The sequence below is a fragment of the Apium graveolens genome, chromosome 8 (assembly GCF_009905375.1).
Source record: "Apium graveolens cultivar Ventura chromosome 8, ASM990537v1, whole genome shotgun sequence".
In the NCBI taxonomy this organism is placed as follows: Eukaryota; Viridiplantae; Streptophyta; class Magnoliopsida; order Apiales; family Apiaceae; genus Apium; species Apium graveolens.
Genome location: NC_133654.1, coordinates 62,027,467 through 62,165,722, shown reverse-complemented (window position 1 = coordinate 62,165,722; position 138,256 = coordinate 62,027,467). Strand labels below are relative to the sequence as shown.

The window sequence follows — 138,256 nt, the reverse complement described above, 5'->3', positions numbered from 1 at the left end:
GATTGGACTTAGGACATATCTCTTTCAATCTCCCACTTGTACTAAAGCCAATCACTTTGGTATCTAATACCCATCCTGTCTTTATGACGATCAAAGTGACTTTGAGAAAGTGGCTTTGTTAAAGGGTCTGCTATGTTGTTATGTGTGTCAACTCTCTCGACGTTGACATCTCCTCTTTCAACAATCTCCCTAATTAGATGAAAGCGTTGCAGGACATGTTTGGAACTTTATGAGACCTAGGTTCCTTGGCTTGTGCTATTGCTGCGTTGTTATCACAATAAACACAATAGGCTCTTCAACGCTAGGAACAACTCCCAACTCAGAACAAATTTCCTCATCCAAACGGCTTCTTTTGCAGCCTCACTTGCAGCTATATATTCTGCTTCCGCTATGGAGTCAGCCGTTGTAGACTGTTTGGAACTCTTCCAACTAATCGCACCACCATTCAGAGTAAACACGTACCCTGACATGGATTTGCTATCACTTTCTGATTGAAAAGTAGAGTTAGTATAACCCTCTATTTTCAACTCAGATTCACCACCAAAAACAAGAAAAATGTCCTGAGTCCTTCGCAAGTACTTAAGGATGTTTTTCACTGCTTTCCAGTGGTCTTCACCTGGATTGGACTGATATCTGCTCGTCACACTAATTGAATAAGCAACATCAGGCCTTGTTATAACATCGCATACATGATAGATCCTATTGCTGAAGTATAAGGAATCTTACTCATACGCTCTCTTTCCTCAGGTCTTAGGAGACATTTTTTCGGAAAGGGACACTCCATGGCTCATCGGTATGAGACCTCTTTTGGAGTTTTCCATGCTAAACCTTTTAAGCACTTTCTGGATGTATGTACCCTGGGTAAGACCTATCATACTAGTGTTCATTTCCCTTGGAAAGAAAACCCTCTAGCTGTGTCATATACACTTCCTCCTCAAGTTCCCCATTGAGGAAGGCCGTTTTCACGTCCATTTGCCAGATCTCATAGTCGTAGTAAGCAGCAATCGCAAGCAAAATCCGAATTGATTTAACAGGGCTACAGGCGAAAAAGTTTCACCAAAGTCAATCCCTTGCCTTTGTTTGAATCCTTTTGCCATGAGCCTGACCTTATAGGTCTCCACCTGACCATCTGTTCCAATATTTCTTTTGTATACCCACTTGCACCCAATAGGCTTAACACCTTCAGCGCCTCAACCAGAGTCCATTCTTGGTTGGTATACATAGATTCTATTTCGGATTTCATGGCACTATACCATTTCTCTGAGTCAACACTACTCATAGCCTCATTATAGGTCACAGGGTCGTCATCATCAATGATTGACAACTTATTGCCATTCTCAATGACAAGGCCATAATACCTCTCAGGTTGGCGAGACACTCTCCCTGTCCTACGAAGGGCTGTTCCACAGAAGGTTGTTCAGTCTGAACAGGTGTTTCCACTTAATTCGTAGTAGTTTGTGCTTCTTGAACTTCATCAAGTTCAATTTTGCTCCCACTGTTTCCTTCAAGGATAAACTCCTTTTCCAAGAAGGTAGCATGTCTGGAGACAAACACCCGATGATCGGTGTAAAAGTAATACCCCAAAGTCTCGTTAGGATATCCCACAAAACTACATTTTACGGATTGAGATTCCAGCTTATCTGGGTCAACTTTCTTGACGTAAGCTGGACATCCCCAAATCTTAACGTGTTTAAGACTCGGTTTCCTTATCTCATATGGAGTTTGAGGAACAGATTTGGAAGGCACCTTATTCAGTAAATATGCTGAGGTTTCCAATGCATAACCCCATAGAAATACTAGAAGATTCGCATAGCTCATCATGGACCGAACCATGTCTAACAAAGTTCGATTTCTCCTTTCAGATACCCCATTTAACTGGGGAGTATATAGAAGAGTCCATGGGAGACTATACCATTTTCTTTGAGATAATCTAGAAACTCTCCATTCAAGTATTCACCACCTCGATCTGATCGAAGAGTTATAATACTGTGTTTGGTTTGTTTCTCCACTTCATGTTTATATTCTTTGAACTTTTCAAAGGCTTCAGACTTGTGTTTCATCAAAACACATATCTGAATCTAGATCTATCATCTATGAAAGTAATGAAGTACGAAAATCCACCCATGGCATGCGTAGACATTGGTCCACATACATCTGTGTGTACCAATCCTAGCAAATCTGCAGCCCTCTCTTCATGTCCACTAAATGGAGATTTGATCATTTTACCCAATAGACAAGACTCGCATATAGGATATGATTCAAAATCAAAGGTGTCAAGTAACCCTTCCTTATGCAATGTCTGTAGTGTATTTTCACTAATATGACCTAGCCTACAGTGCCATAAATAGGTCAGATTTTCATCATCTCATTTTCTTTTATTAGTTTGTTCAATCTGAAGTAAATCATGCTCTACGTCGTAAATACAGACCATTATTTAAAATTCCACGTCCATAAAGAACATTATCTCTAAGGATAGAACATTCATTATTCTTAATAATAAATGAAAAAAAACAAATCCAACATAGGGATAGAAACAATATTCCTCACAATAGAGGGAATGTAATAACAATTATTCAAAATAATAGTCTTGCCCGTAGGCATATGTAAACTAAATGATCCTACAGATATGGCCGCAACCCTTGCTCCATTGTCCATACGTAGAATCACCTCATCTTTTTCAAGAGTCATACTTCCCTTTAATCCTTGCAACGAATTGCAAATATGAGAACCACAGGCGGTATCTAATACCCAAGTAGAAATTTGACCTAGTGACATATTAACTTCGATCATGAACATGCCTGAATCATAAGCGATAGTCTTACTACCCTTCCTCTTCTTCAATTCTGCAAGGTAAACCTTGCAGTTTCTCTTCCAGTGCCCTAACTTGTTACAGTAAAAGCAAACAGCTAAATTATGATCAGTCAACTTGTGAGCATCTAGTATGCTCCAGAGTGATATTGCAGAAGACATGACGAATATAGTAAATCTGTAAATGATAAACACATAACAACACTTAGCAAATATTCAATTTCATTTCAAAACACTATATGAATCGGGTCTTTATTCATAAGTGTCTCCCACTAGTTAGTCTAATTTATTCAACCCCTAAGTGAAAATTAAGCATTCATAATGCTAGTGGGAATATGGATCCTACATTCCATCACACAACCTCGACTGTAGCACGAAACGTCATGTGATGTTCAATAGGCAGACAACTCTTGTCAATTACATCTTATGTTATTCCCTAATATAACTTTAGCCTCTTGAATAATTGAGTCCTGGCTGTGGCATGACAAACTCAATATTCTAAGTCAAGTCTAACCCAACATTTTGTACAATTGAATCAGTCTCCAACGGCCCACGGCTGTGGCACGTACCGACCTTTAGATTTTAATTCAATGTACACATCTCTATGTAATAGACAAGTATATCTTATTTCGAAATCAAAGCCCTCGGCTGGAGCACGAAACGACAATGATTTAAAAATAAGAACTACTTTCTATCATGTTGGAAGGCTATGACCGATACAAGCCCGTTGTGTCATTGGCCAATTACTACTTGATATTATTTAATTTTAGAGGGTTTATATTACGTTACAATCATAATCATATTATAAAGAGATTCTTCCTTTTAAATTAAATATTTCAAATCAATAATTGATATTGAAAATTAAAGATGATTCCCAGATCGGGTAAAACATTGCCAAGAGGCGTCACTTAATAACCCTTTCTTACAGATAGAAATCTGTTGTTGACAGAATCATCCTTTCTCTCAATATTGAAAATTCATATTCAATTACGTGTTTCATAAACACAAGAATCTCATGATCGTATTCATAATATTTATATTAAGGTCATGAAACAATTTCACTACTAGATTGTCTAACAAACGCCTTATGTTAATTAAGTTCACCTAAATCTATCATCGCATGATAAACTAAGAATATATCATATATATAAGCATGAATAAACGTAAAGGTAGGCATGTTAATCATGTAGCATATTGGTCTAAGCATACATCTCTATGTATCACATGAGGCATTTAAAAGCAATTAAAACAGTCAAAAATAGCTTTAATACACTTCTGTTATCTATAAACAGTTCGAAACAGTTTCAGAAAATATCATATAATATACCATTAGATGCGTCTCGAAAAGACGAATCCAACGGCACCAAGCACGCCCCATTCTGAGCAGCCACGCGGCCTCACGCCCCCGAAGAAGCAAATCCACGCGCTGACACGCGCACACGCGCTGTCAGGCGCGTGTCTGACATCCGCCACGCGCGCCACGCGCCCGAAACCCTAAGATGACGTCAGCATGACATCATCTGATGACATCAGCACTGGTTGACCGTTGACCCGCGCGTGTCTGACACGCGCCGCGCGTGGCACACCAGCGCGTGAGCCCCACGCGCGCATGCCAGACGCGCGGTCCTCTTCCCAGATCTGACAGTCGCCGCACTTTCTTGCACGGAATACCGTGCCACCGTCCCTGTTCTGTCTTTCTTTCCGTGCCACCATTAAAACACAGCAGCAAAAGAACTCATATATATATAATTAACATATATATATATATATATATTTAATTATGAATTTAATTAATACAACTTCAAAAATTCATAACAATTAATCCATATATCATAAAATTATGAAAAAAATATCCAGACGATCTACAACACTTGTAGAACCCAGATCTACAGTCAAAATTATTCTGAGAAACGATTTCTAATCAGTCATAATTAATTATGATATAACTTGTAAAATCATAATTAATTCATACAGCACATAAAATTCTGAAATTTTTACCACAGATCTATATGCATACAACCTATGCTCTGATACCATTGGAGGATTTTAACTATCACGGAAGCATGGTAAAACAATTTTACACATATAAAATCCATATAATATACATACAGATCGTAAATAAAATCGAGGGATCGATTTCTAACCTTTAAAAGCGATCCAAGAACAATGAGCGGAGATCCTTAGCAGTTGTTCCTCAAGTGTGAAGCACTCCACCGGTATCCACCAAGAAAACGATGTAATGAAGGAGGAGGAGGTTGAAAGGCATATGGCATAGCCTATTTGTATATTCGAGGATTTAACTCAACTCAAATAGAATGTAATAAGAAATAGTGGATCTATCGTCAGAGAGATCTCCACCAGAGTAACATCTGTCAAAGGGTTAAGAAACATTATTCATCTACAGACTTGAAGACTTAATTCACTGGAAGAAGCTCAAGAAATTGATCAAGCCTCCGTGATATAAATCAAGATTGTGGATTTAATCAAGTGACAGAGATCTCGTCAGGGTATCAATTAATTACAAGGAATTTAGTCTGAAGAAATCAAGAGTATCAAGGTCAAGGCTTGAAGAAACGTCACGAAGTTAGTCATCATGAACCAGACAGTACATCGAGTGTCAACATTGAAGTGGTGGAATTGATTCATAATTGACAGTAATTTTCAGAAGATTTTTAGAAGAATGGTTGCTGCTCAAGATTAGTATTATTTCTCTATTAATTAATTAAGTCAAATAATTTAATTAAGAAAATAAATTATATCTGCAAAGATTAATTTATTGATTAATTGAATTAATTGATTAATTAATTCAGTATTAATATTAAGGATTTTCAGAATTGTTATTAGATTAAAATCTATTAATAATTCAGTAAGACAATTTGATTTGAACTACTATGACAATCGGTATGACAATTGATAGTCATACCGAAAGTCTTGCTAGTTCATTCTGATTGTCTTGCTAGCTATTGGGATTGTCTTGCTAGTTCAAAAGGATAGTCTCACCAAAAGTCCTACCAGTTCAAATGGATTGTCATGCCAGTTCATTTGATTGTCTTGCCGAAAGTCTTGCTGATTCAACTGGATTGTTTTGTTTACTTAAACAACAAAACACAGCAGAAGACATTCATGCAATAATTCAACAGAATACACAAGTCAAGAACACAGCAGAAACAAAAGCAAATTATTTCATTTTTCATCTGCTTTATTCAAGATCAAAATTCTAGATTGTAAGTTAAATCCAAACCACTAGAATTATTTATCTTGTTCTTGTGTAACAATCTTGCGGATTAAAATCCCTAGAACTTAATCTCAAATCGCATTTAGCATTTGATCTTTACATTGCAAAAATAGAAAAAGTTCATGTCGAATTTATTCTAGATTTGTAATAATTGATTTGAGATTAATCCCTTGTAACAGATACCGTTGTTGTAACACCTTTCAAGTTTAATAAAAGTTTTATTTAACTTGAATTTGTTTCACCTTTTTATTCCGCATTTTATTCGATTAAACGGTATTGTTTGCATTCAACCCCCCTTCTACAAATAAATTGGGACCTAACAATTGGTATCAGAGCCTTCTGATTAACGTACAAATCTAGATCCTAGACTTTTGTGTTTCTTTCACTCCTTGAATTTTTTTATTCACTCAAAAATTCATAATGACTACACAAAAAGTTGGAACCGTTAAAATTCCACTTTTCGATAAAGAAAAATTATGTTATGTGGAAGAAGAAGATGCTACTGTTTTTACAAGTTGCTAATCCCAAATATCTGCAAGTGTTAAAGAAGGGTCCAAAAATTCCTATGGTTATTGAACCAGAGGTAATAGAAAATGATGTGGTGATCACCAAAGCGAGAACTTTTGTGAAAGATCCTGAGGATTTCTCTCCTGCTGAAATAGAAGAAGCCTCCCTGGATGCTAGCCTTCAATTAATTTCAGTAGATTCCCTTAATCCCTTGATGAATAGACATGTGATGAATTGTAAAGATTCCAAACATATCTGGGAAACTATTGAGGTTATTAATGAAGGCACATCGGAAGTTAGGGAGAACAAGTTAGAAATCTTAACCTCTGAGTATGAATACTTTAAATCCAATCCAGGAGAAGGAATCATTGAAGTGTTTGAGAGGTACAATGCATTGATCAACAACCTGAACATTAATGGTAAATACTATTCCATCAGGGAGGTCAACAAAAAGTTCCTTTTAACACTGCCAACTCATCTCGAACATAGAATCACTGCCATAAGAGAAGCAAGAGATCTGAGTGAGATTTCTTTGGAAAGGCTCTATGGTGTGTTAAAGACTTATGAGTTGGAGAAGATTCAGCAGAAGGAAGTTTACGGGAAAGGAAGAGTGTTCAGCACTTCTACTGCTCTAGTAGCTGATGAACAACAACAACAACCACAATATCAACAACAATCTCAACAGTCAGAAAGAATGGTACAGTCTTCCAAGGTTGAAGAAAATGTGATAGTAGCAGAATTTGATCCTCCTACTACAAATCAATCAGGAGATGATTATTATTCCTTGGAAGAACTGGAGCAATTGGAGGATGAGTCAATGGCCCTTATTGTCAAGAGATTCTCAAATGTCAGATTCAAAAGGAATCCCAAGTTCAAGTACAAGTCCAACTACAACAGATTCCAGAAAGGTGGATCTTCATCCTCTAACACCAGCAGTGGTGGGTATAAAACAGGGATGGTTGATCGAAGCACCATTCGATGCTTCAACTGCAATGAGTTGGGACACTTTGCCACAGAATGCAGGAAGCCAAAACAATTTAGGAAGAACTCTTACGATTCTAATCAGAAGAGTAAATCTGAAAGGGCTTACCTGGCAAAGGGAAGAAGCTGGGATGATACTGACAGTGAAGATGAAGAAGTTGGGAATCTTGCTCTCATGGCTAGTGATGCAAACACCTCATCGTCAAGAAAAGAGGTAAAATTTACTGATGCTGAATTAGTTTATCATCTAGGAGGTTCCTTAGATTGTGCTCGTCGTGATAATGAATTGTTAAAACAACAAATCAAAGACCTTGAGAAAGAGGTCAATGAATTAAGACTTGTGCACATTAATCAAGATAAATTAAAAGAACAAGTATCTTTTCTAGAGAATAGAGTTGACTGTTATAGACAACTTGAAACTATTCTCAAAGACAAGATCACCGGTCTTGAGGCTAAGGTTAAAGCTTACTTTAATTCTTGTTCGAAGTCCAAAGAGTTTTACAATAAGCAAGCTGTTAATCAAACATCTGGAATAGGTTATGATTACAATGCTGCTATTGGAAAATTAGGCATAAACTCCCATCCTCATGTCTGTGCTAAAGGTAAGGAAGTACCACATGTGCTTAAGGGTGTTGATGAACCCCTCTATAAAGAATCAATTGCTGAACCATTTGATGAGACCTCATTTATTATTCAAGAAGAAATCCGTGCTGAAGATAATGCTAATGAGAAAGCTGTCTCCAAGTCAAGTGTGTCAAAAGTTCCAGTCAAGGTTGTGAAAGCAACTGAGACTAACTCAGACACACATGAGTTGGATAACACAAATGCCATGTCTACCATGCATAAGTTGCCTATTGTTAATCCCTCTCATAAAGCATGTGGTGTTCCTGATTGTATGTCTTGTGCTTTTAATCTGATGTATGCTTATTTTAATGGTAAGCATGTTTCTAATGATAAGACTACTCCTCGTCAGCATGTGAATAATAGAAAGCATGATAGGTCTAAGACTGCTAGTCCTCCTAAAGCTAGAAAGGAGACATTTGTGCCTAAGCCTAAACAGAAATCTGTCAAGGCTGTTCACAAGGTCAAATGTCCAGTCATTGAGAAAGTTGAGAATATTAAAATTAAGAATGTTGTTTTGCCTGATAAAGGCCAATTTTATAAATATGCCGGACCCAGCCAAGCTTGGGTTCCGAAGAAGGTCTAATCCATTTGTATTGCAGGGCATTAAACAGGTACAACCGGTTGTGTGGATTCTTGACAGCGGATCGTCAAGACATATGACCGGAGATAGAGCCCAGCTATCAAATGTGGTTGAGAAAGCTGGCCCAGTGGTTACCTTTGGAGATAACAGCAAAGGTTTAACGGAGGGATATGGCTGTTTGCTAGCTGGAAATGTTATCATTGAAAATGTGTATGTTGTACAAGGACTTGAACACAATCAGCTTAGCATTAGTTAGTTTTGTGACAACGGCTACAATGTTTCATTCGACAAGCTGAAGTGTCAGATTCTGCACAAGAAAAGTGAAAAACCCTCCTTAATGGGAATCCGGAAAGGAAATCTGTTCGTAGCTGACATGAACTCTGGAAGCAATCCTGAAGTCAATTGTTTCTATGCAAAGGCATCGTCAGATGAGAGTTGGCTATGGCACAAGAGACTTTCTCATCTCAATTTCAAAACAATGAATTCTCTTGTAAAAAGAGAATTGGTAAGAGGTCTGCCTTAGCTGGAATTCTCTCCAGAAGGACTATGTGAGGCTTGCCAGAAAGGAAAGTCAAAGAAAGCAAGTCACAGAGGCACTGACACATCTTCCATAACTGGTGTTCTGCAATTATTGCACATGGATTTATTTGGACCAGTTAATGTCCTTTCGATGTCAAAGAAGTGTTACTGTCTTGTGATAGTTGATGACTATTCCAAGTATACGTGGGTTTTATTTCTTCACTCTAAGGATGAAACACCACAAGTTGTGATTGATCATATCAAGATGATTGAGTTAGATTCCAATTTCCATGTTAGAGCAATAAGGTCAGATAATGGAACAGAATTCAAGAATTTACTTCTCAATGGATTCTGTACAGACAAAGGGATTACCAGACAATTTTCAGCTCCTAGAACCCCTCAGTAAAATGGAGTGGTAGAAAGGAAGAATCGTACATTGATTGAAGCTGCAAGAACGATGTTAAGTGAATCAGGTCTTCAAATGTACTTTTGGGCTGAAGCTGTCAATACTGCATGTTATACTCAGAATCGAACTCTAATCAACAAAGACTTCATGAAAACTCCTTATGAGATTTTGAATGAACAGAAACCTTCTATCAAATACTTTCATGTATTTGGTGCCAGATGCTTCGTGCTCAAGGATGGAGATGATCGTCGTGGTAAATTCGAGGCAAAGGCATATGAGGGTATTTTTGTTGGATATGGAAGAAGATCATACAGAGTGTATATCATTGATCAACACAAAGTAACTGAAAGTGTTAATGTTACATTTGATGACACTAAACTCCCTAATATCCAAACTGAAGATCCTTCTGAGAAACTGAAGTTTGATGATATGTCAGATTCAGAATCAGAACATGGTCAAGAACCTGAGGTTGTTGCTGGTGAAGAACCTGTTAATCATGATGATACTCAAGGTAATAGTGATGGAAACTTTGGCAACAATGGAGATACCACTGCTACTGACGGAGAATCTTCAAGTCAACATGGCAACAACTCAGGGGGAGATGCTGAAGGATCATCTAGTAGGACACAACATCCCAATGAATTTCAAGGCGAATCATCAAGATCAAATCTTCCAAGACAGACTGTCTGGAATAAAGCTCATCCTTTTGAGTTGATTATTGGTGATCCAGATGTTGGAGTCAGAACTAGACGTGCTACTCAAAATGAGTGTCTGTTCTCAGGATTTCTTTCTGAGATGGAACCTAAGAAGATTGAAGAAGCACTAACTGATCCAGATTGGGTGATTGCTATGCAAGATGAACTCAATCAGTTTGAAAGTCAACAAGTCTGGAAACTGGTACCTAGACCTACACACAAGAAAGCTGTTGGTACTAGGTGGGTATTCAGGAATAAACTAGATGAAGATGGTGTGGTTACAAGAAATAAGGCAAGACTGGTAGCAAAAGGGTATTCTCAAGCTGAAGGCATTGATTATGATGAAACCTATGCTCCAGTGGCTAGACTTGAGGCCATCAGGATATTTCTGGCATTCACAGCATTCTCAAACTTTAAAGTTTATCAAATGGATGTCAAGAGCGCCTTTCTGAATGGAAAGCTGGATGAAGAGGTATATGTAGAGCAACCTCCTGGTTTTGAAGATCCAGATCATTTGGATTTTGTCTTCTTTCTTTTCAAGGCTATCTATGGGCTCAAACAGTCTCCAAGAAAATGGTATGACACTCTCTCTGAATTTCTTATTGAAAATAGCTTTATTAGAGGTGTCATAGACAAAACTCTCTTTTCTAAAAAACATAAGAATGATACTATATTAGTCCAAGTCTATGTGGATGATATAATATTTGGGTCTACTAATGATAATCTCTGTAAGAGATTTGCTAAGTTAATGCACAACAAGTTTGAAATGAGCATGATGGGAGAGCTGAAGTTCTTTCTTGGATTATAAGTAAATCAAAGGTTAGATGGAACATTTATTTGTCAATCCAAGTATCTAAAGGAACTCCTCAAAAAGTACAATCTAGAGGATTCTGCATCAGCAAGGACTCCATCAACTACAGCTGTCAAGCTTGGACCATGTAAAAACTCCATTAAGGTAGATGTCACAAGCTACAGAGGTATGATTGTCTCGTTACTCTATCTTACTGCAAGTAGACCAGATATTATGTATGCTACATGCTTATGTGCAAGGTTCCAAGCGGATCCTAGAGATATTCATCTTGTTGCTATTAAACGAATCTTAAGATATCTTAAGGGAACACCAAATCTAGGTATTTGGTACCCTAAAGAATCTGGTTTTAACCTTGTTGGATATACAGATTCAGATTATGCAGGAAGTGTTGTTGATAGGAAAAACACCTCAGGGAGTTGTCAATTCCTAGGTAGCAGACTAGTCTCATGGTACAGCAAGAAACAGCAAACAGTTTCCAACTCAACGACCGAGGCTGAATATATTGCTGCTGGAAGCTGTTGTGCTCAGATCTTGTGGATTAGGAACCAGCTACGAGACTATGGCTCTGTATTGAACAAAATTCCTATTTTATGTGACAATACAAGTGCAATAGCCATCACCAACAACCCTGTACAGCACTCGAGGACAAAGCACATTGACATCAGGTATCATTTTATTAGAGAGCACGTCATGAATGGTACTGTTGAACTATTTTTTATTCCAACAGAAGAACAAATAGCAGATATTTTCACTAAACCACTTGATGAATCCACATTTACCAGATTAGTTGGTAAATTGGGCATGTTGAATAGTTTTAGTGATTAATTTAGTTAATATCTGAGATCTGTTCTTGAATGAATTTACAAATGAATTTTTCATAAATGAAAAATTCATTTGCAAATTTATTTTATCATTTTATCATATTTCTTGCTTATTTCTATGTAATTTCTATTATCTTATCTTATTTATTTACTCAACTTGTTAATTTTAATGTCTCATAATATTTTATTTTCTCTAAAAATATTTTTCTATGAATTTAATTTGTTAAAATTCAAAAGAAATCTATTTTTTGACTGAAAATATTATTATCTCTGAAATATTTTAATTATTTTAATTATGTAAATATTTTCTGCAATATTCATTTCAGTTTTCTGAAATTGAAATATTTTATATATTCTGTTTTTTTATGTGTTTTTAACAGTTTTTATGTTAATTATTCAGTATATTTAAATACTTAATTTATCTTATACTAGAATGACAATCGGCAAGACAATTGAAATTGTCTTGCTGAAAGTCATTTCAGTAATAATGCTTGGTTATTTTTAAAAATCAGATTAATTTTATAACTGGCAAGACAATCGGTATGACTATTGATTGTCATGCCAGTAATAAAATTAATATCAGACTTTTTATGTATTATTTTGTACTGGTATGACAATCGGTATGACTATCAGATTGTCATACCAGTTATATATTATTATTTGTTTTTTTTGTTTGTTTTTTTCTGTCTTTAAGCTGGTGTGACAATCGGTATGACAATCCGATTGTCATACCAGTTATACTACTTAACCTTTTTTTTGTTTTGTTTTATTTTATCAGTTCACTTTCTTTCTTTTCAAATTCCAACAGTTATCTGTCTCTCTCTCTCTCTCTTCGATCAAACACAAATCAATCGCCATTGTTGTTTTCCTTGCTCGAGTTTTTACTCAGCATACATCACTCCTGCTATATATACATACAAGCATATACATACAGGAGTGTTGCCAAAATTTTTTTTTAAAAAAAAAAACTTTTTCAAATCATTTTTTCTCCTTCAAAATCAGCTTGTGCTTGTTTATTTTTGGGAATTTTTTTTTGTGCTTTTCATCTATTATTATTTTGTGTCTTTTGGCTTTTCAAATCTGCGTTTGTGAGTTAAGAATTTTAACGAGATACATTTCTGTCTAAATTTTTCGATTATAATTAATTTAATTCGAATTATTAAATTAATTTAATTAATTCGAATTTTCTTAATATTATTCTTAAAATTCTGAAAGTGTGTGTCTTATTATTATTTTAAATGGCTCTCAATTTCCAAATTGTCGCGCATAATCAAGTTGGTTATTTTAATCCAGAAAAATGTGATGGGGAAAAATTTAAGCCATGGATTAGATTTTTAAATGACCATTCGATTGTTAGCTCTGCTATTAAATCAAATGTGATTTTAAATGTCGATCTGCTTAGACTGATTTGCACAACATCTACTGTGGCCGATGATTCAAAATCTTTTTCATTCACCGTGGCAAACACACAGTATGTAGTTGATGAAACAGTTGTCAATCAAGCGTTAAATTTTCCATTGGACAATTTCTGTAATTTACCCTCTAAAAATGATATCACAAACTTTTTCCATGCTATTCACTGTCAGGGGGTGATCAATTTAACCAAACTTTCAAAATCCAATTTGGTGTCTGAATGGGACATTTTCTTCGATACACTTTCTAAAGTGTTTGCCAACTGCACTAAATCCAACTTTCACAACATCACTTCCACTCTACAGTATATTGGTCTTGCAGTTGTTTTCAATCAAAGGATCAATTTTGGCAAACTACTTTTTCCCATTCTCTTGAGACGTCTCACTACTGCTTTACGTGATCATTCTACAAATCGTAGGGTATCATGTTACTATGCTCATTTTCTCATGCTTATAGCAGATCATCTTCTCACACCTGAGCACAAAGCCCTTTTTGCTAACTCTGCAGTAACCGAACCCCCTCCTGTAAGCAAAAAGATTTACACCCGCCAAGACACAACCTTCAAATTCATGCTAGTTCCAGTACTTGTATCTGCTTTCATGGCCACTTATATTCCCCTACCTATTTTCAATCTTCCCGGTCATGAACAGCAACCTCAACCTCCAGTGGTTCAAGCCACCCAGGCTCCTCCAACATCAGATGCTCTTCCATTACAGGTAGTAATTCCTCACTCTCACTCCATTCCTACTTCTATTGAAAGACCCCCAGTGGTCGATAGGACTGACCATGAAGTTGTAGAACCACAGCTTCAATCCCAGGTCATAGAGCCAAACACAAAGTCACAACCTATCTCAACCTCTCCCCCACTGTCTAAAATGTTACCCAGAAGGTTAATAGGAAGTAGTGTATTGTTGAATGTGAGTGAACCCTCAGCTCTGCCTCCTCCCAAGAAAAGAAGAACATATACTGAGGCATCTGAAAGCCCATCCTTGTCCTCCCAACAGGACATGGACTTTGAAATGGCCAATGAACAGTTACTAGAGACATTCTCTCAACAGGATGAATCTATTGAAATTCGCCATAGGGCCATGGCATCTTGTACTGAGTCAAGCACAATTCCATTACTCACAATGGAACCATACATACCCACAGATGATACTCAGGACATAGAGCAAGGAGTGCACATAGAGTCTGTTACAGTGCCTGCCATAGTTACGACAGAAGAGCAGTCACATGCTTCTGAGGGAAAATCTGACTCTCAGCCACCCTTAATAGAGTCATTTTCTCCCCTCCCAGATCAAACACCTCTGGCTCCCTCACAGGATTCTCCACTCGCAGATTTATCTGGAGAAAGTGGAGGGCAACTCGGTCAATCTATCCCTGAAGCAATTCAGACATCTATTTCACATGAAATGATAGGTTTGACTGAGGATCGGGACTCGCAAATTCCCATTGCACCACCACTGACCTCTCTTGAAGAGGCTAGGGTGATTTTAACTGCAGGTACAGAAGAACAGCAACAGGAAGACTCCTCACGAGCAATTATATTGAGAGAAACACAAGCACGTGAGGTGAGTGAACCAAACACGAGTGAAATTCAGGTGAGAGCACACACAGACACAGATACTGAAAACCTGTTAGCTCAAATTGCTGCTCTAAAAGAAGAACTTGCTAAAAGCCAAGTTGAGGCTCAAGCATTCAAAGCACAAGTGGTTGAACGGTCTTCTTCTTCCACCTCTGTCAACAATCAGCTGGCACTCATCAGGAATGATATCTCAGATCTCAAGAACACTGTCACACCAAAGCTCAATTCCATTCAGGAAACTCCAACTTTATCAGCTGATGACATTTCTAACTTCTGCTCTCTACATACAAGAATGACTTCTCTTGAAGACCTGGTTGAAATGAATCATGCACTGGACTCCTCCAGATTTCTAAAGATAGAAACGGGCATGGAACATCTTAATGAAGGAATGAAACACTTGTATTTCATGATCAAGAATTCTCACTGCCCTAATGAAGAACAAAGAACTTACTTTGAAGGGCCGTCTGGTGGAGGCTCAGGCTCTGGAGATGATGGAGGTCATGGAGGTTCTAAAGGAAAGTCAGTAGAGGATCACTCAACTAAGGGGGAGAAGAAAGGGAGTAGTGGAAAGGGGAAAGAAAAAGATACCTCTGCTGGAGACAAAGGAAAGGCTGATGATGTCTACTACAGTGGAGAACAGGATGACTTTGATATTTTTGACATTCCCACTGAACCAGTCTTGGAAGATAAAGATGGTTTATTTGAAGCTGAAGAGGAAAGTGATTTTGGAGAATGGGAAGAGGAAGCTACAGTGGATCCTATCTTTGAGAAAGAGTTTCAGCAGCAGCAGTCAGAGATGAAAAGAAAAGAAGCTGAACTCAAAAAGGTCTCCCAGATCATTGACATGAGGAAAGACATACAAAGATCAGAAACTCTTCAAAAGCAACGTCTTCATGACATTAAGGCTCAAGAAAGGAGAAGAGATGTCAGACTGAAGATTGGTGAAAAATGGGATGAAGCTAGGAGAGTACTTGATATGCCTCAGCTGAGCACTAACAATGATAGGCAGTTCCTACATCTTCTTGACAAGCTGGAAATCTCAAATCCTAACAATGACATGTACATGAATGCTATCAAGACTGAAGTCTCAAGGATCACAACTGCTTTTGACAGATCCCTAAATGAGATGAGCATTTTTGTATATTGTCAGAGTGAAGGATCTTTCAAGGTGTCACTTCATCTGTTTGAGAATCGTTCTTTGTCAGAGACTTGGGTTCTTCTCAATAAAGTAAAAAGAAGCTCAGAATTGAATGAAGTTCTTCGAGAAAGGCTTAAAGAGTTTGCCAGCAGGGCTAGTCCTCAAGTGGTCAACAATCCTCATCAGGTGAGATTCTTTAAGTCTGATTGTCTTCAAATCTGTCAGCTAGATGTACAATCTCTTAAAGACTACTCAGCTAAGCATCTGGTATGGATGGAACATCATTTAAGAACTGCTGGATACTCATCCATGTTGAAGACTCAAGCTGCTGATTTGATTCAAGCTTATTGTGAAAAGAATATTAAAAGGTACAATCAGATCAAGAATAAGTTGAAGTCAGTTGGAGTTCAACCAGTCAGACCAGCAAGCTTCACTTCAGAAAAGGATCGTGTCTTTGACAAAGAGTTGCTTCAAGATCTAGAAGAAGGTGAAGTCAGAAGAGAAGACAACTGAAGTCAATTAGCTCAAAACTCAATGTAATATGATTAGAGCTTTATGAATCAAGATAGACTAATGTAGTTATATGTTCAGGCTAGAGGAACATCTATCTTGTATTCACTTGTAAATTTCTTATGGAATCTGGAAAATGTTAAATATAATCCAGAACTTTTCTGCTATTTACTTTGCATTACTGTTTATATCTTTTTCTTATTTATTAGTTGAGTTATCCTCTAGGTATTTGTTGTTATTGTCTAACAAGCAAATAGGGGGAGATTGAAAGGCATATGTCATAGCCTATTTGTTTATTCGAGGATTTAACTCAACTCAAATAAGAATGTAATAAGTAAATAGTGGATCTATCGTCAGAGAGATCTCACAGAGTAACATCTGTCAAAGGGTTAAGAAATATTATTCATCTACAGACTTGAAGACTTAATTCACTGGAAGAAGCTCAAGAAATTGATCAAGCCTCAGTGATATAAATCAAGATTGTGGATTTAATCAAGTGACCGAGATCTCGTCAGGGTATCAATTAATTACAAGGATTTAGTCTGAAGAAAATCAAGAGTATCAAGGTCAAGGCTTGAAGAAACATCACGGAAGTTAGTCACTCATGAACCAGACAGTACATCAAGTGTCAACATTGAAGTGGTGGAATTGATTCATAATTGACAGTAATTTTCAGAAGATTTTCAGAAGAATGGTTGCTGCTCACGATTAGTATTAATTCTCTATTAATTAATTAAGTCAAATAATTTAATTAAGAAAATAAATTATATCTGCAAAGATTAATTTATTGATTAATTGAATTAATTGATTAATTAATTCAGAATTAATATTAAGGATTTTCAGAATTGTTATTAGATTAAAATCTATTAATAATTCAGTAAGACAATTTGATTTGAACTACTATGACAATCGGTATGACAATTGATAGTCATACCGAAAGTCTTGCTAGTTCATTCTGATTGTCTTGCTAGCTATTGGGATTGTCTTGCTAGTTCAAAAGGATAGTCTCACCGAAAGTCCTACCAGTTCAAATGGATTGTCATGCCAGTTTATTTGATTGTCTTGCCGAAAGTCTTGCTGATTCAACTGGATTGTTTTGTTTACTTAAACAACAAAATACAGCAGAAGACATTCATGCAATAATTCAACAGAATACACAAGTCAAGAACACAGCAGAAACAAAAGCAAATTATTTCATTTTTCATCTGCTTTATTCAAGATCAAAATTCTAGATTGTAAAGTTAAATCCAAACCACTAGAATTATTTATCTTGTTCTTGTGTAATAATCTAGCGGATTAAAATCCCTAGAACTTAATCTCAAATCGTATTTAGCATTTGATCTTTTCATTGCAAAAATAGAAAAAGTTCATGTTGAATTTATTCTAGATTTGTAATAATTGATTTGAGATTAATCCCTTATAACAGATATCGTTGTTGTAACACCTTTCAAGTTTAATAAAAGTTTTATTTAACTTGAATTTTGTTTCACCTTTTTATTCCGCATTTTATTCGATTAAACGGTATTGTTTGCATTCAACCCCCCTTCTACAAACAAATTGGGACCTAACAAATACTCAAATTGAATACTCGATCGGGCTACTAATTTTACCCATCAATCACATTTTTGACACAAAAAATAATCTAACCACAATTATAATATAAACACATAAAAAATCTAAAAAAATCAACGAATTATACATATTTTCATGTTCATTCATAATTTAATGATATTTATTTCACATTTATTCTTTCAATTAATGCACCATTAATATTTATATTTTTAAATATCACTGAATTATATATCAAAAACTACTTATTTTGATTTAAATTTATGTTTGAGTAATAAGTTCATATATACATATATTTTGTCAATAATATTATTCATAATAATATATCATCCAATACTTATACATGAGAAACATATCAAACATAAATCTAATTCAAATTAAGTACTTTTTGATATTTCAGTGAAATTTAAAATTATAAATATTAACATTTATAATTCACGTATTCATATTATAAATTTGATAATTAATAACATATGAGTTAGATGTCAACTGAAAAAACTACGTATCGAGCATACATATGTGCATTGAACTATTTATGTATCTAATTAGATAAATTATATATATTATTGTCACTTTAACTATTATATTTTTATGGTACAAATAAATTCGAATTTAGACAAAGATTAAGGAACTTTCATATATAAATATATATATATATATAGTTGTGTGTGTGTGTGTTTGTATATAAGTACAATTTAAACTTGTATTGACACTAAGTGTTGCATCACTAAACAATCACATTTTTAACACATCAAATACATAAAATATTTTTAATCACATTTTTAACATACAAACAAATTGAATTAATTATGAACAAATCAATATTTTATACATATTTAGAGAATGCCCGTGCATAACACTGGCTAAAGATTGTGTTATGTATAAGTAATCGACCTCCAAGATATCTTGTTATTATTCTCTTTAATCGTCCAAAGTGAGTTATATACAATTCTATTTCTCATGTGTTATTTTCTTTAAAATATATGGTAGAAAATGAATACAGACACACATGTAATTTTTGACTTATAGCCTTCATTAAACAAATATGATCGTGTTGGTTTATATTGATGTTTACTTGCGACCTTACACGTCACAACTTGAAAGAATGACAGCGACTGAAGCAGATAATCTTAGTAATGTTTTTGTATCAAATGAAACCAGAAGAAGCCTAACATGTTCGGAACTATGTATTTGTTAATATTGAATGAGAGATGTGAAAAGTTATTGAGGTCAAGAATAAATATTCAAATAAAAATAAAAAATAAAATTATAAATGTACAAACTACTATATTTTGCAGTATTCTCAAATAAGCACAAACACTTTTACGGCAACCCCCATGGATCACCTTTAGCAGTGGACAACAAGAAATACCACAAATATTTTAAAAACAACCCACATGGTTCGCCATTAGCAGTGGAAAACAAGAAATACCACTTCTGAACTATATTGTTTCAGTCAAATTTTCAAGAATACGTTCAAACCAAATATCACCACATCCAAAAAATAACTCATATATATTCAAACAAATACATACTCAATCCACCGGGTAATGACATGTATATACTGTCAATAATTATAATTAAAACAAATAATCGCAACAACATTGTAATCATACCACAAATACTCATGCTCACATACACAATTAAATATATCATTTATCCATCGGAAAATAACATAAATATATCATTAGAAATTACAATTCTAAAATAAAATTGAATTAACACAATATAGAGCATGTTCGTGCATTGCACGGGCTATAGAGTTAGTAATTATATATTTATTACTACTCCATTATTGTATAATAAGAACTTATACTTATAATTACATATATATTTTATAAGTATAGACTAAAATTCTAATATTATTATGATTTTATATATCTATTATTATCGCATTTAATATCGTATATCACATTTTAATTATTCCATTTACAGTAGAATAAACTTAAATTCGAAAGAAAATCAAATATCGTATTTAGTAAATATATTTTTAATTTACTAAAATTAAAATTAAAAATATTTAATATAAATATTAAATATTTTATCAAGCCTCTATTATTTTTATTTTTTTTTATAAATATATTTTTATATAAATATGTAATATTTAATATATATTATTTATTTCTATCGAATCGCACTCGAGCCGAAATCGAGTCGAACCGATTATATTTCAAGTTTTTTGTTAGTATTTGGTGAATTAATTTGAGTTTTCGAGCCGAACTCGAGCCTATCGAACCTTGTACGAGCCGAGCTTCGAACTTGAAATTAAAGGCTCGATCGAGCTCGAACTCGAGCCCGGACTATTTTAATCGAGCTCGAGCCGAGCCTGACAGTATTCGGCTCGGCTCGGCTCGATTACACCCCTACATACAAGATATAAGAAGTTAAGCTAACTAACTAACACAAATGAGCTCAATTTTTTCGTAATCGATTAATATGATCTTGTCAAATAATAAATTTCAATGTTATGCAATAACAATTATGGAATTTAACAAAATTTTAAACACTTTGAAGTACATCTTTTATACAAAAATGAAAAAAAAGTGTATCTCACATCATACCATATTTTTCAATTATATAACATGTACATATTTCATTAATATATGAGTTTTGAAATTTGTGTGCGTCTCATTTTGGCTATAAAATACACATGCCAAAAAAGCTCATCCTTACAACAAAAATTATACACGGATAAAATAACTTCTCGTAACATGAAATATATTCTATTTCATAAGCATATATACAAATACAATTTTTTTTTGCTAAATTAATTATTTTTTTTGCTAAATACAAATACAAATTTTATAATAATTAATATTAGATCATGCCCGTGCCTGGCACGGGTTATAAAGCTAGTTCTCATTAAAGGATCAATAATTAGAATTTAGACAAGGTAGATAAGGAGAAGAGGAATGCAGCTTTTCTCTTCAAACAAAAAAAATGCATATGAAGCCTTCTCTTATTCATTGGTTGCTTAGCTCCCAGTACCAGCAACTTTTCTTTAAAAAAAATTCACAATCAAATAAGTCGGAGATAAACCACATGCTGTACTAGGTCGGCTGATCACAAATTTAAAAATAAATTGTGAAAAAATCATGCATCCTTCGTTTAACAATGTGTAGGTTCGACGGACTATGTTCTGCGAAGCTTATTTTGACTCCAAATGATCTAGCACTGCAGTTATTCCAGATTAATGGTAGTCGAGGAGATGTCAGCCAGTATATTTCCATCGTATTGGAGCTGGCTGGCAATAGATAGTCCCCATTGTAAATTAAATGTTAACCTCATCCAAAAGCGTTTAATAATTTTAGTCAAAAAAATTATCTGCTCATTGCAGCCATCTCTTGCATTCAATTTCCCAAGAGACCGCGTCAATTTATAAAGAAATATAACTAGAAACTTCTGATCCCAACAGGGATAAGAAGCATATGCTGGTCTCTGGTGGAGCAGGATTCACTGTGCTGCTCAAACCGCATTATTCAAGGCTTAGGAAATATACGTAAATAGCACTGTTTTTACCTCTTCTTCTTTGATTGGCATAAGCAGCATGCTATTTTGTTCGTCTGAAATGAAATTGATTCACTCCTGCTATTTTTTTTGGAAGGCCAATGCATTAAAAGAACCCCCATTTGCAGTAGAGGGAAGCAGAAACACAAACTACAACCCGAAAACAACAGCCCTAAACAGCCCTAAGTAATCTACAAACTAGAACAATATACGCCTTATATAGTAGTAGCTTCAAAACCCTACATGCTACCATGCCTCTCTTCTCAGAACCCATGTAAATTTCCCCTGCAAATATTACGAGTATCAAGCAAAAGCTTATTACAAATGAAAAAGGAGGGCGGCTGTTTAATCATGGCACTGTCTACTTCCTGTTCCAGCCAATACAGAGGCAGCAGCAAATTGTCCAATCTCGTATTTGAGAGAAACTGCCACCTTAATTATGTCTGGATAATCCACCAAATCCAACAAAACCAACAGGTCATTATTACCAAAACACTTACCAAGACTAGTTAAACCCATCCTTCTATAAGTTCCAAATGGGTATGCTGTCTCCGATTGTAGCTGAAGCCATGGCATTTAAAGAGGCCCTAAGTTGGATGGATGATAGGGGGTGGCATGATGCTGTGGTGGAATCAGATTGCCTGAATGTGGTGCAGGCAGTTAGAAATAGAATCCCTATGAGATCATATTTTGGCTTGATAATCGAAGAATGTCGTATTTTACAACGTTTGAACAACATTGATGTGTTTTTTGTCAAAGCTAATATGGTTGCCCATCAGATGGCAAGAGAAACATATTATCTGTCAGGTCGTAGCTTTGATAGGAGGTCTGTTCCTATCTCAATTCAAAATTGTATTTCTATGGATTTGAATGCGTAATAAAACCCCAGCTTTTCGTCAAAAAAAACCCATCCTTCTATAAGTCTCTCTCTCTCTCTCTCTCTCTCTCTCTCTCTCTCTCTCCCTAGTTTGGCTAGCTCATCATCCTCTTTATTTCATAATCTAAGAATATATATATGACATTACACCTAGGGAATTCTCCACACCTCAACCACTGCTGCTGGTTATAACTGACAGAAGATTAGAAAAAGAAGAAGCATCTACCATACTCTTCTTTAAACTGATACTCCACAATGTAAAAGTAGCAATCCACACTGGTTTTATAACATCGCAGTCCCAGAATAAATGAAAAATGCTCTTCTCTGTACTCATGCACATAGGACAGATAGAATCTAGAGAAATGATTCTTTTAGAGATAACTGATCGAACTGGAAGAATCTTGGAGCTGATTTCCACAAAAATAATCAGATCCTCATTGGAACCTTAATCTTCCATATCTGCTGCCAAGGGCCTGATCGACCACCTCTTTGATCTATCCCAGCATAAAGATCCTTAGTGCTCAAAGCACCATTGTTGTTTAACCAAGCAACTTTCCTAGATAGGCTTAGAATAATTTGCTCTAAAAGATGTAAAGAATCAAGCTCCCAATCTCGCAGAGTTCTTCTCCATAAAGAATTTGGTTGAGTTATTTGCCGCAGTGATATCCTTCTTGAATGCAAGAATGTAAAGTCTCTCAAAGGATGTTTTGAGATTGCAGTTGCCATACCAATGGTCTTTCCAGACGTTAATTAACTGACCATTACCCACAGTTCAATCCTGCTATTACTTATTTTTCTTCACGTTCTGAGGTTCTAAAAATGTTTTAAAATTAACTTTCCAACAATTTAGGCAGACCTGGCTCTCTTTCTAAATCACAACCTATTCTCATCTTGAAGTTTCTGTATCAGATTATTCTTCTTTCGCATCAAGGCCGAAGCATGAAAATATCTACAATTTTGGTCTCCACACTGTAGCCATAGCTGTTTGTAAAAAGGGCATTGAGCTTTTCTCTACAGATCTATTGACCGAGCATCCCGCTTATTCTTTAGCTTGTTCAGCAAGTCTTTCCACTTCTTAATTCTAAGTAATTCAGTGAAACAGATGAATGTGGCATTCTGAAGCATCTTCGCGTGATTCTCTCGGCTCTTGCATTTCGTTACCTAAGATTGGATGAAGCAGTTTCCCAATAAGCTTGATGTTTGGATTACTGAGCTACGGTTTATGAGGTTATATGTCCTATTTGATTCAAAATATCAACTAAAAACCCAGAATACCGCAGTGGTTGTGCTATGGAGAGTCTTGGGTACCTTGTGGTTATGAGACTTCTCTCCTATATGAAGATGGCTATTGAATACTGGAAATATTTGAAAAGGTGAAAGGAGTCGCACAGAGAGATCTCAGCGTTCTAATCAAGTTCCGAGTTCTATAATGCATGCTGGTTGGGTTAATACGTGTACATGTAGGGTAATGATTACACGTCAAACTAAAGCCTTGCAGTTGTATCTGCTTTACTCTAACCACGCCAAACAGAACCACAAACACTCTCTAGATTGCAAATGTAATGTTTATATGCTCAGTGCCGCTGCATAATATACATGCCTCGTTATAAAAAGAAAACTAGCACAAAACTGGAGATGAAATGGAGATGATCATTATGAGTTAACGTGTACAACTAATAAAAACGCACACAGTACTGTACACAAGATCAAACAATCATAAGTGCATCAATTACAAGTTCTCTAACATTTCAAACATTACACCATTAACATGACTAGTTTCAACATTTCAAAGCAGCAACCTCCATTAGGTTCACTAATCATTACATCATCTTCACGAGGGGGAATTCTTTAGCTCAGCCAAACGAAGTACCTTGATTGAATTAAAAGATATTGAGTCATTATACACATCAATAGATTCAATAAATTAGATATACAGATATGACATAAAGGTTGGAAATTATTTGACAAATATTTAAACACTATCTTACCTTGACCATCCAGCAAGCTAATAACGCAATGCCGCAAGCTATTGCTGATGAATTCACATTCTTAGTCTTATGAAATACTATGTAATCACATTGAAACATTGCCAGCACTCGTGACACCTCCGCTGATATTTCCTCAGTAGCATACAATGCAATGAAAGATAATTCATGAAACACAAACATGAGATAGCACAACCCTTCGGCTCCTTCTGGGAATTTCATTAAGAACTTATGTACTAAGGCTGTCAAAATGCACAGTATGTAGGTGAGCTGTGATGTTTTAACTCACTAACATAGACCAAAATGAATAATAAGAACAATTTGTTTACTAATTCACTGAATTAAACGGTACAACGATATCTGGCTTTCGAGAGGCCAGTGCTCTCCTAGGGTTTTGAAATGTAAGGAGAATACAATATATTTCGATACCCTATCTGTCCCCAATTCCTTACTCTAATACCCCTTCTCCACTCTATTGGGTTGTTTTCCTTTTTTACCCCTTTGACCACTTGTCTTGACTTTTACTGCTGAATGACTTCTTTGCCCTTCCCCTGTCTCTTTTGTTTCCTCGAGTACGTAATTAAATTCGAATTAGGACGAGGCATCACATGAGCCCGTGCCACCTATGAATTTTAGTTATAAATCTGGTTATGGCCCCCTCTCGAGCCAACACTTCCGTGCAAAACATTACGGAAGCAGTAACAACCACGGAAATGATAACCTGAAACTCATGGTCTGCATATTTGTTTCCAGCCCAGTCGAAAATTGCTCCAATAGTAGACATCAGAAAGAAAAATGTAAAAGATATTTAGAACTATGCATGAGTCTTTAATAACTTGTTAATCAAAGAGCATGACCAAATTGTAATTTGTTAATAGATATTTTGGTTTTAAAGTGCTCTCTTCTCTGTTTACCTGGATTCAAGCTTCAAACAATCCAAAATGTAATATTTAATTGACTGTACTATCTCACAAATTGCACTTCCTTTCTGGTAATAATTTTGCCCCCACCACTCCGAATTTCTGTATCCGGACCTATCAAATCATCTACTAGAATGTGCTCAAGTTGCCTAGAGTTTTCTCATCTAGATCATAACCATAGGCATAACAGTTCAGACATGCATCTCATGCTACTACAGAGTAAATTTCTGACTGCCTTTCAGACACTCATAAAAATTCCTATGTCTTAAAAATAATCTGAGGTTGAAATGTCACACCAAAGCAACAATAAGTTTTAATAAGCTCAAAAAGACACATCAGTAAACCACTAAACCTACACAAATTAGGCCAAACTTTAGGCATCAAGAAATCGGAACATAAAATATTTACGAAGAAAAAACTAGTTCAAACACCAGCAACAAACACAGATAAAATCAACAAAATCGAACTGAATCGCCATTCGCTACAGTCTCCCAGAGTTTTGCATAAAGCCGAAATTTAGTTAAACTGACGCATAAACAAATTCCAGTAATAAACAATTATTCCGCTATAAAACATCACAAACATCAATTACTGGAAAATACAAATTCTAACTATCAATCATACAAATTGTAGCAAAATCGAACTGAATCGTCATCTGAAATACACAAATTCCAGTAATAAACAATGATTCCTCTGTAAAACATCACAAACATCAATTACTGGAATATACAAATTACAACTATCAATCATACAAATTAGAGCAAAATCGAACTGAATCGTCATCCGAAATACACAAATTCCAGTAATAAACAATGATTCCGCTATAAAACATCACAAACATCAATTATAACTATCATCACTTCAATAAAAAACATGACGCGTATAAAAATATACATACACATATATATATATATACAGTGAGAAGGAGAGCTAAGCAAGGAAAATTGAGGCGATTGAGAGAGATATTAGCATTTTGTAATTACCTCGGAGAAGCGGTGGTGATGAATTGATGATCGGAGGAAAACAACGGCAATTGGACGAAGCAACGGCGAACACACACTCCTCTCTCTCTCTCTCTCTCTCTCTCTATTTCTCTCTCAAGCTCTGTCTCTCTCTTTCTCTCACCGTGCACGAGAAATGAGTGTGTGCATATTTATGTTTTGGAGGGAAATGAGGGGGAGGGAAATTTTATATTGGAGTGAAGCGGAGGTGACACGTGGCTGGATTATTATATTTTGATCTGATAAACGGTTGGCAATTTTTCAAAAAAGGAATTACCAAGAGATCATTTGTTTTCTTTTGTCAAGAAAAGATTATTTGTTAAATCTGAAACATAATTTCTGAATGATAAAATTTTTTGAATGAATAATTATATAAATGATAGATGCTTAATATGATTTGATAGAAAAAAGATATTTGACTTCTCTAAACAATGTATTCCTATTCTTTTTGTCCAAATCACAAAAAAAAGATTACTTATCGTTATTTTTTCTTTTATCACATGCTATACAAAATTCAATTTGTCTAATTTAAACTCAATATGAGTCCTTCCGAATAACTAAAGTTTTTTATACATAAATTATATTTTAAAATTGTTAAAATAATATATTAGTTTTTTATATTAACCGGTAACAATCATTTAATTTTATCATTTTGAACGTTGTCACCAACTACAATTTTTTTAATTACAGGTTTGATCCCACAAAATCACTAACTATAATTTCTTTAATCCCAATAAATTACTTTTCATATAAAAACTTATATATAAACATATAAGAGGAATGGTATATAAAATATAAATTTAAACTTTTTTAAACCATTAAAAATATTTTTGAAAAGTTAGGCAATATAATTATTGATTTTATCCAGTATTGTAAAAATCAGTAATCGGAAAAGATCGATAGAGCTACGGATTTATAATTAATAAAAAATCGGAGATTAATAAGAAGGATTAATCGGAGTAAAAATCAGATGTATTATAATATTAAATTATATAAATTTGTATTATTATAAATATTATAGTTATTTATTAACTAATATATATTTATTATATCATAATTTTTATAAGTATTCATATTTAAATTAATAACGTATTTTAATTTTAATAAATAATTATAAATATTTCAATAAAGAAAAACTTGTAAGAACTAATCAGATTTCAAAAATTGAATCGATTAAAATTAATCGGGAATTGATCGATTGAATCATGAATTTTTAAAATCCTGCTTCTATTTCAAGTGAAGTGGTAAACACAGCCGGCAACATACAGGATCAAGACTAATGAATTGTCCAGAGCAAAGTTTCAGCATTTATCGTCCAGCAGATTTTTTCAAAATTAGGTAAACAAACAGTTTTAACCAATCAATCACGGCTCGTCAAGTTTATTTGGTTTCATCTGGTTATTAACAAATGACCCCTGAAGCCTTGTTTTTTACACGAATTAAAAGCTTTATAAGTTATAACTAGCCTGTTTATTTGGACGATTGCCTACTAATAATGCAAATTTTTAAATCCTTCTAATTTTAAAGTTGTCATTCATAACTAGTTTTAGATTATTTTGTTCCAGAAATAATGTTGTGTTACGTTTTGCAATTATCTCTTTTTGAACTATACGAGAGATGTTAGTAAACATTTAGGAAAGGAAACGAGTAATAATAGACTAATAGTATAACATGTTTGTTAGGTCACACAACACTGTAGAAGGGGGTTGAATACAGTGTTTATACAATCAAATCGATTTCAACACAAATATGTAACAAAAATCAAGTATATTCAATAAACTATGTTACAAGATGAACGGTTGTTCTCTCTCAGTAATGAACAAATATCACTAAGAGCTGCTAGGTTACAATAAATAATGTTTCTCGATAATGATAACACATATAGTGTAAACTCTAAGCTGTGTTTATATAGTACACAGTTACAAGATATATTCTAATTGATATGGAATATAATTATGTATCCTAAAATATATCAATCAGATATCTTCTACAAGTCTTCTAATCCTCTAACTCTTTCATGCATATCTTCTTTTGTTTTAGTCCAGATCTTCTCCTGTAAATCAACCGCATTCCTTATCTGAAAGTCTTCCCCACTTAAGTACTGATATGTATCTTCTGACGACTTAAGTTCTGATATTAAGTTCTGACTTCAGTAAGTTCTGATTTCCAGTAAGTCCTGATATGTCTTGTTGTTAAGTTCTGAAAACTAAACACAAATCATATTAGACGTGACATCTGAAATATATCTAACAATCTCCCCCAACTTTTAAATTATGCAAAATATACAAGTTAATAGATTTGATGATGTCAAAAACATTTTAAGTACAAATGCAATAAGAGTTTAACTAGATAACTAACTACAACTTACAGTCATTGTAACTTTTACCAATCTCACTGAGTCAATCTGAATCCAAAATGATTCTTGACAAAGTTTGATATCAGCTTTTCTTCTTTATTCCTCAGGACTTGAGCTATTGTAGTCTTGACTTGCTTCATCTCTTCATCTTGACTTCCAATCTGGTAGATTGCAGTCCTTAGTGCAGAGATATGGTTTCTTTCTAAACCATCACCCAGTCTTATTACCCTTGGATGAGAAGAATCTTCATTGTAGCATAGACATTTCTCTTTAAAAATCACTTCAAGTTTAGCAAAATCTTTCTTCATTTGAATTTCACTTCAATCATCTTCAACTATGTTAGGAATGAATTCTGTAACCCTTGAACCAGAAATTCTTACTTTATCTCTTATGGTCTTCAATATGAAATTTGGCCATTACCTGGTAATATCAGACTTTATCTCTAAAAGATAATGAAAGAATTGAAGTTCTTTCAGGGATTTGTTCAGCACATCTGATTTTGACATTTGATATGTCCTTCCATCTTCAAGAAATAGAATAAGATTTTCTTTGACATTATGCTTGTCATGAGCATCCAGTACCACTTGAACAGAGATTTGGTCCACTTCCTTGCAGATGGAAGTTGTTCTCTAGAACTGGATCCTCCCCCATGATTCATGTTGTCTCCATCAGCATTTTCTAATGCTCCCCCTGTAGTTATGCTCTCTGAGACTTCAGAATTTGATTTGGATCCTTCAGGATTTGAAGAATCAGAGTTTCCAGAATTATCAGAATTTGGCTCATCAGAACTTGATGAATCAGAACTTGAAGAGCCAGTGACAGGTTCTGATGCTTCTTGAGAGTCTTGAGTTGTGGTAGGATCTTCAGCTTGCTCCCCCTGAACAGGTGCAGTTTCCCTTGGAGTTGTTACCACAGTTTCAATGACATCAGAAGTTAACCCGTCAGAACTTACAGGATCAGAATTTAAGCCATCAGAATTTGCAGAATTAGAACTTAAATCTTCAATTTCAAATCTCAGTTGATCATGATCATTGAAATCTTTAAGTCCAGTAATCTTTTTATCATCAAAAGATACATTGATAGATTCCATGACAACCGTTGTTCTTAAATTGTAGACTCTGAAGGCTTTTGTGGAAAGTGGATATCCAACAAAAATTCCTACATCAACTTTTAGATCAAATTTTGACAGCTGTTCAGGATGAGTCTTAAGAACAAAACACTTGCATCCAAATACATGAAAGTATTTCAGATTTGACTTCTTTTTCGTCACCATCTCATATGGTATTTTTCCATGCTTGTATATGAGTGTAGCATTCTGTGTAAAACAAGCAGTCTGCACAGCTTCAGCCCAAAAGTAGGTTGGCAGCTTTACTCCATCAAGCATAGTTCGTGCAGCTTCAATGAGAGTCATATTCTTTCTTTCTACAACTCCATTTTGCTGTGGAGTTCCAGGTGCAGAAAATTCCTGTTTAATTCCATGCTCTTAGCAGAACTCTTCCATAATTAAATTCTTGAACTCAATGCCATTATCACTTCTTATTATTTTAACAGAATCTTTGACCAATTTATCCAACTGTCTGACATGATCGGTTAGTGTAGATGAAGTTTCATTCTTCTTGTGCAAGAAATACACCCAAGTGTATCTTGTGAACTCATCCACTATAACCATAACATATTTCTTCTTTGCAATAGACATGACATTGACTGGACCAAATAGATCAACATGAAGTAGGTGATAAGGCTCAAAAATTGAGGATTCAGTTTTGCTCTTGAATGAAGATTTTCTTTGTTTTACTTTTTGACATAAATCACAAAGGCCATCAGGAGCAAATACTGATTTTGGCAGTCCTCTTACAAGATCTTTCTTTACTCGCTCATTTATGTTGTTAAAATTTAAATGAGAGAGTCTCTTGTGCCAATTCCAGCTTTCTTCAATTGATGCTCTACTCAATAGACATATTGCAGAACCATCAGAGTTTGTTGAAAGTCTGGCTTCATATATGTTACCATGCCTGTAACCTTTCAGAACCACTTTGCCTGTAGAATTACTTACAACTTCACAGTGTTCTTCAAAAAAATCCACATGATTACCTCTGTCACATATTTGACTCACACTTAGCAGATTGTGTTTAAGTCCTGAACAAGAGCTACTGTTTCAATGATGACATTCTCAAGATTGATATTGCCATATCCCAGAGTTTTTCCCATGTTGCCATCTCCATAAGAAACTCCTGGGCCAGCTTTCTCCACAAAGTCTGATAGCAGGGCTTTATTTCCAGTCATATATCCTGAACATCCACTGTCCAGAACTAGGATGTTTTTCCTGTTGCCCTGCAATCCAAAGACCACTATTGGTTAGTTTTAAGGACCCAGACTTGCTTGGATCCTTTGGCCTTATTAATTTTGTTAGCATTTGCAGCGGATTTAGTTTCAGAGTTTATGCTAACATGCTGTTTATCAGAATTTATATCAGACTTTGCATCAGAATTTACATTAGAAGAAATTACACTAACTTTCTTCAAAAAAGGTTTTATTTGATAATAATCATAGTACAAACTATGTTATTTCTTACAAGTATAAATGGAATGCCATAAACTACGACAATGAAAACAAGGATTTTTTGGTTTAAACCTAACAGACTGACTCTTAACTCCTGATTTAGGAGGTAAAGAGTTTATATCTTTATTTTTCTTGCAAAAAGAAGCAAGATGGTTAGAGTTTCCACAGTTATAACATTTCTTTCTAGGAGCATTAGGAACAGGCATATAATTATTGCTTTTATTCACACCTTCCTTTCCATTCATATTTTTTCTAGCTTCTTTTACCTTGTTCACATTTCTAATCTCTTTCAGCTTATACTTAAGCTGCTTCTTTGTCATTAAGCCTATGTTAACTTCAGCTGGTTTATCCTGTTTTAATTTGTCAGAAGTTGACTTTTATTTGACTTCTGTCCTAGACTCTTTCATCATTTCAGAATCAGACTTTACAGTTTTTGCTACAAACTTAACAGGATTTATCTTTAGCTTAGCAGTCTGTTTAACAACAGTTGGCTCAATTTTCACAGTTCCTTTCTCACTTTTATCATCTCCATAACCTAAGCCCTCTTTCCAGTTTCCACTACTTAGTAAATTCTGAGTTGTTCTGCAAGAGTTAGTCCAAGTTCTGATAATTTCTCTTTCCTTTTCTAAGTCATCTTTTAGAGATTCTTTCAATTTTAACACTTCATCTCTAACATACAAAGCATCATCTCTTTATTTCTTAGTTTGATGAAGAAAAACTAACTCCTATTCTAAATAGTCATTTCTGTTTTTAAAAGCAAGATTTTCAGATGTTAATCTTTCACATGTTAAAGTCTGATCTCTATAACTAATGAACATGGGTTTAAGATATAATCTCAACTCAGTAATATCATCAATATAAAAAGCATAAGTTATTTGAGGTACCTTCAATTCAGTAGTTTCAGTACTGCTATCAGCATTTGCCATCAAGGCATAGTTCACCTCATTTTCAGAATCTGGAGTGTCTGTCCAGCTTTTCTTCTTTGTTACAAGTGCCTTGCCTTTGTCACTTTTTCCTTTCTTGCAGTCAGGAGATATGTGGCCTCTTTCACCATAATTGTAGCATTTGACATTTGAGTTATCTCCTCTGTCAGACTTTCCTCCTTTGCCTTCAGACTTTCTGAACCCTTTCTTATTAGAACTTCCACCTTTCCTGGAAAACTTCTTGTCCTTTCTGAATTTCCCTAGTAGGCTATCTTTGTGATACCCTTCACCATAAGAGCACACAGTTGCATCATCTCTGCATCAACATCCATTTCAGGTAAACTTTTAGTTTCTGAATCATCATCATCAAAATAAGATGACTCTGAATCAGAATTTATGATGAGAGCCTTTCCTTTTCCCCTCTTTGAGGCAACCACTTTAGGAGATTCCTCCTCAACTTTAAGAGCAACTGTCCTTGACTTTCTTCCATGCCTCTTGCTCCTTTGATCCATCTCAAGTTCATAAGTCTTGAGCATACCATAAATTTTATCAAGAGTAGTTTCAGTAAGGTCATAGTTGTCTCTTATGGTAGTAGACTTCAAATCCCAATTTTCAGGAAGAGCTAAAAGAAATTTTAGATTTGAATCTTCAAGATCATATTCCTTGTCCACCAGTGACAGATCATTCAAGAGTTTGACGAACCTGTCATATAAGTCAGTTAATGACTCATCAGCTTTTGAGTCAAAGTGCTCATACTCTTGAGTGAGTATAGTCCTCCTTTTCTTTTTGATTGCATTAGTTCCCTGACATCTTGTCTCAAAAGCATCCCATATCTCCTTTGTAGTCTTGCATCCAAGTACCCTATTTGACATGACATTATCAATGGCACTATGCAGCAAATGCCTTACCCTTGCATCCTTGGCAATAAATGAGATGTCTTCAGCTGTGTAATCACCTTTCTCCTTTGGTATGGACTTTGTTGGTTGATCAACAACTGCAACAGAGAGCTTGGTAGGCTTATATGGTCCTTCATTAATCCTATCAAGGTATTCTGGATCTGTAGCTTCCAGAAATATAGCCATCTTCACTTTTCACATGGGATACTCAGAAGGTTTCAGTATGGGAACTATAATAGTCTCATATCAACTGTGGGTTTGAGTGTTTTGAGTTTCTTGAGTTTTGGTGGGCTTAGTTGGGGTTTGTATTTCTTCAGACATGATTGTTTGGATCTTTACTGTATGTGTGTTAACAGAAAAGCTCTGATACCACTTGTTAGGCTTGTTAGGTCACACAACACTGTAGAAGGGGGTTGAATACAGTGTTTATACAATCAAATCGATTTCAACACAAGTATGTAACAAAGATTAAGTATATTCAATAAACTCTGTTACAATATGAACTGTTGTTCTCTCTCAGTGATGAACAAATATCACTAAGAGCTGCTAGGTTATAATAAATAATGTTTCTCGATAATGGTAACACATACAGTGTAAACCCTAAGTTGTGTTTATATAGTACACAGTTACAAGATATATTCTAATTGATATGGAATATAATTATGTCTCCTAAAATATATCAGTCAGATATCTTCTACAAGTCTTTCAGTCCTCTAACTCTTTCATGCATATCTTCTTTTCTTTTAGTCCAGATCTTCTCCTGTAAATCAGCCACATTCCTTATCTGAAAGTCTTCCCGCACTTAAGTACTGATATGTATCTTCTGATAACTTAAGTTCTGATATTAAGTTTTGACTTCAATAAGTTTTGATTTCCAGTAAGTCCTGATATGTCCTGTTGTCAAGTTCTGAAAACTAAACACAAATCATATTAGACATGACATCTCAAATATATCTAACATATTTTGTACTTGCATGTAATTTTAACTTTTTTTATTAACATGTGTCCGGTTCAGTGTACACGTAATTTAATAAAAAAATTAAACTTGTAATTATTATTTTTACTTGAACAATAACTCGGACAAAACTTATCTGTTATAGTAAAAAAATTCACCAACATCCAACCTAGTGTTAATAGTTTTGTGGTCGGGAAAGTCAGAGTTCATCGTAATCAAATCGTTCGAACACGGTGTTTAGTGACATTTAGAGCATATTTTATCAATCAATTATGCAATAAAATTGATTGACTAAATTATTTTTTCGTCGAACTCAGTTGTTTTTCTATTTTCATACGATAATTGGACTCCAACCTTTTAATTATCATTCATCATTATAAAAGTTATTATCATGTCATGTCATTTATTTTATTAGAAGCCAATTATTGAATGCATTTTTATCGCTTAATATTACATTATATTAGCATAATAACCCGTATGAGATACGGGTCATTTTCTAGATTTTTTTACACCATACAAATATATTAGTAAAACTCTTGATTGTTTTTTATTGGTAAATATTGTATAACGTTTAAATTATATGAAATATAAGTTAAGTGTTTATCAATGTGTATGATTTTCATGTAAGAGTGTAAGACATTAATAATTGTTAGAGGCCCGTTATTTTTAGGCCCATGTTATGCATTCGGACCAAAGACGAAAAGACATTACTTGGGCCGATGAGAGTTCAGCCCAATAACAAGAACGAGGATTGGTCCAGTAAGGGCGAGGGTTGTCATTCTTTTCTTTGCAAGACGAAGTCAATCCATCAGGGGCGAAGTAAGGTCGGCAGAAAACTGGTTCCAATATTTGGCACCTTCTGTGGGAATACAAGATTAAGTCCTGAGATCTGAGACGATGACTAACAACAATAATGAACAGGGCCCTCCGGGGTTCACCGATCCGAAAAACTAATCCTACAAAGTAACCTTTAATTACCCCTCGGAATCTGGAAATTGATTTCAATGAGGAAGTAGATATAGTCCCAACTCCTGAAGAACAGGCGATGTTGAGAAAACTGAGAGCTAAAAAGATTGCCAAAGAGAAGGGAAAATTGGAAGAAGTCAATGAGGTTGAATAGGCAAAGGTCAAAAAATGATAGGCCAATGCACTGAAGCTCAAGGCCATAAGGCTACGAAGGGAGAAGTTGGAACTAGAGGAGAAGGCGCTGAGAGCGTCACTTAAAGAGACTATAAGGGCTAATAGTTCTCGAAAAGAGAAACGAGCCCACATTGAGGAAGATGAGTCCACGGACTCTGACTCACACCACAAGAGGAGGATGACGAAAGATGCATTGACTTTGGACTCTGACCAGAAGGAAGAAGAGGATATATCCCGTACTAGGTTGTCCAGGATAGAAAAGGCCAGGTTCGGGGACAGGAAATTTAATCATAAATTGGTGGTGACTGAAGAGATCGAGGCATATCGGCCTCTTCCAGAGGAAGAAAAACAATTATCGAAGATTATTGAGTTCAATAGGAGGGGGATCCCGAAGACTACTGTGATAAGTATGAATTGCTAATGATAGGCATGGGCCACAGCCAGACGATGATGTGCAAGATGTTCAAGACATACTTGAAAGGAGGAGCTTCTATGTGGTATAACTCGCTTCGACCGCGTTCGATCCATTTCTATGAGCAGCTGAAAGGAAAGTTCGTAAGGCACTATTCACATCTGTGCCGAAGAGAGAAAGACACCGAGACTCTCATCCATTGTAGACAGAGGACGAATGAGTCTCTAGGAGATTACCTATCCATGTTCAAGGAGGAAGCAGGCATGGTCACCAACCTGTACAAGATGAAATCTATGGAGTATCTGACCACATGATTCGACCCAATAAAAGGTAAAAAACTCATATATTCTCTTTATGATTACCCCCCTAAATCCTTTAATGACATATATGTGAGGGGTGAGAACATTCAGAGGAAAATGAAAATTCTGAAGGGATATAGAGAACCCCGAAAAGATGTCTGAAGTAAGCAATCCGATCGATACGAGTACTCCCGAGGATTCAACCGTGACCGAAGGGACGATCGCAAGAATGATAGGAAGAAACAGACTGATCGGGGACTGTAAAGGCGAAGAGATAGAGATTCAACCGTGTTCACACCTCTTAATGCGCCAATCTCCGAGATTCTCCACAAGATTAAGGCAAGTCAGGCTTCGTTCGCCCTACCAAAATGAAAATGGCCGATCACATGAGGAATGTTGACAAATATTGCGACTACCATCAGGATAAGGGGCATAATACTAATGAATGTTTCCACCTGAAGAAGCTAATAGAAAATATGATCAAGGCCGGAGAGTTGAATGCGTTTGTAAGGGATTTGAGAAACAAGTTGGAACAAAATGATGCAAGAAATAGAGGGGCCAAAGAAAGGTATCGGGGAGAGGTGAAGACCATCTCAGGAGGCAATGCCTTTGGTCTCGATAGTAAGAATCCTAGGGAAAGGTACACTCTCCAAGTCTACAACTTTTATCAGTTTAGCCCTGCAAGTCAGGCCATGCCCCTCTCCTTTACCTAAGAGAACTATGACGATGTCATATTCCCTCACGAGGACCCGCTGGTAATCAATCCCATAATTGAAGAAAATAAGATATGGAAAGTGATGGTGGATGAAAGAAGCTCGGCAAATATTTTTTTTCCATCAAACCTACACTAAGATGAACCTAGAGGGGCAACAAATGAAACCGTTCTGTGAAGCACCTCTCGAGGCCTTCGACGAACATCATACTCCTTGTGATGAAACCGTTCTGTGAAGCACCCCTCGAGGCCTTCGACGAACATCATACTCCTTGTGAAGGTACAATCACTTTTCCTGTTCTTATCGATAAAATGTCCTATACTGCTGAAAAACATGTCAAATTTAATATTATGAGGGTCGAGAGCCCTCATAACGCACTTCTTGGCCGACCATTCATATCCTCTTTTCAATTCGTAGAGTCCATATCCATCCCACGCTGAAATTCCCCACAGAAAAGGGGTTGGAGAGATGAGAGGGAACCAGAAGAAAACCAAGATTATTATGCTTGAAGATCTCGACAGATACAAGGAATATGGGAAGAATGGACTAAACGGGAAGAGAAAGCGTTCAAAAGCCGAACCGAGCGGAAACAAAGAGCTTTTAAATATTGAGTTGGAGAAATTTGGGGCCGACTTGTCTTGCTCAATCGCCGAACTAGCGGCTGAAGTGGAGGAGGTCGAGCTCTATGCTGGATGTTCGAGAAAGATGGTCCGTATTGGGAAAAATATGGAACCTGGCCTGAAAGAAAAAGTTATCATTATGGTAAGGCAATACCATGACGTCTTCGCATGGGGTCTCGAAGACATGCCCGGGTTAGATCCGAAGACGGCTAAGCATTCCCTTAATGTGAAGCCCGAGGCTAAGCCCGTAAGGTAGAAGAAAAGAACCTTCACCTTAGAATGATAAAAGGTCATCGACGCCGAAGTTGAGAAGTTGTTGGAAGCCAAGTTTATTGAGGAAATTGAATACCTTGACTGGCTCGCTAATGTGGTAGTGGTCAAGAAAATAAATAATAACTGGAGGATGTGTGTAGACTATACAGACTTTAATAAGGCATGTCTGAAAGATCAATTACCCCTTGCCGAGCATTTATTAATTGATAGACGCCATGGCCGACTATGAAGTCCTCAGTTTTCTTGATGCCTTTTCGGGTTACCATCAAATAACCATGAACTTGGATGATATTCTGAAGACAGCTTTTATCATGCCAAATGGAACATATGCTTACATCAAAATGCCCTTCGGCCTGAAGAATGCAAGGGCAACCTTCCAGCGAATGGTAAATAAAGTCTTTAAAGAACAAATATGGGGAAACATAGAGTGTTATATGGATGATATGATCGTTAAGTCGCTATTTCGGGATCACGCCGAAGATTTTTGAGAATGTTTTTAAACCCTGAGGTGAAATAACATGAAAATTAATACGAGCAAGTGTATGTTTGGGGTAGCAAGTGGAACGTTTATGGGATACATGGTAATTGAACGAGGCATAGAAGCCAACCCGGAAAAAATATAGGCCGTATTGGATATGGAGTCCCCAAAGTGTATCAGGGACATTCAGAAGCTTACAAGCCGATTGGTGGCACTTCGGCTCTTCATATCAAGATCAGTCGAGAGGGCACTTCCCTTCTTCATTGTACTGAAAGGCTCAAAAAACTTCGAATGGGGACCTGATGCTGAATAACCTTTGAGTAGGTAAAAGAATATTTGACTAAAGCGCCTCTGCTGATAAGAACAGATCTGAAAGAGACACTTCAGTTGTATCTCGCTGTTTCAGACCGAACTTTGGAGGATGAAGGTAACCAACACCATTTTTTCTATGTATTATACATGCTTAATGATGCTGAAACTAGGTACCCCAATGCTGAGAAGTTCGCATATGGGTTGGTGATGGCCCCCCAAAAATTACAACATTATGTTGAAGGAAGAAAAGTGCAAGTTGTGACCAACCAGCCATTCAAAAAGATTCTGACAAGACCAGAGGCTTCAGGAAGAGTGGTCGCTTGGTCAATTGAGTTGGGCGAATATGATTTGGACTATGTGACGAGAAAATCTATGAAAGCACAAGCCCTGGCCAATTTCATGGTAGAATGCACATTCTCAGGACAAAAGGGCCTGAGGCCCGAATAGCAGTTAATTCGACAACCGGGAAAATAGAAGCTCTTTATCGATGGTTCAATAGCGGGGTCGAAGTGTGGTGCAGGCCCCATCATGTGCTCTCCCGATGGCTTTGAAATATACCAACAATAAGGCCGAATATGAAGCCTTGTTACCTGGGATGAACTTGGCGAAAAATCTGGAAGAAAAACATCAAAGGGTGTTCAGTGATTCCATGCTAGTAATAAAGCACTTTATGGGGGAATAAGAATAGAGGGATCCTCGAACACACGCATATGCTACCAAGGTACAAGAATTATCTTTGTCTTTTTAGTCTTTTGAGTTGAGTCAAATTGCAAGGGAAAATAATAGCCGAGCCGATACACTATCCCGTTTGGCATTAGCTTAGACTCAAAGCCTTACTAGTTCCATATACCTTTTCGAAGTGAAGACTCCTTCAATTGATAAAAAGAAGTGTATGGAAACCCATCAAGTGATAACTTAGATGACACCGATTCTTGCCTTTCTGGAAAAGTGTTAGGGAGGAAAACACGCGCTAATAATACACGCAAGTATACGCGTTCGCAAGTAATATAGAATACTTTCTAGTTCGTTCCCACAGAGACTCAGACTAATTATGTTCAATTAACACTTACTCACCAATGTATGATTACTTCTCAACGTCAAGACAATAACACGTAGATTTGATTAACTAAGTATTAACTATAATTAACTACGAGAATTAAACACTTAATTGACACTTGAATTAACAATATTAAACACACTTGAGATCATAACTTCATTACCACTTCCTTCAATAGTTATTGTTATTACCCTTAGCATGTAACAGTGATGATATTAATCGAACAACACGAAACTGATAAAAGCCAACTTTCATTGTATTAATACCATTCTACCAAACATCCACAATGAAGATAGAAGTTGAATAGTCATCAATTATGTTGAGACCCTATATGTCTACAGCATTTGATAACATAACGATTTAAGCACAAGTTATTCCTTATGATTACACAGGGCAAGTAAAACGGTTAGAGTTACCCACTAATCATGCATACACATACATGAACCTATGCTAGCATGGCAAGTTCTAAATCTCAAGATCCACCGTCGCTTCACAAGAGATTAACACCCTATCTTATATGTTCGCGATGCACATAAGATGAATAAGCACAACCAATACTAGATATCATACAATCATCACACACTAAGGTATTAAACAACTAAATAAAGAATTCCATAGTAAATCCGTTACGACCCCATGATCACGATTAGCCCATGATTGAACTCGTCTTCAACATGGGTTCATATGAAAACATGATAATAACACACAAGAATAATTAATAAAACTACTTATATAAAACCAGAGTACGTCACAAGAGTAATAAGGTTCAAAGTAAAGAAAACTAGCATCCACTGATACAACGAATAAAAGAATCACAAGAAAACTATGCTATCTCTTCTTCGTTGCGATGTGCTAAAACGGTCTTCTTCCTTATCTCCTTGCTCCTTGATTGATACCACGATTCAACACACATGAAACATCTCTGAAAACTACTTATATAGGAGCCCCACAAGTCCCAGCTATCTCAGAAGTCAGAAGTTCAACAGGAATAGAACTCTAAAAATCTATTTTTTAATTCACGACCCTGAGCGGCCGCCCAGCAATCCTGAGCGGGCGCTCAGCTTCCTGAGCGGCCGCCCTGCCAGGCTGAGCGGGCGCCCAACACCTCACTGGAAAATTTATTATTTTGCTCCCATTTTCTGCTGCGTTCTGCTCCTAACTTCCCACTTGCAATGCCAAGCACATACTAAGGCTTATTCTTGATGAAATCTCTCCACAAATGCAAGTAATACCCTGAAATGCACAAACACTAGAAAAATGCATCAAATACGCAAAATACTTGATTTCAAGACATCAATTCAATCCATTATAAGACATTCTAAGTGGTATAAAATGCCACTTATCACACCCCCAAACTTAAATCGATGCTTGTCCTTAAGCGTCACAGACTCAAAAACAAAACAAAAACATGCATGAATGCAATCTATATGAAATGTAGCGATCCCCCTCACTACGACTAAACCAACCAATTCACGACATCTCAACAAATGTAATTAGGCGACTAAAGATCAATCAAATCATGCAAACTAACATACACCCAGAAACGTGGTGTGTGCGGATGCTTAACAGATATGCTTCGAAACTAGATCAATTATCATAACTCGATTATCTTCAAGGCAATCACATGATTATACGAAGAATAAATTCTAGGCACAAAATGACTTAAACACTTCAAGATTACTGGAGCTTATTACGGAATCATGCCTTTATTCAACACAACAACAAATGCTTATTTGACCGTGCAATGAGTGAGGTCCACAAAAGACTTATGCAATGGCATCCATTTAGCGAGCGTTAGGTTAGCGAATCCCAGACTATAAAAGCCTTAGGTCACTAGGCACAAAGTCCCCTAAGAACTTAATAACTCGAATACCAAAGAGCCCACTCGTGATCAATTATGCATTAACTCTTTTTTTTTCTTTTTTTTCTTTTTTTTCTCTTTTTTCTATTCTTTTTTTTTTCAAATTTCTGAGCAAGTGCGTTTCGCTCCATCTTGCTCAACCCTAGACTACTCGCATAAAAATACGAGCCAGCTTCTAGCCATTTGACGCCTAGCCACAATTAGCAATAAATTCCAATTTTTACTCCAAGTTTGTTCTTTTCATGCCTTTTATCATTAAGAACCTATTATAAATTCTAAGCATAATCAATAGATTAACCTCAAAAACCATCAAACCATGACAACAATCTAGTCCTTAAGCATACTCTAAGACTTAGTGAAATTACAAGTGTTTCTAGCATGCATGTCAACCTACAAGACTCAACATCACTCTAACGCTATCACTACACTCGCATCAATATCACAAATCAATTGGTAAAGCAACACAAAAGGGATCATGGTAAATGCATGAGCTAAATGACATGATAAATAAAGCTATAAAAATAAAATAAAATAAAAACTATATGGAAAAAATATGCAATTATATGAACTAAACTATCATGAATATGCAACTACATGACACACACAAAAATATTCCTTAACTACCACCCCCAAACTTAAAATCTTCATTTTCCCCAGTGAAGGTAGTAGAAAGGAACACAGGGTATACCTACTCGGAGAAATCATCATCATCACCCTCAGAGGGTGGAGTATCAGGAGGCGGATAAGCAGAGTCCTCACCAAAAACGGGTCACTGGATGTCAGCTCCAAGGCCTCTGAAAGCAGTCCCAAGTGCAAGGGTGAGCTCCTGAGCAAACCTACTCTGCGTCTCATACATAGCATCCATCCTCCTCGACAGCCTTCTATACTGGGCATCAGCCATCCCAGCACCCTCCTGGGCTCTAGAAGAGCCTGCCTCTTCACGACCCGGCCTAGACATGGTAGCACCAGCTGCTGGACGTCCTCCTAGAAGACGATAACCCAACCCATGCTCCTCGGGCTCTCCACCCGTCCACTCCTGCATCGTATTCAGAGTCGCTGAATCAATAGGAGTGGCCGGCATCTGCAACTGCTCATGAGAAAGCCAATGAACTCCCACTGCTCGACATAGCTTCGTGACAATAGATGCATAAGGGATGTTCATGTGCTTCGCTCCCCTCAACAACTTCAAAATTCCTTGGTAGATGAACTCACCAAGGTCCACATAATATTCCTCATTCAAAATACCCCATAACAACCTTGCTTGCTCAACTATAACCTCATGTACATGTGAATTAGGCAGAATATTAGCACAAATAAAGGCATTCCACGCACGGGGATACCTATTCATCGCAATCGCCGGAAAAGAACGATACTCGTTAGTTCCCGTCTTGAACTTCCAAACCGTGCCCGGCTGACAGAGAGTAGCACAAATCAAATCCAAATCAAACTCCTCGGAGGGCTTCTCATTCCAATTCTCCTCCGTGGGCTTCCTCTATCGCTGCCCAATGACACGGTGAATCGCCTCAGGATGATAATCCACAGTAAGCCCATAAACAACAGTAAACCCATTCTTTTCAGCTTTTACGTTCGTAAAACTCGCGAACCACGCTCATCGGAACCGCCCCCGGCGACTCACAAAAAGAAATCCACCCTTTTCAGCAATCATCGGCAACAACTCACCATCCCTCCCCGATGGTAAGAATCCCCTCTCCTTCAAAATCGGCTTAGCGAGAAGCCTAGTATACTCCTCCTCAGCAGCCCTATCAAATAAACGAGGTCTCGCAACAGTTCCCCTCGAGGAATCAACAGTAGGAACGGTATTGTTGCTATCAATAGTTCGGGCTCTCTTGGGTGCCATTGAAACTGAAAAAAAGTGTTTAAGAGTTGTGTTTTTGAATATGGGAGAGAGTTTTAAGGTTGAAAGTATATGGGAAAGTATATGGAGGAGTTGTATGTATATATAGGGTAGGAATTAGGGTTAAAAATTGATTAGGAGTGGGGTTTGAGGGAAAAAACGTGGGTTAATGGGAAAAGAATTTGTGGGTTGTGGGTTTGTGTTTTTATTTTTGGGTTTTCTGATTTTTTTTGTATTTTTATAAGGTTAAAAAAAATTCAAACAGTCGGGGGCTGAGCGGCCGCTCAGCAAAGCTGCGCGGGCGCCCAGCAACCTGAGCGGCCCAGAAAAGCTGAGCGGGCGCCCAGAGGGTGTCTGGGAAAAAAAATTTCTTGCCCAATTTTTCTGATTTTTTTTGTGTTTTTGGATAGGTGACTGACTTCTAAGGGTTCCTATAATAACAAATCTTGGGTTGCCTCCCAAGAAGCGCTTCTTTTACGTCATTAACTTGACGTAGCGTATCTTGCTCAAGTTGACAATAAAACGGCACTAACCACTTCCCGGTTTGCCGTGTCCCCATAGTAATGCTTCAAACGCTGACCATTAACCTTGAATGCTTGGCCCGGATCAGTCTCAAAAATCTCCACCGCTCCATGTGGAAACACAGTTTTGACAATAAAAGGTCCAGACCACCTTGATTTCAACTTTCCAGGAAAAAGTCGGAGACGAGAGTTGAATAAAAGAACTTGTTGCCCCCAGTACAAATGACTTAGGATATAGCTTCCTGTCGTGCCACCTTTTCACTTTTTCCTTGTACATTTTGTTTTTCTCGTAAGCTTAGAGTCGAAATTCATCAAGTTCATTTAACTAAAGCATTCGCTTCTTCCCAGCTACATCTAGATCAAGGTTCAACTTCTTCAATGCCCAATAAGCCTTATGCTCAAGCTCCGCAGGTAAATGACATCCCTTACCATAAACAAGTTGAAACGGGGATATCCCAAGTGGAGTCTTGTATGCTGTTCTATAAGCCCAAAAAATTCATCGAGCTTTAAAGACCAATCCTTCCTTGACGGACAAACAACTTACTCTAGAATGCGCTTGATCACTCTATTAGACACTTCCGCTTGACCATTCGTTCGCGGATGATAGGCAGTAGCAACACGATGATTCACATTGTAGCGCTGCATCATAGAAGTGAACTTACGGTTGCAGAAATCTCGACCCCTCATCACTTATGATTACTCGTGGCGTTCCAAACCTTGTGAAAATCTGCTTATGAAGAAAATTCAACACTACCTTTGCATCATTCGTCGGTAGAGCCTTGACTTCTACCCATTTTGAGACACAATCGACTGCCAGCAAGATGTACTGATTATTACAGGATGAGACAAATGGTCCCATGAAATTGATTCCCCAAACATCAAAGACCTCGATTTCAAGCATCACATTTAACGGCATCTCATCCTTTCTCGTAAGATTACCCACTCTTTGGCAACGATCACACCTTAAAATGAACTGATGAGCATCCTTAAACAAAGTAGGCCAGAAAAAACCTGCTTGCAGAATACGAGCTGCTGTCTTTTCACCACCATAATGTCCACCATAAACTGTGGAATGGCAGTCTCGTAATATACCCTCCGGCTCACAGAATGGGATACATCTCCTGATGATCTGGTCAGCTCCTTGTCTAAACAAATATGGTTCATCCCACATGTACCACTTCACCTCATGCAGAAACTTCTTCTTTTGAGCTGTATTCATATTATGAGGCATTATATTGCTGACAAGATAGTTCACAATATCTGCGAACCATGGCTCTTCCTCCTGAACTGCGAACAACTGCTCATCCGGAAAAGATTCGTTGATCAATGTCTTATCATGTGAAGTAGAATCAGGATTCTCCAATCTAGAGAGATGGTCAGCTACTTGATTCTCAATACCTTTTCGATCCTTAATCTCTAACTCAAATTCCTGTAGTAAGAGCACCCAACGAATAAGTCTAGGCTTCGAATCCTTCTTGGAAACTAAATAGCGAATGGCAGCATGATCAGTGAATACTGTGTCCTTTGTCCCAAGCAGATAAGATCGAAATTTTTCGAAACCAAAGACTATAGCCAAGAGCTCCTTCTCAGTAGTGGTGTAGTTCATTTAAGCTCCATTTAGAGTCTTACTAGCATAGTAGACCACATGAAAAAGATTATTCTTGCGCTGCCCAAAAATTGCTCCCACTGCATAATCACTCGCATCACACATCATCTCAAAAGGCTCTGTCCAATTAGGTGCCGTAATAACTGGTGCAGTTATCAAACTCTTCTTGAGAGTCTCGAATGCCGCCAAGCATTCATCATCAAATTTGAAAGGCACATCCTTCTCGAGCAAGTTACACAACGACTTAGATATCTTCGAGAAGTCCTTGATGAAACGCCGATAAAAACCCGCATGACCAAGAAAACTACGGATTCCTTTCACAGAAATAGGTGGTGGAAGATTTTCAATGACTCCCACCTTGGCTTTGTCCACCTCAAGACCCTTGCTAGAGACTTTATGCCTAAGAATAATGCCTTCACGCACCATAAAGTGACATTTTTCCCAATTTAGCACCAAATTAGTTTCCACACACCTTTTGAGCACCGCACGAAGATTATTCAAACATTCATCATACGAATGTCCAAAGACGGAGAAGTCGTCCATGAACACTTCAACATTATTTCCAGTCATATCAGAGAATATAGCCATCATACAGCTCTGAAAAGTGGCAGGTGCGCCACATAAGCCAAACGAAACTCTGCGAAAAATAAAAGTACCAAATGGACAAGTGAAGGTAGTCTTTTCTTGATCCTATGGTGCAATGCAAATCTGATTATACCCCGAATAGCCATACAGAAGACAATAATACTCATGACTGGCCAACCTGTCAAGCATCTGATCAATAAATGGAAGAGGGAAGTGATCCTTTCTCATGGCCTTGTTCAACTTTCTGTAATCCATACATACCCTCCATCCTGTGACTGTTTGAGTGGGGATGAGCTTGTTCTTCTCATTTGCTACCACAGTTATACCTCCTTTCTTCGTTACACATTACACGGGGCTCACCCAAGAACTTTCAGAAATAGGATATATGATTCCTGCATCCAGCCACTTCAGAATTTCTTTCTTCGCCACTTCTTTCATGATAGGATTAAGTCGTCGCTGTTGCTCAACAGTCGGCTTACTACCTTCCTCTAGCAGAATTTTATGCATGCAGTACGAAGGGCTGATTCCTATGATATCTGCTATAGTCCATCTGATAGCCGATTTGAATTCTCTCAAGATCCTCAAGAGCTTGTCCTCCTCACTACCTGAAAGGTCAGATGCAATAATAACAGGTAAAGTAGATGCTTCACCTAAAAAAGCATACCTCAAGTGTTCAGGCAATGGTTTAAGCTCCAAAGTAGGTGTTTGCTCAATAGATGGTTTGAGCTTTCCTTCAGCATTCTTGAGATCAGAAGTACCAAGAGATTCAAATGGCATGTCTAGCTTACACCTCCAAGGAGAAGCATTTAGATATTGTAGTTGCTCATTGCCATCCTCATCATCACTGTCAAACTCCCCCACTAAGGCTTTCTCTAATGCATCAGACATTAGCATATGATCAAGTTCTGAAGTTCCCGCAGAATCAATCAAATCCACCTTTAAGCACTCCTCGTCTTCTGTAGGGAATTTCATCGCTTTGAATACATTGAATGTCACATCCTGATCCTGCACCCTCATAGTAAGTTCACCTTTCTGCACATCTATCAAGGTATGGCCTGTAGCCAAGAAAGGTCTTCCCAAGATTATGGGGATCTTCTTATCTTCCTCGAAATCTAAAATGACAAAGTCTGTAGGGAAGAAGAGCTTATCCACCTTTAGTAATACGTCCTCTACTGTGCCTCGTGGATATGTAATAGAACGATCAGCCAATTGTAGAGACATGTAGGTGGGTTATGGATCAGGCAAATTCAACTTTTTGAAGATAGAAAACGGCATCAGATTGATGCTTGCTCCCAAATCGTACATGAATTTGTCAAAAGACAACTTTCCAATGGTGCAAGGAATGGTGAAGCTACCTGGATCTTTAAGCTTTGGAGGTAATTTTTGTTGCAGCACAACACTGCACTCTTCCGTTAGAGCAACGGTCTCAAGGTCATCCAGTTTCACCCTCCTTGAAAGAATACTCTTCATGAATTTTGCATAACTAGGCATTTTCTCCAGAGCCTCAGCGAAAGAAATGTTGATGTGAAGTTTCTTGAACACCTTCAGAAACTTACCGAACTGCTTATCCAGCTTTTATTGTTGCAATATCTTAGGGAAAGGTGGTGGAGGATAGATCTATTTCTCCCCTATATTACCCTCAGGCAGAGTGTGTTCAACAGTAGTCTTCCTTGGTTCCGTTGCTTTCTCCTTTTGCTTCTCTTCTTCATCACCAACTTCAGCTTCTCCGTCTTTTGCTTTTTCAGCATCAACAACTTTTCCAGACCTCAAGGTAATAGCCTTAACTTGCTCTTTAGCTTCCTTCCTGCCTGGCACTTCAGTATCACTAGAAAGTGTGCCAGGGTATTGGCTATTTGATCGATTTGATTTTCCAAGGTCTTGATAGAAACAGCCTGACTTTTGCACGACAGCTTAAGTTCCTCAAAATCAGCACTAGAAGGTGGAGCATCACCTCCTTGTTGAGGATATGATTGCCTTTGAGCATAATGTTGTGGTTGCTGGAATCCAGGTGGATTAAACTATTTACTTACGCCTTGCTGATATGGTTGCTGAATAGCATTCTGATTATTGCTCCAGCTGAAATTGGGATGATTTCTATTGTTAGGATGATAGGTAGCTGGCATAGGCTGCTGCGGTCTCTAATAATTGTTCACATACTGAACAGATTCATTAACAAGAGAACACTGATCCGTAGAATGAGAACCTGCACAAAGCTCACAGACCATATCTATCTGATTGACTCCATAGGTGGCTAAAGAATCGACCTTCAAAGACAGCGCTTGGAGCTGCGCTGCAATAGCTGTAGCTGCATCAACTTCCAGAATACCTGCTACCTTCCCAGGCATCATCCTTTGAGTTGGGTTTTGATGCTCATTTGCAGCCATAGTTTTAATAAGATTATAAGCCTCAGTATAGCTTTTGGCCCACAAGGCGCCTCCAGCTGCTACATCGAGCATGGTCCGAGATTGGGCCCCCAAACCATTATAGAAACCAGTGATCACCATCCAGTCAGGCATGCCATGATGTGGACACTTTCTCAACATCTCATTGTAGCGCTCCCAAGCTTCGCACATAGATTATGTTGGTTGCTGCGCAAACTGAGTAAGAGCACTCCTCATAGCTGCAGTCTTCGCCATTGGATAGAACTTCACTAGAAACATTTGCGCAAGATCTTGCCAAGTAGTGATGGACCCAGCTGGTTCAGAATGTAACTAGTCCTTAGCTTTATCCCTCAGAGAGAATGGGAAAAGCATCAACTTGATAGCCTCATCAGTCACACCATTATATTTGAAAGTACAACAGTCTTCAGTTGCAGCACCTCCGAAAGAAACGGAATTCTGCACCATCTGAATAGTGCCCGGCTTGATTTCAAAAGTGTTAGCCTGAATAGCCGGATGAAGAATGCTTGACTGAATGTCATCAATTTTAGGCCGAGAAAAGTCCATAAAAGCTGGATCTGCTGGAACTATACGATCACCCATGATTACCGGTTCTTTCTGCTCATTCTCCTTATCCGAATCTTCAAAATCTATCTTCTCCGGAATATCAAGAACTCAGTTTGTCTCCTCAGCCATATCTAAAGTCCTCTTGTGAGTAAAAGAACGTGCTTGCATAAATGCTCGCTAAAGTACCTGAAACACAACCGGAAACACTAAGTAACACGTCTTAATCAATGAGTCCTAATGACCACTGATGATAAGTACATAAACTAAACAAATATGCCGAGTCCCCGGTAGTGGCGCCAAAAACTTGTTAGGGCGGAAACACGTGCTAATAATACACGCAAGTATACGCGTTCGCAAGTAATATATAATACTTTCTAGTTCGTTCCCACAGAGACTCAGACTAATTATGTTCAATTAATACTTACTCACCAATGTATGATTACTTCTCAATGTCAAGACAATAACACGTAGATTTGATTAACTAAGTATTAACTATAATTAACTACGAGAATTAAACACTTAATTGACACTTGAATTAAGAATATTAAACACACATGAGATCATAACTTCATTACCACTTCCTTCAATAGTTATTGTTATTACCCTTAGCATGTAACAATGATGATATTAATCGAACAACACGAAACTGATAAAAACCAACTTTCATTGTACTAATACCATTCTACAAAACATCCACAATGAAGATATAAGTTGAATAGTCATCAATTATGTTGAGACCCTTTATGTATACAGCATTTGATAACATAACGATTTAAGCACAAGTTATTCCTTATGATTACACAGGGCAAGTAAAATGGTTAGAGTTACCCACTAATCATACATACACATACATGAACCTATGCTAGCATGGCAAGTTCTAAATCTCAAGATCCATCATCGCTTTACAAGAGATTAACACCATATCTTATATGTTCACGACGCACATAAGACGAATAAGCACAACCAATACTAGATATCATACAATCATCACACACTAAGGTATTAAACAACTAACTAAAGAATTCCATAGTAAATCCGTTACGAAGCCATGATCACGATTAGCCCATGATTGAACTCATCGTCACCATGGGTTCATATGAAAACATGATAATAACACACAAGAATAACTAATAAAACTACTTATATAAAACCAGAGTACGTCACAAGAGTAATAAGGTTCAAAGTAAAGAAAACTAGCATCCACTGATACAATGAATAAAAGAATCACAAGAAAACTATGCTTCCTCTTCTTCGTTGCGATGTGCTAAAATGGTCTTCTTCCTTATCGCCTTGCTCCTTAATTGATACCACGATTCAACACACATAAAATGTCTCTGAAAACTACTTATATAGGAGCCCCACAAGTCCCAGCTATCTCAGAAGTCGGAAGTTCAACAGGAATAGAACTCTAAAAATCGGGATTTTAATTCACGACCCTGAGCGGCCGCCCAGCAATCCTGAGCGGGTGCTCAGCTTCCTGAGCGGCCGCCCTGCCAGGCTGAGCGGGCGCCCAGCACCTCACTGGAAAATTTATTATTTTGCTCCCGTTTTCTGCTGCGTTCTGCTCCTAACTTCCCACTTGCAATGCCATGCACATACTAAGGCTTATTCTAGATGAAATCTCTCCACAAATGCAAGTAATACCCTGAAATGGACAAACACTAGAAAAACGTATCAAATACACAAAATACTTGATTTCAAGACATCAATTCAAGCCATTATAAGACGTTCTAAGTGGTATAAAATGCCACTTATCAAAAAGGGGACATGACCCCTGAGTAAAAAAAAGGCACAAACGGTCAGATACAGGGCGACCATCTACACAATCATTAATGGGAAACTTTACAGAAGGTCGGCCTCCTCTCCTCTTCTCCGATGCTTGGACACTAAACAGCGGAAACTAGCTCTAGAGACGTTCCATGAAGGAATATGCGGTGAGCACCTTGCCGAAAGAGCCTTAGCCTTCAAGATTCTCCGATAACGTTTCTATTGGCCGACGCTAACGGCCGATGCACACCAGTATGTAAAAACAATACAGGAAATGTCAGCTGTTCACCACTGTTCCGAACCAACCACCAGAAAAAATGGCTTCGGTCCTAAGTCCTATCTCTTTTGTAATGTGGGGAGCAGATATTGTGGGAATCCAGCTGACCAGCAGTAAACAGGAGAAGTACTGCATTGTGGTTATCGACTATATGACCAAATGGGTTGAAGCTCATCTGTTGGCCATCATAACCGAAGAAGTCGTGAAGAAGTTTATGCTAGAACAAGTAATACTGAGGTTTGGGATCCCCAAAGTGTGTGTTTTGGAAAATGGAACCCAGTTTATTGGAAATAGATTTAGAACTTTCTTGCACCACTTCGGAATCTAGCAGAAATTTAGCTCTGTGGGTCAGCCTCAAGGAAATGGGGTGATTGAAGGTGCGAACAAAATCATCTTTGAAGGCATTAAAAAGAGACCGGGAGAAGCCAAAGGCCTTTGGGCCGCAGAGTTACCATGGGTCTTATGGGCCTACCGGACGACACCCAGATCGTCCACAGGAGAAACACCTTTCAGACTAGCCTCTAAAATAGACGCTCTTCTCCCAGTTGAAGTGATCCTGGACTCCTACCGAACTGAGGTTTTTAGCAACAAAAGAAACAAGGTCGGCCTGAGAGCCAACACAGACCTCTTAGAAGAAGAAAGGGAAGTAGCCGACCAGAGAAATCTCAAGTACCAACTTCAGGCTGCCCAATACTATGATTCAGGCGTGAAAAAGTGTAATATCTTCGTTGGAGACCTAGTATTGAGGGAGTTAGCTACATCAAAGCCTACTAAACAAGGAAAGCTTCAGCCTACTTGGGAGGGCCCCTACTTGGTGGCCGAAGTAATTAAGCCAGGAACATACAAGTTAAAGACCTTGACAGGAGAGCCTATCAAAAACACCCGACATGCCTCAAGATTCCATAAATTTTTCTAGTAAGCAAGTCTGAAGCCCTGCTAGTCTATTTCAGATTATTCAATTCTATCATTTAATTCAATATTGCAATTTGAATTCCCTAAACGTGAAGTATGTATGACAATATATGAATTCCCATATTTCAATAAAAGTTACATGTTTCCCATTTTATTTTTACTTATAATTAAATGATAAATGTCTAGTTTAGAAAATTACCGAACGTCTGATATGTTTTAAAGACAGAATTATAGACCTTCGGATAGGGGTAAGAAATCAGCCAACTTAATAAATATTTGAAGTCGTCAACATGTCTTTCTTTAAAATTGTGCGGCAATAAGGTAATCAACAAATTTACTAAGGCCCAAATTGAGACCGAAGAAGTAAACTTTATCAAAAATTTACTAAGGCCCAAGTTGAGGCCGAAGAAATAAACTTTTTCAAAAATTTACTAAGGCCCAAGTTGAGGCCGAAGAAGTAAACTTTTTTAAAAATTTACCAAGGCCCAAATTGAGATCGAAGAAGTAAACTTTTTCAAAAGTTTACTAAGGCCCAAGTTGAGCACAAAGAAGTAAACTTTATCAAAAAATTACTAAAACTCCAATCGAGGCCGAAGAAGTAAACTTTTAGAAAAAATTACTAAGGCCCAAAATGGGGCCAAGAAAGTAAACTTTATCGAAAATTTACTAAGGCCCAAGTTGACGCCGAAGAAGTAAACTTTTTCAAAAATTTAGTAAGGCCCAAAGTGGGGCTAAAAAAGTAAACTTTATCAAAAATTTACTAAGGCCCAAGTTGAGGCCGAATGTTGTGCAAGACATGCCTATACTTTAACAAGAATAAGTCAAATTTACAGCCCTAAGTAAGTTGTATGATAATCTAAGTTTACATTTTATATTGTATTACTTAAGTCTGTAAAAGTGTAAATAGATTAGACTAGAGTATTTTTATGTAAACAGTCTCAAGCCTAAGAATAAGCTCTGGAAGAAGATCATGCCTCAGAGACAATGTGAAGAAGCTTGGAGTGGAATAAATCTATTTTGGGAAAAACATTCTAAGTCAGGAAATCTACAAGTCACAGATTAAGTCTTATAGAGAAGTAATTCGAGAACTCTAAAATGACTTATCGAGAAGTCAAGAAAAGCTTATAGAGAAGTCTCAGAAATATCGACAAGCCAAAATGAAGACATGAAGATTGGAGATATCGATAAGTCAAATTATCATTAGAGAGCTCAGAGATATCGACAAGTCATTTCTACACTAGAGAACTCGGAGATATCGATAAGCAAAAATGAAGACATAAAGATTGGAGAACTCGACAAGTCTAATTCTCTTATAGAGAACTCAGAGACTTCGATAAGTCAAAACAACTATAAGAGTAATAAGAGATCTCGATAATTCATTTTACTTATTGAGATGTCGAGTTCTCTATATAAAAAAATGGAGATATTGATGTAAAACTCAAGTACATAATGCAGATCAGTTAAATATCCAAGATCATCAATCAACAAACAAATTAATCACTGATTTGAAAAGTCTACAAAAAGCAGCTTGAAGAGTACAATATCAAAGGACAAGATTAACTGACAAAGTAAAGTCACAGACATGCACGATTTGCAAAGATATATTAAGCCATAAATAGAAAGTTTTAGTTAATTTAAAGTAGGGTTTAGTACATGTTATTGCATGCTTTGTAAAACCTGTGTTTACTGTTATATAAAGTAAACACTGGATGCTTTGTTTTAGTTGTAACAAAATAGATCTAGAAAATCTTGTAATTCTCAAGAAAGAAGCTGAGTTCTTTATCAACAAAGAACCCATAAATTTGTAGCAAGACATACTTGATTTTAATATAAAATTAAATGAGTTTTGAAAGATAGTGTGTTCATGTGCATGTTTTATTATTCCTGTTAAAACATATTATCTCTACAGTTAGATTACTTTGTTCACCATCCATAACAGTTCAAAAAGTTTAAAAATAATCCAAAACACATCCCCCCCCCCGTGTTGTATTCATTACCTAACACCGAAGAAGTAAAATTTTTGAAAAATTTACTAAGGCCCAAATTGAGGCCAAAGATGTAAACTTTTTCAAAAATTTATGACGGCTCAAGACGATCCCGAAATGGTATAAATAAAATATAAAAGTATGCTAAGGATAATCAAAGATACATCAAAGGAAAGGAAATTATATGGTACAGGCCTGAAGGCAACCCAGAGTAAAGACCGAAGGCAACAAAAGTCTAGCCCGAAGGCTATATGTTTGCAACAAATAAATAAATTACATTAATAAAAAAGGTCTTCATCTGGGTCTGAAGAAATGACTAGAGGCGCGTCATCAACAGCTTTTCTGACAGGGCCTTCCATGGTAACATTCAGCAGGAGCTTGTAATCTCATCCCCTATTGTTCGCCTGAATGACGGCTTCGCCAAAGCCCATACAAAAGCATCGCTCCTCTGTCAGCTCCAACCTCTTCTTTTCCTTACGGAATATCATCCGGGAGACCTTTATTTGAGCGTTTCTCTGTTCCACGTGCTTTTTCAGATGAGACACCTCTTCTTCTAGGTTCCTGTTAGAAATATGTTGTAGTCTTGATAATAATTCACCAACACACCTCAAGTAGATTTATTATGTGTCAATTAGTATCATTAAACAGATAACCATAGTTATCTATCCGTTGAAGGAGTAGCTTATGTCAATAAGTATGTAGCACATTCTATACACAATGATAGCTGGGGGATTTGGTAGTTTTAGTAATTTTTTAAGTCATGTTGACTACTAGCAAGATATACAAAATAGGTGGCTAAGTGTAAATATAAAATGCCTTATAATTTTTTTAAGTGAAAGAGTATCAACTGCTAAGGAAACATCTTCAACTGCTAAACTACAAGCTTCAATGGATAACTCTACAAGTTTCAACGGATAACTCAATATGCCTTTAACGGATAACCCACTCAAGTCTTCAACAGATATTAGATAAAGCTGTCAACGGATGTTATCAAGAAAGCTTTAACGGATGACACTAATATAGTGTCAATGGATAACATCTATGAAGCTTCAATGGATAATCAACAAGATAGCAGTTGATAGTGACTTGACAGAAGCTGAAAGAGTCACATGAGTTGATAGTGCACAAAAGGAATGTGGCAGCCTGATTGCAGGTTTTAGAAGAAAATGAAGCAATTCCATTTCCATGCAAAACAAGCTCGTTCAAAGATGTTGTATCTTCTTGGATTACATTGGATAAAGAAATGAAGAAGCGTGTGCTTGGACCTAACTGATAGGAATATTATTCTTGTCTTATTATACATGTAAACTTGGTGAATATATAAACTAAGTGTAGCAAGCATTTAAAAAAAACAAGAACAACAAGAAGAAAAAGCAAGCTGTATCTTTAGAAACACTCTCAAGTTCTAAGTTATAAGATATACTTGTAAGCAGTTGTGTGCATTTTGCATCACAAAGATTTTTTCAATATATATCTCCGGTGGAAAGACAAATCCACCAGAAAGTTTTTAAACATTGTGTTTATTTACTTTGTGTTAGTAGAATACTTCAAAAGCTTTATCCGTATTCTTGCTTATTCAAAAACACAGTTATATATTTTACATAGAGTTTTCAGAAAATCAAAAAGAACCCAGAATTCCATTCAACCCCTTCTGTAATTTTGTTGTTGCATTGTTGGGAAACAACAATTGTTATCAGAGCAAGCTCTTAACATACAAAGAGTTTAAAGATCAAAGCAATCAAACAATATGAGCAAGATGGATGTTGGAGTGAAGATTCTAATTCTGGACAAAGACAACTATCATTACTGGAAAGTAAAGATGCACCTTCATCTACTCTCTCAAGATGAAAGCTATATCAACTGCATAGAGAGTGGACCTCATGTTCCTTGCAGGGCTGCAACAGAAGGTGGTGAAGCTACTGAAAATGAGCAGAATGTTCCAAAGCCTAAATCAAAATGGACTGATGTAGATATTGAAGCAGTCCATCAAGATAATAAGGCCATGAACATTATGCTCAATGGTCTTGATCAAGACATGTTTGACAATGTCATAAATTGCAAAACTGCTAAGAATATTTGGGACCAAGTTCAAGTGCTATGTAAGGGAACTGAGTAAGTCAGAGAAAACAAGATGCAACTTCTCATACAATAATATGAACACTTTCATTTTGAAGATGGAGAATCCTTGAATGATACTTTCAGTAGATTTCAAAAGTTGTTAAATGGACTAAAGTTGTATGGAAGAGTCTACCAAACCAAGGATTCCAACCTAAAATTCTTAAGGTCTTTACCAAAAGAACGGAAGCCAATGACAGCCTCTCTAAAAAATTCACAAGAGTACAAGGATTTTACTCTTGAGAGACTGTATGGAATTTTGAAGACCTGTGAGCTTGAAATGGAACAAGATGAGCTGATATAGAAAGGAAGGAAGAAATGTGGGTATGTGGCATTGGTAGCTGAGCAATAGAGAGTGGTGGAAATGAAGGTTGAAGCTGTTAAAACTGTACCAAACATTAATGTTTGTGAAGGCAGATCTTAGATGAGCAAGGGAAAAGGGTTGATGGTTGAAGATGAAGATTGTCCAAGCCAAGATGACATGGATGGAGTTGATGAGCATCTAGCCTTTCTGTCTAGAAAGCAAAGTTCAAATTCAAGAAAAATTCTGGAGCTGTGAGGTCCAACAGAAACATGGTTGATAAAACCAAATTCAAATGTTTCAAGTGTGGGTTGTGTGGTCATTTTGCAAATAAGTGCAGAAAGCCAAATTTTGAAAAGAAAAGTTTTGAGCCTGTAGACTACAAAAAGAAATATTTTGAGTTGCTCAAATAGAAAGAGAAGGCTTTCATAACTCAAGAAAATGACTGGGCATCTGATAGAGATGATGCAGATGAAGACATGAACTATGTCAACCTTGCTCTCATGGCCAAGTTAGATGAAATAAAGGTTAGCCCATCTAGCAATCAGGTAATCACTACTAATATTTCATAGCTTTCTAAAGATGAATACAATAATTCTATTAATGATATGTCAACTGAATTTTATCATTTGCGTGTCACACTTAAATCACTCACAAAAGAGAATACTAGAATTAAAGAGAATAATTTGTTTTTGAGTGATAGAAATGCTGCATTAAAAACTCAATTTATTGAGTTTGAGAAATTGAAAATTCAGTTTAAAATTACGATAGATGAGTTAACTGAGTCTTTGAAGAAAGAAAAAACTATGAGAAAGCAGCTTGAACGATAACAAAAAGTCATTAAATTCTGGAAATCTTCTAGGGATGTTAGTGCACAGATTGCTAAAGTTCAAGGAATTGAATCATTTGTGAAGAAGCCTGGAAGAAAGACAAGAAGAAACTGAATCTGGAGTTAGTTGATGGTCTGTCAACGGATGTTGAATCAATGGATGATGAAGCTTATCCATTGAAAGATGAGGCTCATTCATTGAAGGAGAAAAAGACTATCAGCCAAGGGAAGCTTGCAAAGCTAAATGAAATGTATGGATCAATAACAAATAATTTTGTCTTAGGAGAATCAAGTAAAACCAAGGATGCTGAGAAAATGAATGTAGGGTATATGTCGATGAAGTAATTGAATGATAGGTTGGAAAAGATTGAGGTCAAAATAGAATCCAAAAGGAAGAAAATAGGAATGGTAAAGTAGGGATTAACAAACACAATAACTACACATCTGATAAGTATGCACCTAGAAAAACATGTGTGAAGTATGGTAGTGTTAATCATTTATCTACTAACTGCAAGTCTGTTATAAATGCACCCATGTATGCACCTCATTATTTACCTAATATGCCTATGCCACCTATACATGCCATGCCTGTTATGCCTCCACAGAATTCACTTGCACATTTTGCTAATATGTCATTTATACACAATCCTTACTATACTGCATTTAATACGCCACAAATGCCATATAACATGCCTTTCTGGAATAACATGTATGCACAATCTATGTCATACCATGTTAATCACAATGTGACCGATGAATCTTAAACTAATCATGTGTTTCAAAGTCCTACCCCCAAGATAAAGGTTGCTCTTGAATCACCTGAGTCTAGTGGTGGAAAGTCTAAGGAACGTAAGAAGAAAGCTAATAAAGTAGGACCCAAGAAAACTTGGGTACCAAAATCAACTTGATTTGGTTTTAATGTGTGCAGGAAAAAAGAAAGAATCTATGGTATTTGGACAATGGATGCTCAAGGTAGATGACTGGAGATTCTACCCTTCTCACATAGTTTAAGGAAAGAGTTGGACCTGGCATTACCTTTGGAGATGACAACAAAGGATATACTATAGGATATGGCTTGATTTAAAAAGGGAATGTGTGATATCCCGTATTTTCAGAATTATTATTATTAATATTTGAATATGTTTATGTAATTTTCTAATTTAGAAGGAATAAAATGGTGGATATTTTATTCCTATTTGACGAGTTTGTGTTATTAATTGGTAATGTGCTAATTGTTGAGTGTTATATCGGTCCTTGTTAATATCTGAAAATATTTCCTTAAATGTATTAATTTCAAAAGTTTATTTGAAACCCGATCATTTATTGATATCGGTAAATTGAGTTCGTTTAGTAATATTAGGGATTGGATGGATATTATGTCTGCTATGTGTTGTATGTAATATTAATTGTGTGTGACTTAGTTGTGATTGAGGATTATTTGTATTATTAATTACTGAGTCGTATCGTTTTGTTTTTGTCTTTAAAAGTGATTTTATTGAAAATCTAATTTCATAAATATTTAAATTATCTTTCAAAAATATTTTTATGACTTTATAATTACAATAATTATTTTTTTGGGATTTTATAAAATTTAGAAATCATTATTTCATCAATTATTTAGCCCTGTGTGATTTTCTGATTTCATTTATTTGTAAAATCCGTATTTAATTCTAAAATTTTTCAAAAATTATGAAACTCATATTTATTTAAGTTTGGAATATTCTGAGAATTTTAAAATTATTTTGAGAATTTTTAGGATTAATTTTACCCGCGCGTTGAATCATTTAATTGATAAAAGCGGGTATAAATTGCGTTTCAAAAATTATTTTAAAATTTCAAAATTTATGTTTTTATAAACTTCGGGATATTTGTAACATTTTAAGACTATTTTCGTAATTTTCTGAATTTCTTTCAAGTGCAGCTCGGTTCGTTAAATTGTGTAATGCGGGTATAACGAGCAAGTCAAAAATGCTTTAAAAATTATAAAAATTTTATTTCATTAGTTTTTAATTATTCTGAGAATTTTAGAATTTGTTTGGTAATTTTCTGATTTTATTTACCGGCGCGTTTATTCGATAATTTGAGAAATGCGGGGCAAAACAAAATTTTCAGATATAAATAAGGATATGTTGTTGTGATCTGTTGAAAAAAAAAACAAAAAAAAAAAACAAAAGAAGAAAACGTGGCAGGAGGCCACCACCCCCACCTGCCACCCGTGAACAACAAAACCCCCCCCCCACATTTGAGCTAAACAGTCCCTCTCCCCATTCTCTGTCTCTCTGTTTCTCCGTATATTTATTTACTTTAAATTTTCAAAAATTCATATCTTACAAACCGTTCATCCAAATTTCAATTGTTATATATATAAACGATCAGCGCTTCGATACCTACGCATAGGTATATATATTGCAAGGTTTTGAGAAGAAAAATTGCGGGGCATATTTCCGTTATATTTTCGTTTTAATTTATTTTCGGGGCGTAGAAACAGAGTTTGGAGGTGGTGATTACTCCACATGGTATCTCAGCGTGTATATGTCTATGACCATTAATTTCGGATTTTTCTGGAGATATTTTTCGGACATCAGATTTTCTCTTCAGGTTGATCAGAATTTATTTTGGGTAACGATTCCGAAATTCCGCCTTCGTACTTGTGTATATTATAGCATGTTAGTGTTTATATATTTATTTCATAATTTTTAGAAATTGTTGGAGAAGTCACTTTTGGTCCGAGTTTTGGTTCAGGTGGCCGTGTTATTCATTTCTGGAGTGTTTATATGCGTAAATATAAATTATTGTGTTGATTGTTGTTGGTTGTGTCGATATGATATCGACTGGCAGTCCGAGAAATAGAGGAGGTGCTGTCCGATTTCCGAAGAAAATATTATTTTAAATTATTTTCCAGGCTTGATAATTCTTATAAAATTATTTTCGGGTGTTCGAGCCCTATTATTTAGTTATAAAATGATTCAGAGACCTGTTTTAATTCCGAAAAATGTTCAAAAATTCATATTAAATAAACCGTTCGTCCGTTTAATACGAAACGAACGCGTACAGACTCAGAAAAATATTCCGCTTTCATTAAAAATACTTTTGAGACCCAAATCCTTTTTGTTTCGAAAGGTCGCTTGTTTTACGAGTCATTCTGAGTCGATTATTGATTGATAAATCGTATTTTGACCCAATTTCAGTTTTAAACGTAACGACTCCTGTGTCATATGAATTATGTGATACGTGAGTTATGTGATTACGTGTTATATGAATTATGTGTGTATGTGGATCAAGAGTCCTGTGATTGTCTGTTATATTTATGGTGGGCTATCGTATGGGTAGACGATAGGATTTTGACGCGTAGTTCGTCGAGTGATTATCGTTTAGACAATTAAAGCTATATCTTTTAATTATAGATGCGGATCTCTCGAGTTGATCAGGATAAGACGTTGGATAAAGAATGAGATGGAATGGCATTTGGATATTTGGCTTCTAGCAATCGCATGACCAGCATATCAGTCAAGTGTTGAAAAGAAGGACGGTGATGTTTTAAGACAAAATTTCAGAATAGATGCGTGTTTGCGAGTGTGACTAACTGCTAAAAACCCAAAGGCAAGTACCCCTGATTTCACTTATTGTTCAAGTGATGTTTATTTCGAATCACAATATGCAAGTATTTCTATCATCACTTATTGTTCAAGTGATATTTATTTTGAATCGTATCATGCAAGTATTGTTTTCCCTATTCAGTTCAAGATAGATAAATGTTTTACATATCGCTGAATTAAATAATTCTGTTTATGCAAATACTCATCTGCTATTCTATATTCAGAATAGTCAAGTGATTTTACTTATCCAATTTCTGGATTTATAAATATTTTGGATTTTGAGAAAAGTGATTTGGTTGCGAATATTCCTACCCAAGAATTGGGGGAATAAAATTATTTCGGGTGTCGAGTATCATGACCCCATTTCAATAAAAGGTTTTAAGATTGGATCATAATTGCGTAAGTGACCGGGACGGACGGTCCAGCGGAGGGCTATTTCTAAGTGCCATATGAATATTATGACACCATTTTGCCACGGGCTAGTTATGCCTTTTTGTTTGAGTACTCGTGTTTTTGGGGTCACGTTTCTATGAATCATGACCTTGTGCTATCACACGGGCTGATCAGCATGTGATAGTACGTCCGTCGGAGAATGATCTTAATCTAAATTATCATATTGTTTTTGATATTCATAGAATAAATAATTTATCAACTGATTCTTTTTGGATTAAAAGTACTGATTCTGTTTTGGATTAAAAGTGAATTGTGGCTTTGATTCAGTTTCTGATTTTGTGGATATTTACGTTGTTGTTAAATATCAAAGGTGGTATTAGTATAGATGATTGATGTTGACTTCAGTATGGGTGTTGTGAGCATCAAAGTTCGTATAGATATCTAATTTGATATGACAACAAAATAAGTATTAATATCAAGAGTTGAGTTTTGAGTAAAGTTTTATGATTCATTCCATGATCATTGTTTCATGTTATTGTGGTTTACGATATTTCCGTAAACACTGTTTTTACGAGTTTTATTCTCGTCAAGATTCAAAGTATTGCTGAAGCATGTCGCTCAAGAATATCAAAATGGTTTTGAATACAATTAGGGAATCAATTCTGGGGTTCCTCAACTAAAATTTTATGATTCAGCAACTATGATTTTTAAAAATGTTCTGCTCTAATGCAGATGTCGGTTTCATATCAAACGACCCTATATTTACTGTAATGAACTTGCTGAGCATTTCTTTCGCTCATACTTGCCTGTTTTTAAATTTAACCTCCAGTAAGGATTAGCTTGCGCTGTTTAGCTGCATAATTCGAGGAAGCAAAGAAGAAGCTTTTGGAAGGTGGTTGGTCCAGGGTTTGCGGACTAGTGTAAGTTTTATTGTGTAAAGTTGTTTATATTATATTATATTATATTATAGTTTTGTATTTTATTTGGGCCTAGTATACTTCATTTCGAAGTTATACTAGTGGGTTTAATTGTGAGTTGGAATTTATTGAAAAGAGTTTTAAAAGAAAGTGAGAAAAATTTATTTGTGGAATTTGGATATCTTGTTTCTAGAACTGTAACCTTAAAAGATCTTGGATTAGTTTGGGGTCATTTATGATAAATATCTTCCGCTGGCATTTATTATTTGATTTAACAGGTTATTTTGGATTGAGGTTTCATCGTGACGACCAAATCCCCTGACCCCGGATTTGGGGGCGTTACAGGTTGGTATCAGAGCTGAGGTTATAGTAAACTAGAAACGAGAGTGTGTAGGAGTGTGTATAGCTATGTGAGGACGCTTGAGCTCATATCGAGTTCCTGTTGGACTATTGGATATAGTACCAACGAATAAGTTAAGATAAGGCAAATTTGTTTGAGATGGTTGTGCTAAGCCGGATGGAACTCCTGGCAGTTGCAAAACTTCTATGGTGGAATCTTTCGAGGCTACTACGATTCGACGACGATGAAGATTATCGATATCCCTGGAATATGAAGAAATGTCTAGAATCAGAGGGTGAGTCAACTAAAGAGTTCAAATTGAAGATAAGTATTAAGACTTTGGCAATACCTTTTCTTTCTATAATTCCTTTTGACATCTCTCAAAAAGAAGTAATTGTTGGAGGATATATTCCCTACCACTCATTTTCAATCATAACTATGTTTTAAATGTGCCAGAGGTTGTCATGAAGCCTATTTTTCAGGTTTTGATAGCTCTGCTAAGTTATGAATATTTAACTTCCACTTTTCTTATTTGGTGGATAGTTTCTTGATGATGTGACACCACTTGCTCATTTTGGTGCCAGAATTTTGTTCTCTGGATTTCATTTCCTTCAGAAATATCAGCTTTGAAATCTTTTCAGTTTATTCATTTGATTTTGAATTCCTTTGACATTCTTTTATTCTGACTGAGATGAACAACCTTAACTATAAGGGACACAAGGTATACCTGTCTGTGTGATAGGAGTTGGATGGGACGCCATCACTTGTGTGTATTGTGAATACATGAAGGTTAATAACCTTTAGTAGTGTCTTAATTTGGACACGCAATACCAAGTTCGTTTGATCATATTGATCTCTCAGTTATTCTTTCATTTCAACAACACTTTCTCATAAATTCAGAATTTGGTACCCACAATGGTGAGACATCTGTTATGATATCAAATTCTTTTCTTTTTGAAATTTCATGATTTTTATCATTCCAAATACTCGAAGGTATGCCAATCAAGTTAAGTTGAGTATCCTGGTCAAGTCAAAGTAAGGCGATGTGATGGAATTACGAAGGACGACAGTGGAATGCAATGCGATTAGAATATCAGGGGCGTATAGCGAAGTCAATCTGTTTCTTTTATTTCTCTCTCTATATCTCTTTCTTTTCTTCCCTCTATCTTTCTCTCTATTCTTCTTTCTCGCAATCAGTAAAGCGATTCTATTGAGGAATTGGTCAAAGGATGTAGACTGAACAGTGGTACACAGTGAAGCTCCTGTAAAAGTTTTATTATACCAGGAATACAATATTTGTTTAAGATTATGGAAAATTGAGGTTATTTGGAAATGGAAAGTTGGTTAGAAAACCTTAAGTGCTGTCTTCTGCTGATTCCGAGGACGGAATCCTTATAAGGAGGGTAGATTGTGATATCCCGTATTTTCAGAATTATTATTATTAATATTTGAATATGTTTATGTAATTTTCTGATTTAGAAGGAATAAAATGGTGGATATTTTATTCCTATTTGACGAGTTTGTGTTATTAATTGGTAATGTGCTAATTGTTGAGTGTTATATCGGTCCTTGTTAATATCTGAAAATATTTCCTTAAATGTATTAATTTCAAAAGTTTATTTGAAACCCGATCATTTATTGATATCGGTAAATTGAGTTCGTTTAGTAATATTAGGGATTGGATGGATATTATGTCTGCTATGTGTTGTATGTAATATTAATTGTGTGTGACTTAGTTGTGATTGAGGATTATTTGTATTATTAATTACTGAGTCGTATCGTTTTGTTTTTGTCTTTAAAAGTGATTTTATTGAAAATCTAATTTCATAAATATTTAAATTATCTTTCAAAAATATTTTTATGACTTTATAATTACAATAATTATTTTTTTGGGATTTTATAAAATTTAGAAATCATTATTTCATCAATTATTTAGCCCTGTGTGATTTTCTGATTTCATTTATTTGTAAAATCCGTATTTAATTCTAAAATTTTTCAAAAATTATGAAACTCATATTTATTTAAGTTTGGAATATTCTGAGAATTTTAAAATTATTTTGAGAATTTTTAGGATTAATTTTACCCGCGCGTTGAATCATTTAATTGATAAAAGCGGGTATAAATTGCGTTTCAAAAATTATTTTAAAATTTCAAAATTTATGTTTTTATAAACTTCGGGATATTTGTAACATTTTAAGACTATTTTCGTAATTTTCTGAATTTCTTTCAAGTGCAGCTCGGTTCGTTAAATTGTGTAATGCGGGTATAACGAGCAAGTCAAAAATGCTTTAAAAATTATAAAAATTTTATTTCATTAGTTTTTAATTATTCTGAGAATTTTAGAATTTGTTTGGTAATTTTCTGATTTTATTTACCGGCGCGTTTATTCGATAATTTGAGAAATGCGGGGCAAAACAAAATTTTCAGATATAAATAAGGATATGTTGTTGTGATCTGTTGAAAAAAAAAACAAAAAAAAAAAACAAAAGAAGAAAACGTGGCAGGAGGCCACCACCCCCACCTGCCACCCGTTAACAACAAAACCCCCCCCCCACATTTGAGCTAAACAGTCCCTCTCCCCATTCTCTGTCTCTCTGTTTCTCCGTATATTTATTTACTTTAAATTTTCAAAAATTCATATCTTACAAACCGTTCATCCAAATTTCAATTGTTATATATATAAACGATCAGCGCTTCGATACCTACGCATAGGTATATATATTGCAAGGTTTTGAGAAGAAAAATTGCGGGGCATATTTCCGTTATATTTTCGTTTTAATTTATTTTCGGGGCGTAGAAACAGAGTTTGGAGGTGGTGATTACTCCACATGGTATCTCAGCGTGTATATGTCTATGACCATTAATTTCGGATTTTTCTGGAGATATTTTTCGGACATCAGATTTTCTCTTCAGGTTGATCAGAATTTATTTTGGGTAACGATTCCGAAATTCCGCCTTCGTACTTGTGTATATTATAGCATGTTAGTGTTTATATATTTATTTCATAATTTTTAGAAATTGTTGGAGAAGTCACTTTTGGTCCGAGTTTTGGTTCAGGTGGCCGTGTTATTCATTTCTGGAGTGTTTATATGCGTAAATATAAATTATTGTGTTGATTGTTGTTGGTTGTGTCGATATGATATCGACTGGCAGTCCGAGAAATAGAGGAGGTGCTGTCCGATTTCCGAAGAAAATATTATTTTAAATTATTTTCCAGGCTTGATAATTCTTATAAAATTATTTTCGGGTGTTCGAGCCCTATTATTTAGTTATAAAATGATTCAGAGACCTGTTTTAATTCCGAAAAATGTTCAAAAATTCATATTAAATAAACCGTTCGTCCGTTTAATACGAAACGAACGCGTACAGACTCAGAAAAATATTCCGCTTTCATTAAAAATACTTTTGAGACCCAAATCCTTTTTGTTTCGAAAGGTCGCTTGTTTTACGAGTCATTCTGAGTCGATTATTGATTGATAAATCGTATTTTGACCCAATTTCAGTTTTAAACGTAACGACTCCTGTGTCATATGAATTATGTGATACGTGAGTTATGTGATTACGTGTTATATGAATTATGTGTGTATGTGGATCAAGAGTCCTGTGATTGTCTGTTATATTTATGGTGGGCTATCGTATGGGTAGACGATAGGATTTTGACGCGTAGTTCGTCGAGTGATTATCGTTTAGACAATTAAAGCTATATCTTTTAATTATAGATGCGGATCTCTCGAGTTGATCAGGATAAGACGTTGGATAAAGAATGAGATGGAATGGCATTTGGATATTTGGCTTCTAGCAATCGCATGACCAGCATATCAGTCAAGTGTTGAAAAGAAGGACGGTGATGTTTTAAGACAAAATTTCAGAATAGATGCGTGTTTGCGAGTGTGACTAACTGCTAAAAACCCAAAGGCAAGTACCCCTGATTTCACTTATTGTTCAAGTGATGTTTATTTCGAATCACAATATGCAAGTATTTCTATCATCACTTATTATTCAAGTGATATTTATTTTGAATCGTATCATGCAAGTATTGTTTTCCCTATTCAGTTCAAGATAGATAAATGTTTTACATATCGCTGAATTAAATAATTCTGTTTATGCAAATACTCATCTGCTATTCTATATTCAGAATAGTCAAGTGATTTTACTTATCCAATTTCTGGATTTATAAATATTTTGGATTTTGAGAAAAGTGATTTGGTTGCGAATATTCCTACCCAAGAATTGGGGGAATAAAATTATTTCGGGTGTCGAGTATCATGACCCCATTTCAATAAAAGGTTTTAAGATTGGATCATAATTGCGTAAGTGACCGGGACGGACGGTCCAGCGGAGGGCTATTTCTAAGTGCCATATGAATATTATGACACCATTTTGCCACGGGCTAGTTATGCCTTTTTGTTTGAGTACTCGTGTTTTTGGGGTCACGTTTCTATGAATCATGACCTTGTGCTATCACACGGGCTGATCAGCATGTGATAGTACGTCCGTCGGAGAATGATCTTAATCTAAATTATCATATTGTTTTTGATATTCATAGAATAAATAATTTATCAACTGATTCTTTTTGGATTAAAAGTACTGATTCTGTTTTGGATTAAAAGTGAATTGTGGCTTTGATTCAGTTTCTGATTTTGTGGATATTTACGTTGTTGTTAAATATCAAAGGTGGTATTAGTATAGATGATTGATGTTGACTTCAGTATGGGTGTTGTGAGCATCAAAGTTCGTATAGATATCTAATTTGATATGATAACAAAATAAGTATTAATATCAAGAGTTGAGTTTTGAGTAAAGTTTTATGATTCATTCCATGATCATTGTTTCATGTTATTGTGGTTTACGATATTTCCGTAAACACTGTTTTTACGAGTTTTATTCTCGTCAAGATTCAAAGTATTGCTGAAGCATGTCGCTCAAGAATATCAAAATGGTTTTGAATACAATTAGGGAATCAATTCTGGGGTTCCTCAACTAAAATTTTATGATTCAGCAACTATGATTTTTAAAAATGTTCTGCTCTAATGCAGATGTCGGTTTCATATCAAACGACCCTATATTTACTGTAATGAACTTGCTGAGCATTTCTTTCGCTCATACTTGCCTGTTTTTAAATTTAACCTCCAGTAAGGATTAGCTTGCGCTGTTTAGCTGCATAATTCGAGGAAGCAAAGAAGAAGCTTTTGGAAGGTGGTTGGTCCAGGGTTTGCGGACTAGTGTAAGTTTTATTGTGTAAAGTTGTTTATATTATATTATATTATATTATAGTTTTGTATTTTATTTGGGCCTAGTATACTTCATTTCGAAGTTATACTAGTGGGTTTAATTGTGAGTTGGAATTTATTGAAAAGAGTTTTAAAAGAAAGTGAGAAAAATTTATTTGTGGAATTTGGATATCTTGTTTCTAGAACTGTAACCTTAAAAGATCTTGGATTAGTTTGGGGTCATTTATGATAAATATCTTCCGCTGGCATTTATTATTTGATTTAACAGGTTATTTTGGATTGAGGTTTCATCGTGACGACCAAATCCCCTGACCCCGGATTTGGGGGCGTTACAGAATGGCATTATTGGTGGACTCAAACATAATCTCTTGAGTGTCAGCCAATTATATGATAAAGGCAACGCAGTTACCTTTAATTCTGAAGCCTGTGTTGTCACTTGCAAAAAGGACAACAAAGTGGTTCTTACTGGAGTAAGAAAAGGAAATGTATACTTAGTTGACTTCAACTCCACAGATGCAGATTGAATTACTTGTCTTTTTAGAAAAGCAAGTCAAAATGAAAGTTGGCTATGGCACAAGAACCTATCTCATCTGAATTTCAAGATAATGAATGAATTGGTCATCAAAGACCTTGTTAGAGGCATTCCTTAAGTTGAATTTTCAAAGGATGGACAGTGCAGTGCTTGTAAAAAGGGAAAGCAAAAGAAAGCATCATTCAAAAGGAAGCTTGAAACAACAATTGATGAACCATTATAACTATTACATATGGATTTGGACTAGTCAATGTATTGTCAATTTCCAAGAAAAGGTATTTCCTAATGATTGTATATGATTTTTCAAAAGTATCATGGACATATTTTCTTGGATAAAAGGATAAAGAAAGTGAAATCATCATCAATCACATCAGGAAAGTCAACAATCATCCTGATCTCAAAGTCAGAAGAATCAGGAGTGACAAAGAAACTGAGTTCAAAAATTCAATAATGAGGTTATTTTGTGAAGAAAATGGAATCATGCTTGAGCTCTCAGCTCCAAGGACACCACAGCAAAATGGAATGGTTGAGAGAAAGAACAAGTCATTGATTGAAGCTGCAAGGACTATGCAAGAAGAATCAAAGTTGCCAACATATTTTTGGGATGAGGCTGTTAACACTACATGTTACACTCAAAATTTTTCTTTGATCAATCAAGCCAAAGGCATGACTCCTTATCAATTGTTCAATAAAAGGAAGCCAACATTGAACTTTCTTCATGTTTTTGGATGCAAGTGTTATATTTCAAGGAATCAAGATGACCAGCATGGAAAGTTTGATGCAAAAGCTGATGAAGTTATCTTTGTTGGATATGTTTTTGGAAAAGCATATGGAGTCTACAATCTGAGAACCAACATTGTTATGAAATCTGTACATGTTGTGTTTGATGATAAAAAGATTGAAGGATTGGAAAATGAAGGTTTTCATGAAAGCCTCAAATTTGACAATGTTGAGATGTATTGTGATGATAGTGATGATATAAGTGGTCTAGATAGAATGGCAAAAGAATATTCAAACTTGCCATCAAATAAAGCAACTGTAGTTGATGCACAAAGTGCTGCATCTATTGAAAGACAAAGTGCATCATCTGTTGAAAGACAAACTGCAGCATCCGTTGAAAGACAAGGAACTACATCCGTTGAAAGACAAAGTGCATCATCCATTGAAAGACAGAACATGACATTTGTTGATGATCACTCTTCAATAGGAGCTAAAGGTCATTCTAGATCACTATTTGATAGAACTTATTCTTCAAATCAAAGATCCACCAACTCAGGGGGAGTGTCACATAGTCAACACTCAGTCACACATCAAAACACCAATGAGGCCACTTCATCTAGAGCAAATATACCACCTCAAAGAAAATGGACTAAGAGTCACCCATTTGAATTGATCATTGGTGATGCAGCATCTAGAGTGCAAACAAGGAAATCAACTCAAGATGAATGTCTGTAGAGTAGCTTTCTATCATAGGAAGAACCAAATAGGATAGAAGAGGCTCTAATGGATCCAGATTGGGTTTTAGCTATGCTGGGAAAAGCTAAGCCAATTTAAAAGAAACAAAGTATGGAAGCTGATACCCAACCTAAAAATAAGAATTATATTAATATTAAATGGGTATTCACGAACAAGATGGATGAAAATGACATAGTCATAAGGAAAAAATCTAGATTGGTTGCAAAAGAGTACTCCCAGCAAGGGGGAATAGATTTTGAGGAGACATTTGCTCCAGTTGCAAGACTTGAAGCTATTAGAATCTTTCTAACCAATGCAGCCCATGCCAATTTCAAAGTTTATCAAATGGATGTAAAAAGTGCTTTTCTGAATGGAGAATTAGAGGAGAAAGTCTATGTAGCCAACCTCCAGGTTTTGAAAACCCCAACTTTCTAGACTATGTATACTATCTATTGAAAGCACTTTATAGATTGAAGCAATCACCTAGAGCCTGGTACGACACATTGTCAAAGTTTCTTTTAGAAAATCACTTCACTAGAGGTACCGTTGACAAAACTCTTTTCTTTAGAAATGTAAATGACTCTAAGATACTTGTTCAAATTTATGTAGATGATATATATTTGGTCTACAGATGATAAATTTTGTAAAAAGTTTTCCAAATTGATGCAAAGTAAATATGAAATTAGCATGATGGGAGAACTAACTTATTTTCTTAGTTTACAAGTTAGGCAATTTAGTGATAGAATATACATTAGTCAAACTAAATATATTTATGATCTTTTAAAGGAGTTTGACTTAATGGATTCCACATCTGCAAAAACTCCTATGGCCACTAGCACCAAAATTGAATTGAACACAACTTAAAAGTCTGTGAAAATTTCAAGTTATAGAGGTATGGTTCGCTAACTTTTATATTTAACAACTAGTAGGCCAGATATAATATTTGCTACATGTCTTTGTGCTAGATTCCAAGTTGCTCCTAAGAAATCTCATTTAATGTCAAGGGTACACCAAAACTTGGCATTTGGTACCCTAGAGATTCTTATTTTGATCTAATTAGTTATTCAGATGCAAATTATGCAGGTTGCAAGATTGATAGAAAAAGTAAAACAACGACATGTAAATTTCTAGAAAATAAGCTGATGTCCTGGTTTAGTAAGAAACAACACCCAGTTTCTACTTCTACAACTGAGTCTGAATACATTGTTACTGATAGCTGTTGTGCACAGATTATGTGGATGAGAAATCAATTGTTAGATTATGGTCTATATGTGAACAAGATTCCAATATTATGTGACAACACAAGTGCTATTGCCATTACTGAAAATTATGTGCAGCATTCAAGGACAAAGCACATTGACATCAAGTATCACTGTATTAGGGAACATGTTATGAATAGTACTGTGGAACTTCATTTTATTCTAAGTGAGCAGCAACTTGCAGACATCTTTAGTAAGCCACTTGATAAATCAACTTTTACTATGTTGGTAAGTGAGTTAGGTACGCTAAACTACTCTTAATTTACTATATCTGATGTCTGTGCAATTTGTAATACAACCATAAATGAATTTGATTTTCTTGATCATGTCATGAAAAGGTGAAATTTTGGCTAAGTCAAAATTACTCTTTCAACGGATAAGGATTATCCATTGAAAGTCAAAGATATTTCTCGATACACTGTCCCTCAAAGAATAATGGTGTATTTGACATCCGTTGATCACTCATAACTGTTGATTCTAGAACATCATTCGTTGATATATACTTACAGTCGTGGATGTATACGTTGATGGACAATTTTAGAATTTCTACAGTTACTTTATTTTTAAACGGTTTTTTGTTATATATTATTGGATATTTATTTGTATTTTAATCATTTGTCTGCCTTAATTTTGGAAAGTATAAAAGCCAATTTCATTTTCAGATCTCACTTTAATCTTTCTCTAATTTTCAAGGGAAATTTTACTCTCTTTCTTCCCCAAAACCCTTTTTCTCTCTATAACTGCAAACTCGGCAATAATGGCACCAGTTGTGAAGATTATGTCTCAGACCGGATTCGTGTATGACAAGAACAATTTTGTTGCTCTGGTGGACAAGAGTGTTTTATTGAGTGGCATTTATGACACTTTATAATGCTCTAATAAGCTTTGAATTGATGCGTTTGTACTCAAGTTATTAAGTGTTTTAACGTGTTTTCTAGTGTTTTTGCATTTCAAGCATTATCTAGGTAATCAGGTGAATTAGCATTGTTTTGGTGCTAATTTGGTGTCAAGGTGGTGTTAGAATAAAAGCTCGTGGAAAGCCAGCTCGAAGCAGTAAGGAAAAGAAGAAAATCTGAAGTTTTTCCAGAAGTACGGCGCGCCCGCGCTGCTCAAGCGCGCGGCCGTGCCAGGATGTCAGAAAGGCAGCACGCCCATGCTGTAATAGCGCGCGGCCGCGCCGGTGCGAAATCAGAGAATCCTGATTCTATTATAATTACAATTGGAGGACTTCTGGGTTGCATGGGGCTACTATATAAACAACTTTAGGTCATTTTTCATATGTAATCAAGTCCGAGACATATCAGAGCGCAAGGAAAAGATGACAAAAGACCTATGGCACAATTCAACAAAGGCGAAGACGATCTAGTTTATTCTTGTGAATCTTTATTTTGAGTTGTAATCTTGGATGCTCGTTTCTTGTTTTGTTGAACCTATACTCTTGTGTTAACTTGGTTTTGTTTATTTGTTATAAAGACTACGTTTGTTATACCATACTTTCATCGGAACCCACGTTGGTGATGAGTCTGATTATGGGCTAATCATTATTGTGGGGTTCTAACGGATTTATTTTATGGATTTCTTTAGTTAATTTATTTCGATGCCTTAGTGTGTGGTGATTGTATGATAACCTAGTATTGGTTGTGCGTATTCGTCTTATGAGTATCACGAACTTATAAGATAGTGTGTTAATCTTTAATGAAGCGACAGTGAATTTAAGGATTTATAACTTGCCATGCTAGCATAGGTTCATGAATTGTTATGCATGATTCGTAGGTAATTTTAACCATCTTACTTTCCCTATGTAATCAAGATAGATAATTTTGCTTAAACCATCATGTTGTCAAATTCTATAGATATATAGGGTCTCAATATAATTGGTATCTATTCAGCTTCTATCTTTTTATGGATGTTTGGTCGTATGGTACTCGTGCAATGAAAGTTGGCATTTATCAGTTTCGTATTATCTGATTAGTGTCATCACCATTACATGCTAAGGTTAAGAACAATAATGCTATTGAATGAAGTATTTAATGAAGTTAGAATTCCATGTTTGTCATATATATTAATTCAATCATCTTTACTCTCTTAGTTATAATTGTTAGTTTAATTCTTAGTTATAAACAACCTCAATTTGTTATCGTCTTAGCATTGAATAATAACCATGCATTGTTGCTTAAGTGCATAAATTAATTAGTTAACCAAGCCAATCTCTGTGGGAACGAACTAGAAAAGATTATATATTACTTGCGAACGTGTATACTTGCGTGTATTAATAGCGTGTGTTTAGCGATTAATAAGTTTTTGGCGCCGCTGCCGGGGACTGCAGTGTTAATTTTTAGTTTATGTATTTTCCATCAGTGGTCGTTAAAGTTCATTGACTCGCACATTGTTACTTATTTGTTTCCTTGTCTTATTTTAGGTATTCTAGCGAGGGTGTATGCATACGCTTTCGCGTACTCGTATGAGAACACTGGATAAAGCCGAGAAAGAAGTTGTGGTGGTTCGAAAGGAAGTTTTTGAAGAAGAAAAGAAGGTAGAAGAGAGAAAGTCGAGGAACCAGTTTTAGTAGAGATGGGTGATCAAACATAAAATCCTAAGGCTTTGATGGACTATTCTCAGCCTAAGATCAATGACATTCAGTCAAACATCATCAGGCCATCCATCATGGCTAATATTTTTGAGATCAAGTCAAGCACGATTCAGATGATACATAACTCAGTGCAGTTTGGGGTTCTCCTACTAAAGACCCCAACATGCACATCAGGGATTTCATCGAGATCTGCGACACTTTCAAGTTCAATGATGTGACTGAAGATGTTATCAAGCTGCGACTCTTCCCATTCTCTCTGAGGGACAAAGCTAAGTGCTGGTTATATTCTCTACCAGCAGGGTCGATCACCACTTAGGAAGATCTTGCTCAAAACTTTCTCACTAAATTCTTCCCTATGGCGAAGACTGCTGCAATCAGGAATGCTCTTACTCAGTTTGCTCAGCAAACTGGAGAATCTCTGTGTGAGGCTTGGGATCGATATAAGGAGATGTTAAGGAAGTGCCCACACCATGGTGTTAGGTCACAGAACACTGTAGAAGGGGGTTGAATACTGTGTTAATACAATCAAATCGATTTAACACAAGTATGTAACAAAGATCAAGTATATTGAATAAACTCTATTACAATTAGAACTGTTGTTCTCTCTCAGTAATGAACAAATATCACTAAGAGCTGCTAGGTTACAATGTATAATCTTCTCGATAATGATAACACATATAGTGTAAACCCTAAGTCTGTATTTATATAGTACACAGTTACAAGATAACTTCTAATTGATATGGAATATAATTCTGTCTCCTAAAATATATCAATCAGATATCTTCTACAAGTATTCCAGTTCTCTAACTCTTTCCATGCATATCTTCTTTTATTTAGTCTCGATCTTCTATTGTAAATCAGCTTCCTTCCTTATATGAAAGTCTTCACGTACTTAAGTTCTGATATTAAGTTCTGACTTCCAGTAAGTCCTGATTTTAGTAAGTCCTGATATGTCCTGTTTGTTAAGATCCGAAAACTAAATATGAATCATATTAGACATGACATCTCAAATATATCTGTTAGGTCCCAATATGTTTGTAGAAGGGGGGGGGTTGAATACAAACTATACCGTTTAATCGAATTTGGTGCGGAATAAAATTTGAAACAAAATTCAAGTTAAATAAAACTATTATTAAACTTGAAAGGTGTTTCAACAACGGTATCGATTACAAGGGATTAATCTCAAATTAATTATCACAAATCTAGAATAAATTCGACATGAACTTTTTCTATTTTTGCAATAAAAAGAATCAAATGCTAAAAGCAATTTGAGATTAAGTTCTAGGGATTTTGATCCGCTAGATAGTTACACAAGAACAAGAGAATGATTTCTAGTGGTTTGGATTTAACTTTAATAACTAGAAATTGATAATCTTGTTTCAGCAGTTGAGAGATAAAATATTTTGTTCTGCGGCTGCTTTTCTTTTTTATTCTTGAGTTGTTGAAGTGCATGTTGAATGTCTGCTGCTTGTCTTTAAATATAATCAACAGAACTGAAATGAACTGGAAAGACAATCTGTGAATTGGCATGACTTTCGGTGAGACAATCACCTGAACTAGTATAACAATCGGTGAGACAATCACTTGAACTAGCAAGACAATCGGCATGACAATCTATTGAACTAGCAAGACAATCCCATAGCTGGTAGAACTTTCGGTATGACAATCAATTTGAATTAGTATGACTTTCGGTATGACAATCTGATTGTCATACCAGTTCAATTGATTGTCATGCTGAATTAATATTGAATATAAATTCAAAATCAATTCTGAAAATTCATAATATTAATTTAGAATTAATTAATCAATTAATTTAATTAATCATTAAATTAATCTTTACAGATATAATTTATTTTCTTAATTAAATTATATGACTTAATTAATTAATAGAGAATTAATACTACCCTTGAACAGCAACCACTCTTCTGAAAATCACTGAAAATTATGAATCAATTCCACCACTTCAATGTTGACACTCGATGTACTGTCTGGTTCATGAGTGACTAACATTCGTGATGTTTCTTCATGTCTTGACTTTGATAACTTGATTTTCTTCAGATTAAATCCCTGTAATTGTTTGATACTCTGACAAGATCTCTGTCACTTGATTAAATCAACAATCTTGATTTATATCACCGAGGCTTGATCAATTTCTTGAACTTCTTCCAGTGAAGTAATTCCTCAAGTCTGTAGATGAACCTTGTTTCTGAATCCTTTGATATATGTTACTTTGCGAGATCTCTTTGATGATAGATCCACTTTTTACTTGTTACATTCTTATTTGAGTTGAGTTAAATCCTCGAATAAACAAATAGGCTATGACATATGCCTTTCGATCTCCCCCTATTTGTTTGTTAGTCAATAACAGCAAATACCTAGAGGATAACTCAACTAACAAATAAGAAAAAGATGTAAACAGAAATGCAAAGTAAATAGCAGAAAAGTTCTGGATTATATTTAACATTTTCCAGATTCCAAATAGATGTTCCTCTAGACTGAACATATCTTCAAGTAGTTTCATCTTCATTTGTACAACCATATTTCCTGTTAAGAAGCGCATATCTCTCTTACTTCTCCCCCTATGAGAATCAACCGCTTAAAGGAGATAACCTTCGTTTACCACATCTCCTGTATAATAGGATCCGCAGATAAAAACCAATGGTACTCCCCTTTTGGAAAACAGCTGCTTCCTATACTAGGAAATCACCTTGTGTTTACCACCTCTCCCGTACAATAGGATCCGTAGTTACAAACAACAATGGTGTAGTGTAGTGTACATGTGCTTTACCTTTTTCTTCTTCTTTCCTCCCTGCTATTTCTCCCCCTTAGTTGAGGAATCCTCCAAACTATTACTTAAGCTTTTATCTCCCCCTAGAGAAGGAATGTATACCGTTGTCTGAAGGAATTCTCATATTCCACTTGGTTGGAAAAGAAATAACAAGTAGTTTCTCTTTCTTCCTCACTGTGAGTGTGTGATTCTATTTAGTGTACCTCACATGTATTTCACTCTTCTCTCCACTCGTGTTTATAGTCATTCTCACAAGTGTATCACTCCTCTCATAGCTCCAAAATTCAGCTGTACCTGCAAGGAAAATCACCTTAGCCATCCTTAAGGAGGTCACAGGTGGTGCAGTGGGAGTTCGCAAATCCCCATCCTTGTTAAACTCGTCATATGAATCTGAGTCATAATCTACAAGTTGCTAGTTTCCCTTTTAGGGTTCCAAATTTTAATTCTGGGAAGGCAAACAATGATCCAACGAATTTATCATAAAGATCAAAGTTCCCTTCTAATATCTGTGAAGACATTTCCTTGTGACTCATCAGGTAATATATGAATCATTGTCAACAAGTTGTCGATCTGCGCCTATGTCAGATCCACTATCCGCAGATGCATCCAGGGTATTTAAGCCTGGGGAGGTAGACACTGACCACTGACATATGGCTTTTGGATCAGTATCCTCTCCTAACATCTGTAAAGGCAATTGGTCCATTAAAGAACCTTGAACAATCGAATTTGACCTTAAAATGGTGGAAACTCTTGTTTCCGTCAACTCATCCTTTGTGTGTGTGACCTTTCCTTGTGCATCAATAATTGTATATATTTGAGGTGGTGACACTACATCGGATGCCTTGGCCGACAGGAAAATTTCAATATACGCACCATGTTGAGAGAATGAATCTAGTAACTATTTTTGTGCCTTTTTCAGCCATTACATCTTTTTGAGAAGATGTATGGGGGCTTAGCAGTTGTCTTGGTTTAAATACTACTTATCTTTGTAGGAGACAGAGCTGCTGGGTTGACTTCAGAACCTTCCTTATGTGGTGCACTAAGGTACTATCTCCCTCACGCTCATTCATACTTCATTTTAGTGGTAAGAGAGTGTTGGTTGGTTCTGTTTCTGTGTTTTTCTTTACAATCCGGGATAGAAGTTGTGGGTTTTCAACCTCATGACTGTCAATGAAAGAAAGCCATTGGAGGCTGAACCTGAATCACAGAACATATGGCAATAGAGATAAAATGTACTTAAGATCTATAATGAATGAAAATCATACATTTAATCTTTTGAGAGAAATGATGTACAAAGTGATTTCAAAAGATTTTAAATGAAATAAGAAATCACTTGCAAACAGCCATATCCCTCAGTTAAACCTTTGCTGTTATCTCCAAAGGTAACCACTGGGCCAGCTTTCTCAACCACATTTGATAGTAGGGCTCTATCTCCGGTCATATGTCTTGACGATCCACTGTCAAAAATCCACACTACCGATTCCACCTATTTAATGCCCTGCAATACAAATGGATTAAACCTTCTTCGGAACCCAAACTTGGTTGGGCCCGACATACTTGTAGAATTGACCTTTGTCAGGCAAAACAACATTCTTAACTTTAATGTTCTCAACTTTCTCAATGACTGGACATTTGACCTTGTAAACAGCCTTAACAAATTTCTGTTTAGGCTTAGGCACAAATGTCTCCTTTCTAGCCTTAGAAGGACTAGCAGTCTTAGACCTATCATGCTTCCTATTATTCATATGCTGACGAGGAGTAGTCTTATCACTAGAAACATGCTTACCATTAAAATAAGCATACATCAAATTAAAAGCACAAGACATACAATTAGGAACACCACATACTTTATGAGAGGGATTAACAACAGGAAAATTATGCATGGTAGACATGGCATTTTGGTTATCCAACTCATGTGTGTCTGAGTTAGTCTCAGTTGCTTTCACAACTTTGACTGGAACTTTCAACACACTTGGCTTGGAAACAACCTTCTCATTAGCACGATCTTCAGCACATATTTCTTCTTAAATAATAAAGGAGGTCTCATCAAATGGTTCAGTAATTGATCCTTTATAGAGGGGTTTATCAACACCCTTAAGCACATGTGGTACTTCCCTACCTTTAGCACAGACATGAGGAGGGGAGTTTATGCCTAATTCTCCAATAGCAGCATTGTAATCAAAACCTATTCCAGATGTTTGATTAACAGTTTGCTTACTGTAGAACTCTTTAGCCTTCGAACAAGAATTAAAGTAAGCTTTAACCTTAGTCTCAAGACCGGTGATCTTGTCTTTGAGAATAGTTTTGAGTTGTCTATAACAGTTAACTCTATTCTCTAGAAAAGATACTTGTTCTTTTAATTTGTCTTGATTAATGTGCACAATTCTTAATTCATTGACCTCTTTCTCAAGGTCTTTGATCTGCTGACTTAGCAGTTCATTATCACGACGAGCAATATCTAAGAAGCCTTCTAGATGATAAACTAATTCAGCATCATTAAATTTTACCTCTTTTCTTGACGATGAAGTATTTCCATCAATAGCCATAAGAGCAAGATTCCCTTCTTCTTCATCTTCACTATCAGTATCATCCCAGCTTCTTCCCTTTGCCAGATAAGCCCTTTCAGAGTTACTCTTCTGATTTGAATCATAAGAGTTCTTCCTTACTTGCTTTGGCTTCCTATATTCTGTGGTAAAGTGTCCCAACTTATTGTAGTTAAAGCATCGAATGGTGCTCCGATCAACCATCCCTGCTTTGTATCCACCACTACTGGTGTTAGAGGATGAAGATCCATCTTTCTGGAATCTGTTGTAGCTAGACTTGTACTTGAACTTGGGATTTCTCTTAAATCTGACATTGGAGAATCTCTTGACAATCTGGGCCATTGACTCATCTTCCAATTGCTCCAGCTCTTCCAAGGAGTAAAAATCATCACCGGATTGATTTGTAGTAGGAGGTTCTGCTATTATCACATTTTCCTCAGCCTTGGAAGACTGTACCATTCTCTCTGACTGTTGAGATTGTTGTTGTTGTTGACCTTCAACTACTAGAACAGTAGATATGCTGACCACTCTACCTTTCCCGTAGACTTCCTTCTGCTGAATCTGCTCCAACTCATAGGTTTTTAACACACCATAGAGCCTTTCCAAAGAAATATCACTCAGATCTCTCGCTTCTCTTATGGCATGATTCTATGTGGCTCCCTCCAAACCCGGGTCAGAAGTTTGGGTCCACAACACATACTCAATATATGAACCTGTATATAAAATATTATTTGCAATGACCCTGCTTTACTTAACCACGGATCGCAACAGGTTAAAGTATGAAAACAAGCCACAACCTTAACTTTTATTACAACGTACCAAATCCCAACTAATTTAATTTACAACTGAAATGAAATTATTCTTACAACCTTACTATCTCACTTATGCAATAAGCTCCTGCTAGCTCGATCAATCATAATCTGGAATCCTAGATCGAACATTGAACTGGGAAACCTCGCTATCAACTGTATCCTTCTTAACTGTAGAATACATAAAAAGATTTGCAAGAGTGAGCTAACTAGCTCAGCAAGTCATATTATCAATAACTGAGGTTAAACAATAATAAACGGGGTGATTCAAAGGAATTAAGTTTCTTGTTAAACAACCAATAGAAATGGATATTCATTTTAAGTTTTTAAAACCAAGATTAGGCTGCTGATCAGTCACGCACTAACCCCGAGCAAAGCACACAACATTGCTCTAACTACTGGATCCAAGGCACACATTGGCCTAACTTGACCATCGATATGGTCTGACCACGAATCTGGTCCACATAAAGAAAACTATCCAATTCTAAAGCAGTTCATATGATAAACAATAGAATTCAATAAAACCAGATCATAATCAATAACAATAAAACATTTGTATAAAAGCATGGTAAAAATTCATGGTTACGGAAAGGGTATGTCAAAGTACATAAAAGAAGTGGCCTCCAGCCGGTAGGATAATCGGGCACTAGATGAATAGTGTTTTACAAGGTTTTGGTACTTTGATATCACAAGGTATGGATGAGTATAAAAGTTTCTGTATGTTTAAATAATTTTGTTCCAGTGTTTGGTATATGATGGTTATATATTTGTGGAATAATATCGTATTTGTGTGGTTTAATATCTGGTAAATCAAATGGTTCACAAAAATAAGGCTTGCGGCTCAAAGATCAAATGATATGGCTCAGGTTCAAGACTGAAGGATTCAAAGTATTTACAGTATAAAACAGAACTATTTTGGGTATTAACAGTATGTCACAAGAGAATATTTGCATTATATTTCGAGAAAGGTTTAGAAATACTTGCCTTATCATAATCGATTTCAACTTCACTTGTACTTGTCTAATGACTCCATTCAACAATCACTCGTCTGCTTTTCTTATGCCTCGCTTCTATCCTCTGATTACTTGTTATATTTTCTACATGTCAATTCTATTTTCTGATCACCTGCTTCCCTTTCTTACACCTTGCTTACTCTGCTAGGCATTATAAATATCTATCAATATTTAACTTATACGATTCTATTCGATATACACTTCCATCTACCCTTCGTTTCACCCAAATCCGATTAACGGATCGAAAGTTATGCTATAAACAAGTAATCACCGAATATATAGACCGACAATCAACCAACAAGTCACATATAACACATAGCACGTCACATAATCAATGATATATCATTTATAAAGAAGTCTCGGGTCATAAACAGGCTTTGAGGCAATTAAAAATGATTTTTAAAACATTTTTCGGAATTAAAACGGGTCGTTGGATCAATTTCAGAGTAATAAACAGGGTTCGGTTGGCCAATTCTGGCTTCGAAACAATTTTATAATAATTATCGAGCCTTGGAAATAATTTAGAATAATATTTTAAAGCTCGAAACTATTTTTCGGAATTTTTAAATCATTTTTAAATAATTAAATCCAATTAAATAATCAATTAATAAATAATTAAACTAATTAATCAATTAATATTTAAATTAATTGATCAATTAATCAATTAATTATTAATTAAAATTAATTAATTAAGTAATTTAGATTTATTTTTGAATTAAAAACAAATTTTGGAATTAAAATGAATGGTTTTTGGAATTTTAAGATAATTAAAACTATTTTTAAAATCATTTTATAAAAGAAATCCTATTTTTGGAAATAAATAAAACAGAAATCAAAATTTTATAAGTTTTGAAAAGGTCAGGGACTAAATTGTAAGTTTCTAAAAACTAGGGGAACTAGACAGCAATTTTGTCGTCTTCCCCCTTCCCCTTCGCCGGCGGACGGCCGGGAAGCCATTAACGGCGACCCGCCGCCGCGCAAGCTCACCGGAATCCTGCTCCACAGCTCGGAATCACCCCAAAATGTGCAGATTTCTCCCGTTTACTGCTAGCAACTATATCATGCAATCATATCTCACAAAGTATTAGTAACTTGGCCGGATTTTGGCCGGGAAACGAAGAACACCGGTGAACTTTCCAAACACAACCACGGTCATTACAAGCAACGTGATTAGCAAGGTATATATGAATCGTTTGCAAATTTCAAGGGGAACAAAACCCACTATCTCTCAACACCTGTTAATCTCTATTTAAGAAACCCCCAATTTTAATCAAGAACATTCAAACGAATATAAACCCTAATTATATAATTCGAGAATCAAACCCTAATTTGAACATGTTATTGAACTCCAAATCGATCATATGACATACCAAAATCATCAGGAAAACAAGCTCTACAATATATAATCATCAAATCATTCAAACAACCATCCGTACAAAAATTCATAATTTAAATACCAAGAAATTCGAATATAAATAATTAAATAGAAAATCACCTGAGGTTTCTGGGTTGAAATTGATGGAAGCTTTGGATTCTAGATTTCACTAGCTTCGTTTTGAGTATATGTGCGCCAAAATCGGATATCGATAACGCCTCCGAATTTGTGTTTATTTATGAAGAACATAATATAATTATAGTATTTTCTCTGTAGAAATTCCGTAAATACTGTTGCAAATGATTTCCGGTACAAAATAAAATACGGTAGAGGCTATTTATAATTACGGAAAATTAGTATCCCGTTGGATCATTCCGGATATAAAACGGTACGTTTATTTATAAAAACTGATCTGGACGGTACCCGTTTTCGAGATAATTATCCAAATCAGTACAATTTGTACTGCGGTCTTGGTCTCAGCGCCTGGTTACACGTATTACGAAGTGATAATTGTTATAGTTTAATAAAAAGCTCCCGTTTATCGAAAATACGAGTTTTATTGATTTACCGAAACAAATAATGTATCGAAAATGTTGCGCTGGGACCCGCGCAGGACAAACCGTACGCCGGATCGAAAAAGTCGAAACATGGAAAATGCTCGGAATATTGCAATTAGGTTAGGAAGGAGTTCTCGGAAGAGTTTCGGGTTCTAAAAACGTAAAAACGGATAACGGTGGTTGGTTCCCGTTTTTATAAAATAGATTTTAAATACCCGGAAAAAGATTTTATAAAATCCATATGATCCCTATAAATTCATAAATCCACATAAAAATAATTAGGAAGATATGACAATTATCTATATTTTATTTGGAACATATAAAAATTGAAATACTTAATTAATAACATTTTTAAACATTCAAACACATTTAACACTTAACAAATAATTCACAGAATAGATACTGAATACATATAATAATTATCTATTAGCAAAAATAATTGCACGATATATCCCGGATATTACATCCTTCCCCCCTTAAAAGGATTCTGTCCTCAGAATCTCCTAAGAAAACAAATGAGGGTACTTTTTTTATATCACTTTCTAACTCCCAGGTTGATTCTTCAACCTTTGGGTTTTCCACAATACTCTTACTAATTTTATTACTTTATTCCTCAATACTTTCTCTCTTTCCTCTAGAATCTCTATTGGACTCTTTACATATGACAAATCTGCTTGAAGCTCTATTGGCTCATATTCTATTACATACCTGAAGTCTGGATTATACTTCTTAAGCATCGATACATGAAAAATATTATGAATGTGCTCCATGTGCGGAGGTAACGCTAACTCGAAAGCTATTTTGCCCACGTGCTTTAAAATTTCAAAAGGTCCGACATATCTTGGGCTCGGTTTTCCTTTCTTTCCAAACCTCGTTAATCCCTTCCACGACGATACTTTCAGTAGTACTAAGCTTCCTTCTTCGAATTCCATGTCTTTCCTTGATTGATCTTCATACTTCCTTTGACGATCTTGTGCTGCTATCCATCTCTTCTGGGTAATTTTTAACAACTTCCTTTGTCTGCTGTACTAATTCAGGTCCAAGTATCTTGCGTTCTCCTACTTCGTCCCAATACACTGGAGATCTACATTTGCGTCCATAAAGAGCTTCGTAGGGTGGCATCCCCATACTGGCGTGATACTATTGTTGTAAGTAGATTCTACCAGAGGTAAATGCTTGCCACAACTTCATTTGAAATCAATAGCACAAACATGTAACATGTCTTCTATTGTCTGGATTATTCTTTCACTTTGGCCATCCGTCTGTGGTGATAATCTGTACTCATATTCAATCTTGTTCCTAAACATTCTTGAAAACTCTTCCAAAATCTCGAATTAAATCTTGGATCTCGATCAGATACGATAGACACAGGAATTTCATGACGAACTACAATTTCCTTCAGGCACCTATGGATCAACTTATCGAGCGAAAATCTTTCGTTTATAGACAGAAAATGAGTTGACTTGGTAAATCTATTCACTATAAGCCAAATGGTATCATGATTAGTTTTTTTGCTTGGTAACCCCAACTATGAAATCCATGGTGATATGCTCCCACTTCCACTCTGGAACCTCCAATGGCTGTAACAATCCACTTCATCTCTAATGCTCTACTTTAACCCTTTGACATATATAACATCTGCTAATCCATTCCGCAATTTCCCTCTTCATATCTGGCCACCAATAATTTTCCTTTAAATCTCTATACATCTTGGTACTCCCTGAATGGATTGAATACCTTGAATTATGAGCTTTCTGTAAAATTTCATCCTTCAGTTCCATCACTGGTGGAATCCAAGTTCTAGAAGAAAACCTAAGAATACCTTGATCGTCCTTTTTGCGTGCACCATTCTTCACATACTAAACGATTTATATCCTGATCCATTACCTCTTCCTGACACTTCTTTATCTTCTCTAACAATTCCTACTGAAAAGTCATACTTATACATTCTTACTCCTTTTTGGATCATGAACTCTGTCTTCCAATTCCAACTTCTAGAATTCCATAGCTAATTCTTCTAGTACAATCTCTATGTTCATTCTTTCTTCTTCTTACTCATCTCTTGCCACTACATTTGCTTTTCCTCGGGAGTTCATACTTCAACCTCTTATGGTTCGCATATATCTCACATCATTCTCTATACTTATAATATTTCCCAATCTTTCAAAACAAATATTATTGTTGCTTTTAATTCCCAGTTATGAGTAGGGTACTTCTGCTCATAAGGTTTCGGTTGTCTGGATGCATATGCAATAACTTTATTGCTTTGCGTCAACACACATCCTACTCCATTACGAGAAGTATCACTATAAACTACCAAATCTCTCTGGTACTTTCAAAGTGATAAAATAGGTGTTGTAACCATTCTTTCATTTAACTTCGCAAAACTTTCTTCACCCTTCTCCATTTCATATAACCTTCTTACTTTTCCTGGTTAGCTTCATCCAAAATATTGCAACTTTCAAGAAATCTTGCACAAATTTCTGATAGTAACTGGCCCATGATAAAACTTCTTATTTTTGTTGGTGCTTCTGGTCTTTCTTCATTCATACTATCTTTAAATTTTTCTGCTGAATCCCCCTTTGTCTCCTCCTTACTGACTGTCTATACTAAGAATTATACTCTCTGCCATTACAGTTTTCACCTGGTAAACTTTTTATACCGCTTCCTTCTTCTTTGACTCCTCAGCTATCAGTGTATAGGTTGCATGATTCTTCATAAGTAACACAAGTATATCTTATTCAGATTCCTCTTTCAAGATTCTACTCATCGAATTTAAATATCACTGGTATATCAGTTCATCCAACTTACATTTCTAGAATTTTATAACAACAGTACTAAGTTCTGAGAATTATTTTTTGATATGTCCATAAGTTCAATCTTCACGAGGTAATATACCCAGTCTCAATCAATCTTATAAAAATACCTTGCTTCGTTCATTTAGTTAAACAAATCATTGGTTCGAGATAACAGATATCTTCTCTTGAGAGTAATCTTGTTGAGCTTTCGCTAACATATAATCTTACACTTTCATCTTTCTAATTAACACATCGTGCCAGGGCACTTTAGGGGGTACGCTAGGTCCAATTTCTTTCTCTTCTAATGATCTCCTGCGTTTGCTCTGGTAACTCCTTTATTTTATCTGGTGTCATTATGTGCGGGCTTTGGATATTGGCTTCATTTCAGGTGTTAACTCAATCATAAATTCATCTTCTTTATCTAAAGGAAATATTAGTAACTCGTCTGGAAACATATCTTGAGACTGTAAAATCTTCAAGTTCGGTTTGCTCCTAACTCTTATTTATAATCGCCATAGCACTTTTTTTTTGTTACTGTAATCTTAAATCGTTCTTAACAAGTTCTTTACTTTCCTTTGTCCCTTAAACTTGTTCACGTTCTCATTTGGCGTCTTCAGAACTATCTTCCATCACGACGGTCTACCTAGGCATCACACTTGAATAGTTAATCCATTCCTTAAAATAATGTCAAATCCTCTTATCTCAAATGATATCAATTCTTCGCAACTTATTGCCAGAAATATCGATTCCGCCATTGGTACTTACTTATTCAATAACTGCACGTTCTTAACTTGCTAGTCCTTTAGTCATAAACTTATTGATTCAACATAATAATTCATCTTACCTTGAGAGATATATGATCAAATTGCTCCCACATCTTTCAACACTTTAACGCATAAGGTATCCGTAATCATCTTCCACGTCATCCCATCCATATTCTAAATAACATATCGCAATTCTCATTCTCGGAGACGTATCCCTTATTGAAGTAAATTCCCTTGACTGTTAATGCATCCCTGATTAGGGCCAGTGATTTGCAATTCTCACCATATGCCCTTGTTAAAGCTCTTGCAAGGAACAACAGTATAACGAAAGAACTAGAAGTATTCACAATTTTAATAAACTTGGAGTTGAAGAGAAAGAAGAAGTAATGGTTTGAATATGAATGAGACAACCACATTGGTACTTAAGATGGCCAGTCTTTTATACCGTATGGCATACAGCACATGATTAGGTGGCGTCCCACCCGACTCTTCGTCATTTCGACAAAGTGTCTCATCATAACACTGTTTGTCCCAATCAGAAAGCAAAACTTGAGGGGAACAATTAAATTTGAAAGGAATGCAAAATCCTCCATTTTGATGTCACCATAAAGAATTTATTAAGAAAAGAAGTTCATACATTTTTAGGAATTAAAAAAAAAGGAATATACGCTGTAATGTTGAGGACAAGAATGATACCATTGGTCACCATCCACATTTCACTTGTATTCATCTTTCGAGATCAATCGATCATATCCCAATTGAATCATATAATAACTTTAGAAGTATGCTAAATGCCTTCGTAACTAAGCATTGTGGTAGATTCTTACTTGTTAAGTCTCGCGTGTAACACCCCCAAATCCGGGGTCGGGGATCCGGGTTGTCACGAGTTCCAATTCCCTTAATAACACCCAATCTTAATAAACAATCAACTACTCTGTACTGTGACCCCATAATAAACACACACACCACAAGTTATAGTCTCAGAGATGAATATCCAAAAAAATAATCACAAGTCATTTTATTCCAAAATTATATGCCATTACACCTTAAAAGGGTTTCTGAATAAATTTACATTTCTTTGCCATTATTACAATTGATAAAGATACATAAGTCTGGTACATCAAAAGTTGAAAGCCTAGCCTATTGGTAGTTCCTACCTCATCTACAGCGACATCAATGCCTATAGGAAACTGCGGAACGTTTCCTATCCGCTCGCGAATTGGGAGCTTGGTCCTGTTCATCTTTTCTATCTGTTGTTGTGTGATGAAAGAAGAAAGCAAGGGTGAGCAACAAGCCCACCAAAATAATATGTATAATGATTAACTGTATATGAGCATTCTCATAGTACTCATGAAAGTCTTGGTCAAGAAGAAATGAACCAAGTTTGATATCTTAACGCGACCAAGTCGCAAAATATTCAGTATATATGTATATATTTACTTTTCAAAATCTTGGAAGTCCTCTTCCATGCATAATATACACAGAGTTCCAGTTTATAACTGTATAAAAATATCGTTGCAAGGTGATCTCATATATCTAACCTTGTCTCAACGTTTTTGTGAAAATCTTTGTCATGCATAAGATAATCATTAACCAGATATAAGTTAAAAAGATGAAGTTACAAGATACTCCAATATACTTATATTTTTTCCGAATACTACTTGAACTACCACCGTTCAAGTTATAATTAGTTTCAAAAGTTCATCACATAGATGAGACTACAAGACAAGATTTGAATAGATTCAATCTTTGAAATATTATTATAAATAATGAAGTTACGAGATACTTCATTAAGTCCCGATATATATATATACACCTATATATATACATTTCATACACTCCTTTAAAAACCTCTGTTATGAAAATTATAAACAGAGTTGCAATATCCAATGAATTTGGAAAGGAGAAAACCATGGCATAAACCTGATATCTTGCTGATCAGGCAAAGATACCAATAAGTAACCTTTTCTACTAGTAGATGGATGAATCCCCCACCGGTCATCACCCTGGCCACATAAGGACCTTGTGCTGGACCGCCACCCGGCCGCTTACGCGTTGATGGACTGCCACCCAGCCACTTACACTTTAATAGACCGTACCCCGGCCTGTCGCTTATGCCGACTCAATTAGAGGGACTTACTTCCCGAACGTTAGGCAAGTAATCAAATTGTTTTCTCAAAACAGCAACCACGTTGCGAATGTAAAATACACCACAAAGCCGGATCCCCAGGTTTTGAGCGAGTATTTAAATCCCCTTTGAAAGGAAGATCTTAAATATAAAAATGAGTTTTGGGGTCCACTCTAACTTTAAAAATCATTTTGAAGACTCGAAAACATTTTTAAGAATGTTTGGAGTACTGCTGATTTATTAAAATAAATCAGTCCCGATATATTAGAAATATCTGAATATTATTATTTAAATAATATTCTCATAAAGATAATCCTTATAAAAATATTCGAAGTAGAAGTTTTAAAACCCATACTTGAAATGGATATTAAATAACCAAAAATATACTTATATGAAAGTACTATCTTCATTTGAATAATCGAAAATAAGTTTGATTATCGAAACATTATTCTTTAATAAAATAAAAAATATTATTAAATAATAAGCGGAGTCATAATACCTCGAATGAATATTATAAATAATATTCATTAAATAAAATAAACGGAGTCATACATCCTCAAATGAATATTCAAATAATATTCATTAAATAATATAAACTGAGTCATAAGCCCTCGAATGAATATTCGTAATAATATTCACTTAATAAAATAAAAGTTATCGAATAAACCTTATTCAATTAATAGTTTTGAAAACTATATCAACATATATATATATATTTAATATATATATATATATATATAATATACTCGGGAACATCGACTCCCGTTTTAGAAATATGTTCACCTTTTGATCCCCTATACTAAGGGTAAACTCAAATACTGCTTATCTCTAGCATAAGTATTATGCAACTAATAAATATTTGAACCAACAGATATATAAATTAAGAATACGAAACAGGCATGCATATATACCATATCACATGCTCCAATATATCGCAAGAATTTGCTAATAACAAATATGCATTTATCACAAGATCATGCATATACATATATACATCATAACAACAGTATAACGGTTAGAAAACTTGCCTGAGTGCTCCCGGATGGACTTAAGCTTAGAGTGGGCCCGATAACCTATGAACAACAACATAAGTCGGAATTAAACCCCGGTCGCTTAAGAAACTAGACTTTAACCATTTAGAGTCCTAACGTTCGCTTTCGCGCTTAACGATTCACTTAAGTCGCTCGAGTACTCTCGGCTCCACCATTTTTAATAAATTAACCATTAAGAGTTTTAAGGCGATTCTTTCGCGAGTACCTTACCAACTGCCTAATACACTTAACATAATCGTTTCATACCCCAATTAGTCATTTAAAGTCCTTAACCAAGGTTTCAAAATAAGGCGATGGGTAATGGTTCGGTCGCGAAGCGCCGTTACTTAAAACGGTCATTTCTCCTAAACCGTACATCGGATTCAAGCGTACCACATATCAAAACGAAGATCATAACATGAACTATCTAATCATGGCAATGGTCAAAACCTAACAGTGAATTCTCGGATCCTGATGTTATGAACAAAATAGTCTAGGATAAATCGGGCATTACGACGGCTATGTTTACGCGATTACCAATTTTCTCACTACACCAAAACCTCACCAAACAACCCCCAATCATTAACACATCAAAACCTCAACTAAATAATACTATACCATTCCTTATTATCCAGATTCTTCATCTCAACCAACCACAATCAAGTTCTATTAACTATAATAAGATTCATTCACCAAATCACTCCAAATTCAAATCAAACTACTAATAATCAAAGACCATGCTTCTCATTTATAAAACTAACCATCAAACTCACTAATAATCAAATTAAAGGCTAGGGTTTGAAGTTTATACCTTCCTTGGGAGGTGTTAAGTTGCTAGGAAACCTTAGGGAGCCTCCTACAAGCTTGATCTTTGCAAAGAAATCAAGAACACAAAGTTAGGTTTTGAAGTTTCTAAAAGTCCGATTTAAAGAACTGTAAAAATGAGGGTCTTACCATGCTTATTTGGAAGAGACTTGTGAACAATAGTTGTAGGCCATCTCAATACCTTTCCAACGAGCTATAGAACACAACATTTGAGTGAGTATTGAAGGAGATATGGCAGTTTGAAGTTGCTGGGTTTGTTTTAGCCGAGAGCATTCTTCTTGAAGTGGGAAAGTCAACTTTCAATTTGTATTTGTGTTATGATATTTGTTGGTTGGTTGCTTCCTTTTGTCTTGGAAATAAATTAAATTTTTACCATGGTGAAAAATGTGTGGCTCGCAATCAACCAACCAATCCTTCCCACTTGTCATGCTTAGGTCATCAAGCTTAGGTCATCTTGTTACACTTGTCTTCTTCTTGTTGGTGTGATGACATCATCATCCACTAACCTCTTTGATTAACCCCTAATTACTTGGCTAATGACCGCTTATCTGTTATACGGTTCGCTTAACTTTCGTTCTCGTTTATCGTTTGAGGGATCATACCCGGGATCTTATTACTTAGGTTTCCTTAACCTTTCTCAATACATTATATTCCTTTTATTATCCTCTCTTATAATCCTTTAATTTAAATCCTTCTTATCCTGTTACCTTATACTCAATTCTTTCCGTATCTAGTGGATTTCCGGGAAAAATCAAAGTGTTCGGATTTGGATTCTGACGATCTTTACATACACTTATATATCGCATAGAGTACCAATAAAATCTCAGAATATCCATAAAAGAACCCCTACATAGTGTGGCATGAAAAGTTTTCTCATTCAGCAAAATCTGCAAAATCACTATTCATAAGGGTTTCAAAAATTTCCAAAAATTGGGGTTATTACAGTCTCCCCTCCTTAAAAGGATTCCGTCCCGGAATCAGATAGAAAATGAATAGGGATACTCTCTTAGCATTGCACTTTCTAACTCTCGAGTAAATTTTCCCATATTGTGGTCCTACCACCAAACTCTGCCTAGTTTGATAACCCTGCTCCTAACTACTTGTTCCCTTTCCATCTATAACCCTTCCTGGTTGCTCAATATAGGTTACGCCTGGTAGCATGTCTATGCGCTCATATGCCCCTATTTGTCTGGCATCCGGATTACACTTCCTTAACATTGATATGTGAAACACGTTATGAACTTGCTACAGGTTCGGGGGTAGGGCTAGCTCATATGCTAACTTCCCAATACGTCTTAATATCTCCAAGGGTCCAACAAATCGTGGACTTAGCTTTCCTTTCTTTCTGAACCTCATCAATCCTTTCCAAGGCTTTCCAAGGGGATACCTTTCACAATACTAGGTCCCCTACTTCATACTCCTTGTCCTTTCGTTGTCAATTCAACATACTTCTTATGTCCATCTTGGGCTACTACCAGCCGTCCTCTGATTAGATCTATTATATCCTTGGTCCCTTGGACCACTGCTGGTCCGAACATCTAGCACTCTGCAACTTCATTCTGATACAAGGGAGATCGGCATCTCTTTCTGTATAGGGCCTCGTAAGGCGACATTCCAACACTGTCATATCATCCATAGTCATAAGAAAACTCAATTCGTGCTAAGTGATCATTCCAAACTCTTTCAAGTCTATCGCACAGACTCTCATCATAGCTTCTAGCATAGCTTTTGCTTTTCAATACCCACTCTTTTCCAGTTCGTAATTGTTACTATCTTCCGTACCTAATATCATATTGGTTACACTTTTGCTCGCTAGCGTTCTATAACCTTTAAATAAACGCGTCAACCTTAGTATCACGAATGCGTTAGAATCGGAATACCCCTGCACTGATACTACTTCATTTCTAGCGGCTTCCATCTTTGAAAGCTCGATCCTTCGTATAGAAGTAAAAGAATTTATTGAGAGATCACTATGATCATGAACACTTGTTTTATTGCATAGTTAGTACATAAGGTGGCCAACCTTTAGTACTTGACAAACAATTAAACAACATGTGGTATCCTACTAGGCTTCTATCACACAAATAGATAGTCAATCGGCAATACCTCCCCTTCTGGAAGGGTTGTTCTTCTCAGCTTATACAAAATGAAAAGGAGAGAAAAGAACAATTTGAAGAGAATGGTATATGAAAAGAATACTTCCACAAAATATCTGGCTTGGAACCTACCTCTGAACTATAGAGGTTTGTCATAGGAGAACAAAATATAAACGTATTTATATCAACATCAAGTATTATAGCATCGTATTTCACGTGCCTAAATATTTTTGCTATTCCGTCCATCATTTTATGGACCCATGCTCTACCTCGAGCTTATACACAATCACCTTTGAAGCTCCCTCGACATCGAAAATCGAATCTGGGATTTCATTCTAGATATCATCGTTACTAGAATTCTATGCTTGCATCGCAACCTTCCTCGTATAGTAATACGACTCTCTTTTCATAAGAGGGAATAAATATTCAATAGGTAGATAATCTACTTAATTAGTCTATCAATGATAACTTATACACTACCACGACCCGATTAGTGGTACTCAATCTCAACATCCATTCCAATACAACTCTCACGGTTGTAATCAGCTCATTACTCGCAGAATCATTGCTGCATTACTATGGTCCACCACTGACCTACTGTCGTCATTCACTTTCCATGAAATCTTAATATCTAACCATACGGAGTCCATACATGTCGTATAGAATACTTCTAAGGAGTTAACATAACCACCAATCATAATTCATGAAGAACACTCCAAACTCTGACGTACTTTTATGACATGAAGTAGATAAAATTGCAGAAGAGTTTCAGTCAAAGCAACGATAGCAAGTTAATACCATTCTTAATCGTATGCCTTAAATAGAAGACTTAACTCAAGGGTGCGTCTAGTCCTTTTTGAAACATGGTCCTGGCTTATCTCAAGATAGTATCTTCTGAGATAGATAGCCCGCTCATGGCAATTACACAAATTAAACCTTTACCAAACTACTATTACGGTTGGGTATTGCACAGTCATCGGAAGGAATGTCAATCTTTCAAACCATAATGCAACCTTTACGGCTTCAACCATTATCACTGTATTCCTCTGGCACGAGCGCCTGTAATTGTCCTCTTACACTTAAAGTGTCGGCCGCCTCTTTGGCCTTTCTTGATAGTAATATTTCCTTACAATCAATGTCATCTTAACCACTTTCACTAATTTTCTACCTCATTTCCCATCACCGCTTGTGTGAAGATGTTTTCCTTAAAATCTGATGAGTAAAAATAAAAAAAAAATTATCACCATTTTTTTTCCATAAGTTATTGCCTCAGTCTTTAGAGGTTAATCACTGTCACGACTGACTCTCAATCATACTTAGGACATTTTTTATCTTAGGTCCTAATTGCCCTGAACAATTTCGACCTTTACTGGTTCGATCCATACTTTCTCGTGGTTTAACACGTGCCCCACTTGGCATCATTATAATTACGTCATATTTCCTTTATCAACATTTCTATTCTTGAGAATTTTGAATATTACCTTTCTCCTTGTAAAACCTCTAAGGTTATCCTTGAATCGTTCCTCATGTATTCCCTAGATACAGGGCATATCAAGATACCATTTATTAATACCAGAATCATTGTCTATATACTTCTGAAAAAATTTCTCCACTGATTCTTAAAGGTTGTAATTACCTTAATCCTTTCCAATTCATACTGTCAAAACTCATATTATCCCTATTAAGGGTGAAATGCCAACCTTCATGCATTTCCCTATGGTTCATCTCAAGTTATCGAAGTTATATCCTTAATCCCACCTTTAAAAAGGTACTTGCATCCTTCCATGGATAAATCAAGTCATATATCCTTGATAGATTATCTTATTCATCATTCCCACCTCGATAGTCTATACCTAATTTCATAATAGCATCCTTATTCAAATTGAGGTCAATCCATATGGCCTCCAAAAGATAACAATGGTCATCCGCTTTTCTTTCCTGATTTGGTAATGATAACATGGATGTTCTGGAAGATATTGGTTGTGTTCAACGTGAACCTCTTCTTAATAATTCCTTATTTACTTTTGTTGTTTATCTCAACAGTCACCTCAATGTTGGGATATCTTTCATACCTGGCGTCTCCCTTTCGGGGTATCGAGCCACCGGTCTTACACTTCACATTCTTGAAGGTCACTTCCTTCATCCAATTTTCCTAATTTCTTACTTCCTTGTCTCCTCAGTCTATCCGCGTCTCATTATTTATCCTTCGAATTATCTCAAGGTTTCCTCGAATCCTCCCAACTTACAAGGGATAAAATATATGTATCTCTTATGCCTTCAACCATCAATTTTAACTCATGGTGAATCACCCTCATCCTGACGAATACATACTTTTCTATTTCTATTGCTACGAGTCTTTAGGGTTTCCTCATACCCAACTCACTTATCATACCTCAAACTCTATTGCCTTTATATTCCTTTTCACTTCAGTTTCTTTTTATTTTCCTTTCTCTTATCATTATTTCATGAACCAACACAACATAAGCATTGATTTCAAACATCCCGTCATTCTGGATTCGTGTCCTCAGAACGAATCTTAACAACTTTTACAATTTTAGATTCATAATTTATCATACTCGTCCGCCTTTGCTCTGGCTCTAAAGCTTTTACACTATCTCCATAACCTTGGTAATTACTTTCTCGAAAATAATTGACTGAACTTTAATCAGTTTATTATAATCTCTTGCTCCGTGCCTTCCTTGGCCTTTCACCAGCGGTTGGCCTCTCTCTTAGGAAGGTAAGTGACAAAAACAGTCTTTTGCACTTCGTCAATCATTTAGAGTCTCAAATGATTCCTATATTTCCTTTAGCCAGGCTCTTGCCTCGATGGGGTCAACTTGTTCCTTGGAACTGTGAGAGCTTAGCGACTTAAAGGTCCTGAAATAATTTCCCACTGTATTGTTTCCTCAAAGTGGTGGTTGGGAATAATAGTCTAAGTTCTGTTTAGACAGGTCCATGAATTTCCGTATAGGAGTACCATCTCGGGTCTCATTATCTAGCTCGACTTCTGTTTTATCAGTATGAAATGTTTCATCCTTCTCCCATAATCAGGGTCATCTTATACGTTAAAATCCTTGTTTCCCATTTCATTATATTATGGGTTCTTTCTTTCTTGATGGCGACCTCCCTGACTATCACATTCAGGATTTGCCCTAAATCTTATTCCTCGAACTATGGCTTTCATCTAAGATCTCGTCCTTAAGCTCTTGATCGTTTGGAACCCAAATTCTGTAGGAATACCTCATTATTCCCTTATCATCTTTCTCGGTATTAATCTCTTCTCCAGTCATTGGCGCTCTGCCTTCATTCATCCCTTTTTCTTGGCACCATACGATATTTTCTAGTAATTCGGGTTGTATTGCAATCTCAAATAGCTTTTCGGTACCGGCTCCGGTTACCTTCACTTCTATTTCCATTTTCTCAAAATCTCTTATAAACTCTCCCAAAGACATTATTATATTGAGTCTCTCCTTTTTACTAAGGGCATCAGCCACCACATTGGCTTTCCCCGAATGATAAAGAATCTCCCAATCATAATTCTTGATTAGCTCTAACCGCCTCCTCTGGCGTATGTTGAGCTCTTTCTGCGTGAAAATGCACTAGAGCACTTATGGCTTGTGTAAATCTCGCACTTCTCTCCATACAAGTAGTGCCTCCAATATTTAGGGCAACACTATTGCCACGAGCCCAAGCTCATGGGTGGGGATATCGAATTTTATATTCCCTTAATTGTCTTGACGCGTACGCGATTACCTCGTTGTGCTGTATAAGAAGCACCCTAATTTCTTATGCGAAGTGTCACTACATATCACAAAATCTCCTTTTCTATCCGGCAACGCCAACATAGGAGCCGTCACCAACCTTTGCTTCAGTTCTTGAAAGTTGTTCTCGTATTTCTCTGTCCATTCAAACTTCTCAGTCTTACGAGTAAGCCGCGTTAAAGGGGGCTACTATCTTTACAAACTTGAACGAACCTCCGGTAGTGACCGACCAATCCTACCTCTGGTAGTCGACCTAACCATGGTCATCAATTCATCAGTGGTCCTTTATTCATTCTTGTCAGGATCCTCCATGGGATCCTCCTTAGCAACTATCCCTTCTAGGACAACATCCTCAACCACTATATCCTCAATATGAACATCATCTGATCCCGCATTAGGACGCTCTATCGGATCCATAATCTGATCTCCAATAAGTAATAAAACATCATCGCGTTGTTGCTCCTCAACTTCAGGGTTCGGAGTCCTGTTACCATATACGATAACGAACTACGCTTCTATCGCGATATTTATAAGGGTTCCCATTAGGGTTTTAACTGTCAGTACTACGTTAGGTAGTCCGACTATGAACTTGGCAAGAGTTCTTATTATCTTAGTAAACTTATTATTTTAACGTCATATCATCTCTGAGGTTTATAACGCTTAGCTCTGATACCATTTCTGTAACACCCCCAAATCCGGGGTCGGGGATCCGGGTTGTCATGAGTTCCAATTCCCTTAATAACACCCAATCTTAATAAACAATCAACTACTCTGTACAGTGACCCCATAATAAACACACACACCACAAGTTATAGTCTCAGAGATGAATATCCAAAAAAATAATCACAAGTCATTATATTCCAAAATTATATGCCATTACACCTTAAAAGGGTTTCTGAATAGATTTACATTTCTTTGCCATTATTACAATTGATAAAGATACATAAGTCTGGTACATCAAAAGTTGAAAGCCTAGCCTATTAGTAGTTCCTACCTCAGCTACAGCGACATCAACGCCTATAGGAAACTGCGGAACGTTTCTTATCCGCTCACGAATTGGGAGCTTGGTCTTGTTCATCTTTTCTATCTGTTGTTGTGTGATGAAAGAAGAAAGCAAGGGTGAGCAACAAGCCCACCAAAATAATATGTATAATGATTAACTGTATATGAGCATTCTCATAGTACTAATGAAAGTCTTGGTCAAGAAGAAATGAACCAAGTTTGATATCTTAACGCGACCAAGTCGCAAAATATTCAGTATATATGTATATATATACTTTTCAAAATCTTGGAAGTCCTCTTCCATGCATAATATACACAGAGTTCCAGTTTATAACTGTATAAAAATATCGTTGCAAGGTGATCTCATATATCTAACCTTGTCTCAACGTTTTTGTGAAAATCTTTGTCATGCATAAGATAATCATTAACCAGATATAAGTTGAAAAGATGAAGTTACAAGATACTCCAATATACTTATATCTTTTCCGAATACTACTTGAACTACCACCGTTCAAGTTATAATTAGTTTCAAAAGTTCATCACATAGATGAGACTACAAGACAAGATTTGAATAGATTCAATCTTTGAAATATTATTATAAATAATGAAGTTACGAGATACTTCATTAAGTCCCGATATATATATATACACCTATATATATACATTTCATACACTCCTTTAAAAACCTCTATTATGAAAATTATAAACAGAGTTGCAATATCCAATGAATTTGGAAAGGAGAAAACCATGGCATAAACCTGATATCTTGCTGATCAGGCAAAGATACCAATAAGTAACCTTTTCTACTAGTAGATGGATGAATCCCCCACCGGTCATCACCCTGGCCACATAAGGACCTTGTGCTGGACCGCCACCCGGCCTCTTACGCGTTGATGGACTGCCACCCAGCCACTTACACTTTAATAGACCGTACCCCGGCCTGTCGCTTATGCCGACTCAATTAGAGGGACTTACTTCCCGAACGTTGGGCAAGTAATCAAATTGTTTTCTCAAAACAGCAACCACGTTGCGAATGTAAAATACACCACAGAGCCGGATCCCCAGGTTTTGAGCGAGTATTTAAATCCCCTTTGAAAGGAAGATCTTAAATATAAAAATGAGTTTTGGGGTCCACTCTAACTTTAAAAATCATTTTGAAGACTCGAAAACATTTTTAAGAATGTTTGGAGTACTGCTGATTTATTAAAATAAATCAGTCCTGATATATTAGAAATATCTGAATATTATTATTTAAATAATATTCTCATAAAGATAATCCTTATAAAAATATTCGAAGTAGAAGTTTTAAAACTCATACTTGAAATGGATATTAAATAACCAAAAATATACTTATATGAAAGTACTATCTTCATTTGAATAATCGAAAATAAGTTTGATTATCGAAACATTATTCTTTAATAAAATAAAGAATATTATTAAATAATAAGCGGAGTCATAATACCTCGAATGAATATTATAAATAATATTCATTAAATAAAATAAACGGAGTCATACATCCTCAAATGAATATTCAAATAATATTCATTTGATAATATAAACTGAGTCATAAGCCCTCGAATGAATATTCGTAATAATATTCACTTAATAAAATAAAAGTTATCGAATAAACCTTATTCGATTAATAGTTTTGAAAACTATATCAACATATATATATATATTTATATGTATATACTCGGGAACATCGACTCCCGTTTTAGAAATATGTTCACCTTTTGATCCCCTATACTAAGGGTAAACTCAAATACTGCTTATCTCTAGCATAGGTATTATGCAACTAATAAGCATTTGAACCAACAGATATATAAATCAAGAATACGAAACAGGCATGCATATATACCATATCACATGCTCCAATATACATATATGCATTTATCACAAGATCATGCATATACATATATACATCACAACAACAGTATAACGGGTAGAAAACTTGCTTGAGTGCTCCCGGATGGACTTAAGCTTAGAGTGGGTCCGATAACCTATGAACAACAACATAAGTCAGAATTAAACCCCGGTCGCTTAAGAAACTAGACTTTAACCATTTAGAGTCATAACGTTCGCTTTCGCGCTTAACGATTCACTTAAGTCGCTCGAGTACTCTCGGCTCCACCATTTTTAATAAATTAACCATTAAGATTTTTAAGGCAATTCTTTCGCGAGTACCTTACCAACTGCCTAATACACTTAACATAATTGTTTCATACCCCAATTAGTCATTTAAAGTCCTTAACCAAGGTTTCAAAGTAAGGCGAGGGGTAATGGTTCGGTCGCGAAGCGCCGTTACTTTAAACGGTCATTTCTCCTAAACCGTACATCGGATTCAAGCGTACCACATATCAAAACGAAGCTCGTAACATGAACTATCTAATCATGGCAATGGTCAAAACCTAACAGTGAGTTCTCGGGTCCTGATGTTATGAACAAAACAGTCTAGGATAAATCGGGCATTACGAAGGCTATGTTTACGCGATTACCAATTTTCTCACTACACCAAAACCTCACCAAACAACCCCCAATCATTAACTCATCAAAACCTCAACTAAATAATACTATACCAGTCCTTATTCTCCAGATTCTTCATCTCAACCAACCACAATCAAGTTCTATTAACTATAATAAGATTCATTCACCAAATCACTCCAAATTCAAATCAAACTACTAATAATCAAAGACCATGCTTCTCATTTAGAAAACTAACCATCAAACTCACTAATAATCAAATTAAAGGCTAGGGTTTGAAGTTTATACCTTCCTTGGGAGGTGTTAAGTTGCTAGGAAACCTTAGGGAGCCTCCTACAAGCTTGATCTTTCCAAAGAAATCAAGAACACAAAGTTAGGCTTTGAAGTTTCTAAAAGTCCGATTTGAAGAACTGTAAAAATAAGGGTCTTACCATGCTTATTTGGAAGAGACTTGTGAAGAATACTTGTAGGCCATCTCAATACCTTTCTAACGAGCTATAGAACACAACATTTGAGTGAGTATTGAAGGAGATATGGCAGTTTGAAGTTGCTGGGTTTGTTTTAGCCGAGAGCATTCTTCTTGAAGTGGGAAAGTCAACTTTCAATTTGTATTTGTGTTATGATATTTGTTGGTTGGTTGCTTCCTTTTGTCTTGGAAATAAATTAAATTTTTACCATGGTGAAAAATGTGTGGCTCACAATCAACCAACCAATCCTTCCCACTTGTCATGCTTAGGTCATCAAGCTTAGGTCATCTTGTTACACTTGTCTTCTTCTTGTTGGTGTGATGACATCATCATCCACTAACCTCTTTGATTAACCCCTAATTACTTGGCTAATGACCGCTTATCTGTTATACGGTTCGCTTAACTTTCGTTCTCGTTTATCATTTGAGGGATCATACCCGGGATCTTATTACTTAGGTTTCCTTAACCTTTCTCAATACATTATATTCCTTTTATGATCCTCTCTTATAATCCTTTAATTTAAATCCTTCTTATCCTGTTACCTTATACTCAATTCTTTCCGTATCTAGTGGATTTCCGGGAAAAATCAAAGTGTTCGGATTTGGATTCTGACGATCTTTACATACACTTATATATCACATAGAGTACCAATAAAATCTCAGAATATCCATAAAAGAACCCCTACATAGTGTGGCATGAAAAGTTTTCTCATTCAGCAAAATCTGTAAAATCACTATTCATAAGGGTTTCAAAAATTTCCAAAAATTGGGGTTATTACATCGCGTCTGTAACGTCGCACCTACACGTATAATACTTTAACAATTCAATCATAATGGCCTTCTTATCAGATAAACTAGAGTTTCCTCCTTTTTAATTTGGAATAACCATGAATCATTCAACATAGTGATCTAATAATATTCTTCTTTTAGAAAAGTCTAGAAATCTTCCCAATCTTCTTCGATCATGCTCAGGCTTCCGTTAAATCAATGAATTATCTGAACTCTGATAATCCCAGTAATTGGATGAATAGTTACTCCGTACGATGGTTCTATTGTTAATCTTATCAGACAATACTTGCACCTTGCTGTTAGGAATAATTAACTTCTTCATAATCACAGGTTACCTCATTTTTTCCGAATTAACAATATTGAGTCTGAAACAACATCCTTTCAGGTAATCCGGGTCTTTTAACAAACAAGAAACTTAAGTAGTAACTTGACAACCAAGATTTAAAACTTATTTTATTCAAAAAGGCTTTTAGAAATTTTGTAAGGAAAATCTTTTTCGAAAACTTGTTAAAAATATTGAAAATTTTGAAAATCACACCTCTGGTTGTCCTTACTGTATGAGTTGGTTGTTGTCCTTCTTATGACCAAATACCAAGTTAAAGAAACAATCACTCAAGGGTCCATTCACTTCCATTTATCTCCTCTCCTTCATTTGGTCTTTTACTTTCCTTCGTCAATAAAACTTCTATTGTCGTTGCACATTATCTTATTCATAGCTTCACATTAAGGCTCCCATACTGGTAGTACTCCTGTTAACCACTTTGCAATCATTAAGTGGAACAGACTATCCAATAGTCAATAAGTTAGCTAATGTCACATCATCTTGTTAGAATATATATCACATCATTACAACACCATTTCCTAATTTCAAGAAATCTTCAGATCCCTAATCTCTTCTAACTCTCTCTCTTCAACACTTATCTACTCCATTCCACAAGCTAGTCATGAGTGGCCTAATTACTAATAGCTTCTTGTAACCTGATAATAGCCATCCTCCAGAACACTTGAATCTTCTTTCTAAACTCCTTTCTCACCTTGATTTGTATCTCGAAACTCACCGTTTACTGCAGCTATCGTGTCCCTTCTCGCAAATGCTGTTATTTCATTGGAAAGGTTTTTTTTTTAAAACTGAGGATATAGAATATGGTGTATAGTAAACAGAAAAGATACATTCATAGTTGAATGTTCAAAAGAACAAGAATAAGCAAATGAAGGTTCTTGAATAGGTAGTCTCATATCGAGAGATGATAGAATAGCGCTGAATAACTTGGAGAGGCGCAACTGTCATAACAGAAGGTAATACCGCTAATACTGATGGAAGAACAAGGCACAAATCGAATCTGGGAGAAGATGATGATCCTTAAACGGAAGGCTCCAAATGATCAGTTGATGCAGGGAAATCAGGATCTGCCCTTGCCGTTGCCTGGATATCACGTTGCTAGTTAAGAATCCCGAATCGCAAAATAAACCGTGCTGGAGACTTACTATACAGTCGCACTCAACCTCGCGATGACCTATCTTTCTATTTCCTATTCCTAATCCTAACCCTCTACCCAATCCCGACAATCTAGGCTTGTTTCAGTGACTCATAACCTGTAGCTCTGATACCAACCTGTGGCGCCCTCCAAACCCGGGTCAGAAGTTTGAGGTCCACAACACATACTCAATATATGAACCTGTATATAAAATATTATTTGCAATGACCCTGCTTTACTTAACCACGGATCGTAACAGGTTAAAGTATGAAAACAAGCCACAACCTTAACTTTTATTACAACGTACCAAATCCCAACTAATTTAATTTACAACTGAAATGAAATTATTCTTACAACCTTACTATCTCACTTATGCAATAAGCTCCTGCTAGCTCGATCAATCATAATCTGGAATCCTAGCTCGAACATTGAACTGGGAAACCTCGCTATCAACCGTATCCTTCTTAATTGTAGAATATATAGAAAGATTTGCAAGAGTGAGCTAACTAGCTCAGCAAGTCATATTATCAATAACTGAGGTTAAACAATAATAAACGGGGTGATTCAAAGGAATCAAGTTTCTTGTTAAACAACCAATAGAATTGGATATTCATTTTAAGTTTTTAAAACCAAGATTAGGCTGCTGATCAGTCACGCACTAACCCCGAGCAAAGCACACAGCATTGCTCAAACTACTGGATCCAAGGCACACATTGGCCTAACTTGACCATCGATATGGTCTGACCACGAATCTGGTCCACATAAAGAAAACTATCCAATTCTAAAACAGTTCATATGATAAACAATAGAATTCAATAAAACCAGATCATAATCAATAAAAATAAAACATTTATATAAAAGCATGGTAAAAATTCATGGTTACGGAAAGGGTATGTCAAAGTACATAAAAGAAGTGGCCTCCAGCCGATAGGATAATCGGGCACTAGATGAATAGTGTTTTTACAAGGTTTTGGTACTTTGATATCACAAGGTATGGATGAGTATAAAAGTTTCTGTATGTTTAAATAATTTTGTTCCAGTGTTTGGTATATGATGGTTATATATTTATGGAATAATATCGTATTTGTGTGGTTTAATATCTGGTAAATCAAATGGTTCACAAAAATAAGGCTTGCGGCTCAAAGATCAAATGATATGGCTCAGGTTCAAGACTGAAGGATTCAAAGTATTTACAGTATAAAACAGAACTATTTTGGGTATTAATAGTATGTCACAAGAGAATATTTGCATTATATTTCGAGAAAGGTTTAGAAATACTTGCCTTATCATAATCGATTTCAACTTCACTTGTACTTGTATAATGACTCCATTCAACAATCACTTGTCTGCTTTTCTTATGCCTAACTTCTATCCTCTGATTACTTGTTGTATTTTCTACATGTCAATTCTATTTTCTGATCACCTGCTTCCCTTTCTTACGCCTTGCTTACTCTGCTAGGCATAATAAATATCTATCAATATTTAACTTATACAATTCTATTCGATATACACTTCCATCTACCCTTCGTTTCACCCAAATCTGATTAACGGATCGAAAGTTATGCTATAAACAAGTAATCATCGAATATATAGACCGACAGTCAACCAAAAAGTCACATATAACACATAGCACGTCACATAATCAATGATATATCATTTATAAAGAAGTCTCGGGTCATAAACAGGCTTTCAGGTAATTAAAAATGATTTTTAAAACATTTTTCGGAATTAAAACGGGTCGTTGGATCAATTTAAGAGTAATAAACAGGGTTCGGTTGGCCAATTCTGGCTTCGAAACAATTTTATAATAATTATCGAGCCTTGGAAATAATTTAGAATAATATTTTAAAGCTCGAAACTATTTTTCGGAATTTTTAAATCATTTTTAAATAATTAAATCCAATTAAATAATCAATTAAAATCAATTAATAAATAATTAAACTAATTAATTAATATTTAAATTAATTGATCAATTAATCAATTAATTATTAATTAAAATTAATTAATTAATTAATTTAGATTTATTTTTAAATTAAAAACAAATTTTGGAATTAAAATGAATGGTTTTTGGAATTTTAAGATAATTAAAACTATTTTTAAAATCATTTTATAAAAGAAATCCTATTTTTGGAAATAAATAAAACAGAAATCAAAATTTTATAAGTTTTGAAAAGGTCATGGACTAAATTGTAAGTTTCTAAAAACTAGGGGAACTAGACAGCAATTTTGTCGTCTTCCCCCTTCTCCTTCGCCGGCGGACGGTCGGGAAGCCATTAACGGCGACCCGCCACCGCGCAAGCTCACCGGAATCCAGCTCACCGACTCGGAATCACCCTAAAATGTGCAGATTTCTCCCGTTTACTGCTAGCAACTATATCATGCAATCATATTTCACAAAGTATTAGTAACTTGGCCGGATTTTGGCCGGGAAACGAAGAACACCGGTGAACTTTCCAAACACAACCACGGTCATTACAAGCAACGTCGATTAGCAAGGTATATATGAATTGTTTGCAAATTTCAAGGGGAACAAAACCCACTATCTCTCAACACCTGTTAATCTCTATTTAAGAAACCCCCAATTTTAATCAAGAACATTCAAACGAATATAAACCCTAATTATACAATTCGAGAATCAAACCCTAATTTGAACATGTTATTGAACTCCAAATCGATCATATGACATACCAAAATCATCAGGAAAACAAGCTATACAACATATAATCATCAAATCATTCAAACAACCATCCATACAAAAATTCATAATTTAAATACCAAGAAATTCGAATATAAATAATTAAATAGAAAATCACCTGATGTTTCTGGGTTGAAATTGATGGAAGCTTTGGATTCTAGATTTCAGTAGCTTCGTTTTGAGTATATGTGCGCCAAAATCGGATATCGATAACGCCTCCGAATTTGTGTTTGATTATGAAGAACATAATATAATTATAGTATTTTCTCTGTAGAAATTCCGTAAATACTGTTTGCAAATGATTTCCGGTACAAAATAAAATACGGTAGAGGCTATTTATAATTACGGAAAATTAGTATCCCGTTGGATCATTCCGGATATAAAACGGTACGTTTATTTATAAAAACTGATCTGGACGTTACCGGTTTTCGAGATAATTATCCAAATCAGTACAATTTGTACTGCGGTCTTGGTCTCAGCGCCTGGTTACACGTATTACGAAGTGATAATTGTGATAGTTTAATAAAAAGCTCCCGTTTATCGAAAATACGAGTTTTATTGATTTACCGAAACGAATAATGTATCGAAAATGTTGCGCCGGGACCCGCGCAGGACAAACCGTACGCCGGATCGAAAAAGTCGAAACATGGAAAATGCTCGGAATATTGCAATTAGGTTAGGAAGGAGTTCTCGGAAGAGTTTCTGGTTCTAAAAACGTAAAAACGGATAACGGTGGTTGGTTCCCATTTTTATAAAATAGATTTTAAATACCCGGAAAAAGATTTTATAAAATCCATATGATCCCTATAAATTCATAAATCCACATAAAAATAATTAGGAAGATATGACAATTATCTATATTTTATTTGGAACATATAAAAATTGAAATACTTAATAAATAACATTTTTAAACATTCAAACACATTTAACACTTAACAAATAATTCACAGAATAGATACTGAATACATATAATAATTATCTATTAGCAAAAATAATTGCACGATATATCCCGGATATTACATTCTATATTCAAGATGAGTTGGCAGTGTTAAAAGGAAATTTTTGTTGACCTCCCTGATTGAATAATATTTTCCATTTATGTTCAGGTTGTTGATCAATGCATTGTACCTCTCAAACACTTGAGTAATTCCTTCTCCTGGATTGGATTTAAAATATTCATACTCAGAGGTTAGGATCTCTAACTTGTTCTCCCTAACTTCCTATATGCCTTCATTAATCACCTCAATAGTTTCCCACATGTGTTTGGAATTTTTACAGTTCATCACATGTCTGTTCATCAAGGGATCAAGGGAATCAACTAAAATTAATTGAAGGCTGGCATCCAAGGAGGCTTCTTCCTTTTCAGTAGGAGTAAAATCTTCAGGCTCTTTTGCATGGATTCTAGCTTTGGTAATCACAACATCATCTACTATAACCTTTGGTTCAATAACCATCGGAATTTTTGGACCCTTCTTTAACAAGTTCAGATATTTGGGATTTGCCACTTGTAAAAACAAGAGCATCTTCTTCTTCCACATAATATAATTTTCTCTATCGAATAGTGGAATTTTAACGGTTCCAACTTTTTGTGAAGTCATTACGAATTTTTGAATAAATAAAAATTCAAGGAGTGGAAGAATCACAAAAGTCTAGGATCTTGATTTATTCATTAATTAGAAGGCTCTGATATCAATTGTTAGATACCAATATGTTTGTAGAAGGGGGGTTGAATACAAACTATACCGTTTAATCGAATTTAGTGCGGAATAAAATTTGAAACAAAATTCAAGTTAAATAAAACTATTATTAAACTTGAAAGGTGTTACAACAACGGTATCGATTACAAGGGATTAATCTCAAATTAATTATCACAAATCTAGAATAAATTCGACATGAACTTTTTCTATTTTTGCAATAAAAAGAATCAAATGCTAAAAGCAATTTGAGATTAAGTTCTAGGGATTTTGATCCGCTAGATAGTTACACAAGAACAAGAGAATGATTTCTAGTGGTTTGGATTTAACTTTAATAACTAGAAATTGATAATCTTGTTTCAGCAGTTGAGAGATAAAATATTTTGTTCTGCGGTTGCTTTTCTTTTTTGTTCTTGAGTGGTTGAAGTGTATGTTGAATGTCTGCTGCTTGTCTTTAAATATAATCAACAGAACTGAAATGAACTGGCAAGACAATCTGTGAATTGGCATGACTTTCGGTGAGACAATCTCCTGAACTAGCATGACAATCCGTGAGACAATCACTTGAACTAGCAAGACAATCGGCATGACAATCTGTTGAACTAGCAAGACAATCCCATAGCTGGTAGAACTTTCGGTATGACAATCAATTTGAATTAGTATGACTTTCAGTATGACAATCTGATTGTCATACCAGTTCAATTGATTGTCATGCAGAATTAATATTGAATATAAATTCAAAATCAATTCTGAAAATTCATAATATTAATTCAGAATTAATTAATCAATTAATTTAATTAATCAATAAATTAATCTTTGAAGATATAATTTATTTTCTTAATTAAATATATGACTTAATTAATTAATAGAGAATTAATACTACTCTTGAACAACAACCACTCTTCTGAAAATCTTCTGAAAATCACTGAAAATTATGAATCAATTCCACCACTTCAATGTTGACACTCGATGTACTGTCTGGTTCATGAGTGACTAACTTTCGTGACGTTTCTTCATGTCTTGACTTTGATAACTTGATTTTCTTCAGATTAAATCCCTGTAATTGTCTGATACCCTGACAAGATCTCTGTCACTTGATTAAATCCATAATCTTGATTTGTATCACTGAGGCTTGATCAATTTCTTGAACTTCTTTCAGTGAAGTAATTCCTCAAGTCTGTAGATGAACCTTGTTTCTGAATCCTTTAACGGATGTTACTTTGTGAGATCTCTTTGATGATAGATCCACTATTTACTTGTTACATTCTTATTTGAGTTGAGTTAAATCCTCGAATAAACAAATAGGCTATGACATATGCCTTTCAATATCTAACACATGGCATGCCTGATTGGATGATTAATAACTATTTCTACAATGGATTGGGTGCTACTTCTAGACCCATGCTCGATGCAGCATCAGGAGGAGCCTTGTGGGCTAAAAGCTATGATGAAGCTTATGAACTTATTGAACTGATGGCTGCTAATGAGTACCAGAATCCTTCCCAGAGACTGACTCAAGGAAAAGTAGCAGGAATTCTGGAGTTGGATGCAGCAACTGCTATAGCTGCCCAACTTAAGGCATTGACGATGAAGGTGGACACTTTGGCTAATCATGGGGTTAATCAAATCGCTAGTGTCTGTGAACTTTGTGCTGGTGCCCATGAGACTGATCATTGTGCAATTTCTAGTGAATCAGCTCAGTTCATGAGCAACTTTCAGCTTTCGCAGCAACCTGTGTCAGCCACTTATCATCCCAACAACCGCAATCATCCTAATTTCAGTTAGAGTAACGCTCAAAATGCGGTTCAACATCCTTATCAGCAGTATCCAGCTAAGCAGTACAACCCCCTAGTTTTCAGCAACCGCAATATACACCGAGACAGCAACTTCAGCTGCAACAAGCTAATGAAAAATCTGAATTATAGGAGTTGAAGCTAATGTACAAGAGTCAAGTTGTTTCTATCAAGACCTTGGAAAATCAAATTGGGAAAATTTCCAATGCCTTGCTAAATCATCAACCTGGTACTCTACCTAGTGACACTGAAGTTCCAGGAAGGAAAGAAGCTAAGGAGCAGGTAAAGGTAATCACTTTGAGGTCTTGAAAGGTTGCGAATCCCGAACAAACTCAAGCATTGACTGAAAAAGCTGAGGATGAGAAAGAAGTAGAGCAGCAGGAAGTAGAAGTGGAACCAAGGAAGACTACTGTTGAGCATATTCCTCCTGAGGGTAATACAGGGGAGAAACAGATCTATCATCTACCGCCTTTTTCTAAGCGGCTGCAGAAGAAAAAGCTGGACAAGCAATTTGAGAAGTTTCTGGAGGTGTTCAAGAAACTTCATATCGATATACCTTTCGCTAAGGCTCTTGAGCAAATGCCTAGTTATGCAAAGTTTATAAAAGGTATTCTTTCTCAAAAAGTGAAGCTAGATGATTTAGAGACTGTCACTCTCACGAAAGATGCAGTGTTATACTGCAACAGAAGTTGCCTCTGAAGCTTAAAGATCCAAAAAGCTTCACAATTCCGTGTACTATCGGAAAAGTGTCTTTTGACAGATGCTTATGTGACTTTGGGAGCTAGCATCAATCTGAGGCCTTTGTCAATCTTCAAGCAGTTAGACTTACCTGATCCAAAACCGACTTATATGACCTTGCAGTTGGCCGACCGTTCTATTACATATCCACGAGGTATTGTGGAGGATGTCTTGGTCAAGGTTGATAAACTCATCTTCCCTGCTGATTTCGTTATTCTTGATTTCGAGGAGGATAAGAAGATTCCCATAATCTTGGGAAGACCTTTCTTGGCGACTGGCTGAACCTTGATAGATGTGCAGAAGGGTGAGCTCACAATGTGAGTGCTGGATCAGGATGTAACTTTTAATGTGTTCAATGCTATGAAATTTCCTACAGAAAATGAGGAATGCTTAAAGGTGGAGTTGGTTGATTCTGTGGTTACTTCAAAACTTGATCAATTGCTAAGGTCTGATGCCTTAGAAAAAATCTTATTGGGAAATTCAGATAGTGAAGATAATGAAGATGAAGAATAATTGCAGTATTTGAATGCTTCTCCCTGGAAAAGGAAGATTAATATGCCTTTTGAATCTCTTGGAATGGAGGAATTGAACAAAGCTCCTAAATGCCTCAAGCCATCTATTGAGGAAGATCCCACTCTTGAGCTTAAGCCTCAACCTGAGCATTTGAGGTATGCATTTTTAGGTGATGCATCTACTTTGCCTATTATTATTGCATCTGACCTTTCAGGTAGTGACGAGGAAAAGCTCCTGAGGTTGTTAAGAGAGTTCAAATCCGCAATTGGTTGGACTATAGCAGATATCAAGGGAATCAGCCCTTCTGATTGCATGCATAAAATTTTGCTAGAGGAAGGTAGCAAGCCTACGATCAAGAAATAAAGAAGACTTAGTCCAATCATGAAGGAAGTAGTGAAGAAAGAAATTCTTAAGTGGCTAGATGCAGGGATCATCTATCCTATTTCTGACAGTTCATGGGTAAGCTCGGTTCAATGTGTGCCAAAGAAAGGTGGAATTACTGTGGTAGCAAATGAGAAGAATGAGCTTATTTCTACAAGAACAGTCATGGAGCGGAGAGTTTGCATGGACTATAGGAAGCTGAACAAGGCCACTAGGAAGGATCACTTCCCCTTGCCCTTCATTGACCAGATGATTGACAGATTGGCTGGGCATGAGTACTACTGTCCTCTTGATGGCTATTCGGGTTACAATCAGATTTGTATTGCTCCAGAAAATTAGGAGAAGACTACCTTCACTTGTCCATTCGGTACTTTCACCTTCGGACGAGTTTCGTTTGGTCTGTGTGGTGCACCAGCCACATTTCAGAGATGTATGATGGCCATTTTTTCTGATATGATTGGCCAGAATATGGAGGTGTTCATGGACGACTTCTCTGTATTTGGCAATTCTTTTAATGAATGCTTGCAAAATCTTGGACACGTTCTCAAGAGGTGTGTTGAGACCAATTTGGTTCTCAATTGGGAGAAATGTCACTTTATGGTGCGACAGGGCATTATTCTTGGGCACAAGGTTTCTAATAAGGGTCTTGAGGTGGACAAAGCCAAGGTGGAGGTCAATGAAAATCTTCCTCCACCTATTTCTGTTAAGAGAATTCGCAATTTTCTTGGTCATGCGGGATTCCATAAGCGTTTCATCAAAGACTTCTCTAAGATTTCGAAGCCATTGTGCAGTTTGCTAGAGAAAGATGTCCCTTTCAAGTTTGATGACGAGTGCCTTGTAGCTTTTGAAACATTGAAGAAGAGTTTAATCATGGCACCTGTCATAACTGTACCTGATTGGAATGAACCTTTTGAGATGATGTGCGATGCAAGTGATTATGCAGTTGGAGCAGTTCTTGGGCAGAGGAAGAACAACATTTTCATGTGGTTTACTACACTAGCAAGACCCTAAATGGTACTCAACTGAATTACACTACTACGGAGAAATAACTTTTGGCTATTGTCTATGGTTTTGAGAAATTTCGATCTTATCTACTTGGGACTAAGGTCACAGTTTTCACTGATCACGCTGCAATTCGTTATCTCCTCTCAAAGAAGGACTCGAAACCTAGATTGATTAGATGGGTTCTTTTGCTTCAAGAATTTGAACTAGAGATCAAGGACAGAAAGGGGACTGAAAATCAAGTCATTGATCATCTCTCGCATTTAGAGAATCCTAATGCTACTTCATTGGATAAGACATTGATAAATGAGTCTTTTCCCCATGAGCAGCTGTTTGGAGTGCAATAAAAAGAACCGTGGTTTGCAGACATTGTGAACTACCTTGTGAGTCATATCATTCCTCCTGACTTATCTTATGCTCAAAGGAAGAAGTTTCTACATGAAGTGAAGTGGTATATGTGGGATGAGCCGTTTCTTTTTCGACAAGGAGCTGACCAAATCATCAGGAGATGTATTCCTTACAGCAAAATGGGGGAATCTTGCAAGATTGCCACTCAACGGCTTATGGAGGACATTATGGTGGAGAAAAGACAGCAGCTCGTATTCTGTAAGCAGGTTTCTTTTGGCCAACCTTGTTTAAAGATGCTCACCAGTTCATTTTGAAATGTGATCGATGTCAACGTGTGGGTAACATGTCTAAGAGGGATGAGATGCCTCTTAATATGTTTCTCGAGGTTGAGGTCTTCGATATTTGGGGAATTGACTTCATGAGGCCATTTATCTCATCCTGTAATAATCAGTATATCTTGTTGGCGGCTGATTATGTGTCGAAATGGGTTGAAGTTAAGGCATTACCAATGAACGATGTGAAAGTGGTGCTTAATTTTCTTCACAAGCAGATATTCACAAGATTTGGAACTTCAAGAGTCATAATCAGTGATGAGGGGTCACATTTTTGCAATCGCAAGTTCACTGCTATGATGAAAAGGTATAATGTGAATCATCGTATTGCCACGACTTATCATCCTCAGATGACTGGTTAAGCTGAGGTATCTAATAGGGAGATCAAGCGCATTTTAGAGAATGTTGTGTGCCCATCGAGGAAGGATTGGTCTTTGAAGCTTGATGAAGCTGTTTGGGCGTATCGAACAGCATACAAGACTCCGCTAGGGATGTCACCGTATCAGTTAGTTTATGGTAAGGGGTGTCATTTGTCGGTGGAGCTGGAGCATAAAGCGTATTGGGCTTTGAAGAAATTGAATCTGGATTTGGATGCAGCTGGAAAGAGGAGGATTCTTCAATTGATTGAGATCGACAAATTTTGACTTCAAGCTTATGAGAACAAAAAAATGTTCAAGGAGAAAGTCAAGAGGTGGCACTATTGGGGTCTAGTGCTCAAATCATTTGTACCAGGACAACAAGTTCTTTTGTTCAATTCTCATCTCCGTCTTTTTCCTGGAAAGTTGAAGTCAAGATGGTCAGGGCCGTTTATTGTCAAAACTATGTTTCCACATGGAGCGGTGGAAATTTTTGAGAATGATCCGGGCCAAGCATTCAAGGTAAATGGTCAGAGGTTGAAGCATTACTATGGTGACACGGTAAACCGCGAGGTGGTTAGTGTCGTTCTATTGTCCATTTGAGCTCAAGGTTCTACGTCGAGCTAGCGACGTAAAAGAAGCGCTTTTTGGGAGGCAATCCAAGTTTGTTGTAGAATAGTAGGTAGAGGAAGCAAGAAGAAAGGAGAAAAACACAAAAAAATCAGAAAAAGAAAAAAATTCAGGACTGACTATAGAAGCCTGGCACGCCCGAGCTGTCCTACCGCGCGGCCACGCTGAAAATACAGAAACATGGAGCGCCCGCGCTGTTCCAGCTCGCGGCCGCACCGGTTTGGCAGAAGTAATGCGCGCCTGTGCTGTCCTAGCACGCGGTCGCGCCGTGGTCCTGATTCAGAAAAAAAAATAAAGGCAATTTTAGGTGGGGAAATCGGGAATTTTGCTACAAAATCAATTCCCAACCAAGTTTTACTCCCCCACATCCCAAATTTCCCACTCCAAATCAAACCCATTACTCCCATTATTCCCATAATCAAATCCCACTTCTATTCCATATATAATTCTCTTTTCACCACCTATATATACATACACCTTATACACTAACTTCTTCACCACTTCATAAACTCTCAAAAACAAATTCTCTCTCAAACACAACTCTTATTCTCTCTACTCAATTCCAATGGCACCCAAGAGACAAAGAACACAAGTAAGCAGCAGCACCACTGATTCTTCAAGTGTGGGTGGTGTAAGGCCAAGGTTCTCTACTCCCGAGGCTGAAGCGGAGTATACGAGGCTTCTCTCGAAGCCGATCATCAAGGAGCGAGGTTTTCTGCCATCAGGGAAGGATGGTAAGCTATTGGAGATGATTCTGGAGATGGGTTGGGTTACTTTTTGTGAGGCTCCCGCTGCTGTGCCCATGAGTGTTGTTCGCGAGTTCTCTGCAAATGCGAAGGCTGAGAAGAATGACGGAGGATTATGGAGTACAGTACAGAGGCTATCAGGACAGTGATTGAGCAGCCCGCGAGGAAGGTCAGGCAAGACACGTGGAACGATAAGACTCTAGAGGACTTTGATCTGGATCTTATTTTTGCTACACTGTGCCAGCCCGACACTCACTGGAAGATCAAGAGGGGTACGACCGAGTATTTAACATTCCCGGCTTCCAGCATGAACAGGTTCGCCCGTGCATGGAACGCGTTTATTTGTGCTAACATCATGCCATCTTCGCATGTGCATGAGATTACTGTGGAGCGTGCATGGCTATTATGGGGCATTCTTCAGGGCGATTATATGGATTTTGGGATGGTAATTTATCGGGGTATCTTGAAGTTCTTGAGGGGGAGTACCGCGGGGTCTATTCTGTATGCATCCATTGTGACGAAGTTGTGCATGGCAGTTGGTGTTCATTGGCCCGCACATGAGTAGTTTCAAATCCCGAGTGCTCCTATTGATAGCACTACTTTGGCTACGATGCAAGAATGAGATGGAGGCAAGCCCTATCTAAAGGGGCTTGGTTATACTTTTGACCACCTACCAGCCAACTGCTGGGGCTACTCAGACGAGCAGGACTGCATGGAGATCTCAGCTAGGAGATGAGGAAGGGCCATCGCAGTAGGCACATATGGAGGATGAAGGAGCTGATATGGAAGCTGGCATGAGCATGACGCAGTACAGGCGTCTGGCTAGGAGGATGGATGTGATGCATGACATCCACAGTAGGTTTGCACGTGATCTCACCCAGACATTGAGGACAACTTTTAGAGCCACCGGTGTTGACATCCAGTGACCAGTTTTTGGTGAGGATTCCGTGTATCCACCTCCGGACATACCTGACACTCCACCCGTTGAGGGTGAGGAGCCTGATTCTGATTAGGTATGCCTGAATTCATTACTATTACCTTCACTGAGGACAGTGAATATTTTAAGTTTGGGGGTAGTAGTTGAAGGAATATATTTTGTGTGAGTCACATATAGTTGCATATTTTTCCATGTAGCATATTTTGCCATGTAATTTTTTTTAATTTATTTTTGGTAGTTTTTTATGTTAGTTTGTTCATATAGTTCATGCATTTGCATTATAACATGATCCCTTAGATGATTTTTTCAGTTAATTTGTGATATTGATGCTAGTGTAGTGATATCGTGTTTAGTGATGTTAAATCTTATCGAATTAGTTTGTATGCTAGAGACAATTGTATTTCACTAAGTCTTATAGGTTGCTAGAGTGTTAGATCATGATCATGGTTTGTTTGTTTGTCGAGATTTAATTGCTTGTTTATATTTAAAATTTAGGATATTCTCAATAAAATAACATGGATTTTTAGAAATTGAAGAAAAATTGGATTTCATTTCTAGTTGTTGTGGCTAGGTGTCAAATGGCTAGTAGCTGGCTCATATTTATATGAGTAGTCTAGGGTTGAGCGAGATGGAGCGAAACGCACTCGTTCAGAAATTTGTTATAAAAAAAATTGTAAAACAAAGAGAAAAAAAAAAGAATAAGTGTTATGTATAATTGATCACGAATGGGCTCTTTAGTACTCGAGTTATTAAGTTCTTAGGGGACTTTGTGCCTAGTGACCTAAGGCTTTTATAGTCTGGGGTCCGCTAACCTAACGTTCGCTACATGGGTACTATTGTATAAGTCTTTTGTGGACCTCACTCATTGCATGATCAAATAAATATATGTGTTTTGTTTTGTTTGACTAAAAGCATGAATTCGTATAAAACTCCAATTTAAGAATTGAAGTGTTATAAGTTATATTGGGTCTAGCTTTTATTTTATTTATAACCTTGCGATTTCCTTGTTGAGCAGTGAGTCATGATTATTGATCTAGTTGCGATAGTATATCTGTAAGCATTTGCACACACGCATGTCTCTAGTTTGTAAGTTGATTTGTATGATTTGATTGATCTTTATGTGAGTAACTGCATTTGTTGAGATGTTGCTCGCTGATTGGTTTAGTTATTCTATTATGATCGTTGTATTCATATTAGTTGCATTCATGCATTTTTGTTTCTTGTTCTTTGAGTCTGTTTATGCTCGAGGACAAGCATCGATTCAAGTTTGGGGGTATGTTGAGTGGCATTTATGACACTTTATAATGCTCTAATAAGCTTTGAATTGATGCGTTTGTACTCAAGTTGGTAAGTGTTTTGACGTGTTTTCTAGTGTTTTTGCATTTCAGGCATTATCTAGGTAATCAGGTAAATTAGCATTGTTTTGATGCTAATTTGGTGTCAAGGTGGTGTTAGAATAAAAGCTAGTGGAAAGCCGGCTCGAAGCAGCAAGGAAAAGAAGAAAATCTGAAGTTTTTTCAGAAGTACGGCACGCCCGCGTTGGTCAAGCGCGCGGCCAGGCCAGGATGTCAGAAAGGCAGTGCGCCCGCATTGTGATAGCGCGCGGCCGCGCCGGTGCGAAATCAGAGAATCCTGATTCTATTATAATTACAATTGGAGGACTTCTGGATTGCATGGGGCTGCTATATAAACAACTTTAGGTCGTTTTTCATATATAATCAAGTACGAGACATATCAGAGCGCAAGGAGAAGATGACAAAAGACCTATAGCACAATTCAACAAAGGCGAAGACGATCTAGTTTATTCTTGTGAATCTTTGTTTTGAGTTGTAATCTTGGATGCTCGTTTCTTGTTTTGTTGAACCTATACTCTTGCGTTAACTTGGTTTTGTTTATTCGTTATAAAGACTACATTTTTTATACCATGCTTTCATCGGAACCCACATTGATGATGAGTCTGATTATGGGCTAATCGTTATCGTGGGGTTCTAACGGATTTATTTATGGATTTCTTTAGTTAATTTGTTTCGATGCCTTAGTGTGTGGTGATTGTATTATACCTAGTATTAGTTGTGCGTATTCGTCTTATGAGCATCGCGAACTTATAAGATAGTGTGTTAATCTTTAATGAAGCGACAGTGAATTTAAGGATTTAGAACTTGCCATGCTAACATAGGTTCATGAATTGTTATGCATGATTCGTAGATAATTTTAACCATCTTACTTGTCCTATATAATCAAGATAGATAACTTGTGCTTAAATTGTTATTTTGTCAAATTTTATAGACATATAGGGTCTCAATATAATTGGTGTCTATTCAGCTTCTATCTCTTTTGTGGATGTCTGGTCGTATGGTACTCGTGCAAGAAAGTTGGCGTTTATCAGTTTCGTGTTATTAGATTAGTGTCATCACCATTACATGCTAAGGTTAAGAACAATAATGCTATTGAATGAAGTATTTAATGAAGTTAAAATCCCATATTTGTCATATATATTAATTCAATCATCTTTACTCTCTTAGTTATAATTGTTAGTTTTATTCTTAGTTGTAAACAACCTCAATTTTTTATCATCTTAGCATTAAATAATAACCATACATTGTTGCTTAAGTGCATAAATTAATTAGTTAACCAAGTCAGTCTCTATAGGAATGAACTAGAAAAGATTCTATATTACTTGTGAACGCGTATACTTGCGTGTATTATTAGCGCGTATTTAGCGACTAACATGTTTCACATGGGGATATTCAAAAGAGTCCTAGAAATGTGTATTATGCTAGATTTTTTATGATGCTAGCTAACCATGTTTCTAAGGATTTACAATTTGAGAACCCAAACAATAAGTTAGATTGTTGGGTTCAAGAAAAAAGGGTGCTTGCAGACCTTATTAGGAACAACCTCAACAGTGAGGTGCCTCTCAATTATCTTCCAATCTTTGAGGCACCTCAGGTAAGTCAGGTAACCACCTCTGCCTCTATCTCTTCCCAACCTCAAATTTCTTTGTCCTCAACAGTGGCTATGGAGTCTGTGAAAGTGACCAAATAGATTTCTACCCAAGCCACTGAACCAAAAGTTTCTGAATCCAAATCAAAGAAATACACCTCTAGTATCTCTCAAAAGACACCAGTTGTAAAAACCACTAAAGCACCTGAGAGGAGTGTTTAGGGTGGTAAGAAAGGTGAGGGAAGGGGGAAAATCAAAAAATCCCAAAGGATAAGGATGGTGAGGTCAGTGTAACCCAAGCTATCCATACTATAGTCTTTCAAAAGACTGTAGTGCTATAAAAGGAAATTAGAACATCCCTAGTTGTATCATCCCAAAAAGCTGTGATGTTAGGAGCAATTGATCATATCAAACAGAAACTATCAAAAGCATCGACGGATGATGACTACAAGCATCGACGGATGATGACTACAAGCATCGATGAATGATGATGATATCAACGGATGTTGATAATAGACGGATAATGATATCAACGGATGATGATGTCAACGGATGATGAAATCAGTATTTGTCACATCAGTTGATCTTTGAGAAGGAAAAGGAAACAGGACCTCAAGGCGGTGAAGGACTTTATCTCAGAAGCAATTGTATAGGTTTCCTTGTTGTTAATAGAATATGATTCCTTATACATTGGCAGTTGTGCTCTACATAAAGCACGGATGAGGTGTATACTATAAGCATTGTGACATTGTTATATCTTTCACATAACCTAGCAGCTCTCAAGGATATTTGTTCATCCTTTTGAGAGAGACGATTGTAATAAGTTTTTATCAGTTATTATAAAAATTGTTGATTCTGTTGAAGCTTTGTCGAATTGATTATATTAACTATATTCACACCCCCCCTCTATAGTTTATTAAGGGCCTAATAATTGGTATCAGAGCTTGTTGTTAACGTACAAACAGTTTAAGATCTGAAAATCAATCAACCATGTCAGACAAAGGAGAAGATGAAACACAGAATCTGAATCTGAAGCCACCACCCCCAGCCACATCATAGATAAGCAGTAACATGAGTAGGTATGAAGCAATCATGGTGCATATCCTGAAGATACATGAATATCCAAGCTGGAAAGTCATGATGGCCATGTGCTTGGAAGCCAAAGATCCTGAATATTTTAATAGGATCTATGATGGTCCTCATAGACCGATGAAGGTAGATGTTTTGCTTGCAGGAGAACCGGAAAAGATGATAGACAAATACAGGAATGACTACTCTCCTGAAGATATCTCATCTATCATGAAGGATGCTAAGGTCAGACACATCCTGCACAACAGTCTTGATAGTGTTGTTATGTACAATAAAGTCATTGGATGTAAGATAGCAAAAGAGATATGTGATGCTTTAGAAGTAAAGTGTCAAGGTACAACTGCTATCAAGAAGAACAGGAGGACAGTACTTACTCAAGAATATGAGTATTTTGTCTCAAGGGACTATGAGCCCTAACTGGGATCTTGACATATTTCAAAAATTGTTGAATGACTTATCCCTTGTCGACAAAGAATATAATTTGGAGGACTCAAACTTGAAGTTCCTACTTGCTCTCCCTGAAAAGTGGCACTATAAAGTCACATCAATAAGGGATTACTATCAACTTGGCATCACACCTCTAGATGAGATCTATGGAGTTCTGAAAACTCCTGAACTAGAGATGGAGCAAAAAAGCAAGAGGAAAGGATCAAAAGTTAGACCAGTTGCACTCAAGGTTGAGGAGAAGCCAAAGGAGAAAGCTAGGAGAAAAAGTTACTCCAAAGGAAAAGCCATGATTGCAAGGTCAGATACTGAATCATTAAATACTGATGATGACTCAAATAATGATACTGAATCAGATACTGACAGTGATCATAACAATAATGAAGATATGGAACAGATGGCTTCCCTACTGGTTAAAAGCTTCAAGAAGATGGTCTACAAGAACTTCAAGAAAGAGAGAAGATTTTTCAGAAAAGGTTCTAGTTCCTCAAACTCTGATAAGAGGAATAAAAAGAGAAATACTGATGGGAAGGAATCAAGATCTGGAAAACTTGATAAGTCAAAAGAGAGATGTTACAAATGTGATGGAATTTGACACTTTGCAGCTGACTATAGAAAACCCAGAGCTAAGAAGAAACGAGCCTTGATCTCAAGGAAGAGAAACTGGGATGATTCATCAGACTCAGATGATGGAGTCAATTATGCTTTCATGGTAAAAGCTGACGTTGAGGCTGACAATACTGAATTAAAGGTACCTCGGACTACTCTTGCTTTTGATACTGATGATATCTATGTATTAAGATTATTTCTTAAGTCTCTGCATCTAGTTTTAGGGATCAAACCTTAGAGAACAATAGAATTAAAAGTGAAACTTAGTGTTAAAGGAAAAGAATGATCACCTAGAAACCGAGTTGCTTTCCATGCTAGAAATTCAAAAAGAAAGAGATAATGATGTTTATGTTAAGGAAAAATAGCTAGAAAAACATGCTTATCTAGAAAAGGAACTAGCAAAAGAAAGAGAAGTCATTAAACTTTGGACTAACTCAGGAAATTCTAGAGAATGGTTGTTGGGGATCAGGATTAGGATACTCAGCTAGATCTAATTCTGATAAGAAAAGTGGAAAAGAAACTGAGATAACAGAACCAATAAAAACTGATAGCAAGGTCAAACTGAAGAAAGTTTAAATAAAGACCATTAAGTTTAATCCTGGTGCTAATACTGTTAAGTCAATTTATGAGGAAGGTACTACCTCAGCACCTAGATCAAACTTAATTACTGAAAAGAGTGAACAAGTTTACATAAATTCAGTAAATATTGGTTCAATGACTCAAAAACAGCTTAAGCAAAAGCTAAAGGATCTACACATGAAAGACAAGAAGAAAAGGTCTAGGAAAAATAGGAATGAAAAGGTAGGTGTTAATAAGAATGGAAATTATGTAACCCCACCTAATGCACCTAGAAAGACCTGTTCAAACTGTGGTAGCACTAATCATCTTGCTAATTCTTGCAAGAAGAATAAAATGATAAATACTGTTTCTTCCAAATCAGAGTTTAGGAATAAAATAGTTAGATATAAACCACAGAGTCCTTGTTTTCATTGTGGAAATGTATGGCATTCTATTTATACATGTAAAGAGTATCACAGTTTGTATTATGATTATTATAAACTGAAACCCTCTTTAAATAAAGAAAAATCTGTCTCTGTATATATAAATACTGATAGTAAGGATGTTAACATAAATTCTGATAAAAAGTCTTCTACTGCATATGTTAACAAACTTAAAAAGGCCAAAGGATACAAGCAAGTCTGGGTCCTTAAAAACACTAACTGATTCAAATTACTGATTGCTGGGTGACATGAGGAATGCTCTAGTCTTGGAAAGTGGATGCTCAGGACATATGACTGGTTATAAATCCCTGTTATCATAATTTGAGGAGAAGGATGGCCCAAGCGTTTCTTATGGAGATGGAAACTTAGGAAAAATATTGGGATATGGCAAAATCAAAGTTGGAAATGTCATCATTGAAAATATAGCTCTAGTTGCAGGACTCAAGCATAATCTGATTAGTGTGAGTCAAATCTGTGACAGAGGTTACCATGTCAACTTTATAAGGAGCATTGTGAAATTGTTAGTAAGTCTGATGGCAAGATCACATTGACTGGTGTGAGACATGATAGTTTATATGAAGCCAGGGTCTCCACAAGTTTTGATAATTCAAAAGTTTGTCTACTGAGTAGAGCATCTATGGAAGACAACTGGAACTGGAATAAAAGACTTTCTCACCTGAACTTCAACAATATCAATGAACTTGTGAGGAAAGATCTTGCAAGAGGATTACCCAATGCAGTTTTTACTTCTGATGGCTTATATGACTCATGCCAGAAAGCCAAGCAAATGAAAACTTCTTTCAAGAGTAAAAATGAATGCTCAATTCTTGAACCATATCATCTACTTCATGTTGATCTCTTTGGTCCAATGAAAGTTATGTCAATTGCCAAGAAGATGTACGTACTCGTAATTGTTGATGCACACCAAGGATGAATCTCCATCCATTCTTCTTGATCATGTGAGGGAGCTGGAGAAGGGATCATCATACAAAGTGAAGATCATCAGAAGTGATAATGGAACTGAATTCAAGAATAGATCTATGGAAGAGTTCTGCAAACTCAATGGAATAAAACAAGAGTTTTCTGCTCCTGGAGCTCCACAAAAAAATGGAGTTGTTGAAAGAAAGAATAGAACTCTGATAGAAGCGGCAAGAACCATGCTAGAGGAAGCAAGATTGCCTACCTACTTCTGGGCTGAGGCTGTGCAAACTGCTTGCTTTACACAAAATGCAACATTGATCAACAAGCATGAAAAAACACCATTTGAGATGGAGAAAGGAAAGAAGTCAAATTTGAAGTTCTTTCATATTTTTGGTTGTAAGTGTTTTGTTCTCAAAACTCATCCGGAGCAGCTGACCAAATTTGATCTGAAAGCTGATGAAGGAATATTTGTGGGTTATCCATTGACTACAAAAGCCTTCAGAGTTTATAATCTTAGAACAAGAACAGTCATGAAATCTATACATGTATCTTTCGATGAAAAGAAGATAACAGGTCTAGAAGATGCAGATGACCGTGACAAATTGAGATTTGAAAATGAAGTACCTTATGCTGAACTTTTAAATCCTGAATCTGATATAGTATATCCTGATATCACTCAAAGCTCTGAGATTCCACAGGACAGTGAAAATTCTTTAGACACTGAAGCATATGTTGAGTGGGAGCAACATAACTCAAATTCAGAGACTATAACAAGTGATTCATCTCAAAAGACATCAGTAGAAAGATCATCAGACTCAACTTCCTTAAATTCTAATGAGTCAAATACTGATAACAATGGGAACACTGATTCAGGGGGAGCATCAGGAAATAACAGTGGTACTAATCAAAGAAATAACAAAGAATTCATGGATCAAGGGGGAGGTTCGTCTTCAAGGAGTCAACTTCCATCTGCAAGAAAATGGTCTAAGTCACACACACCTGACTTAATCATTGGAAACCCTGACAGTGGTGTAAGAACAAAAAAATCTACTCAGAATGAATGTCTCTACCATTATTTTCTATCTCAAATGAACCTAAAAAGGTTGAAAAAGCTCTGCAAGATGCTGACTGGGTCACAACAATGCAAGAAGAGCTCAATGAATTTGAAAGGAATAAAGTCTGGACTCTTGTGCCAAGACCAAAGAACATATTTGTAGTTGGCACAAAGTAGGTGTTCAGAAACAAAGCTGACAGTGAGGGCATTCTTACAAGGAACAAAGAAAGACTGGTTGCAAAGGGTTACTCACAACAAGAAGGCATTGATTATGATGAGACATTTACTCCAGTTGTAAGGCTAGAGTCAATAAGAATCTTTCTTTCCAATGCTGCTCACAAGAAGTTTAAGGTGTTCCAAATGGATGTGAAGAGTGCATTCTTAAATGGAGAACTCGAAGAGGAAGTTTATGTTGAACAACCTCCAGGTTTCATTGATCAAAGGTATCCATATCATGTCTACCTTCTGGATAAAGAACTCTATGGACTGAAGCAAGCTACAAGGGCCTGGTATAAAATACTTGCTCTATTTCTGCTAGAGAGTGGTTTCACAAGAGGTACAATTGATAAAACTCTATTTTATAAATACTATGGTAAGAACTTGTTATTAGTACAGATATATGTTGATGATATCATTTTTGGATCTACTAATGATAAACTTTGTGAGTGATTTGCAAAGCTAATGCAGTCCAGGTATCAGATGAGTATGATGGGAGAATTGAGTTATTTTTTGGGGTTACAAGTTAAACAGACTGATGAAAAAATATCCATAAATCAACCCAAATACACCAGGAATCTACTCAAAAGATTTGGAATGCAAGACTGCTCAACTGCATTAACTCTTATGGCCACTGCAACCAAGTTAGATTTAAATACCGGTTCTTCAGTATATATAACTAACTACATAGGTATGATTGACTCACTCCTATATATGACTGCTAGTAGACCTGATGTAACACCCCCAAATCCGGGGTCGGGGATCCGGGTTGTCACGAGTTCCATTTCCCTTAATAACACCCAATCTTAATAAATAATCGACTACTCTGTACTGTGACCCCACAATAAACACACACACCACAAGTTATAGTCTCAGAGATGAACATCCAAAAATAATCACAAGTCATTTTATTCCACAATTATCTGCCAATGCACCTTAAAAGGTTTTCTGAATAAACTTACATTTCTTTGCCATTATTACAATTCATAAATATACATAATCTGATACATCAAAAGTTGAAAGCCTAGCCTATTGGTAGTTCCTACCTCAGCTACAGCGACATCAACGCCTATAGGAAACTGCAGAACGTTTCCTATCCGCTCGCGAATTGGGAGCTTGGTCCTGTTCATCTTGTCTATCTGATGTTGTGTGATGAAAGAAGAAAGCAAGGGTGAGCAACAAGCCCACCAAAATAATATATATAATGATTAACAATATATGAGCCTTCTCATAGTACTCATGAAAGTCTTGGTCAAAAGAAATGAACCAAGTTGATATCTTAATGCGATGAAGTCGCAAAATATTTAGTATATATATACATATATACTTTTCAAAATATGGGAAGTCCTCTTCCATGCATAATACACACAGAGTTCCAGTGTATAACTGTATAAAAATATCGTTGCAAGGTGATCTCATATATCTAACCTTGTCTCAACGTTTTTCTGAAAATCTTTGTCATGCATAAGATAATCATTTACTAGATATAAGTTTAAAAGATGAAGTTACAAGATACTCCAATATACTTATATCTTTTCCAAATACTACTTGAACTACCACCGTTCAAGTTATAATTAGTTTCAAAAGTTCATCACACTGATGAGACTACAAGATAAGACTTGAATAGATTCAATCTTTGAAATATTTTGAAGGAAATGAAGTTATGATATACTTCATTAAGTCCCGATATATATATACACCTATATATATACATATGTTTCATGAAAACCTCTGTCATGTAAAGTATGAACAGAATTGCAATATCCAATAAATTTGGAAAGGAAAGAATTTTGGCATAAACCTGATATCTTGCTGATCAGGCAAAGATACCAATAAGTAACCTTTTCTACTAGTAGATGGATGAATCCCCCACCGGTCATCACCCTGGCCACATAAGGACCTTGTGCTGGACCGCCACCCGGCCTCTTACGCGTTGATGGACTGCCACCCAGCCACTTACACTTTGATAGACCGTACCCCGGCCTGTCGCTTATGCCGACTCAATTAGATGGACTTACTTCCCGAACGTTGGGCAAGTAATCAAATTGTTTTCTCAAAACAGCAACCACGTTGCGAATGTAAAATACACCACAGAGCCGGATCCCCCAGGTTTTGAGCGAGTATTTAAATCCCCTTTGAAAGGAAGATCTTAAATATAAAAATGAGTTTTGGGGTCCACTCTAACTTTAAAAATCATTTTGAAGACTCGAGAACATTTTTAAGAATGTTTGGAGTAATGCTGATTTAATGAAATAAATCAGTCCCGATATATTAGAAAATATCTGAATATTATTATTTAAATAATATTCCCATAAGGATAACCTTATAAAAATAATCGAAATAGAAGTTTTAAAACTTATACTTGAAATGGATATTAAATAACCAAAGATATACTTATATGAAAGTACTATCTTTATTTGAATAATCGAAAATAAGTTTGATTATCGACACCTTATTCTTTAATAAAATAAAGAATATATCTCAGCAAATAATCGGAGTCATAGATCCTCAAATGAATATTCAAATAATATTCAATAAATAAAATAAGCTGAGTCATAAGCCCTCGAATGAATATTCGAAATAATATTCAATAATAAAATAAAGGAGTCATAAGTCCTCAGATGAATATTCGAAATAATATTCAATAATAAAATAAAGTTATCGAATAAACCTTATTCGATTAATAGTTTTGAAAACTATAACCATATATATATATAAATATATATATATATATATATATATATAAAATCTACTCGGGATCCTCGACTCCCGGTTTTAGAAAATGTTTTCACCTTTGGGTCCCTATACTAAGGGTATATGCAAATTACTGCTATTCTCTAGCATAGGTATTATCAACTGAACCAACAGATATATATGGCAAGAATACAAAACAGGCATGCATATATATACCATATCAACATGCTTCAATATATCGCAACATTTGCTAATTAACCAACATGCATCTATCGCAAGATAATGCATATACATATATACATCACAACAACAGTATAACGGATAGAAAACTTGCCTGAGCGACTGGGGGTTACGAATGGCTCGGGATAAGTCTGGTAACCTATAAACAACAAGTAAGTTGGAATTAAACCAAAGTCACTTGTAAATCTATACATTAACCAACTTAGACTCTAACGCTCGCTTTGCGCTTACTGATTCTCTTAAGTCACTCGAGTACCCTCGGCTCCACCATTTTTAATAATTTAACCATTACGAGTTTTAAGGCGATTCCTTCGCGAGTGTCTTACCAACTGCCTATTACACCCTACATAAATGTTTCATACTTCAATTAGTCCTTTAAGGTCTTTAACCTATGTTTCAAAGTAAGGCGAGGGGTAAGGGTTCGTTCGCGAAACGTCGTTAATTAAAACGGTCGTTTCTCCTAAACCGTTCATCGGAATCCAACGAACCACATATCAAAACGAAGCTCGTAACATGAACTATCTAATCATGGTAATGGTCAAAACCTAGCAGTGAGTTCAAGGGTTCTGATGTTAAGAACAAAAACAGTCTACGGTAAATCGGGCATTACGACGGCTATGTTTACGCGATTTCCCAAATTTAAACCATTCCAAAACAACCACCAATCAACCCCAAATCAATCATACAACCAACATCCATCCAAAACACACTCCAACAGCCCCAACAACTCAATATTATCAACTTTATACTACCCTCAAACATGAACTAAAAGCTATACTTAAGTTCATTAACCAATAATCAAGATTTACAACTTCAAACTCATTACAAATCCAACCACACTCTAAGTATACCAGGATCATGTTCCTCATGAACTATAACAATCAAAACCATTCCTAATACTCAAAAGTAAAGCTAGGGTTTGAAGTTTTATACCTTCTTGAAGCTTTTAATCAATGAAAGATCCTTGGAATGCCCATGGAAGCCTTGATCTATGATTAAGCTACCTTGTCCTTACAAATAAAATCAAGAATCAAAAATTTGTTCTTGAAAGTTACTATTCACCCTAAACTTTTAGGAATTGATTAACTAGGTAAACCTTGGATTCTTGGATCCAAACTTATAGCATAACTATGTTATGAATTATGGAAGCTAAAGAAATAAACCTTATAATTTTTGAAGGTGTGTAGCTTGAGTTTTTGAAAAACTCCTCCTTGTTTTTCTTTCAAAAGCCGAGAGCAAGATGAAGAAGATGAAAAAAAATTTGTGTTTTGCTTTGATTTGTTTTGGTTGGTTGTTTTTAGCTTGCTTTTGGTTAATTACCTTTTTAACCATCAACTTTGTGTGGTTCTAAATCAACCACACCTCTTTCCCCCTCATGTCATGCTTATGTCACATTTGTTATGTCATCATCCCTAACTTGCCCTCTTCTCATTGGTTGGGTGACATCATCCCCTCTAATCTCTTTGATTAGCTTCCTAATTGTTTGCCTAATGACCGTTGATCTGTTATACGATTCGCTTAACTTTCGTTCTCGTTTCTCGTTTGAGGGATCATACCCGGGATCTTATTACTTGGGTTCCCTTAACCTTTTTTAATACATTATATTCCTTTTATGATCCTCTCTTATAATCCTTGAATTTAAATCATTTTAATCATGTTACCTTATACTCAATTCTTTCCGTATCTAGTAGATATCCGGGAAAAATCAAAGTGTTCGAAATTGGATTCTGACGATCTTTACATACACTTATATACCATATAGAGTGCCAATAAAATCTCAGAATATCCATAAAAGAACCCCTACCTAGTGTGGCATGAAAAGTTTTCTCATTCAGCAAAAACACTATTCATAAGGGTTTCAAAAAATTTCCAAAAATTGGGGTTATTACACCTGATATCATGTATGTTACCTGTCTCTGTGTAAGGTTCCAAGCTGATCCTAGAGAACCTCATCTATTAGCTGTGAAGAGAATTTTTAAGTATCTCAAAGGCACCATGAATCCGAGATTATGGTATCCTAGAGATTCAGATTTTAAGCTAATTGGATATTTATATGCTGATTTTGCAGGATGCAAAATAGACAGGAAAAGCACTTCTGCAAGCTGCCAATTCCTTGGTGGCAGAATGGTTTCTTGGTACAGCAAGAAATAAAAGTCAATTTCCACATCAACTGCGGAAGCAGAATACATTGCTGCAGGAAGCTGTTGTGCTCAGATTTTATGGATGAAGAATCAATTACTGGATTATGGGTTAGACTATTCTTCTATTCCTATATATTAAGATAATCAAAGTGCTATTGCAATGACAGCATTCAATGACTAAGCACATCAGTATCAGATACCATTTCATAAGGGAACATGTGGAAGCTGGTACAGTGGAATTGGTCTTTGTTCCAATAGATCAGCAAGTAGCAGATATATCCACCAAGCCTCTCTGTGAAGCTACATTCACAAGATTGGTGAATGAATTGGGAATGATTTCAGGACAGTTCTCAAACTGTGATAGTTAAGTCTGCTGATATTATTGAAAATAGCATGGCCTGGGGCTAAGATAAGGTATCTTATTATTTGTCTGTACTTGTTAGATACTGATTCGTATGCTAAATGTTGATGCCATGATAACATGTAAATTGTGCTAAATAATTTTATATGAAAATTGCATGTTGAACTACTGAGTTTGTTTATATATTTTGTTATTAGTTAAACTTGCTTTGACTAATAGTTTATGTCAGTAGTTGACAAGTCCTGATAATTATAATTAAAATGTTGATAATGATCAAGACTTGTTTGATTGTTATACTTTATTGATTATTTTGAACTTTTTTGAAATAAATTGTTAAGCAATATTTTTAATTATACAGTGAGATAGTGGAATATCTTTTAGTTGCTTAAATGGGTTAATTCTGATGCAAGTATCTTGTAATTCTTGATTATTTACATTGGGAATAGGAATTTGAAGAGAGAGATTACTTTTTTGCTTACCTAGATACGCTTAATCGTGTATTTACATTATGGTTAATTATTACTTGGTAAATCAAAGAGTCTCTTCAGTTTCTAAACCTTTCTTGTATAAATACAATCCTCCACTCTCAAAACTACTCACTACCTTTTTGATACTCAACTCATCATCTTCTCAAAATCTTATTCACAACCTTACTTATTAAAAATGGCTCAATTCCATTTTTACACACGCAGTGGTTGATGTTATCTACCGATCTTTAATCCTAGTGATGAAAATATGTACTTTGATCCATACGGACATAAGGTTCGTATTGGTGGTGAAGTTTATTACCCAATTGAAGTTCCAAATTCAGTCTATGATCATCTCTCTTGGGATGATCAGTTGGAACTACATTTCTTTACCGTAAAAGTTTTTCTTAAAGAAGAACTTCGTGCTGAACTGGAGGAACGTGCTCGTCAAGCAGCTCTTGAACTACAAGAGAATATCATCTCTCTTGCAGGCACAATCAGTAGAATTTATCACCGTTGAGCCATGAAGAAGCAAGAAGCTCTAAAGAATTTGAAGATGGGATAGTTTCTAGGAATAGTTTCTAGCTTGTGTTAGGACTGTTTTATGATTCTGCTTTGTATTCATCTTCTTCATGTTTAATGATAATCCTTAAGTTTCTTTGTTATCTTACTTGATAACTTTCTTGTTTGTGTGTGCTTAAATGCTTCTACATGATATATCCAAATCAGTACTGCATGCTAAACTTCGAATGTTTATAACAGTGCATGTGAATAAACTAATTTATGTTTAAGTTCATGTGATCACTTCAGTGCAGGAGGTAACAATTGTTAAAGAAGAAATTTATGAAAGATTTAATTTTTAGTCATTAAGGATTATTATCTTTGACTGATACATTCTATTCAAAATCTTTGAAACTTTCTGTTTCTCATCAAGAAAGTTGTTCACACTCTTTTCTTAACGCTAAATATCTTAAAATCTTAAACTTATTCTCACAACTGAAACACTTGAATTCTTTTCTCAAATGTTGCCAAAAATCAATGACATAATTCTTGAATTATGTTCACCACTCAGAAATAACATTAAGTTGATTAGAGACTACTTGCTGAGGTAGATCTTAATGATACTAACAGATACACAGAGGTTTCATCAGTTTTTACTGAAGACTCTGTGATAGCTTTCAATAAACACATCCAGGTGTTAGTTCTTTGCAAGAAGAACAAAGGTTTGAGATCATGGTACATGACAGTAACCTGATCAAATCCTCTCCAATTCAAATGAAGGTTCTCATTATTGATGAACAACAACTGTCATAACCACAGTATCAACTGTGAGCTAAACTGTGGATTCACAAGGTATAAATTTTGTTATTACTTTATCAGCATTTATTTTAAATACTGATCTAGTTCTTTCAGCATTTATTATATTTTTAAAAAAATTCATGTTGGTATAATTATATTTAGACCTTATTTAAGGACTACCTCTAGTTTTATGACCACAGATCACCCTTCTTTAGCCACCTTTTGTTCCTGTAGGATAATCTTCCTGAGCCTTTTTGTGTGAGATATGTGAAAAGATTGAGAGAAAAATAGAATTTAAGAGCGGCAGGATCCTTTCTGGCAAAAGGAGATGTAGATGAGAGATAGGATTTAGTAATCCTTGTGAGGAAGCTCTGACTATTAAAAGACATGAGATGTGTGGTGTGAGGAGTAGTGAGAATACTTTAAAAGAATAGAGAGATTAAGGTTTATTTGCTATATATTTGCAGGTGCTTAGAGTCCTAAAGAAACAGATGCTCAACAGCAGTCTGTTGAATATCAAGAACACTCTGATACACCGAGGGCTATTAATCTCCCTGCAAATCTCAGTACTGATACTTTCTTACAGTCCATACATTCTACTATTACACCACATAGTGCAATCCCTGTTTTTGTTGAAAATAGTCCATTTATTCTACTTTACCATCGCCAGAGGAAATCCCTGTTGTTGTTAAAGATATAGTAGCACAACAGTCCATTCATAAAGTTTCATTCATTTCAGAATCACCACGGCATGTTACAGGAACTGAGGTTTTGGAAATTAATGTCGAAGCTCCAATTCATTTATCTACAATACTTGAAGAAGTGGAGTTAACTACTGAAGGTGTGGAAGCTTCAGAAGCAACTAGATTAAAAACTGCACAAATTCTGGTTACTGATGAAGAATCTAATAATGGTGAAGAAGCCTATGTTTCTAATGTTATTATAGATCCTAAGGATGATCTTTTCTTCCCTAAAGATATGCCTATCCATGAGAGACAACAAAAACTAAAAGAGTTAGATGCTATAAAAGAAAAGGATTATTCTGATAATCTCTGGAATGCTCATTGGAAAGATAATATGTATCCTATTTCCAAAACACAAGTTGTTGCACATCTGGAAACAGCAGAACAGAAGATTACAAATCCTGATATGATGAATCATCTGAAAGCATCAACTTTAGTTGTCAGATCCTTACACACAGCTCATGAAGCAACTACTACTCAAATCAATCAGATTAAAGAATCTTAGATTGCTTCAAATCTAACTACTCATCAGGAAATTCAGAAACAAATTTCACAAATAGTTGCCAGATAAATTACAATTGAAGCCGGTCAAGCTAGATTGGAAGCTAAACAAGTTCAAATGTCTGCTCAACTTACAGAATTACAGAATTCAATGGAGCTGATTCTTTCTCTATTGCTTGGTGATGATGCCAAAAAGGGGGAGAATATTATTAAATCTAAATACAAACAGCTGTCATTGACAAGTACTAATACTGAAACTTTTGATGGAGGTAATAAGGGATAGAAGGATAGCAAAAGAAGAAAATCAGAAGAGTTGAAGATTTAACTGTTGCTGATGAAGACCAAGGTATTCTGGAGATAGAATCTGGTACTGAAGCAAGTAAATTTTTTTAATCTCTGGAAGACAACTCTGTTCTACAAGGATCCAAGGATTCAATTATTTGACTCTGAGGAGAGTAGAAGAATATTTGCAAAAGGAAATTCTGGAGTTGATCTTGAACAACTAAGACAAGTGGAGGAAGACTTCAAGAATTCCATAAAGATAAAAAAATGTTGATATTGTTGTTATTTCTCAAGTACTTTATGAAGATATTCCTTTTATCAGACCAACCAGAGGTGTAGTTATAAGGGAAATCAGTCAAGCAGAAAATCTCAGATCACAAGTTACAGTAACTGCTGACTTGAAGCTTAAAGGAAAAGAGAAGATAGGAGAGAAGTCAAAGTTTTCAAAGTCTAAAGCCAAAGCTGTTGTTGAAAAGAAGAAAAAGGAAGATTTTTGAAGCATTCTGAGCTGAGGAAGTGGAATTAACCTCTGACATTGATCAAGTTAAAGAAGCAGTTTAGGATGAAGAGTAAAGTCTAATATTTACTGAAGCAAGATTGAATATGCATACTTGATTCATGCATTTAGATAGTATTGACATCATCAATTGGAACTTGTCCATATTTCTATTATGAACAAGTTGGGGGAGATTGATAGGAGCAATTGATGATATCAAACAGAAACGATCAAAATCATCGACGGATGATGACTACAAGCATCGACGGATGATGACTACAAGTATCAACGGACGATGATGACATCGACGGATGTTGATAATCAACGGATAATGATATCAACGAATGATGATGTCAACAGATGATGAAATCAGTATTTGTCACATCAGTTGATCTTTGAGAAGGAAAAGGAAACAGGAACTCAAGGCGGTGAAGGACTTTATCTCTGAAGCAACTGTATATATTTCCTTGTTGTTAATAGAATAGGATTCATTATACATTGGTAGTTGTGCTCTATATAAAGCATATATTAGGTGTATGTTATAAGCATTGTGAAATTGTTATATCTTTCGTATAACCTAGCATCTCTCAAGGATATTTGTTCATCCTTTTGAGAGAGTACGATTGTAATAAGTTTTTATCAGTTATTATAAAAACTGTTAATTCTGTTGAAGCTTTGTCGAATTGATTGTATTAACTGTATTCACCATCCCCCCCTCTACAGTTGATTAAGGGCCTAACATGTGACTATTGGAATAAGCTCCCATCCAGGAGCACAAAACAAAAGGGGTAGGGACACTAAAGATCTAGCTCAACCCTATATCAGAAAAAAGAAATCTAAAACCATGGGGGAGTCACAGGGTGCACACATAGTATAAACTCAAGTCACATACTTGATATTTGCACCATCTCAAAGTCAGGTTGATGTGGCTCTAGTAAATGTGGAGTCACAATCCCACTTTTTAACAATCGAAACTCATCAAACACACAACTCTCCAACTACATATCTGGATGTGGACATGATTTCCGCATCAATTCCTGATTCTCCATATCTTACACTCATGGAGGAGTCCCAAACTCAAACAAGTGATCATCAACTAATTGATGATTTGTTGGATCACTTGCCAATTCTTTCTCAAATTTGTGCACCAAACTTTAAAACCAATCTCAACGGACTTCTTAATAGTTTCAACTTCTATTCCTCTTGTTTCTTCTTCATCACCGGATATCCATCATCCGTTGATAAGTGATTGTCCTTCAACGGATATGCTTCACAACAATTATTCGTTGATAGTCACAACTACACTTTCAATTGTTATTTCACAGCAGTTGATAGTCACTGCACAAACACTTGATATTTCAAAATCCATTACAAGTGCAGATGACTTAGTAGTTGTCCAATCACTTCTAGGATTTAGGGAAGGGAGTGAACTGAGTGAGAGGCTCGGTTGCTTCAAGGAAGAAAGAGAGGGCGAGAGTTCAATAATACACACTATTTCTTCTAGTGTGTCAAAAGTGAGTGAGGGGAGTTCCACCTTAGTAGGTGAAGATGAGGATGTGAGGATTGTGAGCCAAGGGGAGCCCCTAATTCAAGAATATAGAGAAAATGATAGAAAAACAGGTACAGGGGAAATAAGGGTAGCATTCATTGCTAGTGAGTCAATGGATGTCAGTGATGCTGAAAAGGAAAGACTATATCAGCAAAATTATAGAGCTGTTATAGATTCTATTTCGTTGGATGCTGAGACATTTACTCATCCTGTAACAGCATATCAAACATTGGTTGTTTAGGGCAATGAGGAGGCAGAAAGAACATTGAATTTAGTACACACTGCCGAATCAATGCAAAGAGCCAAAGATGCAATCTCTAAACTGCTTCTTACAGCTGACGTGGATTCTGACTTTGGAGATGATAATGATGATGATGAAGAATTTGATAAAGAAACTGGCATGAACATAAGGAGGATGCAGTCCCTAGGTTTTTAACTAATACTCCTGATCGGATGCTAAGCAAGGAGTGCAGCACTCATCATCTCAACTCCACTCTTTTCAAGCTCATCTCATAGACACAATCAGCTCTAGAAGCTACTTCCAATATTGGTACAAGGTCACTTCTTCAAGCCTATCTAGAGTCCCTCCAACTTTATAGAATTCAACACCTCAAACAGGCTCTATATGTGGATGATATAAAACTATCAATTAATGAAGTCAAGAAGGATTTATACACAAATCTGGATGAGAAGTTTCCTGCAACAACAATGAGAGAAATTCAGCAAAAGCTCAAGAAAGAAAGTGACCTTTCAAGAAAAGTTGAGGCCTTGGACAGAAGAATGATTACTGTTAAAGATTCCTTGGCCAAGATACTTCAAGGTCAAGAAACCCAAACTCAGTTGCTCCAACAACTGGTGGCTGCATAAATTTCAACCTCTACACTTCAACTTGATGATAATAAAAAAGGGGAGATGGATGTGCATATTCAAGTCACAAAGGTAATAGTTCCTTCTATTACTTTTCCAAAGCCACCAGTAAAGGGGGAGTTGGACAGCATAGGCCTCATTAATCTAGCTGCAGCTGAGTTGGAGCTTAAAGAAAAGAAAAAGAAAATAGATGAAAGGATTGCTCAAGTATTTGGCTCAACTGCAAAACCATCAGAAACTGTGAAGCACATCACATAGTTGAGGCCACTTACATTAGGAGAATTGAAGCTGTGAAAACGTACAAAGGGAGAAACATCAATAAAAAATGAACTCAAACCTATTGTGGTGCTCAAGCCTAAATCTTCAAATTTCAGATTCACAAGCAAAAACCCAATGGAGCTAAATTATTCACCTCCAATGCCTGATGAGCAGAAACTCATGGGTAAATCAATTGCTAGCTATAAGATAACCAAGGATGTAATGTTGAGAAAGAGGATAGACATAATTTACAGACATGGTAAACTGATCTGTATAATGAGTGGGCATCCCAAGTTTCTATAAGCTAGGCATGAAGAATATTTGAGATTAAAGACAAAGCCAAAGTCAAAGAAAAGGCAGGCTACTAAGGAAGCTCAAAAGAAGATTGAGAAGCCTGCTAATGCAACTGAAAAGAAATTGGCTAATGAAGAGAAAGAAGAGAAGCCTGAGTGACAAACAGGAAAAAGAGTAAAGGTGAGAGAAAAGAGGCCAAACAAAACTTCAGAAAAGGAAAGTGAGCCATCTCAATCTATTCCTACAACTAAACCAATTGTGCCCATTATGGAAACAGCTGAAATCAAGGTAAATCATGAGGTAAACTTTCATGGTGAGCCAATAGTGCCCAACGATGAACTTATAAATTGGGTGAGTTTACCAATTTCTGATTTGAACATACCTTTACCAACCAAAAAGAGAACTCCAAGAAGGAAGAGAAAGCCAACCCTACCTCCAACCAAAGCCATCTCAAAATCACATAAGCCTAATATCAACAAAGATGATCAACTCTATATCTGTGACATCAAAAAAAATTCTGATATTGGGCTTTATCTAGATGAACTGAAAGAAGTAAGAGGAATTGAAGTTACTTTCAGACTTCCAGAGAGATTGGTGTTTAGATACAAGGGTGGTCATTAGATAATATGGACATTTTACAGGATTCTTAAGGAAAGCTATAATGTCTTAGTCAATGTATTTTCTGCACTGAAGAAAGACTTTGAATTCATAAAGGTTGCTAAGTCATAAATACTCAAGAAAATAAGTCAAATCAGACAAAGCTGGAGGGATCCTAGTGCACTACCAAGGGTTCTAACTATTCCAAATACTGGAGATATAGTGCACATGAAACCTTACTAGATCATGGAGTTTAGAGATGAGAAGTATGTCAGAAGATTTTTTAAAATTAAAGATCAGCTTAAAGTATCAAGTAATGAAACTCTCAAAAAGATGCAAGAGATGCTGAATATCAATGAAAAAAATGAAGTTGAATTTTACTGACAACTCCAACTCCAGATTGAGGAAAATAATAAAAAATTGGGGAGGAAAACAAGGGAATCAAGGAAAATAAAATGATCTTCCCAGACTAGAGGAGCACCTTGATAATGTCATGTAAACTTTTTTTAACCTTTTTTGTACATTTCAATAGTAAGGCAGCACTTTATAAATTATCTACTTTTCAATGTATTATTTGTATAGGTGTTTTGTTATCATCAAGTCAACTTGAATTTATGCCTATAATTTCATTAGACATAAACTGGGGGAGATTGTTAGGAATATGTTATAGTCTTGATGATAATTCATCAAAACACCTCAAGTAGATTTATTAAGTATCAATTAGTTGCCTTCAACGGATAACCATAGTTATCTATCCATAGAAGGAGTAGTTTATGTCAATAAGTATGTAGCACATTCTGTACACTATGATAGCCGGGGGATTTTCTAGTTTTAGTAGTTTCTAAGTTATGTTGACTACTAGCAAGATATACAAAATAGGTGGGCTGAGTGTAAATATAAAATTCCTTGTAATTTTATATAAGTTAAAGAGTATCAACTACTAAGGAAACATCTTCAAATGCTAAACTACAAGCTTCAACGAATGACTCTACAAGCTTCAACGGATAACTCAATATGCCTCAACTGATAACCCAATTAAGTCTTCAACAAATATCAGATAAAGCTGTCTACGGATGCAATCAAGAAAGTTTCAACGGATGACACTAATATAGTGTCAACGGATAACATCTATGCAGCTTCAACGAATAATCAACAAGATAGCAGTTGATAGTGACTTGACAGAAAATGACAGAATCACATGAGTTGATAGTGCACAGAAGGAATGTGGCAGCCTGATTGCAGGTTTTAGAAGAAAATGAAGCATTTCCATTTCCATGCAAAACAAGCTCGTTCAAAGAAATTGTATCTTCTTGGATTGCATTGGACAGAGAAATGAAGAAGCATGTGCTTAGACCTTGCTGATAGGAATATTATTCTTGTCTTATTGCACATATAATCTTGGTGAATATATAAACCAAGTGTAGCAAACATTTTAAAAAAAATAGAACAACAAGTAGAACAAAGCAAGCTGTATCTTTAGAAACACTCTCAAGTTCTAAGTTGTAAGATATACTTGTAAGAAGCTGTGTGCATTTTGCATCATAAAGATTTCTTTAATATATATCTCTGATGGAAACGCAAATCCACCAGAAAGTTTTTAAATATTGTATTTATTTACTTTATGTTAGTAAAATGCTTCAAAAGCTTTATCCGCATTCTTGCTTATTTGAAAACACAGTTATATATTTTATATAGAGTTTTCAGAAAAGAAAAAAGAAACCAGAATTTCATTCAGCCCCCCTTTTGTAATTCTATTATTGCATTGTTGGGAAATAACAGTCCCGCTTATCAATAGAAAACAAGTCAAAGTCAAAACACAAGAATGAAAATAAGTGAAAAGATATGTTAATCTAAAAGAAAAAGCAAGTAAAAAGTACCAGGGAAAGCAGAGCCATAAGCTCAGTACAGGCCTCGGGAAGGTCCACGGTAGCATAAACACTCTGGTCCTCCGGCAGCATAAGACCACGATAGAGGTCAGGCCCAACTTCCTTGGATGATGCCAGAGTCCTGGCCATAATAGAGTCTGAAGATAACACTCCCCACTTTGGGATGTAGGTCTCTATGACGTTGTCATCCTGATCCCTTGACCTTTTGCGAGGGTCGACCAGAGTGTCTGAAGATTCGGGATGAGCCTCTCTAGTTAGCTCCAAAAAGGAAATGGGCAAATGAGCATAAGAAAGTATCGGTGCTCCAATACCAGTGTCATCAGGATGAGAAGTCTCTGCGTCTTCCCTCTCATAACTCGGCTTCTCTTCGGCCTTGCGTTGGTTTCTCTCTAGAATTTCTTGACTAGTAGACACTACAATGTTAAAAACACAAAAAAGAGGTCAGAGTGCCGAAACATCAGAAGATAGTCTGTTAATTCATATGAAGACAGCAGAAATCTAAAGCAAGATAAAGGAAATGAGAAGTTAAAAAGGTTACCACTACCTCATAGAGCGAACAGCCAGTCGGGATCCCGACTGCGAGAAAGAGGCAACTTCGAAAGTTTGACACTAACTAACTTATGATAGTCCGCAAAGTCTTCGACTCCAGGGATCGGCAGAACTATAAAAGAGGGCTCGACATTGCGCCATAAGCCAAATCCAGCCAACAAGATGTCTGAGATGTAGCACCAATGCATGTGGTTCTTCTTGTTGCTGAAATTGATGGCGCACCAATCTCCTCGATCGGCCCTTCGGTTGATGGTGAAGAAGCCGTCACTCTTTACATTTTTATGGAAGTCATAGTGAAACAAGAGGAGAGTGGTCGAAGGCTTTACCTTCGTCGTCAAGCATCGGAAATGAAAGTTATTTATGTGAATGAACTCGTTAGGTTTCATATGGCCGAAGGCAATGTTCATCTCCCTAAAAAGGTACTTAAGGAGCTTCAGTAGAGGAACACGAAAGCCACATCATAAAGCAGCCTCAGAAATTCCTATAGCGCGACCGCCCGCGGTGTCAGTGACAGGCGGGGTGTGGTATATCC

At 36.0% G+C, this 138,256-nt stretch overlaps 1 protein-coding gene, 1 long non-coding RNA gene and 1 other non-coding gene across 3 annotated transcripts; 1 reads left to right on the top strand and 2 right to left on the bottom strand.

Moving 5' to 3' along the window:
• Positions 1–24,222: 24,222 nt before the first annotated feature.
• LOC141678600 (uncharacterized) lies at positions 24,223–26,633 on the bottom strand. Its single transcript, XR_012557809.1, has 3 exons — positions 26,475–26,633; positions 24,575–24,813; positions 24,223–24,456 (listed from the first exon to the last, which is right to left on the bottom strand). It is a non-coding gene; the product is annotated as an uncharacterized LOC141678600 (long non-coding RNA).
• Positions 26,634–50,942: 24,309 nt separating this feature from the next.
• Positions 50,943–55,915, top strand: LOC141679633 (uncharacterized). Its single transcript, XM_074486083.1, has 3 exons — positions 50,943–51,128; positions 51,234–51,748; positions 55,693–55,915. Exons 1-3 carry the CDS (start codon positions 50,943–50,945, stop codon positions 55,913–55,915), a joined length of 924 nt encoding a protein of 307 aa, XP_074342184.1.
• Positions 55,916–73,727: 17,812 nt separating this feature from the next.
• LOC141682121 (small nucleolar RNA R71) lies at positions 73,728–73,834 on the bottom strand. Its single transcript, XR_012559523.1, has one exon. It is a non-coding gene; the product is annotated as a small nucleolar RNA R71 (small nucleolar RNA).
• Between the last annotated feature and the right edge of the window lie 64,422 nt (positions 73,835–138,256).

What these genes read in the sequence shown, in the direction of transcription:
- LOC141679633 (XM_074486083.1), top strand. Translation starts at nt 50,943, where the DNA reads ATGGCTTCGGTCCTAAGTCCTATCTCTTTTGTAATGTGGGGAGCAGAT. An exon ending in AGAAGTTTATGCTAGAACAA is followed by an intron (nt 51,129 to 51,233) that starts GTAATACTGAGG and finishes GGAATCTAGCAG; the next exon opens with AAATTTAGCTCTGTGGGTCA. An exon ending in ATTAAGCCAGGAACATACAA is followed by an intron (nt 51,749 to 55,692) that starts GTTAAAGACCTT and finishes TGTTCCTTGCAG; the next exon opens with GGCTGCAACAGAAGGTGGTG.